The sequence below is a fragment of the Larimichthys crocea genome, chromosome XVIII (genome assembly GCF_000972845.2).
Source record: "Larimichthys crocea isolate SSNF chromosome XVIII, L_crocea_2.0, whole genome shotgun sequence".
Classification (NCBI taxonomy): Eukaryota; Metazoa; Chordata; class Actinopteri; family Sciaenidae; genus Larimichthys; species Larimichthys crocea.
The window spans coordinates 4150296-4292427 of record NC_040028.1 but is presented as its reverse complement, the minus strand read 5'-3'; the positions used below and the strand labels follow the sequence as shown (position 1 = coordinate 4292427).

The following is a 142132-nucleotide window of genomic DNA, read 5'->3' as shown; positions in this document are numbered from 1 at the left end:
GATGACAGCCATTGTTACTACCCAGCTATTACCTGATTATTTCTTTTGGTAACTACATGGTATTACTTCATTATTGCATCTTTATTATCAAACTATTATTGCTGTGTTATCACCAAGTTGTAATGTAAAGTGTTACCCTGACTTTTAATGAAGATTTTTGTTGGTTGTTGCTTGGAAAGAAAGCATGGACAACAAAGCAAGGCTTGTCACAGTTTGGACAAACAAGTTTGGAGATTTAAAGGTTACATTTTTGGAATTTGTTCTGACCGTACTCAAATGACTGTATTCTTGGTTTTAAGAGGAGCTTCTTGGTTCACTGATGAGCCAAGTGGGCCTGCAGTTAAGTAAAAACCCTTGTATGTTCAGTCAATGCCAGACTTCTGGATTCGGAGAATTAAAGCGCTCAAGGAAGTTCAGTGAACCTCAGGCAGAGATTATTGTGTCCCTCTCCCTCCTGACTCTCTACTGGTTGTAACTTAGCATCCATGCATCCACCATGTGATATTTGTGTCTTCACACAGGCCTGTGGAGGCCTAGACTCATATCTGCATGACATTCCATATCGTGCATGGATCACTTACTTGTGAGGCTGCTGAGTAGAATTAACCCTGAGGGCACCCTTAGGTCCTAGCTGACAAAAATGCCACATTGCTGTTAAAGTGTCAGGACAAGTATCAACTGAAACTGTTCACAGTTGAGTACAAATGAAAATAAAAGGCTAACCTGGCTGGAAGGAATAATAGAGGCAACACGTTTTGTTCCACATGTTTTATACTTGAAATGAAAAAAATAAAATTATAAATCCCGTAGAAGTTTTCAATTTCAAGAAATATTTTGTACTGACAACCTCTCTTACTCCAGTGGCCGGGTTTTGGTTTCTTTAACTCTTTAACTACGTTCTAAGTCAAAGGACCAGTGTGTAGGATTTAGAGGCATCTAGTGGCCAAGTTGCAGACTGCAACAAACTAAATACCCCTTGGCTCACTCTGCACTTCCAAGAGTATAAATCAGGAAGGCCTTATGATCCCCTGTGAAGCTTTTGGGACCCGGTGGTTGAAATTCGTTGGTTAATTACGGTCTGTTGGTATTAAATGTTCATTGTACGAAAATTCTTATTTTAAAGGGGAAAATTTTGCCATTTTGCCGAATTCCCAGCTCAGCAAAATTTTTCTCATTTTTTAGCATTGCCTACACAATTTCAAAAGCAAGGACAATCCTGTCTAACAGGACTTTTCTGTGTTTTGACTGGTTCTCTTGTCAAAGTTGATCAACAGGTAAATCCTGAATATTAGTCACTGTGACTAATTGGCTCTGAAGTTATGTTAAGTGATCTGCAGTGTGACTCAACCTGAATGTGTCCCAGAAAAGGACAGATTATTTTTTTAACAAGCAGAGGTTTCTGTTTCTGTGCTGTTACTTTTTATTGCTGCTCGAGCCAAAAGCAGGTGAACAAGATGAGCTTCGAGCCACTGCACTCCTGAACTCCACTGCCATAGAAAATGAAGTGATTTACGCCTGTCGATGGAGTGGGAGCAGAGCAGCAGGAGCAAGTTAATTCCCTTAGCAATTGCTACAACAGAAGCAACAATATATTTGGGCTCATTTTCATGTCAAACAGTATAAAATACAGCTGAGTGTTCTATGTGAGTCAACAAGTCATTGCAATAGTCACCAGTGTTTTCCTCTTTATACCAGCATTAGTCCAGGTATTTTCCCCAACTATAGAATGTACTTCTAGGTTTTACCTTGTCCAAGCCACTTCCCTGAAATGCAATTTATGAAATGTGCGTGTGTTCTTGTAATCAACATAATACACACATACGAACACACACACACACACATACCTGGATCATTAGTCACTGGTGGTCGTATTATGTGAAGTCCAAGTTTGGTTGGTTTGACTCTTTGATGTGGCTGTAGTGTCTACGTGTAAATAAAGCTGAGCTTTCACTCCTAGACACCACTTCTCTTGCCCATCTTCCACTTGTGGTTCTGTGTGTGTCTGTAGAAATGTGCAAGGAACAAGCAGAACAACTGCAGTGCTCTCCTGAGTTCAGTCATAACAGCCTTCATGACAGCAGAAATTGGGCCTAAGGTCAACTTATTTTAATGGAATTGCAGCGATTCGCGGGTTTGCTATCTAGTCAAAGCCTTCCTTTTATCTAAGAATTAGATAGATCTTTTTCACAGCAGCCATTTTGACATGAAATAGTAGGGTCAGCACAGGTGTTACCAATGATGCTGATGAAGGTTCCATTTATTGCAGCAAAGACTTTGCAGTGAGCCGACGTGCACCACAGCAGCACCCTGACCTATTTCTCAAGAAAGCAAAGTTTCATCTTGTCATTGTCTATTGTGATCTGGAATTAATTTGAACAGAACTCACAGCAATTGATAGTATAAAGGATGGACGTCATATCAGTGCCATCACCCACAGATTTCTGAAGAGCGGTTGTGAAACTCAGTGTGGTGGCGCTGTCCATTGCCATCTTGGGTCATCGTTGGACCTGAGGCGGGCTGAATGAAGCCTGGGGGCTCAAACAAGTTATCTGTAATGGCACCCAGCTGTCAATAAAAGCAGCCAAGCTGTTAGTTATGCGTAACTTTAAGACTTCAATCAAAAAAACAGCACAGTTGTCATGAGCAGAGAAATTAGCTATAGAGACAAAAACAGTTTTTTTGTACCAGGTTGTAAACATTTTTATTTTTGCTGTGAAGTTGGACATTATAACATGGGGACTTATGGAGACTGATTTGTTTTGGAGCCAGCCTCAAGTGGACAATCGAGGGACTGCAGTTCTTGGCACTTCTACATAGACACCAAGGTTGCTGCTTGATAACAGTACATTCAGTGTCAGCTGCACTAACATAGTTAATAAGCATCACTTTTAATTACACCGTAGAACTAGTTGACCAGTAATACAAAAAAGTTCAAATGTGACCAGCTTGTGGTCTGAGAGTGGCCTTGTAATCCTTCCTTCATAACGAGGACCCTCTCTCACCCCTCCAAACACACACAAACAGAAAATGGTCTTTGAGTCAGGGCCAGAGTTGGAAAGCAGAGCAGCTGAGAAAGCGGCTGGTTGCCCAGAGTGATTACCATGGAGAAAAGACCCACCCACCATCCCGCTTTGCTCAGATAACAGGCCCGTTGTTGGACGTAGAACCCAAACAAAGACGACCCTGTCCCTCTCCTCTTACTCACCCTACTCTCTGTATCTGTATCCAAGCTTTGATTTCCTCTGTGGTCAGCCAACAGGTATCTCAAACCCAAAGATACCTGAACCACTCCCTGTGTCTCTCCTTCTATCCATCCCTCCATCCTCAGTCCCTCTCCTCCCTGTACTTCCTACACAATCCCACAGACACAAAACTGGCTGATTAGGGAAACTTTATATGGTGGGAGTAGTCTGATCAAAGAGAAATTGGTTTGTCCAAAAACCCGGGAGGAAAAAAGTCACGACTTTGTTGAACTGCCAGGGAAAATATATTCTTACATCTCGAGACTTAATTTTGAGTTTGTTTGTTGGTAGCACTAGCGCCATTGAAACCTCCAACCAGGAACACAGGGAACTCTTGATTCAGGGCAACGCCTTGTTTCAGGGTTGTCCGGTTCACTCTTTAAACTGTGCTGACAGATAAAGGAAGTGTTTGTCTTTAAAGCCTCTGTAGGCAGATGTAGTCATACATTTTTACCTTTTTGTGAGCAATACTTGTGTAAACCAAGCCAGTGAAATGACATTTAGCGTTTAACTCTTTTCTTTGTCTCACTTTGTCAGGATGGCGTTATCTCTGTGAAGGACATCGACCTGGTGATGTCAGAGGGGCTAGGAATGCGTTACGCCTTCATAGGTCCCATGGAAACGATGCACCTCAATGCGCCAGAAGGTAATGTTTTGCTCTCATGGGCAACCCAACATACCTCTTTTGTTTTGGGCAATTTTTACTTTATTTGAGTGACAGAAAGGTCCAGTGTAAAGCTACATGTTAAGATAGGGTGCATTATAGAAGAGGCTCAATGGTTTTTAATGCAGTTGATCGGTTTTGGTTGCTTTTTTTATCAACACCAACAAGACCAATTACAAGTCAAACTAAGTATTCAGGTTTTCTAATGTAACATTCAGGTACAATAAAAATCCCACAGATCGAGGGGACAGATACCTTTGTATAAAAGCGATAAGATTTATATAGTGGACTTACCAAAGTCAACTCATACCAAAGTCAGCCTAGAAAATATTGTGACGACAGTATTGACAGTAATTCACGATGAGTTTTCTCTCACCTTGGATGTATAAAAAATGTGAGAGCCAACAGTGACATAGCTCACATGTCTCAGCACAGCATACATGTACTGTACCATACTGTCTGTGTCAGAGAGAGAGTGAGAGTGAAACCTCGGGGAGATGGAGAATATCAGAGGGGAGTGTGAAACCCAGAGAGTAACCCTGACTGTGTACACACACAAAAAGGACGCTTTGGCAGAACAAAGCAGTCTTTTGATGGGTAGCAATGAATGCACTCCCTCACACCAGTAATCCAAAACTCACAGAGCCCACATCACGGCCTTCAAACCAGTTGCCAGCTCTACCTGTAGTTACAGTGCTGCAGCTTTCTACTGATTTCTTTTTTTTCTGCTCAGGAAACAGTAGTATTATCATGTTCTCAAAAGATTGCTAAGACCTACTCCTGTTGTGACTTCCCCTCCTTAAATCATTCCAATCAGATACCAGAGCACTCAGCCTCACTGTCTGTCTCTGCCTCTCTTTCTATTCTGTCTGAATGACTTTTTTTGCTTTTGTAAAACATGTAGCTGTACAGAAGACGATTATCCTTTTAAAGGAATAACCACTGAAAACCTACTGCCTTGTGGTCTTGAAGGACGCTCGCTGCTTAACACTCGCTCCTAACCTGCTTGGATTCACAACAGCTACAATGAATTCAAAATGATGACCCAGTTTCAAGGCGTAAAAGGCATCAATATGTCTACAGAAACACTGTCACAGTATGATTCACTTCTCTGCTCTCAAACTGGATTCCAAACAGCTATAATTATCTCAGTTAGCTGTTTGTGTTTGTCATTTGCAGCTAAGAGAAGCAAAAGTTGTTGCATAAGACTAGTGCTATAGCGAACATACTGAGCAAGCAGGTGAACAGCAGAGTAGTGGCTTGTGAATAGAGAAGTTTCCATTGACATTTCTTGTCAATCCTTTCTTTGCAATCAAACTGGGTGACATATGGAAACCATTGTAGCCACTGTAGCTGATTACAGCTGCTTTTCCCTGATAAAGAACTCCTCTATGAAAACTTTTCCACTTTTAGCCACTTTTCAAGGCTAAGGAGTAACTCAAATAATAGGTGGACTGTACCTTTTAAAAGCTATTTAAAAACCATTTACCAACAATCATGGGTCCGATTACATTCATTCATTCTATCATTGCCACATTCACATTGAGACATATACAACTTGGAATGTTAATAAACGATTGAGAGCTGGAAGGGTGTGAACTTTTTTTGGTTGTGGTGTGACAGAAAAGAACTAGTAAGACCATAAACTAGTAAGACCATCACCATGCGTTTTGAAAATCAAGGGTTGATTTCTCGTTCAATCCAATGCAGCACAAAACAAACAGGTAAAATATTTGTTCTTCCAGAAATGAAATTAAGTTTTCAAAATCTGCATCCTCTGCAGAAGTCTTCAGTGAACATGCAGTTGTAGGAAGCTTTTGGGAAGCTTGCCATTTATGTGAATTTTGCACTATGTGAAATAAAAATGTAACTTGACCCTTGATTTTGATCCATGGAATACAAAAATTTAAGTCAGACAATGGCAGCAAAAGACGAATTATAACACTTATATAATCTTCCCACACAAAGTCTGTGTTTGGTTGAAGGTAGATGGTACTTATCACACTGCTATGTCATATATAGTACAGTAAAGTGTGTCCCACAAGGGTTTCATGTAAACATTCAAAGTTCATCTTCAGGATGAAATGTGAGGTAGTGAATGGATTTTGATGTTTTAATATTCAGTTTTCTAGCTATGTCGTTGTTGCATATTTGATCCTAAACCTTTGTCTGAATATCAACATTAAAATGAAGAGCTGTGTTTGTTTGATTGAATTGAAATGTTTTCACTTTTAAATCTTTGTGTGAAACTTCATTTCAGTGTGATAGAACTATTTAAAATGGACACCTTCTGACCTGCTTTAATTAAAGAGCTGGTGTGAAGTAGTTTGGGGACGTCTTTCTTTTTTTTCCCCCCCCACATTGCTCCACACCGGCTTTATATTGCTTCTAAGATCTCGTCCTCACCTGCTGCGTTTCTTATCACAGGAATGTCAACAAACCATGCTGGCTTTCTTTATGATATATTTTATGGTCATTGTTGTTATTCACAGATCATAAAGCTGTGTGTTGCCATTTTTCTACATCCAAGTTAAGGGGCATAATCGTGTGTTTGATCCGCAAACGTTTGTTTTTGTGCTGAAGAATTAATCTAAAGGTGTAGCAAGTAATCAACTACCAATAGCCCAGCCTGCTTCATTCATTTATTAAAGAAGAGCAGAAGAATGTTTTTACATTAATTGTTACATTGAGTGAACAACAAGGCTCCAACAGCAGAATCAAGAGCTCATTGAGTACACGGCCCTCATTTATTAATCTTTAACGGGTTATTTAGGTAGCGCATGAATCATTCATCAGCCAAAGTGTCTGTTGCCTACATCACAAATGAATCATTAAAGATGAATCAATAAAGGTAATGACAGAAGAACCCAAGGAATCACACTTAAGAGCTAAACTAAGACAAACCACCTCACAGAAGGATCTGAGAGTTATTTATGAGGCACTCTCAGCAAGGAGGAGTTCTCATTTCAAAGTGACTTGACGTCATGTTTTTGTCACGTACAAGAACCACAAGACTGAAATAATTAATTAATTCACTTATCTTGTGGTTCTCCGTGGAGCCAAGTTCAAAAAACTGAGACTAATCTAAATATTAACCACAGATTTTTGGAAAGGTAGCTCACACAACAAAACTGTGAAAAAATACATTTTTGTTTTGTGTCCGTTGACAGTCAAACGTGCAGTCTAGTGCTTCATCTCACAGATGTTATCCACTGCACTGTTTCTTATTTAATAATTATTCACTTGATATGCAAACTATCTATAGAAGCTTTGAGATACAACAAGTGCAGTCACAGCATTTTCAAGTTGTCAGTTTAGTGCAAGACTGCATTTGTACATGAGTTCTGTGGATGTACACAGAGGAGGGTCCTGTCCTATCGGTAACCATAGGTCACAGAGGCTTGCAGTGGATTTAACGTCCACACCTCCCTAAACATGTTTTACAGCCCTGCGTGTCCTCTATTTAACCATTTTCTGTCAGGTGGTGCGTTTTGAAGCGGAAAAACGACTTTGCTGTATCCAAACAAGAGATACTCTGAAACACACCTGACCTGCAAGTGTACAGTAGTTACAGCACATAACTAACATGAAGTTTGAATGCCGTTATCATTTTTGAAGGGCTTTTCAGATTTTCAGTGTTCGTCCTGAGCAACGTGACAGTGTTTTCCTGGCTTTCCCCCTCTGATCACTTGTCCTTCCACAGGTTTGGAAGACTATATGAAACGGTATGGACAGGGCTTTATGAGGGTCATGAACTCCTTTGGGCCTGTACCAGACTTCTTCAGTGAGGGAGCAAAGAGCATCATTAATGTAAGTGTAATGGTAGCAAAAGAGACCATACATGTTCACTAATGGTAACTAGCAATGTACTGTATAAATGTAAAATGTGTTTTCATTGATCCACATCAAAGACGTTTAATCAATACAGATGCAGCCTGTTTTATGATTTCTTCTCACTGATTCAGTCGGATGAAGAGACTGTTTGTTGATGGTGTCTTTAGTTCTGCATGACTGAAAGTCAAGAGGTCCTTCTCCACCGGTGCTAAGTAGGCATTACTTAGTCACATGCTATCACAGTGTGGTAAAATGTTAGCCACAGAAGGTCATCATGTGAGGACACCCTGAGCCAGCGCAATAAATAGTTTAAGGTAGACGAGCTTAGAGAGCAGTAGTAGTCAGTCTTGTTTTTTTAGTGTTTTTCACTCCGCTTCTAAACAGATAGTTTGGAGTTGTTAAGAAGTAGGATATTTCATTTAAATATTGCCTTTTCAAGTTGACTAAACCAGTTGTATTTATGCAACATCCTGATTCTTATTCAACACATTTACACATTTTCTACTGTGTGACTAAAGGTACCAAGGTAACGATCCCAGTACATTAACTTTAGCCATCCTAAGTTTTAAAACCTCAAAGACTGACTCTACCAAAACCCGAGAGGTGGCAGGTTGTTGAAGGTTGTTGCAGTTTCTTGCCTGCTCCTTCATAGAGGACAGCAGCTGTAGTCGGCCTGGATTTGCAAACAGTTCTAACAGATTCTAACAACAGACCACAGGAAAAAATTATGAAATCTTTCAATAAACTTCTCAAACCATTACTGTACTCTACATCCACATGCAATATTGCCTTTAGCTCTAACCTCAGTTAGAACAGTTCTATTCAATTTTGCAGATTCGTCCCAGTTAGGCTCATTTCTCTGTGTCACAGATTGCTCTACTATTTGCATTTTGGGTGCTGCAGACAGACATGGTGTCTTAATTACACACACTACTGTCAGCCTCTTCATTTTATCTGCCAACAAAGAGTTTCACCAAGAGAGGGAAACATACTAAGATTGACACTATCCCCCCCATCCCATTTCCATTTTGACTCCTACTGTAAAGGCATCCCAACCAACCAGTTCTAAGGAGAACCCTCAGCAGCTTTACTACCCACATGTTTAATGGACTATGTGACCAATCCAAGAATCAAACCTTAGGTCTCCACATATGCCACATGTTAGAGCTCGCTCATACCCAAACACAAAACGTGTTGAAAGGATAGGTTTACAATCCAAACTCCAATATGGCCATCAGAGGGTGGTCCCACCACCTGAAAAGCCTTCAAAACTTTGCTCTAAACATCTGCTTTTTCTCACGTATGTTTCCTGCCATCATGTCTGCAGGAGATGTGTGAGCTGATTCCCAGCAACCGGGAGCATCTGTCAGCCAGGATAGAGAGGAGGGACCGGCTCCTCAGGGGTCTGGCCAAGCTGAAGAAGGATTCTGACTGCTGACAGAGAATGGCAATCTTAAAACATTTCATTATAATTAGTATGATCATGATTACATGTCAAATAATAAATATGATGATGAGGAATGCTGAAAAATTCTGTCATTTTCTCTGTGATAATGAATATATGTGCTCTTAAAGTGCCTTTTTGGATAGTTACAGAACTACCAACATTACAAAATATTACGTTTCCAAACATTTTTTTCAAATCTGCAGTATATTTTGTCTTTTGTCTGTAACTTAATCTCAAGATTGTGTACACCGCACACGTAATTGAAAGGTTGAATTCAAAAGGTGCTACATTCCACCTAATGGTCTCATGTGAAATATGGCTGTATGGAAATGATCTTTTGATCAATAAAAGTGATGGAATCATAAATTTGTTGTTTTTACATTCACTCAATACGACATGTTTGATTCTAGTCATGATAAAGCAAAATATAAACTATGAAATCAAATATTAGATATGTCCGGATGAGAACTGGAGTGGCCTCAGGTCCATCCAGCAAAACAAATTGATGATGTGTGTAGCACTGAGTCGTGACTGCTAAGGTCCAGGATCCCAGGAAACAATGAATGGAAACATGTCACGAGTGTTTCTCCTGTGACATTTCTGCTGGGCTCGTGTTGCAGATTTCATTTCACAGTGAATTCAGGTCTATCACATGTTTCAAGCCGCACTGAAAAAAAGTCGACTACAGACAAGTGAATGTGATATATTGTTGTATAATGGAGTAGCTTGTTTCCCGGTGTCTGCGTGGATTCTCTGCAGGTGCTCCCCATTTCCTCCTACAGTCCAAAACATGCAGCTTAACTGGTGACTCTAAAGTGTCTATTGTCTCAATGGTCGTTTGTCCAAGGATAAGTGCTGATGGAAAATGGTTGGTAGCTCAAATATCTTGTAATCAAGACATCAACTAGAAATGACCAACTTGGTTAAAAGCAACCTGACACTGAATTTCATGGAGAAAGGAGCTAAGTGCTCGAAAGATCCTTTCACAGCGGCCATTTTGTTATATATATATATATATATAATATAACAACTATATATTATATGTTATATATGATATAACAACTCCACCTGACCTTATGTGAATTAGTTAGATTGTTTATCCTGTTGACTAGAATCATGATTCAATTATAAACCTAGTCTTGGTCATTTCAGTGTCCTTTAACTAAATGAAAAAAATGACTCCACCACTGAGATGTTACTTTTTCTTATAATCATACAACTGAAACGTCTTTCTGCTATGAATTATTGAAGTAACTGTGAAATTATAAAAGAGAGAGAGCGACTAAGTGGGACAGCTGTTTACAGTCAGTCTTGCTCCTATTGGCTGGCCCCTCCCTTCCGGTGTCCAGGAGGCATGATGTAAAAGCCGCAGGTGTGTCTCCGCCACAGAGCGCTTAAAGACGGGACCAGCTCAATCTGACGCTGCTGGGGAGCGGGGAGCAACTTTCTTTAGAGCACAGAAGGAGACGAAGAAGAAGGAAAAAGTAGAAAGGATTAATTGTTTTTGTTTTTTTACCTTCATGGAAAATAACTGAAATATTTTGGCTCCGCTCTACAGAGACAGGTGAGTTCTTGGAGTTGTAAATTTAGATTTGAACTCAATGCTCTTTGACCTGATTACTTCTACGGATGAACATCTACCACTACCTCTAACAATATAATAATGTAGTAATGTAACTAACAATAACAATGTAATGTCGGCATCTCCTTCAATAAATATTTAGAGTAATTTGTGTAATAAATATCTCATTATTGAATTACATAAAATGTGTAGTAGTGTGTAAATCTCATTTTGCGATTTAATCCGACCTACCATAGGTTATCACCTTTATTTCTTACTGCTTTAACTTTTTCACTTACTCTGTACATTTAAAATGTCCCTGACATGTACATGTACACGTAGTTTTGAAAAGTACTGCGATTTTAATTGTTTCATAGATTTCCGTGCTAATAATGAACTTCGCCTTGTACTTAAAGAAGATGTTATTAAGTTTTCCATGTCGACGGTATCATTTTCTATCATCATCTATGTTTTATCAATAAGTCTTACAGTTTGTTTGTTAAAGTTTGTTGCCCTGACCCTTTTTGACTTTCTAGTACCAACTCTGTCGTAGATCAGGACCTCTGTGTCCAAGGTTTAGGTCTATTTTTCATCCCTGCTATTGAAAGTGCCACCCATGAATCATGTCTGATTTGCCAAAAATGTTGTACTCTCACCTATACATAGCTAAAAACATAAAGTATGATAAGACATTCTACTTAGAAATTAATTACAGGCCAACAATAATGCAACTCTGTACCTTCAAACAGTTAAGTGGTCTGAATCAGGCCTTAGACGTTCTTTGAGGAAGCTTCGACAAGCTGAATTTGTGTTTCCTTGTTTTTAACCTTTTGCTGAATTTCTGCTTTCTACAGATTGTTTGAGCTCCCAGAGTCCTCTTTGCCACAATGAGTTGGGGGGCACTCTATGCCCAGCTAGGCGGTGTCAACAAACACTCCACCAGTCTTGGAAAGATCTGGCTTTCTGTCCTTTTCATCTTTCGCATCACCATTCTGGTTTTGGCTGCCGAGAGCGTCTGGGGAGATGAGCAGTCAGACTTCACATGCAACACACAGCAGCCCGGCTGCAAAAATGTCTGCTATGACCACTTCTTTCCTGTTTCACACATTCGCTTGTGGTGCCTGCAGCTAATTTTTGTATCGACGCCAGCCCTGCTGGTGGCCATGCACGTTGCCTACAGAAAACGTGGGGATAAGAGGACCATGCTGGCTTCCAACGGCTCAGATAAGATGACAGATAGCGAGCTGGAGACACTGAAGAGGAGGCGTCTGCCAATCACAGGCCCACTGTGGTGGACCTACACCTGCAGCTTGTTCTTCCGACTCATCTTTGAGGGTGGTTTCATGTACGCGCTGTATTTTGTCTACGACGGTTTCCAGATGCCCCGGTTAGTGAAGTGCGAGCAGTGGCCTTGCCCCAACAAGGTGGACTGCTTCATCTCCAGGCCAACAGAGAAGACCGTCTTCACCATCTTCATGGTGTCCTCATCAGCCATCTGCATGGTGCTGAATGTGGCCGAGCTGTGCTACCTCATCGTCAAGGCGCTCATGAGGTGCTCGAGCAGGTCAAACGCAAGGAAACACAATTACACCAACACAGACAGTGTGGCACGGGATAATGCCCTGCTGCAGAACAAGAAGAACGAGATGTTGTTGTCTTCCTCCACAGATGGGTCCAGCAACAAGACCATGTGTTGAAGGACAGCCATGAGTGGTGGATGAGTACCACAAAAAAAGAAAAACATAACTGTAAATCCAACCACCCACAATGGTGATAGTGTCTACAGTTTGGTTATCAGGATCTAAATGTGGGTACTCACCAGAGATGTCTCATGGGATGGCGAAACAGCTTCTGAAGCAGATTTTGAGACTGTGGGAACTTCAAATTAACAGATATTAGTTTAATTAGACAGCAACATGTGTTGGGCTGATCTTCCTCCTACAATAATTTGTAGGAAATCACACTATAATTTGTATATTTGCTCTGTTTTTCCACAAACTGTCGTAATTCGAACACCAAAGGCAGTCAAATGTTCTTCCCTGTTGCTAAATCAAAAATTATTGGTTTACAGTATATATTGTAAATTAGTATTATGTTAAATCAAGAAGAATTCCGACCAGTGGGTCTTACTTTGACGGCCTGTTTGTGTGCTGGGAACAAAATGCCGACAGGTAGGACTTAAACACAATAATATCGTTGTGGATCATCCACATTATCACAAGTGTCACCTTACTTTTCTTACAGTGGATGTTTGATAGCGTACGATGGCGGTTTTATTTATTGTTCGCAGTTTGAAGTTGCATCAAGGTGCCGTAAATTCCTCGAGTGAGCAGCCAGATTTTGAACCAGAGAAGAATGAGTGTACGCTGACATCTAGTGGTTCACAGTGGAACCTTTTAAGAGCACAAACACCATCCCTCCAAGCTTGAATGATTTGTTTAGTGTTAAAGAAGAGGAAGTGAAACAGATGAAGTCATGAAAAGTGAAGCAGCAAAAAAAGGTCCAAGTGCCTTTGTGATTATGTTTTAGTGTCTAGTTTACAAGATTCAATTGATTGATGTTTAAAATAACTGATAAGAGCAGATGAGTTTTTATGATCCTGTTGTGTTGAATCAATCGACCGTAGCATGAAGTTTGAAAATTTATAGTTAAATGACTTCCGATGAATAATGTTAGTTTTAGTTTTTGTGTTGATAATTGCTGAGAGTGTTGCACAGAATAATATTACGCTGATAAAGAATTTCTATAACACGGTGAAGTCTGATCACACCGCATTAGTTTCGTAGATTTGATGCTCTTTGCTGTTCGATCAAATTCAGAATGCCTCTTTTCTTTTACTTGAACTGGAAGTATTTGCTTCGTTACATGAGTTTAACACTGTGTTGTATGTTTTCACACATTCTGTACTGTACAAGATGTTTTATGTTCTTCAGTCAGCGAGTGCTAGAAATCTCCACGACAGATCATATTGCATAGATGTTAATTATTTGCTCTGAAGTGAAGCTGCAGGGTTGATCTGGAGTTCTTAAAAAGATGCAAAAACAAATGACACAGAAATATGAATTCAGAAATACTAAGCAGTGTTAAAACATGCAGAACGCTGTCAGGCTTGTAGTGATTTCAGAGACAAGTTTATGAATAACTGACTCAATATTTTTTGCATTTTTGTCACATTTGTTTTTGCCTCCTGGTGAAGTTGTGAGTTGAAGTGTTTATTTTAAAAAGCAGATATCAAATTAGACTACTTAAGACTACTTAAAAAAATGTATGGATTGCTCCTAAAGGCTCATTATCATTGGTATTGACAGAATATTCAAGTGTCTTCTTCACTGTTACCGTTCTGATCATCCAAAAGTTGTCCTGTTCATCCCAGACCTGCTCCTCCTGTATCACTTAGACGTGCGGTGTTGTTGTTGCAGTGTGTACTGACCCCAGCTGGTTGTATCAGCTTTCAGCATGTGCCTTCTTTTAGCCACCGCACTAATCACCTCTCGCCCTTTTAATGCGAAGAACTACGGCCGATGTCAAAGTGAAAATGTCTTTGTCCTCCCACCATCCAGGAATAGCTGAGAAGGATTAGTCACATCTCTGTTGTTAAAAAAAAATCCTGTTATGTGATTGGGTTATTAGAGATGACTGGAACGAAGACGAGTTGGACAATCAGTTAGATGTTTCAGTTGCAACATCATAAAAAGACAAACTGGATGAGTCATATATTCATTTTAGACAACTGGTGGAGTTATGTGGAGTTACAGCATGAAGGGTGATGTTTTTTACCCAATATCCAAAAAATGCCAAGTCATGCATTGTCACAGACAAAGCACACTGCAGATTTTAAAAAACAAACAAACAAATATTTATGATTTGTTTGTTTTGTATGTCTGCTCTGCATGACCTTTGACCTCCTGCTTTCTCTAACAGCCAAATTACTTTTTTTTTTGTGATAGCGACAATATGTAATGGACAAATGTTTTTAAGGGACGAATGCGCTCATTGAAGTCCCAGGATGTTATTAACATTTTTTCTATTCAGAGTTCTTCTACAACCTGCTTTTAGCAGCGAACACTGTACTAATGAACAAACAGCTGTGTAAGAAATGAAGACATCCAATGTTTGTGATTGTGTTTTGTACTTTTCAGTTTTTATTACACTCGCACTTTGATCCTTGAAGTTTGTTTTTCATAAATCAGTAAAAACTAAACTTTGTGGTTCATTGTTTTATTCACAGTATGCCTCATATATTGCCATGCCTTCCTGCAGCTATACATTGGTTGGGACATGGAGGGGTTTTGTTATCTTTCTGGGAGATGCCCTAAAATGTTAGTCTGCTCAGACAGCTCAGTTTCTGATTTTACTATAATGTGTCCCTTTTGATCGCCTCTCAAAGTAATGTTTTATTTGGAGGATACATGGTCAACTATACGTTTATAATGACCTCATGACAATTTAAAGGTGCTTCTTTCGATTCAAATTTAAAAAAAAAAAATAATAATAACTTTAGATTAACTTTTGTAGATATTAAAGAGTTTAGGGAAAACTTTTGGGAAAGTTTTAAAATGGTTTTCCCAGGATGCTTTGGATAGGTCCAGAGCAGGGTCAGGTTTTGGATAAATTGCGCACATTTTCGCCAACTTTTGCGCACATTTTGGATAGGTTTTGGGGAGGCTGACAGGGGCGTGGTGTGACTCCGGACAGGCTGATGACTCTGTGGATTCACTCATGCATGGTCACACAATGTGACAGTCCAGACATGGCTGGAAATGGGAGGCAGCTCCGTCTAACCGAGCCCCATCTCCGACTTGAAGCCGCCTCCAAAAACTAAACGGAGGGAAAACTTTTCTCTGCGCACGGTAACGGGCCCGGGACAGCCAGCCCAGACTGACCACACGCCTGGAAAAGTGTGTGCATGAATGAGTTTGTGAGGCATCATATTTAAAAAAGAGTTTGTTGAGCTGTCAGGGGGGTCGACAGGTGGCGGGTTTGGGATCAGGGAGCCAGAGGGAGGGTCGCTGCAGCCGCTGGAGGTCTACACGCTTTTTCGGCGCACTCAAACGATGGCACCAGTGATGGCAGATGGATTTGCTTTTCCTATTTAAGTATGACATCTCCGGTCTAAAGGTATGATGGACAAACACTGAATTTTCCCTGTTTTTAAATGGGAGCAAACTAAGAGCAAGTAAACGAAGAACGGCGTGTTGTCAGGTAATTAAGAGTTACTTCACTTTTACTAAACAAGAGCGAGACAAAAGCCTGACAAAGCTTGTGGCGCTTAAAGGGAGTCTGGGGACTCTGGTACACTCTGTATTGTGAGCCTGGCAGCTTTGGCTTTGTATTTGAACCTGACTCTGTCTGTTACATCCAACACCATCCGACAGGAATGCCACAAATACCTCTGAAACTGAGAGAAATGTATTCACAGTTGGACACTAATAATGAAGTCATCATAAGGTCAAATGGTAAACTCTGGGCTGAATTTCTGCACAGTATCCCCAGTACTCATATCCCAATACTTATATCAGTGTTTAAAATGCAAATAAAGTACTGTTTGAGACTATTTTCTTCAAAAATAGCTTAAGGTTTTATAGTTGTGATATGGATAATTTTTTTTTTTTTATCAAAACATGCACACTGCCTTTGTTGAGCATTTCATTCACTGCTTTTGCTCTGCTCTCTCTTTTGATTCAAAGTCTCACACAAAGTAAATGAATTATTGTTTGAATTTTCTCTTCCAGGTGTCATACATGTTGTGAACCCTGGTCGATGGATTTATTACCTTTAATACAAGAATATTTTAGTAAGTTTCTCCTGTGTGTGTGTGTGTGTGTGTGTGTGTATGTGTGTGTGTGTGTTCAGTGTACATACTGCTGTCTAAAATACGTAACAGAGTAACAACAGTAGCTTGCTCAAAACACGTTTGACCGCTGTAAATATACATTTGTTTAAATTCAAATTTAAAATGTCATTTGACAGTGATGTTTTAATGGCTGGTCCAAACTATTAAATGTGTGATATCAAATAACAAATGTAGTGCTAAGAAGATTAGTATAAATTACATTTGATTTGTATAATAGATTAATAAAGCCATTCACCAACAGCTTCAGCTTTGTCAAATGTGTGGATATGCTCAGATTTATCGATGTTTTTGAATGTATTTGAGGTTAAAAACTTTAGTTTGAACAATACATACAATATAGCTATTTGAAGGCATCAAATCAGGCCCTTGAAATCATAATTATATTTCTGATCATTTAAAGACTAATGAATTCATTTAATCGAAGAGAAATTTGAAAGATTTAATTGATAATGAAAATGATATTTTCTTTTTAGGCATGTTCAGACTGAGAAACACTTTCAGAGATTTAAAACCTAAAAACAGCTTCACCCCGGAATAGTTATTATGTCATTATCTTTCATAATTACAGTAACTTTTTGATTTAATCCCTGTGGCATTAGTGTTACAGTTGACAGAGGAAGGGAGGGTGGTGTGTATGTCATATGTCAGTATTTTCTTCTGTGTGTGTGTGTGTGTGTGTGTGTGTGTGTGTGTGTGTGTGTGTGTATGCGTGCATGCGTGCGTGCGTGCGTGTGCCACACCAGAGCCCCATCTCGGCCAAACGCTGTTTTCGAACATTATAATGTTGATCTCAGCACATGCCTGCTAGGCAGTGGAGCGAGCAGGTGAGAGAGAGAGACAGGCCTGACATAGAGAGAGAGAGACAGACAGACAGAGGGAGAGAAAGGGAGAGTGAACCAGGTTCAGTCAAACAGGTGGCCCATACAGTATAGGAGCTGCTAAAAAGCGTCTGTGTTTGAAGAGAATGCTGTGTCTCGATTTGTTATCGATGTCCGCCAGTTTTTTTGTAAAGAACTTGTTCTGCCATTTGGTTTTATGAAAAAGAGAAGTATGCCGGAGTCTCGTCGACACTTGCACTCTCATCTGTGTCCTTGTGTCTTCTTGTTTGTTGGTCTGTTTAGAGTGTTTAACCTCGGGGTAAGGCCTTACACGATACTTGCAATGATGTGTTCAGGCCAACTTTGAGTACTTTACTTTAACTTTCTCTCACACTCTGTTTCTGCTCTTTCTGTTTTGCCATTCCTTCCTTCTTTGTCCACTGCAGCCTGTACTTTCTCCATAGGCTAGAAATCTTGAAGCATGGGCGACTGGAGCTTTCTGGGGCGGCTGTTGGAGAACGCTCAGGAGCACTCGACGGTCATTGGCAAAGTCTGGCTGACTGTCCTCTTCATCTTCAGGATCCTGGTGCTGGGGGCTGCAGCTGAAGAGGTCTGGGGTGACGAGCAGTCTGATTTCACCTGTAACACCCAACAGCCTGGTTGCGAGAACGTCTGCTACGATGAGGCCTTCCCCATTTCGCACATCCGCTTCTGGGTGTTGCAAATCATCTTCGTGTCCACGCCAACTCTCATCTACCTGGGCCATGTGTTACACATCGTCCGTATGGAGGAGAAGCGGAAAGAGAAGGAGGAGGAGATGCGCAAAGCAAACAAGTTCCAGGAGGAAAAAGAACTCCTTTATAGAAATGGTGGAGATGCTGGAGGAGTAGGTGGAGGCAAGAAGGAGAAGCCGCCAATCAGAGACGAGCATGGCAAAATCCGTATCAGAGGTGCGCTGCTGCGTACCTATGTGTTCAACATTATTTTCAAGACCGTGTTTGAAGTGGGATTCATTTTGGGCCAGTATTTCCTCTATGGCTTCCGACTGAGGCCCCTGTACAAGTGTGCACGTTGGCCCTGCCCCAACACCGTTGACTGCTTCATATCGAGGCCCACTGAAAAGACTATTTTTATTATATTTATGCTTGTAGTGGCTTGCGTGTCTCTTTTGCTGAATTTGTTAGAGATCTATCACCTTGGATGGAAGAAAGTTAAACAGGGCATGAAAAATGAGCTCGCCCCCGACCACGAGTCACTGCGCGACATTGCAGAGCCTGAGTGTTTGGCCTCGGCCTCCAGAACTGCCCCATCCAGCCTCAGCTACCCTCCCAACTACACAGATGTGACGGCGGGCAGCGGGGCATTCCTGCCGCCCATGGGGCCGGCAGCTGTGCCCTCAGCGGCAGAGTTCAAGATGGACGACCTCCAGCAGGAGCAGTCCTCCCCCTCTTCCCACTACTACATCAGCAATAACAACAACCACCGGCTGGCCACGCAGCAGAACTGGGCCAACCTGGCCACCGAGCAGCAGACTCGGGAGATGAAAGCCACCTCTCCCTCCCCATCCTCTTTTTCCACCAGCACCAACAATGAGCAGCAGCAGCAGCCTGTCGACGCCGCACTGCTCCTTCCCACCAGCAACACCCCCAGTAACACCAACATCACCAGCAGCAGCCCTGGCACTGCCTCCAACACAGGCAGCTTGGGTGGGGGGAAGAGTGAGCTGGAGGAAGGCCACGTCACCACTACAGTGGAGATGCACGAGCCTCCAGTAGCGGTCAGCACAGACCCTCGGCGGCTCAGTCGGGCCAGCAAGAGCAGCAGCATCAGGGCTAGGTCAAATGACCTGGCTGTCTAAATCTAAATTTTATGTCCCTAAACCCCACCTGACCAACATCCCACTTTCCCCAACCCCACCCTCAAGCATAGTGATTCTAAAGCAAAAAAATACAAAAAAACAAACAAAATAAGGCGAGGCGACAAGAGACAGGAAAGCAGGAGAGCAGAAAAGGTTAGGCAGACTACCTTCCTACCTTTTGAAAAAGGGTTACACAAACGTGAAATGACATGTCATGGATTTAGTGCAATCGGTGAGTTGCAGCGTAGTTGAGGCACGGCTTGTGTTTTTGGACGGTCTTAATTTATGCGCACGAAATGTGATCATGCGGTGCTATAAAGTCAGAAGGCTCCACTCCCAGCGGTGGATGGACACTGATGTCACAACTTTGCTTCAAAATGGACACACCTCTCCAACATGTTTGGTTTGGAGGAAGCTCTCATGCTGTTTCTCTATATTTTTTTTTGTTCAGCCCAAAGGACCTTTCCCCAATGAACAGGATCATCTTTCAAAACAAGGACTGATTTTTCCTTTTTTTTTTTTTTTTTTTTTTTTTGAACAGTACTGTTCAAATAGCTGATCTGTACGATCGACGATTTGATGTATAGCCAGACAATTATTATTACGTCTTGTGTATTTTTTAAAATCTTGTTTCACACTCAAATTGGTGGTGCAGACGTGCTTGTTCCAAGCGTTTGTCCTTTGACCTGGAAGGTCCTTCGCTGCAGACCTTCATGGATTTTTCTGAACAAACACCTGCTGAAACATGATTCATCACATTATGTGTATCGTGTTCCTTGTAGTTGTGCATGCAAGCGTGCGCCGCCCTGCAACTCACCGATTCACTGACAAACTTTTATGGCAAAGTTGGCTAGTTTGGTTTTACCCATCATCCATCGCACTGCATCCTGCAGAAACAATAAATATTGTAACTGAGGTGGAACAGATGGTAATGGACAGGTGTGATCCGCAGTGTGGACGGGATGTGGCTCAAAACTGCTGGTAGAAGTCACCCCTGTAATGCCCAGAATGCACCTGGGTCTCCTTGAACACTGTACTGTCCACCAACCTGGAAATGAAAACGTTCCCACCACGCTGTTAGTTTACAACTAAGGAAAATGGGAGCAGAGTACCTTACACCTGCCTCTGTCAGCGTTGCCTTCGGTCAACATGTCAAAAAAGAAAAATGCTCCACTAACTCCACAAAGGACAAGATGTTGCCTTCAAATACGCAAATGCAAATACAGCAGCCACTCTCCGATATAAAAAATAATCATGTTCTCCTTGTTCCTTCAGATGCAACCTTCCGAAGGTCTTGAGCTAGACTTGAAACTGCAAATATTTTAGTGATTATTGGCAGATATATTTTTGCCCCCTTTTTAATCATCACACCTAAAGACTGAGACCAACTCTAGGAATTAAATGATTTCCATCATCACACATTTCATGTGGTTTTATTCTGAAAATTTCTATTTTTTAAAAAACTGAATTGAATTTGACTAAATTGCATACTTGTAGTAGTCATTTTGTGATTGCGAAACAGATTTTTTTAAAAATAACAAAATGGCTGACATCGTGAGTATCAAAACGCCATGCGGCAGTCGACCTCGGTGGCTTCTGTTTTGTTGTGTTCATCTTGATTCTTAGAGATCTTTGAACTGAAGTCATCAGCGGCCGCAGTCCCCTGTCTCTGTTGTTTTACTGTGCTGTTTGGTTCATTCACAACCCAGGCACTCAAAAAGACTTTTTTTTTCTCCTTAATCCACTGTATTATCCTGTGAGGGCAGAGCTGCAAGTACACAGTAAAGCTGTGTGAATACTGAATAATCTGCACAGTTCGTACAAGCAATACGATTCAGCACTAATATGTTTGTGCAAAGTATTCTACAGGAACAATACTTTTTCAGCAGTTAGGCTAATACACTGGAGTAAAGTGGTACCAGCTTTTTCCCCCCAAAGTACTGTATGGTGTCAGAGTATAATGTTTCAAACCGTATCTTACTTGGCTTAAAAGACATTTAGTGCAAACAGAAGCACAAAGAGGAAAATATACACAACGCATGGGTACAAGCAGCCTTTCCCAATCGTGGATGTTTCTTGTTCAAAATGACAAAAAAGAAATACAATCTTTTTTATCTGCATTTGTTTTTGATCCCTAAAGTTTACATTTTGGTAGTTGATAACGATTTGCACATTTAGGAAAGAAAACTGCTGTTCTACAATGCTAATTATGGTAGAAATACAGAAAGAAAGAACCAGAGAGAAAGAGTGAGAGCGAGAGAGAGAACGAGAGCGAGCGTGATGCCAAATCTCTATGATCCTCAAGGGAAGAAATGTCTTAAAACCAAAACACAGTGGCTCTTCACAGAAAAAGGCAGTATTAAAAAAAAAAAAAGAAGCTCAGATCGTGATGAGCTTGAAGATTTAAAAGAATTTAAAGAAACAACGACGAGAGAGAGAAAGAACAGTAGGGGTGTTTTTCTGTGTGTTCATCAGTATGTTCTCGCAGACTGGTCGGGACTCTGGTTAGACGTCGAATCAGACGACTCCGCTGTTGAGAGAATGTTAGTCGGGTAGCTGGCCCTTCCCTAACCCTGCATACAAAGCCCTGACAGGATGTTGTGTTCAAAACCCGTCGTCCCCCGTGACGCTTCTAAACTCTCTCCTCTTACGTGTCATGCAGAGCATGATTTCTCTGGCTCGTCAGGGAGTAGAAACCATCTCACAATGCTCAGAACAGCAACCTGTTTTCAATGCTGTCTTAAACAAGAGAAGTGCCTTGTGTATGAATGATTCTTTTGTAAGAACAAGTTGATGTAAATGTTAATTTACCTCAAATGTTTACAAAACTGTTAACTAAATAAATTTTTTGTACCATATTGAATTTTGTACCATTCTTGCTTTCAAGTCTGATCCACAGCCACCTTGACTCAAAGGTATGGTAAAAGCACTAACTCTTGGTGACAGATCTATCCATATTTTATTTTATATTTATTATAACGGCTTAAACTCATCAGGGTCGCAGGGAGCTGGAGCTGATCCAGTCTTTGGGTGAGAGGTGGGGTACACTTTGGACATGTTGCAAGTTCATCACAGGGCACATGGAGACAAACAACCATTCAGACAATACCTATAGACACTTTAGAGTCACCAATTAACCTGCATGTCTTTGGACTGTGGGAGGAAGCCAGACTACCCACGCAGACACGGGGAAGAACATGCAGACTTTGTTTGGACCAGTTGGGCCGCCTTGTTCAGAATTTCAGGGTAAAGAAGGTCAACAATAATCCAGCGATCTCATAACGTCTCCACAGACACAGCATATGATGTGATGGTATAAACTTGAGAGTGAAAGTTCATTCTTTGATTTTGGAAGTAGTAGTTTGAAGAAAAAAAATGGACTCAAGGTCTAACCAACTCTCAATCACGTCTCATGATCTTCATCAGTGAACGGAGTTAGATCTTGATTAAAGTCAATCAATTCAACAGCAAACGATATATGCCATTTGTTTTTTGAAAGATGACTTTTCTAAGTGCTTTAAAGTACAATACGCACGCTGAAAATATACATTTAATCTCAATGTCTGACTTAGGAAACTACCCCAAAAGACAGATGGAGCCTAGTTAACTTAATTTATTGGCTTTTTAAAAATATTTTTCATGATTGATCAATGATTGACTGACAAACAGACCTTTTTCATCTGTGTTGACCCTACTATCTCATGTTAAAATGGCTTTATATGTGAGCCTTACAAAACTTAATGAGCCACAATTTTCGTGTGCTTGTGAAGATAAAGAATATTCATTTGCTAACTTGTAGTTTTAACCCGAGTATTGTTTTATTTTCATATTTTAGTGCCAGTATGATAATGTGTCCACAAAGCAGCTCTTTGGCAGCTTTGGCAACGTCTGGCATCCTGTTTGCTCTTCAGGTTATGTGCTGCGGATCAGCTTCAGCAGAACTCTTCTTCATTACTTTCTTCGTTGCCTCTTTGACCTCCGACCTCCTGACTGTTCACTCCCTCACTCTGCATTCCAAAAGCCAATGTGAGAAAGTGATGCCAATCCAGAGACACACACGCAGCCAGACATTCTCTCATAACCACATCCAGAAATAATTAAAATCAGACAGGCATGTCAGTGTTGCACCTGAGAGTCAAACATCGTTCACAAACTCAGTCTGCGCCATCATAAGAACTGAGTGACCATTTACAACAGTGTGCAATACATGATAGAGGTGGGTGAAATTTACTGCTGCTGGGAAAGATAAAATAAGATGACAAAATAAGATGACTTTACTCTGCGGGCATATGAAGCCAGTCTAAGCAGCTCCCCACATAAAAGATTGTGAAGCAAAGTCAAATCTGACAAACAATTTACAAAGGGTTAGACCCACACACACAAGTCTAGTCTATCAAGGAAAGAAATTCTCAAAACAAGACTTGGGTTGTAGATTATGTTTACCTGAGGCCTGGAAAAAAAGGGGCCTCAGAAAGGATGCTACAGCACAGTAATCACAAGTTTAAGAACACTAATAAAGTTGACATTTAGCTAGCTGATGTTAACCTTGCAAATATACCCTTTTCACCAGCCTTGTCACTCTGAATTCGACTAATGTTACAATGCGGCTCACATTACTTGAAATTTGCTCACAGCAAGACTAAAGTTGATTCTGGAAATATCTAATATTATCTAATATTGCAAACCTAGCACAAGCTTGTTACCAACAATGACTGTATAAAGACTGGACAGAGCCTGAGTGGCGTCACCCGTAGGTTTCTGAAGCTCTTTTTTTAAAAGAGGTAAATATGCACCACTGGCTGCTGCCGTGTTGGATGTACTGCTTCTTCCGCCTTCCATCTAATCTAAATATCGGCAAAGACGTGGATTATCAGAGGACCTGAGGCAGGCTGAATGACGGCCATGCTGTTAATTATGCATAACTTTAAGCCTTAATATCATTTAAACAGGTGAGTTAATTGTCATAGATGGGGAAATAGCTTTAGAGACCAAAACCTTCACTTCAGCATTGGCTTCATTTCAAAGAACAGGAAAACTAGGAAGTTACTCTGTTAGCAAACTTGCTCATTTAAACCTGTAATAATACATGTTTGGCCACCAAGCTTTTAATCTTGATATGGCTAACAGTTGTCCACTTACACATCCAGCAGACATGAACATTATCATTCATCTGAAGTTGTTTGGAGTCAAGGTCAACTTCAGCTTGCTAGACTATGCTTATTGTGAAGGTGAGAAGTTTTTTATCTTTTGTGAAGGTTGTGTACAGTGGGTTCATCAAACCACTGGGCTTAAAGAGAGCAGCTCAGAATGAAACATAGTATATTTCTGAGCAGCGAAACAAAAAATGATGAACTAAAAGAAGCTCAGAGAAGCAGTGCTGGGTGAGTTGGTCTTCATGACTGTGACACAAAAAGCATTTTATGTCATTTAATGCGATGTCAGTGTTAACACTTTGATGAAGTCAGGTTTAAATTTGTCTTTTTCCACTTAATGCTGAGGTCCTTCACTGTCAATTAAAGAATAACTGAAGGAATTTATATCCGATATCTTTTACAAATATATGTAATGGAGTTATAATATAAACCACAATCTAGGCAGCTTATTATATTTTTATCTTTCAAACACTTGATGTTTTTGATGTTTTACTAAAAAACACAGGGGATTTGGAAGGATAACTTTGCACAGGATGTTTGTCTAATAACAGAGTACAGTCCATGAGTGCTGGGCTCTTGGGTCCAGTGGCTGAAGAGTGATGGGAGATAGTTGATCTCTTGGCACGACTGACTGGAGGCCTCAGCCCGTCACTCAGTCAGGGGCCTTTTTTCCACTGCAGGGCCAAAGAGAGACATTTTTTTTTCCATTAATTCACATTTTTCCTGTTTTTATGTCTGATTTTATTTCATTTTATTTTACAAACCAGTAAAGTAAAAAAAAACAAAAAAAAAATAGACGAGTAGAATTTAATTATTGCAATATTTAAATGCAAAAGTGTTCTATTTAGTCCTGCACCCAATGGCTGGCCCTGGTTATTTGAACTTGATGTTTTGGAGGGCGACACACTGGTTCAAACGCTTACTGATGCTGAGGTCAAGTTCAGAGGTCACAAAGTGCCATTGCTAGTCATGCATTTTTTAATTTTTACAGTTTTTACTAAATGCCAGTCGATAAAATAGTTAAGTTTTTAATTTGCTTTACCTTTTTATTAATTTTGCTTTCCAGATTTCACAGATTAAACCTAGAATAACATTTTCACTTTTACCATTTATCTGCATTTACCTTGTGTGAATATCTATGCATTCATCATGCTTATTAAATCAAAATGTAAAAAGAAAGTAAAGACATGAAGTCCTAAGGTCATGATAGTGGTTTCAGTGGTGGTTTTGATCCCGTGGCCCCTGTAAAGCTCCTCTCGGCCCTGTAGTGGAAAAGCGACTGCTACAGAAAGAGGACGTCTGCCACTGAGTCACCAGTCTTCAGCTCGGAGCAGACAGGAGGCTATATTTAGCCTTTAATCACCTAACAAATTCACACTCAGCCCACAGCACAAATACCTCAGGCCCTCTTTATGTATTTCAGGAGTGTGATGAATTTGTTTCTGGGAGGCCTGACCGCTGGCTCATGGAAAGATGTCAGTTTGTTTGGCAGAAACTTCTCCAGTTTGGTACCAGACTGTTAAAGTTATGACTGCATTATTTAAAGATCGGATCATGCAACCTCAACGTTGTTTCCAAATAAATATAAAAACAGTTAGGAAGATCGACAACACTGTATTGGAAAAAAATTATTTTCACAATAAACCCCAGGACGAGGTTTAGTTGTTGAAAGCTAAACTCTCAGAAAAGAATGCTTTGACTTCTTATTTTTTTGAGGAAAGTTAAAGTTTTCCTTTCTGGCATTTCATTTCATGTACACTGAGGTCATGAGGCTAAACTGCGATCCCAAACCCAACCCTAACCTCCTTAGAATCGCTGTAGCCACCAAAGTAATAATAAAAAAGGGGGTTAGAGTGTTACCCATGATACTAATTGAGGCTCTGTTCCATTTATTTATTTTCCAGTGAGCCAACATGCACCACAGCAGCACCCTGACACTGAACATCCTACAAGTCAAAATGGCTGCTGTAAAAAAGGGTGTATCTATCTATTTAGAGCTCATCGTAAATAAAAGCTTCAGGTACACATCACATACAGTAACTACAATGAGAGAAACCATTGTCAATAACAATGCCTTTATGTAAAAAGAATAATAAAATCATAATAAACAGGCATTTCCATGGTCGTGCTATCAGTACCACAAACCATCTACAATGTATACAGTCATATATGTCGTGCAACCATCCCAGTGTGAGAAGCAACGGTTGCAGAACCTGCCTGTCCCACATCTAAAACCTTAAAAGGATGATTAGCAGGGACAGAGACGACATGACCTCTGTGTCCACAGAAGTAGCTACTGTACAAATCTCAGCTGCTAATCAGAGGTCTGTCAGTGTCATGTGACACCCTGAAAGGTTTTTGTTTGACCATGACTTGGCAGAAAAATGCCCCAAAGTTCAAAACAAGTCAAAGAGAACTCATCTACTCAACTAATGTTGATACATGTTGAATGTAGTGCACTTAAAGAGGGCCCCTTCTTACACACACTGTGTAGATGTTGATAGTGCAAATGATGTAACGTTGCAGCATTTGTACAGTGTGCGATGGGTCATGTGGGATGGCTTGTTTTGACTGTCTGCCCATAGAAAGAGGGGAGGGGCTGCACAGGGGGAAAGAGCATTATGAGAAAACTGTGTGAGGACAGGTCAGCTCTGCGGGGACACCTACAGGTCAGGCCAAGGTATGGGCACAGTGCCCACAATGCACCAGGGTACACTCATCATGACTCCTTTAAGGTGCTACCTAAAAATGAACCAGGAGGCTCAAACTGAAAATAAAAAAAAGGTATAAAGTGTTACCTTCATCCATCTACCCTGTCAGCTAAAGCACATATAAATAATATGGATACAAATATAAAGAAGTGGCAGCATCTCCGAACTTCACTCTGAACCACAACCTTATGTGACAGAGCTGGAAATCTCAATTTGATTTTGGGTATCTCATTTTCAGATGTGGTAATAGATCACGCAATAGATTATTTTACTAGAGGAACCGGAAAATGTGACGATTAAAGTCAGGAAAGTCAAGTGCTTCTGTTTTTCCAGTCCTGAGAGGTCATTTGTGCTCAGTTTAACAGTGTCTGTGCAATAATCTATGAAAGTCATCACAGTCTGTGTTTACAGTGGTTTCTAAAATTTAAATGAAAAAAAGCTATCGCACACCATTTGTAGCAAGCGACCGACAACCTCCGGTTCTGGGAAGTGAAGTCAATGCAGAATTGCTAAAAACTGTAATTCCTCAAGTGGCCGCATGAGCTCTGAAAGTGAGTCAACCTCCATAAGCCTCAGTATTAACATGTCCAACTTCACAGCATGGTACAATAAAAAACTGTTTTTGGACTCTATAGCTAATAACTCAGATGATATTAAGGCTTAAAGTTATGCATATATAACAGCGTGGCCACTTGTCATTTGGCCCACCTTAGGTCCACCGATGATCCACGTCTTTGCGATATTTAGCTTAGCTGGGAGGCAGGAGAAGCACATGTACATCCAACATGGCGGTCTATTTCTCGGCTGAGTCGGAAACCTACAGGTCACTGAGGCTCTGTCCATTCTTTATACTGTCATTGGTAGCAACATAATATATTGAAGTTTTTGTTTTTTTTTTTAATAAAAATATATACCTAATCTGTATATTAGTGGAGATATGTTTGTTTATAGCTGGAAGAGGTTACTTATGTTAAAAGATCGTTTCCACGGCAGCCATTTTGACATGAACTAGTAGGTAAACACAGGTGTTACCAATGATACTAATGAAGGTTCACTCAGGTCAAACAGTCAGGGTGCTGCTGGAACTGAACTGTAATTAGTAATAACAGCTGTTAGAAAGCTGTCTGCTCTCTTTTGATTGGTGGATTCCTTCCAGGTTAATAATATTAACCAGGTTAATAATATTACAGTATATTATACTGTATTTGGTGCTATTTTTACAAAGTAGATTCCACTTGATAAAGGTCTACCAGATGACTTAAAGTAGCAACATAAAGTGAGAACAAGTGAGCGACAGTGTGCAGGATTTCTGCCTCCTGCTGATGATGAAAAACTGTCCACTATCCTTTGACTCAGTGTGGCTGCTGCCGGGTGAAGGACTTGCTCCATGTATTGCATTTTATTCTCATGCTCACGGTGAGCATGTCATCTTTTAACTGTTTTCATTAGACAGCGACGAAATATTCTGCAACACCCTTTTGTGTTGTAGAGGTCAAAGGTCATGGCTACGTCATCAACCAACCTGAAAGAGGTACCACCCTGTTATATACTAATGTGCTATTACATGCTATTAGGGAAATCCTGGCTTCAAAGGGGTGTGTGTGTGTGTGTTTGTGTGTGTGTGTGTGTGTGTCTCACTGGCTGATGTCAGCAGGGGCGTTTTTGAAAAAGATGAGTTTAGTGACTCTGCGCTCACCAAACAGGGTCAGGTCATCCTATATTTAACCTAATCCAAGCCCCCCACTCTCCCACACCAAGAGTCACAGCCAAGGTTACACTGTGGTGTGTGTGTGTGTGTGTGTGTGTGTGTGTGTGTGTGTGTGTGTGTGTGTGTGTGTGTGTCTCCTGAGGGGCTAGACAGCTGGCTCAAATTAAATTAAATCCAAATATTTCCATCCTCATTTTAGAAAAAAACATAACTTCTGCAACATTCACCAAACAAACATCAGTGGACATTTTTGGTGTATGTTGTACCAGTATCCATGACGATAAGAAGAAGGATACCTGGGGAAAAATATCTGATATTTGTGTTGCACTTTAACCCACATCTCAGTTGTCCCAGCTAAACCCTTTCCCGTCCTTTGCACCATGCGTTGAGGCACACAACCTGAGAAATGCAGTTGTCATCCATTCCTGCCCTCTTGTCCTCTGTGCAGCTGTACAGTGCATCTACACACAGACAGACACGCACGCACGCACACACACACACACACACACACACACACACATTGGCTCTCCCCTCCCAGTCGCTGTTGTTTTATCATTAAATGGCGACATTAGTTCATATCATGTGATTCGAAGAGGATTCATTGCACATTAGAGGCCCTAATCGCCACCTATAGTCTACCCCCCGGGCCTCGCCCACATGACCCTGCTGAGCGCAGCGCTTTCTTTATGCCCCCTGAAAGAGCTGGGGATTGAGCCCAAACAAAAAAAAACCCACGAGGGTGAAAAAATGTTTTTACACCCCTCGCAGGCCTGGCTGTGTGGGCGCACAGGCTCGTTTTAGGTTTAGATCAATGGGACAAGTTACTGGAGTCTGGCCAACTCTGACAGATAGCACAGAAAGAAAAAAGCTTGCCTCTTCAAAAAATTGGGTTTTGTCACCGTGTTTTGTACGTCCACCCGTCCACCACCTCCCCAAAAGAAAAAAAAAAAGAAAAGAAAAAGTGAGGTGAAATGGGAGGTTTGTTTTTCCTTGAAGCCTCTGAAAGATTCGAGTTTTTCGTGTGTTGAAGGGTGAGAGGGCGAGGCCCGGGGTGGGGGTTGGGGGAGGAGGAGGTGGAGGTGGGGTGTGCATGGGCTTATGGGTGGAGAGGGGAGGCCACCTTACGTCAGCCCGGCTGCAGATGTGAACCTCTTGTCAGATGCGGGTCCTGACACGGAAGCTCAACAAAGCAGTAGCTATACCTGCGGCCAATGATGGATGCTACAGTTTCACAACACGTCTGGTGGTGACGGTGCTGATAAAACCAGGAGATCGGTGAATACTCAGCCAGTCCTCGGGGGAGGGGTTCACAGCGAGGGCGTAGCGCCCCCCATTGGGAGAGACAGGACAGTGCTCTTTTTTTACTCAAGGACAGAAGCAGTGTCCGGTCATTCCTGTGTTTTTATCTTCTGTGAAATGTCTGCCATCATCACAGGGTAAAGCTGGGGAGATTTTCGATTTACAGCTTCACTGTTGCACTGAGCGGCATGTTCTTTTATTACCATAAACACTCACACTGTAGTTTATTTTGATTCAGTCCTACACACACTGCCCCTGCTGCCAAGAATACTCACTAAAGCACCAAACGTGTATTAATCCACCGCTGAAAATAGTCCCCGACAAATGTACTGTTCACTCCTGTCTGAGTAACACCTGCTTAAAACTACAGTCACCTGCTGTCTAAGGGAAATACTGCAGGGCCTTCATGAAATAAAAAATGAAATTTTTGTGACAAATCTTCAGCTCTGAGCTGAGAGTCACAGAGGGTTAGAGAAGTTACAGATTACTGAGAGATGTACTGATGCATTGTATAACAGCAGCCCTGTGATATGAGCTCAATCAACAGTCAGATCAGTCACACAACAAGAGGGATACACTACGTTGTTCTCTGGATTCAGCACATTATGTTCCAAAAGGACCGACATTTGATCTAATTTTGATTTTAATTATTTCAAGTGTGTTCAAAAAGATTTTTTTGCAACATTTAAATGTTTCCTTTGCTGTGTAGATTTTCAGGACTACTTCAAAGTCTCCCTGAACTGTATACTGTATGCTCATGCTCCTACTTAGTGACACAACACATTGTTTCCACTTTAACCTTTCCAACACAACTTCCTGCCTCGTCTCCCTGGCTGTCGCACTGACCCCAGGGTGTCGACAGGCCGCACCTCCTCCTGCCCTGCCGTCCGTCATCTCTCAGATAACTCTCCCTGCCTCGGTGTCATGATGTCCGCCTGGCACCTTGTGAAAAAATGGTACATGATAGCGAGGAAGGTCAGAACGCGGTGAAGAGGCCCCCGCATGTCGTGCCAACGTTAACACACTTATAATTTTCAAGCTGGACATTGAGGATAAAGATGATGGTCTACTTGGGGCTCGCATATTTCTATAATCGTTTACATTCAAATGGATAACAAGGTCACTGACCCATGTTCATAAATGTTTAACACGTCCACAGACACCCAACAGAAAGCCATGCACACATGCAAGAACAACTGAAAGTGTGTGAAATATTAAGGACGGCTGCTTTGACTGCTCACATTGGCCAAAAGTATTTGGACACCCCATGCACACATACACATTTCTGTGTCTGTTGCTGTTCTTGCATATTTTAGACGACAAGTCAGCTTCCAATTTTAGACGACAAGTCAGCTTCCAAACTTGTCAGCGCCCTCTATGCACAAAGCAGAGGTCCATAAAGAAAGAGGTTTTTCAGAGTTTAGTGTGGAAGAACTTGAGTGACCTGCACAGAGCTTTGACCTCCACCCTATTCAACACCTTTGGAGCACAGACTGCAAGCCGGAGCTGGTCGAATGGGAGCACCCTGCAGCGGGCTAATGTGGTGGAAAGCCTGAAACCAGAAAAGTGGAGTTACAGCAGCAGATTACCTATTGCGTATGGGTGTAATGTTCAGGTTTAAACGTGTTTTTTGGAATTTGCACCATCCAACTTCTGCACATAACAGTTCTAGTGGTATCATGGGGAAGCGTATTACTGCCACACCAGACAATGAAAATGTATCAGATAATTTATATTGTTATAAGGTGCAGCCTTTCATGCTATATTTTATTTATTAAATTGGACTGGACAGAGCTTGAGTGACATCACCTGTCACTGAAGCCATTTTGAAGCTGAAAACACACGATGCTGGCGCCACAATGTTGGATGTACGACTAATCTAAATATCAACAAAGTCAATCATCACTAATACTGATACATTTTTATTTTCATGATTTGGCAGCACTATGGTTCCAGTTTTGTTTTGTGGCTTTCTGCCTTAAAATGATGGATGAGAATTCAGTTTTATTGAACTTTGTAGCAATGCGTCTGAGCAGAAGTAAGGTCCTGATCACTGTGGGTACAGATCTACAGACCTCACAATCAACAGCTGTCACTGAAGCTTCTCTGCTTAAGATAAAAACACAATTTTTTTTATTGTTTAGAGGAGCGCAGAAAATTTCTCTTCACCTCCTTCATATTGGGTTACGAGTGTGAGCCAATCTTAAATCTTGACATACTAAATGTGGTGAACTGACCCTTTAATGTTCGTGTCAGGCAAATAAAAGCTCACCGTTAAGGAGTCTGGTTAGAAAATGAAACCATTTATTTAACATGACCGTATCAGCAGATCAGCCCACACACATAGCATCAGACTCACAATCACTCACTTTCAGTATATACAGATAGGCACATTCACATTAGGCATTAAAGCCAGCCACAGCGTCTACTGTAGGTCCAAACCTGTGGCAGGTTTGGTCACTGCCTCTTGAGTCCAGCAGGAAACTTAGCCAGGGTAACCAGGGTCCTTCTAGTTTTAAGTTCCACAATCAGGGAGTGCTTCTACACACACAAGTCCTCCTGGCTTTGAGTCTGATCCTGTTTTTGATCAGATTCTGGACATGACGTTCACATGGAACATGAAAAACCTTGGTTATTCATATCCCTGTACACATGATCATAACAGTATCCGGGTTTCTGATCATCTGCCTGCTGTTATGTCTCGATTTCTCCGTTCTGTACCAACAAAGTATGTTCAGAAACCAGGATAAGGCATGCCACAGTATCCCGGTTTCTTATCGGAGTACTCCAGGTGGCATCTCCAGGTTTATGAAACCAGGATACGACATTGTGTGCATGTAAATGCAATCAAGTTTAAAGGTTTGGATGGATCGCCTCACTGATCCGGTGTCAGAAAACCAGAGCAACGTTCTCCTCAAATCTACTACCTGCGTCCCAGACCATTAGACGCACAGTCAAGTGTACAAAATAACAGAAACATCTGCTCTTTATACCAAATAACACTCTCAAAGTGTTTCCCCTGACCTTCCCTAGGTAAATCCACTTCAGTCAGAAAGATCAGTGACGTGGATCGTGGAGAGAAGACGTGTTTCAGACATGGATTATGTTGATGGTGGGTCAAACTCAACACCTGGAGGATGTTTTCTTATATTTTGAGCCAGCCTGACACCTCAGAGTATTCTCCCTATTTTAATGTCAATAAGCAATTAAAGGAAGTACAAAGAAAATCCTCATTAATCCTCACTTGGGTATTTAACTTGATGACACATTCTCCAATTTATTGAAACAATCAAAGCAAATTCAAATAAAACTAAAAGTAAAAAAGGGGAACCACATCAATAAAAAAAGAAATTAACACAGTTCAACTCAAAAGGAAAATGAGTTTAGTCCATGAAAAAGAAAAAAGTTCTTATGTCCAACCAATACTTTATTACAATACAAGCGTCTGCTTTGCAGTGCTAGCACTCTAACTCAGCTGGGAAGAAGAAGAGGGCACAAGTGCTCAGTTTTCAAACTAAACCCACATTAAGTTTAAAAAAGGAGGCTTATAACTGAGAAATGTCAGGAAAATACAAACATGGGAACAAATAGCAGAAAGGAAATGTTCAAAGAGTCTGTTGAGTTCTGAATGATCAGCGTCCTTCATGTCTCGCAGGTTCCTGCAAGATACGCTTTAAATGAACAAGAGGGAAGCGAGGGTGCAGGACTGCAGCAGGTTTTCAATGAACGAGAAGGAAAAGGCAGCCATAAAAATCCCATCCCAACATAAAGAAGACACAGTCAAACTAATAAAAAGAAATAAATAATGTTTTTAAAAAAAAAAAAAAAAGGCTTCTTGGGAGGCGGGTTTTCAAAGGTGAAGGTTTTGACTACACAGTGTCCCCTCTGTGCTGACTCCATCTCAGAAAACCGCCTTGTTTCAGAGATATTTACACTTCAACGCGACCCAATCTGGGCTTAGTACGCACATAAATGCTACATTGCATGAATGAAGGTTCTCCCAATGTCCCTTAGAGAAATGCAGCATGTCGTCAGGTTGCCTTTACCTCAAACCACAGCGAGTCAGGTCTATCTGATGAGACGCAACACAAGGAGGTTGTCTTTTTGCTTTTTTTTTTTTAACTGTCTTGGGATCAGTCCAGACCTGCTCTTCTGAAGCTGAAGTCCTCTGTGGTGCAACTGTTTTGCCTGAGAGCAGTACTGACAGAGGAAGAGCGGTGAGTGGGATGATGGGATGGAATGAAAGCAGCACGGTTAATGGAGACGAGAGAGAGAGGAAGAGGCTGCTGGTCTCATGCTGCGTTCAAGAGAGTTAGAAAGTTGAAAATTTCTCAAACTGGAACTTTCTACTTTGACAAACTCAAGCACAAATAAGTTACTACACACCCACACAGGTGATTTCACTTGACTGAACCTGATTAGACCCCTTTACTGGACTTTATAAAAGACCCTTCTGTCACACCAGTTGAGGCAGATTGACAAACTTGTCTCTCTTTTGGTATGCCGAGTTTGTCGACCTCTCAATATAACCCTGCATAAAGATAGTCACATAACAGTCCCGTCCGACAGCCCCTGAAAAAGGGCGCAAGTGTAGTAAACATGGTGACGACTCAGACTAAAAAAAAAAAAAAGGCGAGCCAAAGATGACTCCTGACCAGCTGGAGAACACACAAACACGGTCATAGAGTGAGAAATGGTGTGACTATTCGTGAGATGAAAATGTCATGTGACCAGAACTTTATAGTTGGAATGGATTTCTATAAGAAACGTAGTGAGCCTTATTTGTCGCCCTCTTTTTTTTTTTTAATGCTCGTGTCATGACCGCACAGCCCGAACACCGCGAGCAGCAGGGGAGGCGGGATGCTGTGGACGGTGATAGAGGTTAATGAAAATGTTGTTAGAGCGCACTAGCCACGATAGCTCTTGCGTTTCCTGTCGCCGTCTGCTTTTTTTTTTCCCTCCTTTTTTTGTCACACCACAGAGCCCGACTGCAGCTGAAACTTTAACCTGAGCAGAAGTCCGACAGACTGACAGATGTGCGGGTGTGAAATTCATTGAATCAAATATTTTGTACTCCGGGTACGTCGTCACATCACTGATGGAGAGGGGGGGCGGGGGTCAAAAGATGCAAAAGACCTGAAGCTTTTCCACCAGTCACCGTCAGTGCAACTTGATTCTTTGCTGTAGAATACTCAGTGTTTAAAATCGTCCGTTAAAATAACTCATTGGAAATAGAAAGTAGCACTTATAGAAGGATGATTAACTGATAAATTGGGAACAGTACATTTTTATTTCATAAGATGGACTACAGATTGCGTCAAAAATTCATTTCAAACGAAATTTCGATCTGCCAGCTTCCAACTCTAAAAAAGCAGCATCAGCCTCTTCCTGCTCTCCTCCTCTGGGCGGTGATTCTGGTTTCATCCAGGCCATGAAATGAAGTTAATCTCTCGACCCCGAGCACTCCACCTCCTGTTTTTCCCCCATCCACAGTGCGACAGTGAGGAGGACGCGAGGGCTGTCCTCCGCTTCCGTGGCCTCCTGCTGGCTGCTTTGTTAACGAGTGATAAAAATGAAGATTTAAGCTGCGTGTCTGAGCGCTATAAATACAGGAGGCCCTCTGTTGTTGCCAGTGCACGTCTGCACTGCCTGCCATTTCAAAATATCATGATAACTGTCAATACGCTTTGTTTTCTACCTGATTTAATTTTGTTTGAGCCAAGATGACAAATTCCAGCTCCACGTCTTTCACCCCTTCTCTGTCTCGTTGAACTGAAATAGTTCACGGCACGTTCGTCCTCTCCTGGTTTATGACTGGAGGGAAATTAATTCCTCCTCCTCTCGTGGATCTATCTGCAGACGTACATGTTTGAGCTGCTCTTCACCACTTTCACCATCCTCTGCTTTCTCATGTTCCCTGTCGTGGACGCTCCTCATCGAGAAGAAACAGGAAGTCGGTGAGGAGGGGGAAGGAGGAGTAGACGATAAGACAGGGGAGAGAGGAGCACACACACGTCATCCTCTGCTTCCTCCTCCTCTGCTGACTGTTCAGGATTTACTAAAACAAGTCAAAGCAGCTGCTATTCTCCCCCGGCTGCTTCACCCGCGTCCTCTTCCTCCTCCTCCTCCTCCTCTTCCTCCTCCAGGTGTTGTTTGTCTGTGTAAATGTCCCTGACCAGGAGGACTCTGGTGAGGAGGCTCTCTAGGATCTGTCGCTCCAGCGGCGTGGAGCTGAACCACAGCGGGTCGTCCGGGCTGCAGGCCGGATCTGGCTGAACGTAGAAGACATCCAGGCGCTCCCGCAACAACGCCGGGCTGGAGGGGGAAGAGAGAGGGAGGTGGGAGGGAAAGAGAGAGAAAGAAGGGGGGGGGGCAAGGGTTGAGTAAAAGAAGATCAGTGAAGCAAAAGGAGAAAATTGACAGTGCAAAAAAGTGCAAAAATGTTGTAGAAAAAATATAAGGATTGAAACGATGTAAACAAGAGGAAGAAGGTAGAAATAATTAAAGAGATGGGGGGAGTAACAGGGAGGTGGGGCAGAGAGAGAGAGAAAGCAGTGAACCTCTTCTGATTTGACTATTAAATTAAATCTTAACAGATCATTTCTCAGCAAGTCCTCATCTTACAATAGTCAACACTGTGCTTCAGGATGTGAACAGCAAAGAGTTATAATCACAGGACTCAGAAATGTAGAAATCAAACTGTTAACTAACAACGAATCATTGTAGGTGAGATGGGAAATACTGGACCCACCACTTGGCTCTGTAGAGGTCGTACAAGCGACACTCGTGCTTCTGAACCGGGCAGCGTCTGGTGGAGCCTCCCGAGTCTTCGTCTGGTTCGTAGTCCTGATCGCCGTCCTCCAACTGACGCTTCCTCTTCCCCGTCTCCGTTTTCACTGACAGACACAAAACAAAACATTTTTTAAAAACAAGATTACGTGCATGAGACTGAGATTCAAGTTTACATGCTGACACAAAGAAGTTTTTTCTCTGTGCGCCAACTAATTAGAAATCAACGTGAGGTTAAAGTGCTGTGTTGTAATGTTTCACATACATATTGAGATGTGTTATGTGAAGCTCTGGCGGTGGTGATTATGTATAAAAAGGTGTAAAACCTCTAAACATTACATCTATACGGACCCTCAAATGATCAGCACTTTAAAGTCACAGTGTTAAATGTGTGTGCCAGAACAATACTTTTGAATACTTCATTCATGCATTTAGACAAATGTAAGGCTGCACATCTCTGTGATAAACGATTCCATATGCATCTAGATACACAGGTTGCGATACGATTCAAAAACGATATGTTTATTACAGACTGATTCGATACAGTGTAAGAATACGATTTGATTCTACGGTTAATATTTATTGTAGATATTTTATAAAATAAAGAAAGGGACTATCTTACAGTACAATATTTTCTTTTCAAATATGTAAAAGACCACAAAATCAAACCTTAGTGTCCTCATATTTAAAATGATCATCACTGTTTGTCAGAATGTGAACAGCAAAGAGTTATAATCACCGGACACAAACATCTGAACACTCAGACTAGGTCCTTGGTGTTTTTAAAAAGAGAGGGGAGCAACCCTAGACACGTCTTCACCACCACATGACTAAGTGACGACGTTCCAGTGTGTGCGTGTTGAGGGGTCTCACCATGGTGATCCTGAGATATGGAAGGCACGCGGATGCAGACGCTGGTCTCCTTGGTGTCAGGATGGACTGTGTCGGGGCTGTAGACGTTGGCGAAGGAGAGGCGGAGGTGCTGCTCCACGGTGCGCAGGCCGAAGTATTTGGTGTTGAGGTAAACCAGGGAGCGCAGCAGAGCGGCCGGACTCTGCTCCCCGAGCTGCTGGCTGCTCCACAGGCTCTGCTCCTCCACTCGACCCCACAGCGAGCCTTGGAGAGAGCAGCGACACTGTCACAATGCATTCTAGGGAACAGATTAGTCGGTGTGCAAGGTGCAGTCACATTTATGAGCAATTTAGACTAGTTTTTAAAATCTGTTTAACCCGTTAGTGTTGACGCGGTGTCCTCATATGTCTTCAAAGTGCAATCACAGCATGTCAGGATGTGAACAGCAGAGAAGTTATAATCATTGGACACCCATCGTAACGCTACAGTTTCACAGCAGTCTGTCATGCCGCTGTTATTTGCGGGGTATGAAATCATCCCACTGTTACTTTCCAAATATTAGAATTGCTCATTAAATGCAAACCTCCCCTCAGATATCTAATGATGTGTGTTCATTCCAACCTCCCATCTCTCCTTTGTGCGTGTGCCATTGTTTGTGTTCATCATTTTTCTAACCTCATTTCCAACTTGTTTTAGATCTTTTTCATATTTTTGCCCCTTCTCTGTTGTTAAGAAAATGCCTTAGCTGTATGTTTTTTTTTCTGTTGCCATGGCCACCGCATTCACATATCTTTTTCGACTCTCTCCATCTGTTTAATGTGCAAACATTAAGTTTGAATTATGAAGATTAATTTGCCTTTTTTTGGTTATACAGACTACTTCATGATACATCGGGTAACCTGTTCCCAAAAGGGAAAAAAAAAGAAAAGAAAAGACACAGCTCTATTGTTTATATTGTAGCATGACAGAGACGTGGCTGAATGACGCTGGTAACTCTTGTGAGAACAGACGGGAGAGCTTCATTCAACAGCTGTCACTCTTTAACAGCAGCATGACTTTTCTTCTATACATTAGTATTTTACTTATCAACCTTGTTTACACAATTTACTGCTATAACAAGTCAATTTCCCCACTGTGGGATCAATACAGTCCATGTTTAGACCTGTCTGAATCCAACACCTGTATGCACGAGTACAAAGCCCTTAAAGTAAACTCTACTTCCCACTGATGAGGTTTGCTTTGGCAAGTCTAATGAATCAAGTCGATATGACAAATCCTGAATCCATGATATTAAGGGTTGTGCAGCCCAGAAGTAATACCTCAAGTCCCAATCCCCTTTTTAGCTTTTTATCTCCAGGTTGTTCTCACAGCACTGCGCTGATTTTTATTTCTCTAATTAGTACTGAGGTATTATTAATGTTTGCTGATTTTAAATGTGGTCATTTATCTTGTAAGTGAAAAAAAATCTCTCAAAATTCAACAGAGCAGCCATTTTGTGGCTGACCACATGGTCCTATCAGAGTGTATTAGGCTGCACTCACCATCAGGAAGCACACTGGGCTGCCAGTCCTTCAGGACCTTGTTAAGCTCCTCTCCAAACTGCTGGTAGCACGGGTCACCAAACAGGTCATCCTTCCGGCCGTTGGCGTGGAGATGCTTCAAACAAAGAAGGAAAAAGGTCAAACAAAGGATACAAGCTGTGATCTGCGGCTGCCCGCAGAGATCAAACTTTAGTGTCCTCATATTGAAAATGATCATCACTGTTTGTCAGAATGTGAACAGCAAAGAGTTATAATCACCGGACACAAACATCTGAACACTCAGACTAGCTCCTTGGTGTTTTTTTTAAAAAGGTAGGGAAGCAAACAGCAAACTACAGCGGGCCCAGCAAAGGTCCAGGACATTTCCAAGAGTGTGGAGCCACGTTCAGATCAAAAGTTCACAGAAACCAAACAAACATTTTAAAACTCTGCCAGTTCTCACAAACATTAAGTCAGCCTTACATTTTCCTGTCAGAAAAAACAAACTCCAGAGGACTCTGGGCCGTGCTGAGCTCCACTCTGCTGCCATGCTGCTGCTGCTGCTCACATGTGAGAGCAGAGGGGGAGGGCTGTGCACCAGTACTATCTGTCCTACTGGAAACACCCCCTCCAAGTTTAGTTCCTACCTCCAAAATGACTACAGATGAATTTCAATTGAATAAAAAGATGCTAATTCCTAGTTCCTAGATTTACTTCATGTGAGTTCATTTTTTTTGTTTTGGATTATTTTAAGAAATGTTATTTTAGTTGGTGAAACAATGATACCACATTATGTGAATGAACAGAGATACCTTTGTTGTTTTTTAAAGCATTTTATGCCGCCTATGTATTTATGACAGGAAGTGAAGAGAGAAATGAAGCTGGGATGTGCAACGAAGCGAGCGCCTCAGTGATCAGATGGTTCACAGCAGGACGCCTCGTTCTTTGTCTTTACGGGATAAATCGGGCTGCTGTTGTTCAGTGTGTTCGAGTACATGAAGGCCAAATAAAAATAAAACGATCATTATCATCATAGTCTAATTAGAATAAGAAGGTCATTTGTGGTTTTTTTATTTGTTAGAACTGCGTCTCAGCTGTAAACCCAGATTTTGTGCCTTGTCGTGATCCAAATGCTTCAAAGGAAACATGTCTGTGCACTCTGTTCCAGCGAAGTCAATAAGAACCTTTCATTTCATTATTTAATAGCTGCTGGGTTTTCATTTGCAGTTGACAGAGTGTTGAGAAATGTGTTTGAAATTCCTCACTGTTTGATTCTCTGGCTTGATACCAACCTGCTGGATCCCCAGACAGAGGTAGAGGACGCTGTCTGGAGAGTAGCGCTCCCCACTGGGCCTGCAGACCTCCCTGACAAACCGGGACAGAGCCGCGTTCAGCTCCTCTGAGCTCAGTGACAACAGTTTGCTTTTAGTCCGGCCTGCAGGAGATGGGAAACACACACACCGACTGCTGTTAGCAAAAAAAAAAAAAAAGATCCTACAAGAAAAATCCAACCTTTCATTTTCAGCCGAGCCCATGCAGGTGTGGCCTCTCACACTGAGGGCAGGGCAGCATGTTACCTGGTTTGGAGCTGCCCTTTACTTTGGTGTCATCTGATTGGTTAGAAGGAGATAGTGCCCAGCGTTTCCAGGCGTGGACGCCGTAGCGAGCTTTGAGAGGCAGTGATCGACCTTCCGAGTGTCTGCCTGTTGGATGGGAAGAAGAGGATGAGGCTAGATCTGAGCTCTCCTCTACCGCCTGCCTCTTGTTCCCCTGCAACACAAACACACCGGTTACTAAGTAAACTTAAGTCGACAGCACAAACTCTTACATGTATGTTTGTTTTGTGTTTCATACTTTTCTCCTGGGCTGTGGTCGAGGTGCTGGCTCCACCTGCTCCTCCGTCAGGACTGGAGGTAGAGAGAAGCCCATGTCCTCGTCCATTCCTTCCAGAGCTGGAACAGGATCTGAGGCTGAGACAGGAAATGACATCACTTTATTTCTTATATGGAAAACATGTTAATGCAGCCTGCGTGCAAAACAAGCCACACTTGGTTGGTGTTTAATATACTGTGCCATCGGTGACTCAGCATTCAGAGTTCAGTGACTCAGCGTTTAGTTTAATGACTTATTGTTTAGACATTCAGTCTCTCAGTATTTTGGCCTTCAGAGCCTCGGGGTGCAGTGACAGGCTGACAGGCTCAGGTTAGGGTATTCAGACAAACAGGGTTAAGCAGGAAAATCAGACAAAGTGTTTACATGCACTGCCACGACTTCTCCACTGACCCAAACTGACAGCGCAGCGAGAGAACAGAACACAAATGTGCCCGAGTTAGACTAATGTCCAAACGTTCATCGGCAGAAACAGACGACAGTGCAGGCTACTCTGTTTCAGTTGGATTAATCAATGTTATCTCAACCTATACCTCTGCTGTCATAACAACACTTTTCCTGTCCGATGTCTCTGTCATGCACGAGTCAAAAGCCAAATAGCCAACATTCTCTGATCCTCTGCTCCTAGTGTGACAGAGATTACCAGTCAAACCACAAGACTCCCTGGCTTGTGGACGGTAGTTGGTAAATGAACAGAGACCATCACATGATGGCTCGTGACATCATGGGCTAACCTGCAGTTGAAGTATATGATCATGGCTCAGGAAGGCCTGAGCAGCTCGAGTGTGTTACACTGGACCAGTGACAGCAAACGAATGAGAATAAAAAAAATAACGAATGGCCTGGTTCGTGACTTGACCCTCCTCTGGACAGTGAGACAAACCTTAGACCTGATTCTGCCCTGATGGTGGTGAAGATGACACGTCTGGAAATAACCAGAGGGAGAAATCTGAATCTCATTTACAGCACTGAGCCATTAAAAACCCATTCTGTTTGACTCTTACAGGCAAATCCAGAGCCTGTTGATCACTGCTGAACTTTCTGCCTCTCTGACAGGTCTAGATCTCTGTGTACAGTCTGTGTTTACCTTGAGGGAAGTCTGCCTCCAGGTCCAGGTTGGGCTCGTACTTGTCCTCGTCGCTGTCTTCTTCTTCCTCCTCCTTCTCATCCTCCTTCCCATCCTCCTTCTCATCCTCCTTCCCATCCTCCTTCCCATCCTCCTTCTCATCCTCCTTCTCATCCTCCTTCTCATCCTCCTTCCCCTCCTCCTTCTCTTCCTCAGAGCTGCTGCTGGAGGACTCCTTCACACCACGCTCCCTCTTCACCTCCACCTTCACATCTGAATCACAGCCAGGTAGGTCCTCATTGTCAGAAACATTGACTGAACGTTCAATTCAAAAGCTGGGCCAGTTCTCCTGACTGTCACAGCTGGAACTCCTGTAAAGGACTTTCATCTGTGATATCTGATATTTTTAAACCTTCACATGAGCGTACCTGGCTTCTGGTCCTCGGCGATCATCTCAGCCATGCAGAGCAGGTCGGCCTCCAGAGGGTCTGAGGGCATTTTGTTTTGGAGCTCTTTGATAGCCTGGATGATCTGCTCTGCCCCCTGCAGGGTGGTGGGCAGGAACACAGGCACAGGAACCTGGACGGGACAGATTAATAATCACACAACTGTGATTAGTAGATGTCTCCTTATCAACTCCAACATAATCACTTCGTCATGCCTCGATTTGTACGCTTAATTGTTTGCACTTTAATTTCAGACGTTTTTTTGTCTTTCAGCGTCCATAATACATGTGTGTTCATAAGATTGTGTCTTACCGGTACTGGCAGAGAGACTGGAGTGGGAGTGACCTGGGAATACATATTCATAGGCACGGGCATGAAGATGGGCACAGGTATGGGTACAGGAATATACTCCCTCTTCACACCATCGTCTACATCTGTGGACACATAAGATTTTTATTATGTAAATTAGTGTGTGTAATGGTTTAAAGGGCAACTTCACAAAAATAAAACACTTTCACTGCCTTGTTATAGCTGTGATCATAAGCTATGCACTAGGAACTGGGCCATGTGGTTTCTCTTGAATATACACGTGTATGTTGTGTATGTGTTTACCTGTCTGTAAAAGTTTGCTCTGCATGTGTGGCTTGCAGTATGTAGCCTTGGTCAGGGTGAGCGGCTTGCAGAGCACTGCCTTGTTCTTGACATCTCTCATCAAACCTCCACCAGAGTATGCTACGGAGCCCTGGTTCACCAGCTGCAATGCATGCAGAGAAAAACATTAAATGCTTGCTACAACATGTTCATTTATTATACTTCAAATAAATGTTGACCATGTTTAAAAACAGAACAGCCGGTAAAGGAAAGTCTGACAACATAAACGTGGGTGCACTATGAGTGAAACTAGTAGGTGGTATGTCATACTGACATCTTTTCCAAATTCTTACTCACCCCAAGTTTGGCCCCTTGCATCTCATACCCTGTGAGAAGAGGAAACACATCAGATCTTTACCTCAGGAGTGACACAGAGTAACATAAACGAGCACGGCATCCGTTTTCACTATCCTTCAGATAGCTTTCATTCGTTCCCTGATACTTAACCCTTGAAAAGCAACACACTGAGTTTCTTTAAAAGGAAACACACATGCACACACACACACACACACACACACACACACACACACACACACACACATTCAGTTTGTACCCAGAGTTGTGTTCTCAGGTCCTTTCTGCGTGACCATGATGGGCTCGTTCTGCTGGCAGTAGAACTTCAACAAACACTCCTGGTCACAGAAATGCTTCATCTCTGCTCTCCACATCACAGACTCAGTCAGGTTACCCTGCACCTTACAGCAGTCACACCTCGCCGCCTAGTGGCCACAAGGGTACACGTCATTTTAGAGCACTCAAAAAACACGTATACGATCGCTTTCATTTATTAATTGCGCAGCAAGCACGAGCGAACCTTGAAATACCAGTCGTTAAACTTCTTGGCGCAGGCGTCGCCGCAGAAGTCCCGTGTCATGCCGCCGAGCTGCCGGGTCACGCCTCTCTTACAGAGTTGGTTGCAGTGGTTACAGCTGACACACTTCAGACCCAACCGCTTGATAAAATCCTGCTTAAATAACAGCTTACAGCCTGAAAAACATCAAAGACAAAGAAAATACTGACCCAAACTGACACCATGGGATACAATCTGTCTATCAGACTACTTCAAATTTGTTGAAAAAATTGCTGAAGTGTGAGGAGTGTCGAGGAGAGGAGAGATTATTACCTTCGCTGCAGAAAGGTCTCTTGACCCCGGAGAACTTGACCGTCTCATGTAGCGTCTTCTCCTCTTGGCAGTACTCACAGAACGTCACGATGCAGTGGAGCTTCTTGTAGTCCTCACAACAGGCTTTACTACAGAACTGGTAGACCTTATCCTGAAGAAGAATAATACAATAAGAACGACACTTTTTTTCTGTCCGTCTCTGCCCAAACAAACAACTTTACAGGCTGGCTGGTCTCTGAGGGAAAATCATGTCCTATCCCAAGGTAGACAAGAGCTGCAACTCTAATTATCGTCTAATAATCATCACAATCACAAAATAGTACATAATACCTATTACAATTCCTCAGAGAGAGCCCAAGCTGACATATTCAAATAATGGATTTTGAAAGACCAACTTACCAGGAAAGCAGCAAATATTCACACTAGAAGCGAGAACCAGTGGATTTTCTTAAATTATTCATAGAAATGAGAAATGCAGATTCATTTTCTATTTTATCATCTATTGCTCTTCACATTCACATGTACCAGTGATATGGTACAACGGAGGAATCTCTGAAAATGTTTTTTCAATGAAATAAATTAATTGAACCTGTTCAGTTCAGGAGTCAACAATAAATAATCTTCTCATTAAGAATAAACCCGCCTCCTGTGTGTCTACACTAGACCTCTGAAAAAACGGATGTTTCTGTGGTGGTACAAGTCGGCCAAGTAAGTCTCACCTCCCAGTCCAGAATCTCAGGCTTCAAGCTGAATGCTCCCCGACAGTAGTTACATTTCAGCTGGACTGTGTTGTTGGTGGTGGAGAGGGGCGTCTGTCCATTGGTGGCCGTTTGGAGAGTAGCATTCTGAAAAAGAAGAAGAAGAAGAAAAAAAGACATCACATGGTGAAAATGGAAAATGTTTGATGACTTGCAGCTGCTGTCCCGTTATCATCTTCACACTTGACATATCAAAACACAGCACCTGGTTGTACTACAGAGGGATTTAATGAGGTTAATTAACACATTGACTTGCAAATATCTGTATGCCCACAAACTTGTCTTATTAAATGAACCACTGATAGACTCGTGTTCTGAACGTGTACATTTATGCAACGTGGTGCAGAGAAGCTGCTGTTTTACGTCGATGTGTCAGATGGATACACGAGAACAGCTAACCAGGGTTTCATTCAGTAACTTTGATCATTCCTACCATGTATGTTTATATTCATTCAGTTTGATCAAATCATCTGAACTACTGCGCGAGGTTGGTGCATATGCTCGTTTTCAGCAGCTGAGTCACTGCAGCGGTGCTAAACAATGCTGTGTCTTCATTCAGCTCTATCAAAGACTTACTGTGCTTAATGACCCAGAACACATCAGAGGGACACGAGGCACTTTATTTTCCACGGTAAAAATGTAGTTGTGTGTCAAATTCATGTCTCCGAATGGTGAAAGAGTTCTCACTTGAAACTTGGTGACACACTGTGAGCTGCAGAAGTTCAGGATGTTTCCCTCTGGCAGCGTGGCCTGGTACTGCGGTAATGAATTCCTCTTACAGAAGTGACACGTAGGCTCTGTGTCTGCACGCACAAGTCAAATGAAAATGCATTTATTACACATAAAATAAACAAATTGCTGTTTATCCTGCTTATGCATTCAATATCTGGTAACAGTGCTTCAAAAGGTTGAACGTATGTACAGAAAAGTTTATGTTTCAAAGTTTGTTAGCCCTCTTGCTCGTGTAGTCTGGTTACTCACTGTGGAACGACGTCGACGCCAGTTTGCCTTTGTTCATGCAGTTGACGGAGCAGTAGGAGCCCATGGTGCCACCCGCTCCGAGGCTGTGGAGCACCTCGCCCGTCTTGATCAGCGTTTTGCAAGTCAGGCAGCTCGCGAGTTTACTGTGGGCCTGGGACAGAGAGGAGAAAACATCACGTTAAAAACAAGAGGTAGAATAAATAGAATAAACAATAAAAATGCTTTGATGCCAAGTCATCTCAACGGCAAAGAGAGTTTTAAAATGACCCTTTAAGATGTAGTAATGACACTTCTATCAGTTCTTTCCACAGAGAGTGCTATGATGACAAAATATCCAAGTGCACCATGATGGACAGTTTTTATGATGTATGATTTTCATGAACTGGAATTGATTTCAGGTCTTCAAAAATTGATCTAAAACAGAGGCGCTGTGTTTAGGAGGCGTCTCCTCTCTGCCGCCAGCAGGAGTTATGAGTTTTCTATTTAGAGGAGCTGATAAAGTTACCCAACCTCGAAGACTTTTGTACTTTTAATAGAAGACAACAGAGCTGGCCAGATATAAAAACAGACTTGTCCGTCAGCCATGGATAATCCAAACACGTATGTTTCACTATTTAACCAGCTGAGCGGGTTTGTACAGGATGCATCATTAGTGGAAACAATAGATGCTGCAGTCAGCCTGTCCTTTGAATTGTACACTGAAACGAGAGCAACCGCATGGTTTCCTCCACTTATCAGTGTATTGTCCAATAAGTTGGCGTTGCCAAGCAACAAATACAATTCTAACCTTTAATTTCTGGCAAATATTGAATAGCGACACAATTTATGTTCAGTGGGTAACAGAAATACTTGGAAGAGATCCAGAGGAGCGCTGAGCACAGATCACTGCAGGCGCTCTGCGGTCGTGATGTGACAGGTAGAAACAGTTAGTGACCCGTGTCTCATTAAACCGACCTTTCATCTGCAGATTCAGAGTCTATCTACACAAGTTGACAGGACAAACAGTGCCACTGCTGGCTGGTTATTTTTGTAACTCCGTCAGCCAACGCGATCGAGACAGCACCTTTAGCGGAGAAGAACAAACATCCTGCATTAAACGCTGACCAAACCATTAATCTTCATCATTTCGGCGGCTCTTTTGTTTTCTGTGCAAATGCAGTCAGTCAACAGAGGCCCGCTTCACTCCTCTGTTCATTCAAGAACATTCTTGCTGTCTGACTTGGATAGTTATTCCTATTATTAGCACGTGTACTTGTGTTACTGCAACTGTAAATATTTTTTGACATTATAGGAGGGTGAGTAACGAGACCGTTTGCCGGCTGTGAGGAGGAGGGCGGGTCATGACGGCTGAATTAAAAGCAGAAACCACGGCATGAATCAAAGTTCTGGCTGTCAAAGGAGAGCTCTAATGTTGGATATGGATGGATATGGTTGAATGAATGAAATTAAATCAGTCGCGTAGACCCCAGTTCGGCAAATTCTACACACCTGTGGCCTGCGGTTGGGCCTACAGTACCTGCTTGTACTCCTTGATGCAGTTCTGGCAGCAGAAGCGTTTCTGTTGGCCGTCGACCAGCAGGAAGTGGTTGGCGGACGCTCGGCTGGGAAGATAGTCGCCGCATTGCTCGCAGCAGTTCATGATCAACCCGTTGGCCCTGCGGTAAACGTTGAAACATGTGTCGCTGCAGATCTTATGGGTCACAGTCTTAAAGCTAACCTCGTGCCGGATCTGTAGACAGAAAAATGCAGAATGGGCAGCAGGAGCCCGATTAACTAAACCTCAGTTTCTTTAAATATCGTCAATGTTTTTATGCATCACACTTTGTTTTCACTTCACTTTAGTAGCAGAAACAGACAGTGGAAGTCCAACAGTACATTGCATCATGTGTTTTTATCTCTACAGGTCCTGGTTTGCATAGACTTTTTCCATAGTTTGGCAGGAGCGGTTGCTTTTATATGCAAATGAAATCAAGAAGTACACATAAATAATGCAAATGATTTTAAGATGTCACATATGCGGTTAGTTGTGGTTGCTAGGTGACAATAGTACTGTTTAGCTGTGGCACAGTGATGCATGTAACAGAAGAAACCCACAGACAGAGAAAATGTGCCGGGGAAAAGCCAAACTGAAAAAGAAGGGATGGAGAAAGAGAACGGCGAAGGCACGTGAGGAACAAAGCAGAGATAAATATTGAATGAAAGTGACCTGAGGAGGAGGGAAACAATAAAGTGGAGAAAGAGAGACGGAGGAGAAGATGTATATAAAATGCAACAGGAGCAAAAACAAATATCAAAGCCAAGGATGTACATACTAAAATCGGGGGTCTGACTATGCAGACACGTTCCACGCATCTACACTAGAAAACATGATGCACATATGTTGCTCTGGTGAAGAGTGACAGGAGAAGAGTACAGGTTGTTGGGTCTGTCAGACAGACTGACCTCTGTGAGCTTGCCGCAGACAGTGCATTTGGTTTTGAGGCCTGATTTGGGCGGGTTCTGCTTGTTTTCGTACGCTCCTAGGCAACCCGTGCTGCAGAACTCCTGGAAAGATTCGCTGGAGTCGACCTGGGCCACGATGGTACCCTTCATGTTTGTGATGTCCCTGGAAAAAAAAAAAATACACCACAGAGCACAGGTGAATAGAGTCTACAGAATATGTGCATCGGGGAGTAAAAAGAAAAACAGCTTGTCACTCAAAGACTGTGTTCAGGGCTGACTGAAACAACTACGCCCCCAGAAATGTGGCTGGAAGTGGTAAGAATGCATGTATGATATGAGTTGAGCATCTCAGCATCTGCAAAACGTTTAGAAAAACAGCTCATTTTGTTGTTCAGACCATTTCTCAAGACTATGTAGGCAGATCACACTTTGATTGACAGCTCCCTCGTGAGCACTTTTAGCCATCTAAAAAAGAACAAAAACAATCAAGAACAGTTCAAGTGTAACCACCAGAATATTTACACAGCTCATTCGGAGAACTGAGGATTAATATCGACCAAACCAGAGCTGGTGATCGTTGGAACAGTTTTTACTGAGTTTCTGTCATTTGAACGAAAAAAGTGTGTTTATGACGAGCCAACAAGGCAGCTAAGCTAATCTTTGTTCCGTAAAAGAAACTTCTACAGCTCACAGTGCGTCACCAAACATTTTGAAACCTGAATTTCATAATTAGAAGGCTGTCGTGGACTGGAAATTCACAATTCAAAAACACTTCTCCATCTCCGTTAATGGACTTTTTTTTCACAGCATGTGTCAGTAGGGTCAACTCAGGTGTTTCCAGTGATGCTAATTATGGCTCCGTTCCATTTAGCGCAGCAAGACTTTGCAGTGAGCCGACACGCGGCACAGCAGCACCCTGACTCTGTCTGACCCGAATGGAACGGAACCTTAATTAGTATCGCTGGTGATACCTGTGTTTACCTGCTATCACATGTCAAAATGGCTGCTGTGGAAAAAAAAAAAAAGGTCTATACAAACTCTAAACATTCAAACCATAAAACGTCTCCCGCTCAGGCGGCTGAGTCAGAGACTCACTTTTTGCACATGGTGCAGCTCTTCTTGGGGGCGGGTTTGTGCGAGAAGGCAGACAGACAGGTGGTGGAGCAGAACAGGTGTGTGGAGCCTTTGCGCTGGTAGGCCGTTTGGCCTTTCTTCAGGGGCTTTTTACAGTTCGCGCAGGTCACCTGGGACGAACAAACACAACCATGATTTAACGATTTAGCGCGCGCAGTTTTTACAACGGCAATAAGTAATCTATGACCTTATTGCATTAGCTGCAGCAGAACTAGTATCCTTCAGTACAACCACAGCATATGTATTCTGGCTCATGTAAAAAAAAACAAAAAAACATTTTGTAGTTTAAATACAGCTAATTCATGTATACTGGCAAACACGGGAAATCTACTATAAAGCAAAGAAATAAAGAAGGTAGTGGAAACAGAATATTCTGTTTCAAAGTTTGTCTGACGTGTTATATTTGTACTGATCAGCGTGTGCTGGCTGTAGAGGGAACTCTGTAAAAACTGGAGCTGTGGTTCGATTACTTTCCCACAGCTTTTTAACACCATCACTTTTTAATCTGCTCTAGATCTGTGTGATTGCATGACTGTGTTTGAGAGAATATTCCAACGCACACACGTTTCCAAGTGAAGCACTTTTAACAAACAGATGTGCTGCAATGTGCCTAATATGAAAACACAAGATGCAGATACAATAGTTAACATATAACTCCCTGTACATAATGTGGCTACACAGGACCTCAATGAACAGAGCGGATCACCTTGACTGTCCTGGGCTGTGGCTGGGAGCCTGAGGAGGAAGTAGATGAGGAAGACTGGCCTGGAGGTTTAGGCAGAGAGGTGGCCGGTGACGGAGAGTCGACCCCTGTCTGCTTTTGGTTGCGGGGGACTGAAGCTGACTGAGAGATCCACGAGTCTGGAGGGGAAAGAGAGCGACAGGATGAGATATGGATGTCTACATAAATGTGGTCATTTTTCTACATGAACAAAAAGTTAAAGTCACTACAAGTTACCATATTTTATTTATGAAACAACCTGTGTGCTTCTTAACTTCAGAGGTCTGGGCTACCTTCCCTGCATTCCTTTCATGATAGCATTAGCAATTATTTGTGTTTTTCTTTTTTTTTTCCCCCTTTATTGGACAGATGACGACAGACAGGAAACAAAGAAAGGGACCTGAGTATAACATGCATCATATTCTGGTGAAATCGCACCAGGGCACCACACAACAGAGCATCTTCTCGGCATTTCTTCAGCTGTTTCACAACCATTACATGACACTGCACTAGCTATTTACAACATCCGACCTAAAAGTAACACCGCTCCACACTTGTTGCAGCCCAATCATCGTTTGTTGTTTTTTCGTGGCCGTGAAGCTGGATGAGATGCCGTGCGGCGAGAAGTGGCTGCTCAAAATCGGATCCTGCTGTACTGGCTGTAAACTGTGAACATGAAACTATGATGCATCCAAGAAAAAAAGTAATCATCCTCCAGGAGCCAGTTTTAAAAGAGAACCCTGCAGTCAACAGCACCATCTGTAGTCCGTGTGGAGATACACAGGAACATAAAACTGTCTCAGACCCGGTCCCAAACGTCCCAGCTTATCAATTCAATGGCAAAACAAGTCTGTGAGGTCTCAGGGCTATTCACTGTGAAAGCAGGAAGCGCCTGATGGCCCACTTAAGAACTATTTCATCTCTGTATGCACAGTCTCCATAGATCTGCAGTGCTGCAGAGGGATGTACCCAGTTCATAGTGTTCTCCCCTGTCATACTCGGTTTGAAGAGTAGGAGTTTAAAGAACAAGTTCACTGTGTCTTTGTCTTGTCCGAAGGAATGATTTTCCCCAAGAGGCTGTCCTACTCTTCATAAAGCAGGCTGAAGTGTACACCCTGCACTCAAACAGGTGGTGTTTATTAAGAGTCTGTGATGGTTCACTGGGTAGGTCTTGGGGTGAACACTGGAATTTGTTGACATGAATTCAAATACTTGCTTACTCCTTACTTTGCACACAACTGATAAGTAATCCGATTTTACCTTTACTTTGCTACGTTTTTTTTCTGGAATGTTAACATCAGCTGCTCAGCTGGAGTTTTGCTGCTTTCAGATAGGATATGGCTCTGCGGGGAAAATGCAGGTTTTTCCCCCCATTCATCTGAGTGGGGGGGGTGGTGCGTTGTGGCTGCGGTGGTGTGTGTCCACCAGAAAAAACACAGTTGGAGAATCTGAGAGTGGGTGAGTGGGACGATCGACTGAGCCTTTCTTAAGACTGTATTCGGGTTAATGTGCCGCCTTCCAGTTAGCATGGATAGCTCTGAATGCCAAATGAGGTGGCCGATTAAGAAATGCACTAAAACATTAAGTTTGACTGAACAAAGCTCTGAAACATGAACAATGTCAGCAGGTTCAAAGTGAGGGCTGAAGGGACATGCCGATCCAGTTGAGGGAAGGATGCAGGTTCCTCAAAGCAAAAACTACATGAAGGTAAACAGAAGCATGTGGCCTGATGTCACTCACATGATATTATCAACTAGTGTCAGGTGACAGAGTGGTGCAGAGTAAGCAAACAAAGCTTGTTAGGCCAAATGTGGTGCTTAATTTTGGTCACCCTCGTGACATTTTACCTGTGAGAACACGCCAAGTTGAATTTCCTCTTGCTGCTTATTAAATTCATTACCTGCTCTGTTGTGCGTCCCCGTGTCTCCGTTCTGTACCAGCTGGCCCATGGGGCCTGAGCCACGCCCAGGGTTGAAGGAGGCTGTTGGTCGACCAGGTGGGGTGTCGGGATTCAGGCTGAATGTGCTGCTGATCTGCAAACCGTTTTCCTCTGCCTGGCCTTCACCTTCCTAAACAAACAAGATGTTTAGGTTGGATTTTCTTCTCGGCGACACGAGGGTGTCGCATGCCGTGCAGTCTGTAGAACCTGCACTGAATCCAACCTCATCTAACCAGGAGCTGAAATATAATAAATATCTGCCGTTTCATTTTTCAAGAATAAACCTGCCATGCCAACACCTGCTTCCACCGACGTCTACCAGCAGACAACATCAGGAGAACAAACTTTTTCTGAAACCAATTACAAGGTGAAAAATACTTTCCCCTCCCACCCCGATATAAAAAAACACAGAGAGTACAGCCTGTTGAGACAAGTCTAAATAAAAGACAGTTCTGCTGATCCTCACCGCTGTCACAGCTGCCACCCCGCCCTGCAGAGATGTCACTGAGGTTATCATCAGGTTCATGTCTTCCTGGGCGTCCGCTGAATGTGGTGGAGTATTTGCTGCAGAAATGGTGGTGTTTCCTTTCTGGCTACTGGAGCCCAGTGTGGTGACGCTGGCGATCCTGATCTCTGAATCTGGCTCAGTGCTGCTGAGTACACCTGGCGACACAGAGGCGCCTCCAGGGTGCGCTGGTGAGGAGGAGGAAGTGTCCTTCTGCTCAGAGTCCTCCTCGTCGTCAATGACGATAGGCTCTGCTGCTGTGGTTGGAGGTTTGAGAGGTTCTGCCGCCTGTGATGTGCTGGAAGACGCGGGAGAGCTGGGGGTCTTGGAAGGCATCGTTGCCGTGGACATGTCTACAGTTTCCACGGCAGCATCTGGCTCTAGGCAGTCTGTGCTGGGCGTGTCTTGGGAAAGAGTTGTGGCAGACGGCTGGGGTACCGCCTCCTCCTCTACTAGGACCACATCGTCGTCATTGTCCTCTGTGCCACCCTCCTTCGTGGCTCCATCCTCTGTTACCATGGAAACTGCCTCCCCAGCCTCCTCGGGTGGAGGCGTGGTCTGTTGCTGGGGGGAGGGAGTGGCATCCATGGGCTCCACCCGCTCCCCTGCCTCTTCTGCTATGACAGGGTTTGGTTCCGACTCCCCGTCCATCGCTAAGGCAACCACCTGGCAACACAAAGGAAAGGCGATTAGGAGACAATTAGGTGAAGCAGGCGCCAGTGATTGGTTTTTATCATGTGTGACAGCTGTGCAGGTAGCGTAGGTGTCCCCAGAGGCAAGCCCCCCCCCCCACATAACTGCCCTCATCCCTGGTGAAGATTTGTTGTCACTGTTAGCCACCATCTTTCCTGTGTCCACGTCCTCATGGGCTGATTTTTCAGTCATACACACCAAAAACTTGATAAAAAACCTGATATAGCTATGCAGATACCTGTGGTAGATAGTTTAGATTTGTTTTTGCTATTTGGTTGAACTGATCCTTTAAAACATTCGTCAACCGAGCCTGTCCCAGATATGAGCCTACAACCCTGACTGCTGCTTACAGTTGGAGTCAAAATGGATGCAGTCATGTGACTGCTCTGCTGTGTTACTTCACTTAGGTCAGGTTTTTTTTTTAAAAAGGTGACTTAAAAAGGTCACCACAAGGGTCCTTCAACATTTTCACTCCACCATGGTGAGAACTCCTCAAACCGCTCCACAGACAGCAGGACCTTCATCTTCCTCTGTGCTTATTTGATCATCATCGTTCATGAGAACAAACAGCAGCAGCGGCTTACAGTGTTGCTCGTTAATACTGAGACGTAAAAGCCGACGACATCGATAACTTCTTTCGGCATTCTCGGGGTTCTTATTATTAAATAACGGAATGACTCAAACTGAATTACCTGTTCACGTTCATGCATTTTATTGCAGCCTTTGCACAGACTCGTCGGCTTCTCAAAGACTGTACGGCTCTGAAGAATTAATGCACGGTGAGCTCAGAAACCTCGTCTGTCTATCTAATTCATGAGTCGATTTTAGAGTCAGACACCAGTATTAGACAGACAGGGCTGAAGGACAGGTGAGCGCTTTGTGCTCCTGTTGTAGTGCAATAGTAGATTTGACGTCTTCATGGATGAATGTAGACTCAAGAACTGCTATGTGCCTGCCCAGCAACCAGGGCAACTTTGCTCCTCCTCCTCCTCCTCCTCTCACCTGCTGTCTTTCACATCCCTTCCTCCCTCCCTCCATCCATCCATGCTCCCAACCCTCTGACGCTCTACACAGCTTCTCTCTTGTTGCCCCCAGCAACTGGTGAAGCTACACCTTGGTTGCCGTGGCGACAGTAAGGCCCACCACCACGGGGACTGGGTTCTCTGTGCTCTACATCTGGGTGCTGTTGAGTTGGCCAACACGGTATTTAAATGATTTAGATGTCACTCTGTGCGATACTGACTCCAGAAATGGCTCTTCAGCCGTCTGTGTAGTTTACCGGTGAAGACGAAGACAGTAACATGTCGGAGGATGCACGCTCAGGCTCCAACATTATTTAAAGAACTTTCAGGATGTCTGCACCCAAGACGCTGATCTGTTTCTGTCAAAATCTCCTTTTCATGTTACACAGCAGTGAGGGTGGCTGTACGCCACACATCACATCACTGCTGACAGCTGCAGCACAGAAACACACACGCGCACACACACACACACACACACACACACACACACACACACACACACACACAGATGCAAGCGCAGAGACAGACGCACTCTTGTGCAGACAATGATCTTCACCCCAACAGTCACCCAGAACAGGAAGAGCCTAAAAGCAGCCTTCAGAACTACAGATGAGCGCAGCCTACGCTACAGAGGAAGCCAGGTCACTGCGTCAACGTCATCTTGGCGGCCATTTTGGCCCCGGCACTGTGCGGTGCAATCAACAGGCCTAATTATCACAGCTATGATAGCATGGAGGACACACGTAGGCCTCTGAGAGGAGGACTGGGGATTTCTTCCTTCATGTTAGCTTCATGACCAAAATGAGGTTTTGATTATTTCCTATAACAAATGATGTTTTCTGTTCATTGCAAATGGATGACATGCTGGTTTGACTTTCCTGATTAAAAAACAAAGGCCTTGATCCAACAGCCGTCACTTTGACACGAACTAGCAGGGTCAACACAGGTGGTACCAATAATGCTGATTATTAATGCGTGTGTGTTGGCTCACTGGAGCCTTAATCAGCATCATTGGTAACACCTGTGTTGACCCTGCTGGTTCATGCCGGCTGCTTGTGAGGTGTCTACTGTGCCGTCTGGCAGGTGACGCTGACCTCCCAAACCAACCCAACCAGGCTCAAAGAAACCTTGTGCAGTTTAAAAACTGGGACGTCTTCCTACAACTGGATGATTAATTCTTACAACAAGCATCTCCAGATGTCTCACAGCTGTCTACAGCCATGTATAAATGACATCTGCGCTATTTGTGTCTCCATATCTTCCAGAATGTAAATGGACTGTACAGCACCTTTCTCAAAGTGCTTTTACACTACATATCTCATTCACCCGTTCATACACTGATGGCACTGGCTGCCATGCAAGGCAATGGCATCATATCATCAAAAGGTATCATCAGCTTTAGGAGCTAACTGTTCATACACATTCATGGCGCAGCCTTCGGGAGCAATTTAGGGTTCAGTGTCTTTCCCAAGGACACTTCGACACGCAGACTGGAGGAGCCGGGGATCAAACCACCGATCATCTGATTAGTGGACGACCCGCTCTACCTCCGAGCCACAGCTGCCCAAAACTACGTTAGTGAATCTTTGTTTATTGCCCAGAGAGTAGATCTGCTACTGGCAGTGAGCATTGTACTTTACATGACACTTGTGTCAAGAGCGCTACTTGGCAAGACAAGAGGGTGGCCGAAATAATAAACATCTCAGATCAAATGCACTAAACCTCCTGCAAAATTCAACGACATTCACTAAGTAACTATACCGAAACAAATCTTTTTCATTTTATACATTTTCAGACATTTTCTTAGTAGTACCACAGGCACATTTCATTGAGTTTGAAAAAATGTATCTGTGTTCGATAACAAACCCTCAAAGTTCCTGCCAAGAAGTTACAAAACGGTGAAAATATTTGGACGTCAGTGATGCAATCTAAAACCCTAAAAGACAAATGGTGAGCTGCGCCGGCACATTTAACTGACTCACCGAAAATCAAACATTAATCGCTCATATTTACAGAGAGCCTGTTGTGCTGCGATAGATGTTTCAATCACAGGATACACCCACGCTAAACTTGGACCACGACCATACGTTTTAAATCCAAACAAAGGTTTGTGCGTATGCTCAGACTGTCATGCTGCATCACTTGTGTTAAACCCCTTGTTAGGGATGTAACGATGCAACATGACACGATTAAAAATCAGTACAAATGCGTGACGATTTGCACCGGTTGACAGAAAAAAATTAATCGCGATTCTTCGCGAATGCGAGAGAAGTTGGGTATGTCTTTTTTTTTTTTAGAAATAGGTTACGTTATCTTAAAAAAAAAAAAGTCGTGTTGGTTGGTGATTCATTTGTTCAACATCAGATGTCAAGTCACGTGACTTACGTCGCTACGTAGGTACGGAGCATAGAACGAGGGAAGACATGGCGACGGTAGAAAATAGCTCTGAAACAGAGGATGCAGCGAGCAGTTTTAAATCACCTGTGTTGCGACATTTTGGATTCCCTATATACAGAAATACAATCGTGAGAAATGGCCAGACAAAACCAAAACATAACAATATATAACAATATAAAAACAATATTGCAAAAGACTGCAACATATAGTGGCAACACGAGCAACATGCAGCAGCGTATCAGCCGCCACCACAGTGAGAAGCAAAGTAACGTTACGCTGCCTCGAGAGGAAAACTGCACATTACACCAGTTAACAGCAGTTTACTGTGAGACTGTTTCTAAAGAAAGGAGATATTTGTCATGTGTTTTGTTGTTTAAGATGACTGTGTAAGTTGCACTTTTTATAAGAGAACACAAACTGTTTGAGAGTTTCTGTAAAGAAGCACCTAAGATTTTTTTTCCATACAAATAAAGAGAATTTTATTTGGTCATAATTTGTCTGTAGCTCACTTTGATTTAAAAAAAAAAAAAAAAAAAAGAATCGTGAGAAAATCGTAACGGTAACAACAAATCGTGAACCGTATCGAGTCGTGAGTTGAGTGTATCGTTACACCCCTAATCGCAGGATACACCCACGCTAAACTTGGACCACGAGCATACGTTTGAAATCCAAACAAAGGTTTGTGCGTATGCTCAGACTGTCACGCTGCATCACTTGTGTTAAACCCCCGTGTACAGAGTCCATGTTAACCTACCCCAACATCGCTATTACATGCCTGAGAGAAACAACAGTCTTAATAGACCCTTTTTCACAGCGGCCATTTTGACGTGAAACAGTAAACAAACCCAGGTGTGTCCAATGATCCTAATTAAGGCTCAGTTCCATTCAGGTCACACACAGTCCGCCTGCTGCTGTGCTCACTGGAAAGAGAAGACATGGAATGGGACCTTAATTAGTATCATTGGTAACACCTGTGTTGACCCGGCTATTTCGTGTCAAAATGGCTGCTGTGAATTTCATTGGTAGGTTGATTTTTTCCCTCTCACATCAGTTCAAACTGTACTCGCTTCATCAAAGTGTGTAGAAACACTGCAGAGCTGAGGACACCCCGCTGCCGCAGGAAGGACGCCGTACCTGAGCGGTCTACAGTAAGCCTGATGCTTGTTACTGTACAGTTGAGTGTAAAAAGGCTGACTCTGGAAGAGGAAGAGAGTCGCTCACAGTGACCACGTGACAGGAAGCACGAGCCAAGCCAGTGTGACATTCAAGATCAATAAGTTGTTCTTGAGTGTTCATAAACAGGATGGGATTCCAAAGCCATTCTCCAAAGCCGGTGACTGTAAACTCAAGCTCGTATTTGAGGAGCTATAAGCCAACCTTTGTCTATATGAAGGTTATAACACATGTGTCTATGTGCACAGAGGTTAACCGGTGTGAAAATATTAAAAGACAGGACCTGAAGGTACCCCGTCTCTCCATGTGCAACACCTCTCCAAAGTCAAGCTGAGCTGCAAAAAAAAAAAAAAAAAAATCATCACAGCTTTTTTGGCCCGATATTACACCAACAGAGGGAATCTATGTGCAAAGCTCCTCAGTAGTGCTCCGAGGGGGGGAAAAAATAGCCTGGTCTAGACTCAGTTCAGACTGCAATGCAGAGCTATGAGCCAGCCTGCATTCACGTGGATGAAACCAGGGTCCTGCATTAATGAGCTCTGACATGCAAACGTCAACACCAGGTGGACAGAGAGGTGAGCCAGGCCGGGCCGGGCCGGGCTGGGCCGGGCCGGGCCAGGCCTCCATGTAACAAAACCCTCAGCAGACAAGCGGTTAAAAAATCAACAGCTGCGCCAGACCAAACCCAGCCACATCACCACCTCTCATTAGGTGCTCCTCTACCTTTCCAAACACTATCAGTCTGCGCGTGTTGACATCATTTCCCTGCCAGTCACGAGGTGGAGGTGTGCGAGAGCTTGTTTTTTTTTTTTTTTTTTGCCAGTTGCGCAAACGTCAACCGTCTTTATTAAACGCATTCAGATCAAACGCCTGTGATTATTACATAAGGCTTGTGTCAGTGAGGAGTGATGCGTAATGCGCAGCCACCACCACAACAACCCCCCACCCACCCCCCCAAAAAAACAGCTGATGGGCTAAAAATGCAGTCCATTCCGGTTTACCTGGCGGCTGACAGCTCAACTAAACCCGGACTGTTCGGAGCTATTCCCAGCTGCTGAGCGCTCCTCTCCAAATATGAGACAATCAACACAGAAGGACAGCCTGTACCAAGCTTCCAGAGGCCGCCCGAGTCCCCCCCTGGCTGTGCCCTTGATTGTTAACACTGGCTGGAAGCTCAGCTCCATGACAAGAACCACCACAGCACCAAATCCGGTCCAAGCGCCCGGTTACCGCGGTGACTATGACTCGACCCCGATCCGAGCTTCCCTCCCCCCCCCTTCAGTAATATTTAACAAACTTGGCTACGGAGGTCCAAAACTTTAATCAGGAACGACGGAACAGAACCGGCACTACCTGAGCTGCGCAGGTCTTCCATAAATAACCCAGGTAAATGAGAGAGGGGGGTGGGGGGGGGGGGGGTGTAGGCTGGCTCCCAAGTTGGGATCCAGGAGAAACGTGGTTCAGGGTGTTCCGTTCCCACCCCTGCCCTTCCTGGCGCAAACAGCCATTGGATTAGCGGCGGATCGAGGGGAGGAGAGCAGACACAGACTGCGCCGTTGTTAAAAAAAAATAAAAAATAATAAAAATGATCACAACTTATTCGCATCATAAGAAATGAAAATAGAGCCCAGATGTAGCACAGGACACACACAGTGTGTGACACTCACAGACACCCAGCGGCTGGCAACGTGTGCTTATTACTACACAAGCCCGACCCCCCCCCCCTCCATCTTTATCGGCCACTTTTTTCTTGCACATGCCGGCCCTTACAAGAAGCAGAGCCGGGGTCCGAATTAAAAAAAAGCCCGATTTGTATGATACCTGTGACGCTGGGGGTTTTAATTGGAAAGTTACCCTGCACGTCCAACCCTGGCGCAATCAGTGGCAAATATACCCGGCCGCCGCCAGGGGCGCCCTCGCTTGTACGCACAATCACATGAAGTGTTCGTTTGTGTCATGCGGTGGTAAACAACGCGGCTCTAACGCGTCCCCGCAGCGGGTTTTTGCGCCAGTCTCCCGGGGAGTTAGCATGACCCCACCACCTCCAAAAAAAAAGCCGGGTATGAACCCAATATCCTCACAACCACATACACCCCCCTCCACCCCACACACACACACACACACACACACACACACACACACCTCCCTCCCTCCCTCCCTCCCTCCTCCTTCCCCAGCGGAAAACAGCACTGCCTGCCGTCCGCCATTAGGGAGCCAACTGAACAATACTGGAGACTAGAGGCGGCAGCGGCCACAGCACGCGCAGGGCAGGGGAGAAAATCTGTCCAAATTAACTGTTTATTGTTCCCTCAGCGTGTCTCCGCGCCCCGGCATGACTCCTGAGAGAGTGCCCGGGAAGCCGCCTGACGGCCCGCACAAGTTCCCGAAACTTTGACTCAATTAGGCGTAAAGCCGTAACCTGGAAAAAAAACGTCAGTGAAATGTCGCTTACCGGAGTGCAGCTCGGTACGGTGTAGCGCCACTTTTGTGCCTTGACATTAATCCCGGGGAGCGCGTGCGCACAACGTAGAACTTTCCACTTTCCGTCCGGAGATCGTCTAATGAGGAGATGACTCACTCCGGAGGGGAGGAGGGGGGGGATCCGCTTCGTGTGACCAACACGCTAATGAGAGCGTCTACCTTTCTGTAGCACTGAGAAAGAACACAGCGATTGTCTGATCTATATGCATTATATATATACACACACACACATCTGAGTCATTGGGAGTAATCATTAGCCAGGTTATCATCTATCACTGTGTGATCTCAGGTGACCTTTTATGAACAGCAGCAGCCATTTTGAACATTAGGATGGAAGACTGTCCAACAACAAACAATCATACTGATTTTTTTATTTTTATTTTAGCATTTGTTATGTATGTTTTTAGTCTACTTATTGTTTAAGCATTAAACAAGATAACCATTATGATGTGGTACATAGTCTAGGACGGGCTAATACAGTTAAAATAAGTACACCGTCTACATCACTCCACGTAAAACGTATATATCCTAATGTAGGCTTTGTTAGTGACCAATGAAGGCTGGTCCCTGCTACTCTGGCACACGTTTTGGTTCTGTGCTGAATTATCTGATAACTGGAAATTTGTGTCTGCGTAGGTTCTCTGTCCAGCTACCTCCCACAGTCCAAAGACATGACCATAACAGGTTCATTGGTGACTCTAAATTGCCCCAAGGTGTGAATGTGAGTGTGAATGGTTGTTTGTCTCTATGTGCCCTGTGATGAACTGGCGACTTGCCCAGGGTATAGGCTCCAGCCCCACCATGACCCTGATGAGGATAAGCGGTTACAGAAAATGGATGTATGAAAATCTATTTCCCAAACTTCTAAATTATCAGATGTTCTTGGTCAGGTGATGGAACCTGAGCATTTAATTGCCATATTCAGCATCCTTAAAGAGGATTGTCCTCTTAAAAAGAAGCAAATTCCACAATTACAACCTTAACATACAGGATAATTCTTGTAAACTGGAACAGCTGGTGTCAGAGATGTCATTCAGCGCTTAAAACTAGAGACTCAAGCGCTACCTTTGGGATTCTGTCAATAGATTTGAAAAAAATGTGCCATCCCTTGCTGCATCGATGAAGCTTTTTCATTTTTATTGATTTTTTTCGACTTCACAACGCACCCCTTTTTAAATGTATTTCTTTGTGTGTGTGTTTGGTTTTGATTCTCTGTCAATCATTTCTCCGTTGTTATTATCGCTGTCTCAGTTTTGTCTTTAAAACATAAAATTTTTTTTTGCATCAAACTTTTTTGTATAATACACGTATAATAAATTTTAGCTATAGGTTTCTATGTTAAACTTTTAGGTGCGTAATCCATCTCTGTGAATGTAAAGTCTGCATTAAAGGTCCAGTGTGTAGAATATAGCGGTATCTAGTGGGGAAATTGCAGAATAACCAACCCCTCAACTCACCCTTTCAATTCCGGTGTAAGAGAAACTGGCTCACGCTTTTATCCGAAGCGACTTACAGGGATACATTTTTGGGGTTCAGTATCTTGTCTTTTACATGCAGACGTGGAGGAGCTGGGGAGTGAACCACCGAGCATCTGATTAGTGGACGACCCACTCTACCTCCTGAGCCACAGCCGCTGTTATGTTCAATGAAACGTGAACATATTTTCAGGTACATAATAATGGTAACGAAAGCATAGTTACACAACATGTATATTCAACATTATATTCCACATTCTGTAAATAGATCACCCTAAAATCCTGTACCCTAAAACTTTAATTTGAAGGTGAACACATCATTGTGAGTTAATGCTGTGCAGACTTTCCAAAGCAACGTGCACAACAACTGCATCACCACAAACGATATGCACAAATTTCGATGTTCACTTCAAGTTTGTAAAATTAAAAATTAGACAAAAAAAAAAAAAAACATGAAATGTTTGAAATCATACAGAACATGTTGTAAATCCAGTTTTAATCAGTGAACTAGATGAAACTCTGGTATGGCCCTTTAAGCCGGAAGTCCCTCGTCCATATCTGCTCACGTTTACAGTAACCGGATGTAGAGTCAGAGTGAGACCTCACTCCTTTCCTATCCTCTCTGACGGCATCCATTCGTATTTCTTAATAATTTTTTTCTTCGCCGCGCAGGCGCAGTTGGAGCAATCAGGGGTTGCATGGTTGGCAATTAAATTCTCCATTAAGCTTTTATTTAACCGAACCGATTCATGTCACAGCTCCCGTGTAAAGTGAGCCCAGTCCCGCTGACAGAAGCCACAGTTTGACCATGAAGGGCTTTTGTCGAAGAGCTTAAATGAAGGCTGCATTGAAGTACACGGCTCGGGTCCAATCAGGAGCGGGGATCCGGGTTGAGAGAGTTCATGTTCTCAGATCTGTCGGTGCAACATCGGGTTTCCTCACGTCATTTCATCCAGAACCCAAACGACCCAGAACATGACTAATACTAATAATCCCATAGGAGTTCTACAATGACGAACACGCCTTAAAAAAACATGAACTCCCTGCAGGAGAAGTGAGATATTAATGCCAAAGAGATCAAACTAAATACCTTTAAGTGCGACATGATCACTGCAGACTCACTTATGAGTACAACGGGCCAATTATGTGTCACAGGAAACACCTCATAGGGTTAAGATCGTGGGTTTTTGTTTTGTTTTTTTTTCAGGAAGGAAAAAAAAGTCCACTGATCTGACGATTACGTGTTTAATATGGCGGATCAGGTGCGTTCAAAGTAGTGACCTACATCAGAGAAACGTGCGGATCGTGTTCACGTCATGAGGCAGGCGGTGCAGAAAAAAAAAGACTTCCATCCATGTGCAGACACACACACACACACACACACACACACACACACACACAGACTGTATCTACATCAACACACTAAGGGAAGCAAGCAGGCAGTCAATGGACGATCGGACGGTTTTATGTCTGATAAAAAGTTGCCAGATCTTGCGTGCGTCAGAGCAAAATGTCGGAAGCCCCCCCCTCTGTTACAACACGTGCAAATTCTACAATGTAATTACGTGACCCTGAATCCAGATCTGAGAAGACATGCAGACTGATCCTTTTTCACCTCACCACGAATTATATAGAGCAAATTACAGTGTGTGTGTGTGCATGTGTGTGTGTGTGTGAGGCATTTCATTTTTGATGCTCTGATGTGGTTCAGTCCCTCCATCTGCTTCCTTATTGTACCTTTATATATTAACTCTACATTTCAATATTAGAGATGTCCTTAATGAGATACCTCAATGTAGTTTAGTTTCCAAAATATCTTTGTCGTTCTGTTTATATGATCAGCACTGTTCAGGGTATATACCAGAATACATTTACTCAAGCTCTCTGGGCTACTTAAAGGTCCACAGTGTGTGTTTTAAGGGACTTATTTATTTACAGAATATGGTAGAAATTGAATATAATATACAAAACTATGTTTTTATTAGTGTATAATAACTGGAAAATAATAATTGTTATGTTTTTATTATCTTAGAATGAGCCTTTTATATCTACCGAAGCCACAATTACACAGTATAAATATAGAGGTCACATCTGTGACGTCACCAGCAGGTTTCTGAAGAGCCGTTTTGAAGCTCATAGTGTGGTTGCTCTGGCCGGCGCCATCTTGGCAGTCCTGACTCTTGACACCTCAGTACCTGAGTTGGACTGAATGAAGCCTGGATGCTTCAACAAGCCACCACCATCCATTTGCTGTAGCTGCTTATCCTTATCAGGGTCGCTGGGGGCTGGAGCCAATCCCAGCTGACGTTGGATGAGTACTATGCAACTTTAGGAATTAATATAATTTGAACAGGTGAGTTGTATATAAATTCATCCTCTGTACAGTTGTCATTAACGGGTAAATTAGCTATAGAGACCAAAACGGATTTTTGTACCAGGCTATAAACATGTTTATTTCTGCTGTGAAGTTGGACATTTTAACATGAAGACCGGCTCGTCCTCAAGTGGCCATTTAAGGAACTGCAGTTTTTGGCACTTCCACCTTGGCTTCACCTAACAGCCACAAAGGTTACCACTTGGTCCTGGAATTCACCATGTTGACCTGCTATGTTTCCACTATACACTGGCTCTAGACACTGGCTTTCCACATTTTTTGCTGGCACAGTCATTTCTCCTTCCACACTAGGAAAGAGAGGGTGACATGAGGGAGTTGCAATCTAGACCTACGCCGCTAGATGCCTCAAATCCTACATACTGGTCCTTTAACGGGGTATTCTAACAATTTAGTGTTGCACCTCCATAAAGCTGGGGGACTCGCAAGAGACAGAAAGGAGGACTGTAATCACAGCAGTAGAAACCAACTTTTTCTAAATTTTGGTTATGGATAAAGCTCCAAAACAAATTATCCTAGATTTCCCATAATTCAATTGGCATGTTTTGTTAGAGGTGACTCGCATGGTCACAGAAGACATTATTCAGACAGGAAGAGAAGTTCTTCTCATGACAAGTAAACTTACCTTCATGACATGGAGTGTCCCTTTAAGATCTCACATACAACAGTTTATTAAACCACCAACAGTATATAAACACTTCAAATTAGCTCTAATTAAAATGCTGCATGTAGAAATGTGTGAAAAAGGAATTTTCCCTCTAGGGATGAATAAATGATCTCCTCCAGTCTAACTTTTAGCCTTAATATGATTTGAACAGGTGAGTTCTATAAAAATTCAGACTCAGTACAGTTGTCATGAACAGGGAAATTAGCTATAGAGACCAAAACAGTTTTTTGTACCAGGCTGTAAACATGTTTATTTCTGCTGTGAAGTTGGACATTTGAACATAGGGACTGATGAAGGTTAACCTCAAGTGGCCGTTCAAGGAACTACAGTTTTTGATGGCACTTCTGCATAGGCTTCACCTAACAGCCATCTCAGTAGCCCCTTGACTTGCACCCATAATGTTTCAAGGGAATATGTTTTGTAAAACGCAGTGGATGAGTGATCAACAGAAGAAAACGACCAATGTTTAGTGGAAGAACCTTTGAGACTCTACACATCTGGACACTACAACATCTCAACAACAACAGCAGTTAACCACGTTCTGTCACACACTCTGGATTGGACTGAGGTCTGGACTCTTCAGCTTTGTTTGTTTGTTTGAAGCCATTCCCATGTAGCTTTGACTTTTTGTTCTCCCAGCATTCAACTCCACTGCAGACTCCAGCAGGATTTCCTCCAGGAGTTCTCTGTTTCACACAAACCTTTCAGGGCCTGTTGGAGCAAAGCATCCCCACAGCGGGATGGCGGAGGCAGCGTGTGTTTGGATTGCACCAAACGCATCTTGAGTACGATGGCTAAAAAACAGACAGTTGTTCTCTTGAACTTTGTTTCAGAGTCTTCCACATGCCCACTGGTAGATCTGTAACTTCCTCCGTACCTCTCTGCTATAAAGCTTCAACTGATGAAGTACCAGCTAAACTTTGTCATGAGTCTCTTGTTGGTCTCCGTCACACTTGAGGATCTTAACACAGGTTTAGTTGTATTATTTGAATCTCTTTTTCTTACTGTAATCTGTGGGAAGCGTTCTTGTATCATTCCCTAAAGAAGTACTCCTATCACTATTTCCAACTTTGACAGTAAATCCACTAACCCTTCCAGATCCAGGTGTATTTAACCAAAACCTCAAAACATTTATGGGACTTCTAAAAAACAATTGCCTCCAATAGTCAGCAGCCATTTTGACATAAAATAGTAAACACAGGTGTTACCAATGATACTAAATAAGGATTCGTCCCATTTACCTGTATTGCAGCAGAGACTTTCCAGTCCACTTTCCGACATGCAGCACAGCAGCACCCTGACTCTGGCAACACCTGTGTTTACCTACTATTTTATGACAAAATGGCTGCTGCGAAAAAGGTCCACAGTGATAAAGGTGTTATCACGATAAAGGCAGTGAATACTTAGTTATGCAGTAACTTATGTTTTATATTTGTACTAAAGGGATAGTTTGGATTAGTAGGCTTATATGAGTTACTTATCCATAGTCATTTTATTAGAAAAAAAAATCAATATCCATTTAAGTGTACACTACAGTGAGCATGTTTCACTGCCTTACCTTGCTGTGAATTTTGCAGTGTAATACTCAGTTGGTCGTAGGTGTAAGAATACGCAAATACTACAGTTGAGACAATTTGTCGGTAAAGGGAAAGGGTTCTCTTGAACAGATACTGATTTTTTTTAAAGTTTATGTGGCTAAAATATGTTTATGTGCTGACCCTGTCCACAGCAGCATTTTGCTTTACTTCTGGACTTCTGTCTGACTCTCTCTCTCTCGACTATAGATACCTCATATAACCCCACATCAAAAAACCTGAACTATCAAACCTGAGGTTTGTTTCCACTCTGACACTGAAATATTTCTGCAGGTATGGTATGTGCTGTTCAACTTGAGATTGGGTTTGACCTGTAAATGTAAGGAGGCATTACATCGTTTATATTAGTAAAATCTAGTTTTATATATATATGCACTGTGACTATTTGATATGCTCATTACTTAAATTGAATATAGATGCATTACTCTTGTGGTATTTCTAACTGAACAGGCAACAACAATCTGTCTTACATCGGTCTTTGCATTTTAGGAAAGAACTTGAAGATTGTCAGGATGAAAAACAAAACTTAACATCACTATTTAAAAAGAAAATACAAATAACAGTGCACAGATAAGTATCCTTACTTAGGCCATGTCTGTATTTACTTACATTGCTTTCCTTTTTTTGTGAGTTCATTGTTCGAGTGAAATAATTAGGCTGTAGAGTTGACAGCATTTACTGAGATCACAGAAAGTTTACTCATGAGAAGAAAACTGAAACAAAACTGAGAATAACTTTTCTAAAGAGGTGTCCACATTTTTTAAAAGATCAACTGAATATATCCTTAGTGTAAAGTAGTGACACACACCAAACTCCGAATTTAAATGCATAGTTAATCATCGCATATCCACATGTGATTATGAACACCCTGCTCTGTTAGAGATGGGGTCCTGTGGGGTTAAAGGTGCTCAACAAGGACCTGTCATATCTTATCAACTCAGCTTATTTAAAAAAAAACAAAAAAAACATGTATCTTGGTGACCAACCTCGAAATCGGTTGAACGCGATTGAATGAACACAAGCAGAGAAATCAGTGTGGAAATATATGTACACATTTTATTTAGAACAGAGACACAGCCTCAGGGTTAAACAGTGACCGGCTGCAACATCTATACAAACATGGAAATCATTCTTTCTCACATACACATACTATCATCTACCTGCAGGAATATTCAGAGCCAAACATTTGGCAACACCCTCAAAGTAAAAGGTGTGTACATCGAAACATGGTTGACGGGGGGGATTGGCAAAGTAGTCATGGGTAAGCACAAACATCAAGACAAACTGTTGACTACCACGTGTCATAAAAACTGTTTCATCAGAACTACAGATCCTACATATTGATCATTGGTAATTTGTGGATGCATACTTGAAGGGTTTCAGATTGCATTGCCTTGCTTGTGACAGTTTACAAGAAAAGTAGAAAAACTACATTGAAAAAAAAAAGAGCTCAGTGATTTGCAGAGTGTTTAGTTGTAATAGCAAAGTGTGTGATAAAAAACATGCAACATCACTTGTAAGATCTGCTCTGGAATCATCTTTGGTTTTCCAGATCATTTATGGATGGGATGGGGATAGTGATCCTCCAGACACCAGCCTCTTAATTCCAAAGGGTCATATCTTTGTTGTCCAACGCGCCATCATTAATTGTCTTAACTTTTCCATCACACTGATTGGTTCTGTTCACAATCCCACTAGTCACTTCACTACAGAGCTGGCCAGAGCTAACATAATGATCTCCAGAAATCTACACCAAAACACCTTTTTCCACATACTGATTCCTCACACATGTAGGGTGAAAGATTAAATATGACTGAAGGTGTTGACTTGGTGTTGACTACCAAGTAGGCAGGTGGTGAACAGCTCTATAGTGAAGTGACTGAGAAGAATATGTTCAGGAAGTGACAGAAAAGCAGGATCAACCTTTTTACTTTGAGTCTATGTGTATCTGCGTCTCCGTCTCAAAAATAGGAACGCGAAAGAAAAGTGAAAGCTGGATCTTAAGGCAGCGTGGAGACGTCTTGTCAATGTCTGACAGAAAAAAAAAAAGTAGAAACATTTCAGCAGAACTGCTCAAAGCTTTGAGGCTGCGTTCGTAGGCGATATCACACGGGTGAAATCAAGTCGTGTTCTCACAACATTTGGGTTTTATGTCTTGCTGTTTAACATCAACTCTACCCTCTATGAAAAGGATTGTCAGAGTGAAGGGGAGTGACTTTTGAATAGCGGTCCTGCACTGACAGGCTCTGTAAAGCGTCTGTGTGGGGAAAAAATAAATGTTAGCCCTTAAAAAGGAAATTTGACTGTACACACTAAATAACTTAACCCACTCCTATAGTGGCAACCAAACATTATCAGTCATCAGATGACCACTTTATAACTATATATGTATGTAAATATTTATATATAGTATGTGAATATGTACACAACAGAAAATATAAACAGCAATTCTGCATGGAAGGCAAAAGGAACTTTTCTTCATTCATTAAAAACTTTGTAATCACGTCAGTCTGGTGCAGTGACCTATGGGAAAGTGTTGTAAACAAGACACTGGGCAAGAAAAAGAAATAGAACAACACATTTAAGGATGCACATAAAGTACGTTGTGTCTGTGCCCACGAGAGCTGAATCAGCATTTCAACTTTGTCTTGATTCGAAAGTGATGTGACCGAGATCGGTAGCTACTCCGCTGATGACAAACTGGTCTATGAACGTCTAAAACAAGACTTTAAAGTCCTGATATAAAGGTTAATACACTGAAAGAGATCCTTTACAAAGTAATGTGTTACCAAAAACAGCATCAACTTGGTCCAAGAAAAAGAAAAGAAAAAAAGCTTGATGGAAAATTCTCCTTGATCAATCTACATACTTACACACAGGCTAGGGTTGGATACAAACAACACACGCATCTATCATACCCCACGCTCACAGAAGGTGGAACTCAGAGAAAGGCACGATTCGGGGGGGTGGGGGGTGGGTTTCAGTCTTGGAGGTTACTACAGTGAGAGAGGAGGGAGCGTCTGAGTGCTTCCTTTCACCCAGAAGCTGCGTAGCGATGGTATCACCCAACGAATGGACGGGCTCGCTCGAGGGTTTACTCGTGGTTTATTAGACCTTGTGAGATCCTCACATTTGTGCTGCATATGTAGGCCAGAGCGCAGAGCTGGGGTCTGGACACGATTCAGATATCATCAATGAGCTTCAGTCTTTAGAAATTTGCACTGACGTCAGCACTCCGTGGCGCCAACAAGCTCGTCCTCACTTAGAAGACAATGAGCTTCGGCAAAGCATTTCAGCTGCACCTCAGCACGTGTGCGTGCAGCGGTGGTAGTGTGTTTATTGGTGTGCTGGCCAGGCTTGATGTAACCTTTGACATGATCGGATCACTGTAGCTGGACTCTGTACGCACAGATGAGGAGCTTGACCTGAGGACCGGAGATCAGAGAAAAGAAACTGTTACCACCACAAATGCTTCATCTTTAGCCTCTTATACTGACTGAGGTGACAGCGTGTTCATTTTGTTTTTTAAAGCTTTTAAACTGGTAGAAAAATATGAGTAACATTTATGTTAGAGCTTAAGACTAGGGTTGGATATATTCTGTACACGAAGACCAAAAGCAGCAATGAATTGATCCTTTTAAGTATCGTCTGTGGATAAAATCCTGATTTATCTTAATCCTGTGTCACAGGGTTCCATTGTTGTCCAAAAACACATCAAATCATGTTGCTTCATTGCCATGAACACACACACACACACTTAGATTTATTTTGAGTCAATCCCCCACACACTTGTCCTACTGCTGTAAATACTCGCTTGTGTCTACAAATGCACTATTTACTGTTTGAGTAATATTTGCTTAAAACAAAACAACAGCATCCAGCTGTGTTGGGAACTTTCGGAGCCTTTCGGAAAAAAAAACCCTACATATTTGTAGCCTGCTTTGAAAGATTCATGTCTTCTCGGAATGGACAGGATTGGGTTTAAGTGCCACTGACACTGGAAAGTTGGAAAACACAGTGACAGACTTACACCCAAAAAGAAAAGTATAAGCCAGCAGCACTTGACAGAAGCTCACTTCCTGCGTTTCCTTGACGAAATCACTTTGTCTGATCTACTGATTGTATCAACTTCCAGCCCTGAGTAAGTGAAAATGAAACCACTGATTTATTTCAGCAAGGTTTTTGAGGGCATTTCAACCCAGACCGGAAGACCTCAGCTGTTTCTCTTGACACATCTCCATCACTGGAAGTTTTGCCACAAAACTGTACCTCCTGAATAAAGTTTGAGACAGAGTGTGAGCTCAGAGGGCACAGACGGTCTTCTTGATTCTGGCTTGTCAACTTTGACAGGAACTTGGCAAGCTATGTTATTTGTAGGAAACCTTTGAGACTCTCAGCTAAGAACTTTGTGTCTTATTCCTTATTCACTAAAATACTGTGAGGTGGTGTCGTGTTCTGCTGCAAGTACAGGTAAGAACATGAAATAAAACGTGCCCTCTATTCCAGGATTGCATTATGTTGCGACCAAAGCTGAAAGAAGTTTAACTCCTTCCCGCAGCAGACTCTCATTGAAATGAATAAGGAGGCTGTCTTTCTCGATGCGGGGGTATCATCGAGTCTTCATCGAGTCTGGCAGCTGTGGTCAGCTTGTCAGCTACACCTTAATACAAGTCTTAACAGACAAATAAATGTGTCAAAACATCCATGAAACAAGAGCTGAAACATAATTCACTTGTCAGCTGTCCTTCTGTATACTCCACATGATCCAACACTTCTGTTTCCACCACAGTTATCTACGTACTTTTGTCCTTGCAGTTACTCCGTTGAGCTTGCGTGGACGCTCGTCTCCTGCCCCTTTATTCTGGCCGAGAGCGCTACTCCATCCTAGCACACTTATGCTGACATTAGCAATCGTTACCTGACTGACAGATCTTTAATCCTTCCTTTAAATGGCTGAAAATGTAAACATCGAAAACAGACGCCATGGTGGCCTGATTGGCAGCAGATGCTTTTATGTGAGTGTTTAAAATGGTGCATGTGTTTGTATTACTGTATATATTCATCACCTTGGCTGTTGGTGCCTCTGCTAGACGAATGAAGAGTCTGTTGATGCCTGGCACCGGGCTGAAGGAGTAGATGAAGTGACTATCCTGAATGTTTGAAAGACAAATGTGAATAAATTAGCAGAAATATAAGCACATTGTCACTTAACACAACTGTTTTAATAAATAACTGCTTGTTCACTTACAGTAATCTACAATGAAAGAGGCAATTACTCAATGTATGCATGTGTGATTGCAGAAACAATCAAAATCTTTTGATCTGCTGCTATTCTGATTTAATACTTTACCAAGTGTAACTAAATTTGCTGTAATAGTCTGAACCAACCAGGAAGATAGGCAGCTGGAACTTGTCGTTCAGAACCACGGCGTGGACGCTGCACGGTCCGCAGAGCCTGGCCGTGATTTCATTCAGGAAGTTAGCGTGGAAGATGAAGAGGAGGATGCCTGAGCCTGGAGTGGGAGGGTGGGATGGAGGGACAGAGAGTATTTGTGGGAGAGGAACAAAAGAAAGAATGTTGTCGTGGTGCTGATGGACTCAAAAACAGTGTCTTGATGAACTCCAAATAGAAAGTTTGTGTTTTACCCTCTGGCTGTGGCTGTGTCTTGAATCCAAACTCCATAGAGAAGTCTGGTCCTTCACAAAGCCTGTGGCAGGCAAGAGGGAAGACAGGTTCTAGCAGCACCAGACGAGACTCAAAGTATGCTCGGATGGTGTCTTCCGCCACACTGGACAGCCTGAGAGACGGAGAGACGTATACAGGAAAATGGTATGAATCTCTTTAAATGTAAAACGCAGTATCAAGTTTTTAAAACTTCTGCTGCTGGATTTAAGAGACACACACTGTCTCTTAAATCCAGCTGTAGTCCATCCTTTCCCCATCATCAGTGTGGAGTCAGGCTGGAAGCTGTGCTTATCACTCACATGCTGATGTGGTCCTTGATGAGATCACACACCATCAGATTGTTGCTGAGCTTGGCAAAGTACATAGCGGTGTTCTTGTGCTTGGACAGGATGTTGCAGTCAGCTCCGTTCTCCACCAGGAGGCGCACTACGTCAGTGTTTCCTCTCTTGCATGCCTGAAGCGAAGGACGGGAAAACATTTACCAACACAACCTGCGTCCCACTGTAAATCCCTCAGGATAAGGAGACTACATTGAATTTAGAATAGATGAGCTCTCAGCAAGACAGAAAACAAGCGCATTTCCCTAAATGTTGAATCACTCCTTTAACAATACGCTTAAACACTTATATCTGGTGCAAGTGGTCGTTGATTTCATTATTCTGTCAGACACAGACATCTGTGTGTGATGTGGCATTACCTTCATCAGTGCTGTCTCCCCGCCTAGTGTCTGAGCGTTGACATACGAGCCCGCCTCCAGCAGGATAGCAACCGTTGTCAAGAAATTCTAACAAGAGATGGAAATGAAAACAAATACAAATGAGTCCGAAAATACCACACATTAAGAAGTGTAAATGAAATAAACACATCATTTTGGTGCGCCACAAGTGTTTCATACTATGCATCAATTAGACAGTGCAACGACACTCAACACTGGCATATTATCACCTACTGGAGATTTGTTAGCAAACCGTGGCTTATTTAAACATGGGGACAGCCAATATTTGGTCTAATATTTAATCTTCTTTTGGGTGGTTTGTCTCCACCTGTTCCTGAGAGAAACATCTGAGGTATCAATTGCCTTCAGCGTCACAGTAACATACCCTCTAAAGGACCCTCTTCTGATCTTGGGTGTGAGGCCATGTTACCTTTTCAGCAGCGTGCATCAGGGCTGTGGTGCCATTCTTCTGTCGTCCATTCACTCTGACCCCCTTCTTTATCAGCAACCTGAGGATGTCGTCCTGTCCCCCCGCTGCTGCCAGCATGCTCAGGGACATACCACTGACATCCTGGAGACAAAAAAAAAAAACAAAAAAACACATGGGGCTAAAGTGACCAGCATCACACCGTCCTGCTGTGGATGTTAGTTTGCAGAAGGCACAATGCTGCCTTTCTACAGTCACATCATCTGTCAACACTGTTGAGTTTGTAATAAGACATTCGTGTACGTTGCTACAATGTTGAGCTATCAAGCATGGCGTTATGGTGTTAGTCCTGCACTTGCATTTTGTACATTTATTTGACGTTCATGCTGCCTGTAGGATGCATTCGAATGACTTATTAATGATGTGATCCCAAGATTTTGGCCCAAATCATACTAAATCCCCACATGGTAGACCAGAGCAAAACAAACAAACAAACTGTGGTGAAGGAGTTAAGCCATATTCAACTTTGGGGGAAACGTTACCCGATGTCACGCTGGCAGTAGCCAAACACTGACATGTGCTATCCAGGTGAACTTTATGAACTAAACTAAGATACCTTTGTATTCTGGCTTGGTTTAATAAAAGGCATTAATCAATGTCATCAATCAATTCTATGTCAGTGGCTGTCTTGCATTCTATGCTGCAAAACAGTCATGAAGACGTTTCCTGGTTTGTGTTTGAGAAACAGCATTGGTTTAGTGACATAGACAATGAATGAAAGTGAGGGAGGGAAGACCCTTTCCTCTAGCGAAATCAAATTCTTTGGTTCATCAACAAAACTAATGGCATTCCCATCAGCCTCTGCTGCACGTTGGGTATACTCATGTTCAGCAAATGTTAGCATGCTAACATGTCAAACTATGATGATGTATTTAAAAGATCCACACAAATTCATATCACAAAAAGTCTGCGGAAAGGCAACAGCATTAACATAAAACCTTGTAAACCCCCCCCCCAAAAAAAAACACAATGGCCTTTTCATAAAAACATGTTTTTGTAAGCCAAGAATCATTTTATTGTACAAGCAGAAGTCATAGGTTCCTTACAATACTTGATAAGAAGCATTAACTGAAGGCATCATAATTGCACCAGAAAGAAGAATAACACGCACTGTGTGCTTATACAATAGCAATGAAAGAAAGTCGCCTACTACAGAAAACATTTTTTTTTGCTTTGCAACACCTAACAGCAATGGTAGTGCTTGAAAGATAATTTATCATTTGAAACACCACTGTATCTGGGGTGTAACCCCAACTACTGTATATACTGCAAAACAGATATACCCCTTTCACAAGGAGGCAATGACACGGGGGAAACCAATTTGCTGTTGGTGTGAATGAGTTAACAACCCTGCTCACGGTCAGGATTTTAGGTTATGTCTGAACTAACTGCTTTGGTATGAAACGGTGAACACTTGTTACTCTACACAGGTTCACTACAGATACTACTAAGGATAATACAAAATATTCTGTCCATCACAAATAGCAGCAGTGCCATCTGGAACTCTTAACCATAACTTCTGCTCCTTTTGATCTCAAAGAAAATTGTGAAAATTACTTTAGACTGCATGTTAAATGCAGTGTAAAAAAATACACTGTGGTGACCAATTTTTTTTTAAATTAAATGTATAACCAGGACTACAGTCGCAAAGCCTGTGACCAGCAGCCTGCTATTGGTAAATGCACACTGAATGTGTTTAATATTTAGTGTTAAACCTTCAGCAAGGTTTGTATGTGAAAGAAAAAAAAGGGATAAAATGAAACGTATGCAAAATAAAATTCAATGAAGTACTAAAATTAAATGTTTAATGGTTTTAATTCCCTAATCTGCATTCTGGTGCATTTGGTGATAATGCTAACAACAATCTGAATATGGTTAACATCTCGTCAACAGGGAAGGAAACTAATCTTTTCAACAATTGTCTAACATCTGGTGACATCAAGATATTATAAATCTTGTCATGTATTAACTTTTGTAATGACCTTGTGAGATGCAATCAACATTAAGTGGGGAAACAAATGTAAAATCAAATAATCAACATAATAAGGCAATCGATCTTGGCAACTGGATATGAATGTCAAAAACATCCAGATAATAAGAGCTTAAAATGAAGTAATACAAATAAGATCAATGTGGTGGTGTTTTCTTTTTTAACCTCAAATTAGAGTACATCAAATAAAATAAGTACTAAAATGTTCTACACAGTTGCTGTATAGTGATACAAAAATACAACCAAACCTTTTGGCAGCTTATTAAAAACAAACACAAATGATGATAATGAACATTTATCGACAGGATCCTCAAAAGGAAAAAAAAAAAATAATAATATTTAAGGAAGAGGTATACACACGTAGCTCCTAATTCTCTAACATCAGCAAGGAAGGTGTGCCATTACTGCTGCAGGCTATCAGGGGCCATCTACAATATAGGCTACTGGCTAAAGCAATAGTAATATACATTTGGGCCAGGCATTTGAGAACTATGAAGAGCAAGTCACTGCACATCTATCACGTTGGAGGGACTGGTGGCAAAGATTTGCTGGTAAGATTTCTTCTTTGATCATCAAAATTGATAAAAATGCTACTGCAAACAGTACAGGCAGAAAGATAGACGCCTAAGTTTTGAAGTAAAAGTAAAAATCTCTCTAGAAATGTACAGTCATTAAGACTACCCTTGCCCAGAGTAGGGTGTGAAATGCCCTGGTCACGGTGGCTGGGGAGTCCCAGACAATTGTGAATGCTTTCACCATTTTCACAAATATTGTGTTTGAAAATTCTGGAAGCGTGTTTGGGTACCACATCAGCTTATTGCTGCAGCTAATGACTTGTGGCAGACTGAAAATCCTGGAAAAAATAGGTTCACATTTACTAAATGATTACATATTTAAAACTCAAACATTTCTAGAGATAACTGGCAATGATTTAACAAATTGACAGTGTTACATATTTGACTATGTTACATACATGTATGCAATCTAACCATATTAAACACCAATATTGGGTTTTTCTGAGCCAAAGCTACAGTTAAAAACGGCCTTTGTTCCACCAGTTCTGAATATTCATGCACACTAATAGCTTGGTCCATTGGACATGATTCTGAATATTTCAAGAATTTCTTAAAAAGTGCGACGGGTAGAGCAGTCTGTAATTGTCATGATCTGTATAGCTAGTGAGACCAAGGTTCACTGACAGTACAATTCACATCTGCTGAATGCAGAACCTCCTAATAATTTGTGTTTAAAGCCCTCACACAGCTCTGAAATGTGACTGATCAGTGATCAGTAAAGTTCATAACAAATATTTACAGGGACAGATAAACAGGACCATCCCACTCTATGTTTGGATTATGAATTTCTGGTTCCTGTCCTCCACTTTGTTTGGAAGCAACTGGATGTCCTCTTCTTTTCATTGACTGAATTGAGTTATGTACAAAATATTTGACTTCCCTCCATGTTCTGCTATTCAAGGCAGGTTCAGCAGCTAAACACGCATCACAATCCTTTTTGCCTGGCACTTTGACCAGTTTACAGAAGTCTCCAAGTTGACGCCTCACTGCTGCTTGCTCCTCCTCACTCCATAATCTCTTGTTTCTCTTTTGAGGCTTGGCAGCTGTAGGGACTGCAGTGGGCGTGGATGTACTTTCCTGTCCCATTAGTGTTCTGCCAGGAATACTGGGTCTATGAATTGTTGGGACAACCTGTGCATTTGTGGGGCCTCTGGATGGGTTTGTCGGGTAAGCTGGTGTATTTGAATGATTCAGAGGTGTGAATGAAGAAACGATAGGCCTACTTCTGTCATTTAGTGTTGAGTATGTAGGGATCAATGGTGAACTTGGAGTATTCAATGGTGTGAATGTAGGCACCATTGAGGTACTTGGAGCATTAAGGGTAGTATAAGTAGGAATCATTGGTGAACTTGTAGTGTCCTGTGGTGCATACACAGAAGGGGGTGCCATACTTGTGGCATTCTGTGTATAATGAGGAGACAATGGCATAATTATGTTGTTCTCTGATGTGTATACAGGAGGCATAAGTGCATTGGTAGTGTTGTGTGGAGTAAATGTAGGAACAACTTGTGTATCAGTAGCATTGAGTGGTGTGAACGTTGAAATCAATGGTTGACTCGTATGGACCATATCTGTACTAGTAGAACATAAGGATGCATAACTTGAAGTAATTTCTTGGGAGAATGGTGTTGAGGATTCTCTTAAGTTGGTTGGTGGCACCATTGTCATACAACAATCTGAACTTTCTCTCAGGTCATCTGGATGCACTCTTGTCATACAAACAAGGTTTGTGTCTTCCAAATCTTTCTTTGTGGTTTGGACTGTAGTTTTCGTACTCTCATTTACATTCCCTTCAGAGTGTTGCTGGTTATTTCTCCGCCGTATTGTCTGTAGTGTGTTGTGTACGTAGTTTTTGACATCTGTCCAAGATCTTCCACCAAGATCTGGTTCAGCGGCTATGCAAGCATTGCACTCCTTTTTGCCTGGAACCTTCATCGTTCTGATAAATTCACATAAGTAACGCTTCACTGCAGCCTGCTCCTTCTCAGTCCAAGGTCTTCTCTTTAAAGCAGCCTTCTGTACAGTTCCTAAGAAGAGCATAGAGAATCGTGGTTATAGAAGAGAAATATAATCTTCATCAAATGTAGAATTCAGTAGTCTCCAAAACAAGCAACTTGGAGCAGAGACTGTTAAATTACAAATGTTAACTATACGTTGTAATCTTTGTAATCAAAAGGATCCAGAGGAGCAAAGGGTACTTACCATCTCTAGCAGTGCTAGGTGGACTTGATGGCAGTGTTTGATCTATCTTAAGAAGTTGTTTGCTCATTTCCTCCAGCTGTGATGGATTTCTTGAGAGCCTGTAACACTCCTGGCTGCTCCTTCCGACCAGTTTGGCCACTTTTTCCAGTTCATGTTCAGTGAGACTCATTAGCTGCCAGCAGCTGGCAATTTGCTCTCTTAATGAGGAGGACAGAAGTGCTTCTGGGTTTTTAACGCCACATTCCATTGCAGCCCTCCGGAAACAGTCCAATCCTCTGATGAAGGAGGGACCTTCAGTCCTTGCAAACAAATATGGGTTAGTTTTTGACACACCTGCTTGTTCTCGATTTTCGATGAGCAAATCGATTGACAAAACCATCCTTTCTGTTAGCAAAACCAGCATGTTCCTTCCATACTGACCTTCTAGTTCCAACCTGGTAAAACTGGCACCAAGGTCAAGCTCCAATTTTGTGCTTTTCCTTATTTGATCTGCAGAGGGCACAAATGTTCCCCTACTCTTTTTACAAGTATAGGTTTGCAGGAGCATTCTACCAATATTTCCTACTCTTCCTCTGTTAAACAGACACACATCTGCTAGAGTGGCTTCACTGAGCTTTTTCCATGTTGACAAACTAGGACTTTCTTTCAGCTCGTTCCTGGCTTCATCTTCTTCCCCTGTAATAAACCTGTGAAGTTTTATCAAATCTTCTGTCACAGTTGATTTGTCTACTTCCACTTTCTTGACTTCTTGCTTTAAAGATAATGCAAGAGCTTTGCGAGTAAAACACTCATTCCATTTCGTATCAAGAAGCTGTATGAACTTTTTCACTTCACTTTCAGTGTCACTGTCTTCTGTCATGCGACTTTCCCCGAAAGCTATTTCTGCAGCTCGTTTCAAAGAGTATCCAATCTTTGAGACAAGGGAAAAGGTTTTAAACTTACTGGAACTGGGATCAAAACCACTAGCTTTTTTAGCCCCTTCAACGGCTAATTCAAATCTGGATGGTAGACATACTTCATGCAAGTACTTCACACTCTTATCAAGCTCATTTACAGCGAGCACAAATCTACCCAGTTCCCTCATCTTTTGTGCAATATAAGCAAACTGAGACTTGTCATGGTCATACTTAACAGCCAATGCATTGCCATATTTACAAATAAGTGGGTCATTTCTGATATGCCTCGAGATGTCATCTTGATGCATGATGTGGATGATCTCCTCACAGCCTCCGGTTAAGAACTCTGACATTGGAAGCAGCAGGGAAGCAGCACTATCACTCCTTTTTGTCCTTTCAGAGGATTTCTGATCCCCTTTCCTGGCCTTACAGGACCGCTCATGTCTCCACAAATCAGTTTTGCGATAAAAAGCAAAGCAGTGCTGACAAGGCAGAAAGTCACGGACAGATACGCTAGGATTTTTTATCTGCTTCTTAGTGACAATTTCCCCCTCGCCACTTTTGAGAACTTGGCAATTATGTTCATAATCTCCTTTATTACGGATTTGGTCAAGCAAATTCTGTCTGACTTTGGAACCTTTGGGAAAGTGTACTGCATGGGCAACTTCCGTTTCATCTGCATGTTTCCTTTCCAAATGCTTTGCAAGTTGTGTAAAAGACATTTTGCAGTACAAACAGAAGTGCTTTTTGCACAAGTCCTTTTTCTCATCATCTGCTGTGCTTGGTTTTGTTTCAAGCACTTTCTTACAGGTCCTTGAACTGGATCGTGTTGGTTGCTTCCTCTCCACAATTTTCCTGCAGCGACGTAATTGTGTTTTAGCAATCTCCTTTGTGCCTGACTCAAACAGAACTTGATCTGTACTATCTATCTGACTTGTGACCACATCTTCTGCCTCTTCACTTGAGTCATTTGCTTCCTTGGTGGAACTTAGTTTGTTAGCTATTCCTTTTTGTTCTATTTCCTCATCGTCCCTTGTCAGCATCCTTTCTGCATTTCTGTCTGAATTTGAATGATCAAAGTTAGCGTTAGGGGTTAGGGATTGTTTTCCTTGACTTTCCTGCATGGTAGCTGAATCACAAGCAGTGTTTTTGGGTTCAGTTATATCCCTCTCATTTTCATGTTCCCTTAGTGTCACTCGCTCTGTGTTTGTACTGGAAGGACTACTTGGCATTTTTTCACCATCTTTTCGACCATCCAAATCTTGTGGGATAATCTCTTTTACTTTTGGAGTACCCTCTTCATTTCGTGCACTGTCAGGGTTAGAAGTCAACCTAAGAGCATCACTTGAACTTCTCTCTTCAATCAAGCTCCTCTCTCCTTCATATGACTTCGTCTCACCAATAGTACAAGCCTGCAAAAGAACAAGTATATGTAAGACTCATCGCCAAATCAGACCTCATGAATAATTTGATTGAGTGAACTTAAAGCACAGATCCATTAGGAAACAAAAAAAAAAGCTAAAATTTGAATGTAATTTTGGCTGTCAAGTGGTGGTGATAAGTCAAGTAACATTATTTTAGTTTTGCCTTTTCAAAATCTGTTGCACATTTTTCAATCTCTTTAACGCATCAGCACCTTGGCATTACCCCACCAAGATCCAACTCATTCAAACAGAAGTCAATGTGATGGCCACACATCACTTTTTAGTCCAACATCGGTACCAAAAAACCCCTGACACCTTTCAAATCTCCAGTACAAAAACCACATGTGACCCATTCAAGAATAGTTAATGGCTTTATTGGATCAAGCAGCGTTGCGACATTGTAATTGTCTAACCAAGTATATGTAGTCATGGGGTGTTGGATGAAATGCTACATGGAGAGAACAGAATATGCACTGAGACTAGACCTACATTCATGGCTTGCAATCAAAACAAATGCTATATACAAAATATTTATCTACAAGAGTGGTGATTTAACACATGTCTTCAATGTGGCAAAATAAAAAAAATAAAAAAAACAACCAGTGTCCAGGATTAGGCCAGGCACAGATGGCAAAACATGGAAACACTCAAATAGTGTTCAGCCATTCACATAACATTAAGTTTTTAATTTAGATGTCATGTTATGTTTTAAAATTTTTGATGCTGAGGTAAAAAAAAAAAAAAAAAGTGTACTGAATACATAATGTTGTGCCATGATCATGATGATGATGATACATGTTCTAAAAGCATATACAGTATGTACCTGCTTCAAAGAGTTCATCTTGTCCTGTTACTTCATGTGTTCAGTGGCTTTTTCCATTGGCTTGTTCACTGCAAGGAAAAATGACACCAAAGTCTCTAATATGCACACATTATGATGAATATGTAATGAGTCATAGGACCAATGTACAATTAGACATACAATAAAGTGCAATTCTAAACATTTTTTCGGTCGACACAATAATCTAGCTTAATTTAAGACGCTTAGAGCAGTGAGTGATTAGAGCAAAAAGCAAAAAGGCTCAGTGGAGATTTCCGTTAGTGTTTTACATATTTTGCCCTCAAAGAACAATACAGTTTAGGTTTAAAGTAAGCGGTATGGCCCTTTAATTGACTAATTAATACAATGTGGATATATTTAACTTTAAAACCTACCAATTAACAAACAGTTTTTGCATCATAAAATGCAAACATCATCACCTTAAAGCATCTAGCGGTGAGGCTGCAACTTGCAACCAACTTTTCAACTACTATGGTAGCCTCAACGCGTAAAAAACATGCTATATTCCATTTTTGCTAAGAGATTCTTTTAAATGTTACACAATGGACCTTTAATTTAAATATCATATTTCTGTTGCCATAAACAAATATAAACATTTGAGGTCACACTCTTACCTTGTTGCAGAAGCAAAGGTGCGTTGAAAATGTGAAAAACACCTTGGCTGTTGAATATCAGTAGGCATGAAACCGTAAAGACTGTAGATGTAGATCTTGAAGAGACTGATTCCTTTATCTTTCAGCGCTGTATATGTGGATTATTAAGACCCTTTGAATGTGATGGAATAAGAAGTCCTCTCAGCTACATCATGTAGCCCTAGTGAGCCATTTCCCCAATGTTAAATGGTTCAGTATTTTCCATACCTGCTGACTTGACAATTTATTAGAGGGTTTTCTAAGATATTCCAGAAGAGGTTCCAGAAGCTCCAAATATGATCAAGTCAAATCAGAAACAGATGATTGAAACAGAGACAGAAAATGTGTCTACTGGCATCTATTATGCGTCATAACAAATACCACTCAAATATTTCACGTATGGATACATTCCAGAGGGGGCAAAAAATAAATAAATAAATTCCCATTTCCTTTTTTTGTTTGGGTTAAATACTTTTAAAATATTTTCAACCATATCCATCATGAAGTATAATTTTAACCCAGTGTCAGTTCATGTGTTTGCAATGTGGAGGACCTGGCTGGGAAAGTATTCAACCTTATTAGTGGCATTTGTGACAGACTGTGTATAACTGTGTTATACTGGTCAGCCACAAAATTCACATTTTTTTCATACCTTACTGCACAAACACTCCCACACATACACACTGGGGCAACCAAGGTGCGAGCTGAAAAATTTGTAAAATGTGCTTTTGACTTGAAATTGAAGGCTCAAGAGATATAGGTGTAAACCAAAAATAAAACACAATGAGGCACAGGCTAATCAGCAGATATAAATAAGGCAGAATATGGTTTGGGCAAATGGTTGATTAAAAATGACAAAAACAAAACATTTCAAGGGGATAGAACATACCTCTTGGTCCAGATTGTAGTCCTCTTTAGAATTAAGTGCCAATTTTACAGCCATGTAATCTCCACTTTTCACAGCATCCCGCAACTCACCTGACAGGAACAAGGTAGAGCCAAATGAAGTTTGGAGATTACATTATAGATTTCTGTCTCTGGCAACTGACAGCCAGAGATTTTCTCAAGACTATATGTATTGTATTCTTTCAACATAGCTCGGACACAGCTCTTAGCACGAAACATATTAACAGCAATGGTCCCATTCCATTCTGTTTGACAAGCAGACCTCGGCTGCTGTTCAAGGGTTTCCCCAACAGCAGGCACAGCTGTTGCAGTTTTTGATGTCCATGTGATTACATGAACTATCTGGGGTATTGTGGATTGGCTGCCTACATGATACAGTAAGTGTTGACAGACTACTACTTAATCCTGCACATGAAAAAACAATCAAAACAGAAACAAAAAACAGACGTGCATTTGGATATCAGATGGCAAAAAAAAGTGTGCATTTGGTTCAAAAACAACAACAATGGAGCTCAGGGAGGTGTAGATAGAGGCCAACAGTCCTCTACTAAATGCTAAATGGGGCCTATGATTGCATATTAAACCCCTCTCATAACTATACCCCACCCAAATATTCAATTCACTTAAAAATTTGACTTTTTATTTAATTAAAAAATAATGAAAAACACTCACTGGGAGATAAGGGCGGACCTGACAGGATCTCATCCTCTCCATTCAGATGTTTCTGGAAGTCATCCAGAGTCATCCAGTCCAGGTTCAGGTCCATCCCGAGACTCAAAGTGGCTTGGCCCTTGTCTGTAGTACACACAATGCAAAGAGATAATTAGCTGACGGGCTGAACCCTACCTCTTATTCTATCTGTAAATCTTAATCACATTTCTGTTTGTCTTAACACTGTGCTGTCTAATGTTTCATTTAACGTGAAACAATCAGAAGCATACCAGATTTGTCAGCGCCCTCTGGTGTGTCCTGGATGTCCTGATTGTCATCACATGCCATGAAGAGCCTGGGCTCACTGTCCTCTTTCCTCTTCCTCCTGTCGTCTGTTGGGGTTTTCCTCTCCCAGCCGGGCCGCTGTGCATCCTCTGGCTTCTCCCTCCGCTCCCGGGATTCGTCTCCAGATCTCTGCTTTGCTGCAGAGTCCTCTCCTTCCCTCTCATCACTGTCCAGGGTGAAGCCGTAACTCTGGCCAGGCTTGAGGACTAGAGGAGGAGCAAATCGTCATATTTTTTTGGGAGATAACAAGCCTGGACAGCTTGTCATCCTCCATCACAGCTGTCAAATCATCATCATACGCAGTGAAGACTTGTTTGAAGTTATGGAGGGACACATACTGTATCTCATGTGTTTGACATGAGAGAGCTGCACAGATCCAAACAAAACAACTGGTACTGGACCAAATTGGAATCTATATTTATATTATGAGCTATTTTACTGCTGAACCTCAATCACAAAATGTTTTATATGTGCGATTTTTGGCGCCTGAGTGTTATGCATACCATCTAATTGCTTGGCCTTCTCCGTCTTCTCAGGTTCTCCTTTCTGAGCCGGAGAGTCTTTGCTTTGCTTGGAGGTCTTCTCAGACTTTCCTGCTACCTATTATTGGGGGGGAAAAAAACAAAGTATTAACACACCATGTTGTTTTCTTCGCAAACCACTGAGCAGCAGACAGTGTCAACGATGTGATGTGATGTCCTGACTTTTGGTTTTGTTTAGCACATTTGTATCAGATAGGAGAGGATGAGTGCCAAAGAGTTCTTCCGGCCTTCTCCTCTAAAGAACAGCATTGTTGTTACTGCCCATTTCCTTTCTGCAGTGACTTCCTCTGGGCTTTTCATTGGCCGAAGAGACAAAAAATTGTTGATGTGCTGGTGTGGTTTTTTATACAGCATAGAAATTCATTGAAGTGCCGACTAGGGAAGCACACCGACACTGACTTTATGAAGTGGAACAGGAAGTGAGGATTGGTATTAGATCTTATTAAGCCACAACTTCTCTGCACTTTTGGGAAGTTAAATGAACATGTATTCTATTTTAAGTCTAATGTCTTCATATGATACAAAACAGTAGAAAAATATGCAAAGCAGTAACACTGTACCTTTGCGGGTTTGCTAGTGGTGGTGGTGGTGGTGGGGGTGGTCTTTTCTGGCGTGGGCTGATGCACTGGCTGTCTGCGGGGGGCGCGGTCCTTAGCCTCGCAGTTTAATAGGAACTTCTCAAACAGGTTGGTGGAGCCTGTGGCATCTTTCGGTCCCAACACCGGCTCCTCCTTGGCTACCACCTCCTCCTCCTTGCCCTTGGTGCTGCCAGTTGCTGTGACAGAGGAGGAGGAGGACGATGAGGACGCGGAAGCAGACAGGACTTTTGGTGGTGCCGACGAGCTCTCCTGCCCTTTGCTCTTGGCTTTCTTGTGTAGTGTGGAGCTGTCGCTGGAGTCTGACAGTGGGGCAGCTTCCTCCTTGCTTTTCGAGGTGAGGCTCTTTAGTTTTTGGAGGCTGCTTTCCTTCTGCGTGGCGTCAGGCTTTCTGTTCTTTTTGTCGTGGATGAGGTCCTTAATACCCTGCAACTTTACTTCCCACTTCCCCTTCTTTTGTTTCGACTTGTCGTCCGAACGTGACTTTTCTGCTGACTTTGCTGCGGTATCTGTTGATGTGGTATCGTCCATTTGGGACTCTGACGGGCCGTCGCTCAGGTCGTCTTCTAGAGGTGCTGCAGCCTCGTCTTCAGAAGTTTCGATTTTCTTTTCCTTCTTCCCTTTCTTTTTCTTCCCCTCCTCTCCCTTTTCTTTCTTATGCTTCCCTCCCTCCTTTCCCTTTTCCTTCTTGTGTTTTTTGGAGGGAACAGGCTCATCGTCGTCCTCTTCAGAGTCAACCACTCGCTTTTTCAATTCAGTTTTTTTCTCCTTGGGAGGAGAGGATGGAGTTGGTGCTCTCTCTTCTTCTTCCTCGTCCGTTTCTGGTGCCGGTAAAGGCCTGAACTCCTCCTTCCGTTTGTCTTTCTTTTTCTTCTTTTTCTCCTTCGGAGGTGGTTCCTCTTCTTCTTCCCGGATCTTTGTCTTCTTCTTCTTCTTTAAGGGAGCATCAGTTGGACGGTCTTTGTCGCTGTCACTTTCGGAGTCTGCATCAAACACGTCACTCTTTGTAGGCAGCAGTTTCTAATGAGGAGAACGGGACAAGCAATGTGACATAGTTGGATTAGATTTTGTATTTTTGACTTGTTGGTTTAAAGTTCTCTGGAGTTTTAAATATCTGTAGTAGCTCTGTAGAGCTGCTTTTCTTTCAGTGGATGCCTGTTTCATTTACATGAGAACGCGTGTAGCATGGGTGATGCAATACACATTCCACCAATGGTGTGACACTACTCCACTGATCTACAGGTGGCAATAACACGCCAAGATATGCAGCAACACACCAACAAGGTAAGAACATTGCAAGCTAATAAACAATGCTGCGTTTAAAATACTTTTCATGGTTTATGAGGAAGGCAATGCGCTCAACATGTTTGTTAGATAGCGGGGACACAGACAAAGCTTTTTGGTGACTACTGACTGAACTTTTCTTTGTTTACAACAAAGATCCACCGGGCCACAGGGTTTGATGGTCAGTCATCTGATTAAAACTTGAAAACTTACCACGCTTTTCTTGGTTTCTGCCTCTTTCTTGGCCTTGGCATCAGCCATGGACTTCTTAAACGCTAAGAGGACCTCACGACAGTCCTCTAAATGGGCCTCTGGCTCCCATGTATCATCATCAGAGCAGTAATTCTTCCAACGGACTCTGTAGAGCACCTCGCCCTGAAAAATACAGAGAGGAGATATTAAGCTCATCCACAACAACCTGACACGGTGGCAGGTGGCTGTTAAGAGTTTAACTGATGACTATTTCACCAGTAAACACATTATCCGGATGATAGCTGACATTAATAATTATAGTGTTTTGAACGCAGGACAAATTTCTTTGATTCACTGATCGTTTCATGACAGATGATACGCTGTATAAGACAGGTTTCATATCTTTTACATGCATGTACGGTCTTCTCAAACAACATCTGAAAGTGTCCAACACTGGGAGATAACAGCGTACGGACTGAAATGTTTTTCATGTACAGAAACTGACTTATGAGCTCAACAGTTTTGAATGAAAGATCAATTTTTCAAATTTGTTTAGTCGGATATAACATCGCACGACTTTGAACTCTTACACTGTTTACCAAGTTGCTACCCCACCAATAATTTGCTTATTATTTGCATAATAACAGACGGCAATTCATCTATGTTAACTTAGTTTCTCTTGATCCTTTAATCTCTAACTTTAGACTGTTTAAGAAGAAGAAGAAGGAGAAAATCTAATTACATATACTGATGTAAACAAACACAGTGAATATGGAGAATCCTTAAAACCTCGTAAAAACACCCTGGCACTCACAAACACCTCCCCTTCCAACCCACCTCTACTCGTCCACACAAAAGTACTCTCTCCATAACCACTCACATGAAGGGCTGGGTAATACTGAAGTGTGAAAATGTGGCACCATCTTGGGACAAAGCACGACTTTGTAAACAAAACATGAGAAGAAATAAGGGGAGGGACTTCAAAAGAAGTATAAAGTAGTGGTAGTTATTAAGTATGTGTGTGTGTGTATATATATATATATATATATATATATATAAAAAATATGTTATATTATAGGGGCCATTTCATATTTCTATATATAAAAAAATATATATTTCCATTTTTACTTTTATCTAGTTTTCTACTCATAAAGATGGATTATTTTGCACAGGTTTAATTTAAATCCAGATTTCTCTTATAGATTCACTTTCACATTAGTTTTGTGTAATACAGGTTAATTTCAATGTATGTTTACTGTGTCTCATGCTGCTGGATGCTTGAACTTTGCTCTGGATCAATAAAGTATCAATGCATCTATATCTCTATCTCTATATCTATATAGAGATATAGATCTATCTATGGACAAACAACAGAGCTGAAACATTTTGTTGAAGTCGGTACAAACTATTAATAATAATAATAATAATAATAATAATAATCAGAATCCACAAGTAGTTTATTCCTCAAATAAATAGACACTCGCCCAAATTCCTTGCATGTTGTGTTCAGCACTACAGTGTAATCAGTGTGTCACATTATCATTTGTGTGAGGTAAAGAGGTCACTTTTGGGAGTCCTGATGAAAAACAAACAAAAAAAAAAAGAATTTAAGTTACTCATTAGTGAGTTCATTCAATAAAGCAGGACAGCTACTGAATATTAGTGCATGTTGTAACATGACTATGGCCCGGCTAGGTTGATAGACAGATATAAAGTCAACAAAGACGCTTTGTGCACATACTGATGTGTCCACGCACAGAAAGGTAAAACACACTAGCCTGTCATTGTCATCTCGGCTACGGCGGTAACGCGACGTTAAGCAGGCGTTACTACATTCACACAGGGGCATTACGTTCACTGGCATTGTGTTTTATGCACCAGCACTATTATCTGAAATCTTTTACGCCGCCAGCCATCATGAAAATATGTGCAGGCTTGCACAGCGTCCGTCCTTGGCCTCAGCAGGGGGAGAGGCGAGCGGACATCACGGGAGAAGTTGTAGAGAAAAAACGATGCCAGCGCTGTGTGTGGAAGAGCGGCGAGCTACGAGCACAGGAGCGATCGCATAAGCGACGCGAGAGCAAAGCAACGCATCAATGTGCACTTAAAAATACACCGTACGTGTGTGTTTGGTTACAGGAGAGTGTGTGTGCGCCGTAGTAGGTGGGCTATGCGTCGTGAGAGTGGAGTGAAAGCAATGCCAGCCATGTTTGCCAAGCTAGCCAGGCGGCTACGTAGCATTTAGCTTCGCTTTACCTCTTCCACCCGCATGTCAATGATCCTCTCCACTTCGTACACATCTTCTCCCTCGTCTTGCTCGCTGTCCGCGGGCTCTACTTTGTCCGCCTCAGCCGCCATGGCTGCGGAGGCTGGTGCTGGCTTGCTAAAATGGAGCTATTTTGATTCAGCACTCGTTAAAAGGCCACGTTCACGGAGGCAGGACGCTGCCGTACCTGGCCGTACTCGCTGCACTAGCTCTGCAGCTCGGAGGGTTATCGAGCAGCTACCGCCCGCTCCTGCAAACGCTGCGTTCAAATGCTGCTCACAGCCTCCGTCCTACTCTGCTGCTACTCAGTCACAACCACGGCGTGCAGCAGTTTTTGTTCTTTCAATCATTTTGGACGAAGCTTGCGAGCTGAGGAACTCATGCGTGCTTTGAGATAGACAGCTAAAATGATTTAACTGAAACAATGCAGAAATGCGCAATACTAATCATCAATAGACAGCAAAACCCGGTTGTCTGACGTTTTATGGCGTTAAAAAACATTCCCACAAAAAGACAGATATTGATTACATGGATTATATGACGACAAATTATAATAATAAAAAATAGCGATTTTCTGACGTGTGGATTGAATTTCCTTTGTAATTTCACATGCTAACATTCAAAATTCCGATGTTTTTAAAGGCAGCACAAAGAACAAGCCACTCTGAATTTTGACATAGGGAGCAATGAAAACATGGTGGACTGCTGCTCTATACATCTATGCACAAGACGGGCCGTCAGAGCAAGAAGACAGAAAACACTGGCAAACATTTACAGATTAAAGGATAGTATGTTATCATGGACCACATGCTGCTGTGTTTAAAACACACAAAACTCAAAATTAAAGTTTTTTTAAGGCAGGTGAATTTATTTGAACATCAACACACATACACATGTACAACAATACAATGCACAGCAATAAAAAATAGTGAATAAGCCACCAGAAATTAAAAGAACTGACAGGAAACGGGGAAAAAAACAGCTTCACATGCCTCAAGTAACCATTTTTGCACTGGACCAAAGAAAATGATAAATAAAACGTACAAACGGGGATATGAACTCTCTAAACGCTTAGACCAAGTATCATTTATCACCGCAGTCTTATTAATTATTACTTGAATTTTGAATGTGTGTAGGAACAGTTGTCTCGTGTTACAGCTATCATTTTGACGGCGTAGCACAGCATCCTCAGTCCTCTCATCTCAGACACCAAAAATGATTCTGAGATCAGCCAGGGAGAGTTTGGTGAAGGTGCTTCCTGTTCCTGACAGCACATTTTGGGCCAGCTCCTTCTTCTTCGCCTGCAGTGTGGAAATCTTCTCCTCCACTGTGCCTTCACACTCAAACCTGGAAACGCACGCACACGACAAACAGGGCACCGCAGCCTTCGGTAAAATGAACTAATAATGAAGATGTATACAAATTAAGTTCAGTAAAGATTCTGAATTATTAGATTAGAACAAACCTATCAGTGTGTGGGTTTGTTTTCATTCTCATCTACATAACATGATGATGGTGCTGATTCTTTACCTGTGGATGGTGACGTCTTTTGTTTGTCCAACTCTGTAGATTCTGTCACACGCCTGATCTTCCAATGCTGGGTTCCTGTCAGAGTTTACAGGGTTCAGAGGTTTAAAAACTCAACTGTCACAGGTTTTCTCACTTTATCGGTAACATTTCCATACGCCGTTGTGATGAGCCATCTACAGATGTGCACCTCTGAAATGTATTTTACCCGTTTAATAATTCCAAAATTAATGTCTTTTGGAGACAGTACAATCCAGAATTTTCCATGTTTTTCTTTTCTATTATTTTGTGTGTTTGTGATCTTTTTGTACTCTTGCAATAATATTATTATTTGTATCATGGTCACTTTCTTTGCAATATTTCTTACACTATGGTCACTTTGCATTACAGTACTCTTTTTATATATTATGGCACTTTCATCCTCAGTACTTGTCTGTTTTTGAAGGTTGATTGTTTTTTGTGTTTATTGTAGGTTATACATATTTCTGTCTGTTTATTGTGGGTTATTTTTTTTTCTAATTCTGTAGTGTATGCTACACTTTCCTCTGCTGCTGTAACAAGTAAATTTCCCCGTGGTGGGATGAATAAAGTATATCTAATCTAATCGAAGAGCAACGCAAATAAAGTATCTATGTTTTTAAAAAGCATCTTTGCATTTTCACTGCAGCCAACACAGGTGTTACCAATGACACTAATTAAAGTTCAGTTCCAGGTATTGCAGCAGAGCAGAACTTTAATTAATCATTGGTAACACCTGTGTTGACCCGATTATTTCGTATCAAAATTCTGCTGCTGTGAAAAAGATCTATTGACACAATGAATAAGACTGAAGAGACAGTTTAAGTGTGAATCATACTACGAATATAACATGACCCAATATAATAATACAATAACAAGAGGTAAAAGGTACTAAACATCAAGCAGTGGAAACCAGCTCTCATACTCTTTATGTGTTGTTCATGTGAGTACGTCTCTCACCAGTGCATGTCTAGGAGAAAGAGGTGATTCCCACCAGTCAGGTTGAGTCCGACACCTCCAGCACAAAGAGAAACCAGCATCACCTTTGGCAGAAAACACAGAAACACAGATCCATATTTATATTCACTCACAATATGTTTAATGTTACACCGGTCGAAATCCAGTTATGAAGATTGATTCTTAGCAGTACTCTAGGAAACTGGAAACCCTTACCTGTGGTCCTTTGGGGTTAGTGTTGAATTCTTCCACCAGGTCCATGCGGTGTTTGGGGTTGACAGTCCCATCTATGACACCGTATCTCAGGCCCATGCGCTGCAGATGAACTGCCACGATGCGCAGCATGCTGGTCCACTGGGACACGATCACGCTGCACATTATCAGAGAGAGAGGACATCATGTGCATTACAGCACTGCAGTGACCACTTACAGGTCAATAGATGCTAGCGGTTTACAGGTCAATGGATGTAAAGTCCTTATACAGCAGTGCCTAAGGAAGGTGAATATGTATGATAGACAGACGATAACGTGATCGTCCCCGGCAGATGAACATTTCCATGAAACCTGGGTAACTCCATCTGCAGAGGAAGACTGTGTGACATTGTTGAGGGCTCCAATAAACCTTCTGAGCTTGATTTGACTTTAATGTTTTACCTTTTCTGTCCATCACTCTTCTGCCTGATTGCTTTCAGCTCAGAGACAATAGCAGAAATCTGGAAGATTAAGAGAGAAGAATTAGTTGTTTTGTTGTTGTGTTGCTGTGACCCTTAAACCACTAAAATCCACAGCTCTGTTACAACCATTTCACCTGCCTCTGGTGAACAAAAGCAATGGTCACTTTCTGAACAGGGGGGCAGTCTTTTTTATCTTACTACAGCAGATATCAAACAGCCTGCAAGGCACATTCTCACATTCAGGAGGCAACCCACCCATCCCGAGTCTCGTCCTTTTCGGCACAGCTGAGTATGCCTCGGTCAGTTCTCGTCAATCGACTGTTTAAAAAAAACTGAACTGTGAAACCCACCTTGCTGCTCTCACAGGTGTCCTCAAACAGCTGTGAGGGGAAGCGGGTGCCATTAAGGGCCACAGTGTCTTTGGGGTCGGGCCCTGATGGTGACGGGCTGGAGGAGAGTGACAGAGCGTTGAGCTGCTCCTCCAGAGACAAGACGATCCCATCACCCTGCAGCTCCGTCGAGTCGAGAGTCTGAGAAGACAGACAGACAGCAGGAAATCAGTGCTTGTGCATACTATGCAGTCTTGTGGGTATTTGTTTGTGCGAGAATGAAAACTGGTGATGTAGTTGTGTGTGTGTGTGTACCTTTTTAAGAAGTGAGAGGTGACAGCAGCACTGTCGGAGGCGCAGCAACAGGGACAGGATGTGGACGGTGCTGGACGCCTGTTGAGGTTGCTGGGAACTCGACAGAGCAGGGTCAGTCTGGGACATACCAAACTCTTTGGCCACTGAGGACAGAAGACACACACACTTTTGATACAGCACCATTAGTAATAATCACACGGAGTCTGATTTAAAATGCCATGTCAGACTTCATTCACCCTAATGAAATTGAATGAATGAATTTCTCAACAAAATATAATTTCTGTGCTTGGCGATGTTTTATTTTGTGCTTAAATATAATTTCATATGATCACAGTCACACCTCTCACAATAACTGGGGCAGTATTAATGACACATGCTGCCTGTCTCTAAATCAACCAGCTGATATCTCACCTTTGTCAAAGGGATTGGAGCTGGAAGTCTTTCCATTGTTCACATCGTTTCCTTCATGTCTCTTCAGGTAATTCTGCAGAGTAGATCTAAAGGAAAAGAGCAAATCCTCATTCCAGCGTCCTAGCCACTTTTTTTAATGCATTTAACACCTCATTATGTAACTTTTCTACCATAAAATAAAATATTTTAAAATCATTTTGATGTCACATTGCCTTGTAATCAGGTCCATACATCTCTGTTCTTGCTCTATGTAACTTTGTGCATGCAATGTAGCATGTAACTACAATTCCTCAGCATTTTATTATCATGGTTTCTCAGTTTAAAACCTTCCTATGCCAAAATTCTATTAAGAAAAAAATATATACCTGGATTGGGCAAAGACCACATCGTACACAGACTGTTCATCCTGGGACAGTTTGAGTCGATGCACTTCACAGGTCCGATCAGGAAGAGACACCTGAAACATTTGACATTTCACTTTAGTCAGGACCAAGAGTGACTGTGGGTTGACGTTCCATTCAATCTAGACTTTTATTGCAGCTTGCTAAGAGCTGCATCAGTTTGTCTGAAAAAACTAACAACTACCTAACTAGTCGTGGCAAGCAGATACTCTGTCATCATTTAAAGACCAAAATAAATGACTAAAATGAGTTTAGAAATTCAAGGTCCCGTCCCTACCAGTGGTTTTCCTGTGGAGTCCAGCTGGTCTTTGGTCCTTCGGAGCAGAAGAGTCCTCGTCAGGATGTTGAGCCTCTCTCTGCCTCTCTTAGAGCCGTTGTCTACCTGAGCTTTCCACAGTTTGTATTCATCGAATGGAGAACAACGCAGAAACCTGAAAGGCAGCAAAGCAACGGAGTCTCAGTCCAATGAAACCATCTTGTTTGTCTGATATTTCAGCCACCCTTTGGCCATTATTAGAGCCATAACTCCTGATAAGTGAGGGAAATTAATTCATGCTTATTCCCCCTGAATAGATTATAATTGAATTATATGAAAATTGTCATTTGCTTCATTTTGTGATCATACAAGCAACCTGTTTTCGTCTTACTTGAGCAGTGAGTACATGTCCAGCAGGTTGTTCTGGATGGGCGTGCCAGTGACGGCCCAGCGCGCACGAGCCCTCAGCTGACACACGGCCATGGAGGTCTGCACTTTAGGGTTTTTGATGTTGTGGGCTTCGTCAAGGACCACCCGGGCCCAAGCCACGCGCAGAAGAGGAGCTGAGCGTGGTGGCTGAGGAAAACAACGTGAGATGAAGTGTACATGTGAGATTTTGAGTATGGATTATAAATATTCACATCTCACAGGAAGTGTCTCGTGTTACACCATCGAAGCTGAGGTGTTGCTGTGCGTCATGAATAAATATTTCTCACCACGTCATCAAAATCTTTGCTGGGTTTCTCAGCCTCCTCCTTCTGGACTGGGATCTCTTTAGAGACCAAACTATAGGTTGTCACCACCACATCATAATCTGCGAGCCTGAGAGACAGACAGAAAACACTTTATCAGGCTGTTATGTGCTCTGTTGTGAGTTCAGTTTGAGACAATGAAATCTACTGCTAATTATTGCTGGATAGTAGTAGTTAAATATCAATGTCTGATTTTGATTATATAATCTGTTTTTCAAAATTCTGAATTATTATTTCAATCAGACCAAGAAAGAAGTAAAACCGGTATGTGTTGTGTGAACAGTTTTGCCAGAAACACAAACTCTACTCTCGTAGATCTGTTTTTGTTTTATAGTTATGGCAGTAGATACTATCAAATGATAAGATTGTATCATTTTGAACACGTGTGTGTGTTTGTCCATGGTTCTCTCACACTTTAGCACTTTTCTCGCGGTTGGGCCCGTGGTACAGGTACACGTTCAGCTTTCCTGTCTTGATGTGTCTGTCGACCTCCCTCTTCCAGTGATGGATCAGGGAGGCAGGACAGATGATCAGAGTGCCGTTAGAAACCACGAGTCTGGAGTCTGGATGGTCAACAAACAAATAATTAAAAAAACGTGACACTCAACATCGATTTCACCTCCAGAATTCAGACAAAACAAGGTGGTGTTATCTAATTATTCTTTCACACAAACTCAAAAAGTGAGTCACCAGTTTTGGAGAGCCAGCTCTCCTCCTTCTTCTCCTCTTCCTTTTTTTCATCTTCTTTTTTTGCCTTCATCTTCTTGGTCAGTATGAGAGCAATCATGGTCAGGGTTTTTCCCAGACCCATGTCGTCCGCTGAATCCAAAAAGCAAAACACACAAAAAAAAATCCCACACCGTGACTATCTCACATCTTTCATTTATATTTTTCACCAGTCCTCATTGTAACTTTAAAAATAATAAGAAAAAAAAAAGGTGAACACACCGAATATTCCTCCACAAGGATTCTGGGCTTCTCTCCAGAGCAGCCAGGCCAAAGCTTTCTTCTGGTGGGCGAGAAGCGGCACCTGACCAACCAATCACAATTATTAGAGTAACATAGTGGACCAATCAAAATATGACACTAATTTGAAACCAATTTCAAGCATTTCTAAAGGACTTATTCTAAAGAATAGCAAAAACACTGTGGCCAGAAATATGTGGACACCCAAAGATGATGATAACCATGCTGTTAGGTGATCAGGTGTTGGCTCCAAGTCAGTGTCCGTTTAGTTCATTACACAGGTGGTGGATGGGTCTGAGGTCAGGACTCTGTTAAGTCGAATTCTTCCACACCAAACTGTAAAAACTGTTTATGGGCCTGGCTTTGTGCACAGAGGCACTGTCATGTTGAGGATCTTCACCACAACTGTTGCCACAAAGTTGAAAGCACAACTTAGCCCTAAATTAGGATACATTTTATTTGAATACATCTCAGAATGAACAAAAAACAGAGCATCATTCCCTGAAGTTTTATCATTAGCAGTGTCATAGTAGCGACTGAAGGAGTGTCTAACCATGATGCCCTTGGGGTCCGGAGCATCTGCCTCAGCGTCAGGGCAGGTCTCCAGGGATTTGTGGAGATGGTCGATGGCCTCACAGGTGGCATTTTTCACCGCCAACAGACGATCATCTGTCATCCTGCCACCATAAAAGGCCTGGACCTGTGAGTCTGCAGGAAACATGAAGGACTGAGGGTTAGAGTGTTTCCATGAATGATAAAGAATAAAAGAAAAGAAATCCAGAGGTATACATGGATATGCACAAACACGTTCGGCCTACCTCCATATGTCTGGGTGTATCCCTGACTCAGATGGAGCCCCAGGGAGCTCCCGGAGGCCTGGTGTTGGGAGGGACCAGAGGCAGGGAGGTTGGGGAGCAGGATGGTTCCCCCTGACCGGCTGAAAGGGTTAACCTGGCTGCTGTTTGGACAAGCATCACCGCTGCTATGTGCACCCTGGGACTCTGAAAGTGATTTGTTAGTTAACTGACATTAGTTAAAACTGAAAAAGTGTTTCACCATATTTATGAATTAAAAATCTGCATTCATTTCTACAACAGCAGTAGAACTCAGTGGATTAAAAACAAACATTATTTATGACCCCTACAGTACAGTATGAGAGAGTTACCTGGCTGAGAGGCAGCAGTGAGGCTCAGAGACTCCAGTGCATCCTCCAGCTCTTTGACCTGAGTCCTCAGTCTCTCCCCTTTATCTGGCAGAGCAGCCACATTCACCATGGACAGAGTGGCCTTGACAGGAGGAGAAACGGGGTAAGAGAACAGACAGAGATAAAAAATGGTGACATAGAAAAGATAACCAAACCTTAATTTATTTGAAAGTCAAAGACTCAAGCTCACTTGTCAAAGGCGTTTTAGAAACTCTGCATTATGTTTGACAGTTATATGGAGTTACACTAGTCGATTCTGATACAGTGATGTACACTTAAAATGTTTCCAACGACAGCCTAAACGACACCAGAAATACTTCATATCTACTCTTTTTGGACAATGCAGTTATTTTACTTTCCACCAGATGTCCTAGTGTTTTCTGTGTCAAATCAAATAGAAACAAAGCCACAAAGCTCTATAGGGCTTCATCCGCCATTGTTTAAGTTAACATGACAATTGAGTTGAATATGCAAGTTGCTGCCTGTCTGCTCAGTGAGCTAAAGACTAAAAGAATAAATATTTTGAGACATGGTCAGTCTTATCCGCTTAGCTATCAAAAATGTATTTTGATGTGTACTGTATGTGCTGACAGGCTACAAGAAACTGCAATGAAGATATTTACTTACTCACCTTTTTCTGTTGGAGTTGAGCCGTGAGCAGGCTGTGCATCCCTTTGGGAGCTGCTTGTTGACTTTTGACCTTAGAAATAGGCTGGAACCCAGCGAAGGTGGTCAGGGTCTTTTGCACACCCGAAACAGGAGAAGGAGTTTTCTGAGTAGCAGGTTTCTCCGACACAAACACTACGTCGTCATCGTTGTCTTTGTGGTTTTTGGTTTGACTCAACTCTGCGGATTGTGCTGGCTTGTTAGATGTGGGTTTCCTGGTGTTACCAGAGTCTATTGAGTGTTTTATAGTTGTGTCAGTTGATTGCACCAGACAGGTTTCACTGTTGGTTGGTTTTGGGGGCAAGTCCTTGTGAGGATCCTGTGAGGTATGATTTATTCTCTCACTATGAAGAGCCTTGACACTCGCGGTAGGCAACGTTTTTTCTGCTTCTCCCGGCTCGGCGTGGTTCTCTTTAGTTTTGTCTTTCACCGTATCTGTCATTTTTTCCACACCGTTAGCTTTGGGACTGTTTCTGTCCTCATCTGAAACTCTCTTCTTTATTGTCATCCCCTGTGGAAGTTGTTTACCTCTGTAAGTATCTGATGAACTCATCTTCCCTTCCTCCTCTTCTTGTTCTTCTTCCACTCCTACACCTGCACTCTTTATGTTTTCTTTTCCTTCAGCCTTGTGCCTTGCCTCACTGTCTTTCTCATCACTTCCATTACACTGCATCCTTCTCCGCTCAGAGTCCTTGTCCTTCTTGTCGGGAACCTTAAATGGGTTTCGCACAGGTGGCAGGCAAGAGGGCTGCAGCTGTGTGGCAGAGAGAGTTTTCTGCTTTTCTTTCTCTGGCTGCAATAACGGAAGACAACAGACATTTAAAACATTTTCAGGAAACTGATTTTAAAAAATGTTGAAAATCTTGGCTATTGAAGTCAAATATATTTGTCAGGATTAACTGGTTAACTGTTTATTAACTGTCTATAAAAATGAGTGCTGGATACAGTTACAGACAAAAGTATTTGAAGTGTATGAAAAAGGATGTGTGTAGTCTGTGACAGGTCTTACTGCAGTCCAAGGCACACTTCCACACCACTTCTGACCAGCCTTTTTCCCAATAACACACCGGAAGTACAACCTGGAAAAGGAAAATGAATTCAGAGTCAGCGATCCAGTTCAACCAAACAGGTGTCCGATCACAGAGATCTTGTCTGAGTACATAATATAATGTAACGCAAGCTCGAACAGGAACGGCATTTTACTCCAAGTTGTATTTGAAAAAAAAAAGAAAGAAAATTCTTTCTGTTTTGGACCATAAAACAATCCACCTGCACACTCACTTGTGGCCCTGCTGTTTCTGATTGTAGGCCAGAGCTTGGAGTTCCACCATCGAATCTTCATGGTGGAGGCAGTGGGACGGTGAGATGCTGGAAAAGATGATAAAAATACAGACTCAGAATTAGGATTTATACTGGGGTTCAGATGTTTTAACTCATAATGTTCGGTTTCCTGTTTTTTGTATGTCTCGTGCACTTCCCTTATTTGGACTGTGTTTTGCTGAGAATGGCAGGGAGAGATATCAGGAGTTCAAGGACAGGTGAGACAAGGACGTGAGAAACAGGCCAGAGAAGTGTCATCAGGGAGCCTTTTCTCTGTAACCCCTCTTGTGTGTTGCACTGTTAAACGCTCCTTCTTGTACAAGAATAATAAATTCAATTTAAACTTTCATACTTTGAATACAGTCTTCCTTATTCAGGAGTTTTTCTTTAAAAATGCCTGTAACACAGACCCTGCATGTATGATGCTGATATGAGTGGTACCACCAAAGACACATCAGAGCCTAAGAGAGTGTTTAGATGTTGGCAAACCAATGTGTGTAATTTATTTCATAAGTCATCTAATCTGCACTTTAGGACACCTCTAGGTTGGATTACAGTGTACCTAATGGTTTTTTATTCAGGGATTCTCTACATAGTGAGGATTTATAATCCATGTCACTGCTGTGGTGGGTACCAGTATCCACCCTCGCCTGTGACATCCTCTCTAAAGTGGTCTCACAGTGTCAAACACAGTGAGGGACATGTGTGTCCTCGGTGATGTGAATACCTGGCCAGCTGACTGAAATCACAGCCCTCCTTGTCCACGCATACGTAGAAGCTCTTGCCTTTATGCCCTCCTTGTCCACGCATACGTAGAAGCTCTTGCCTTTATTTGGTCCATCTTTGACGCCCGTTTTTAACAAACACGGGCTGCCTGTGTGGATGCAGAGACAACGAGTTACTTAGCAGATTATATAAACCTTGTTCTCAATGAAAGTTAGCAACGGAAATGCGTAGGGAAAAAAAAAGCATCAAGGTTTGTCAAAAGTTAAACGCAGCATGAAATGAAACTGCCTTGTCATGCTCATAACAAACGGTGCTTCGGAGAATTAAACACAATTATGACCTCTGGAAAGCAAAACCAACATTTAACTATGTATTTTACGATGAAAGTGTTACTTATTGTAACTTACCGTGGACAGAACATAAAACCTTCTCCATTGTTTGACACTGTCAGCTCAGTTTCCATTCACAGAAAAGTGGAACGCAGTATTTTCGTATTGACCAATCACAGCCGTCAGAAAATACATCCGGTAAGTTCAAACCAGTATAAAGGTTCTTGTACAAATTAGTTAATGAAAACAACTAATGTTTGAGGTAAAAGTACAGATATAATAAAACATATAGCAATACACCTCAAACTACATAAAAACTCCAATATGCAAAATGAAACCTTGACAACATAGTAGTTTTATTCGCTCGACGACCTTTATTTTGAAATAATTTTTCGCTTTTAAACCGGATATAATTTGAAGATAGTTTTTATAAAACTATATATCTAATAACAATATTCGACACAAATGTCACTTTCAATGCATAGTTTATATATATTGACTACTATAGTCGTATATATAAAACAAACAAAAATACAAATTTAAATTAAATCTGCGAAACAGCAAACTACAATACCCATAATGCAACAACTCATTTTGTCGTTTTTTTTTTACTCTCGCGGGCTTTGTTTTGATATGGCGGCAGGCTTCGAAACTTCTGTGTGTTATGTGTCTTTAAAGCACGGCTTTGCTCTGGTAACAACACTTTTCCTTCATGTTACAGGTAAATTACGACACGTACTAATGTCGCTAACCTCTCTGCCTTGTTACTACAGTGTAATACCTGTAAAAAAAAACTTTTTGCATCTCGTAGAAAGCGCAGACTGCTAACAACAGACACGTAACTGACACCGAGCCTTTTAAATGCGCTGAAAATGGACCGACAGGCTGAGAGAGCGACCTAATATAGGACTGAGTTGCGTGGTAGTCTGTAGTTAGCTCTCTAACATGAACGTTGTCACGCTGTCAGTGCGCTGTTGCTAACCAAACAAACGCTCGTTTAAAACCGACCCCCCGCTGTCCTGACACGCTCCGCTGTAACGTTTAACCAGCCGAGGCCAGACACGGTTCATGTATTTCGATGTAAACCGGTTACCAAATATAGTTTTCCTGGATCTGGGCATCGTTTAGAGCGTGCTTATTCGCGGTGTGATTAACGTCAACCCTTAACCTGTCACCATAATCTGTCGCTCAAATCCCGGATTAGCGAGCCCATCCTGAGGGAGCGCGGTCATCATGTCATCTCCAGCCGGGCTTCAGTACACCCAGGCGGACTTTTTGGCACGGTGGATGCCGAGTAGCGCTAGAGCCGGGGTGATCCTCAACCCGAGTCCAGACTTGGCTGGCTCCTTGCGGCACACCTCCGTCGTGAGATCCTCGTCCCTGCAGCCAGACGACTCCTTCGCCTCCGACTTCGCCCCTCTGCCCGCATCCGCAGACAGCAGCTGCCTCGGCGTGGATGGATTCACCGGATCACCCGGAGGACCATGGAGGGCTGGCACTGACAGGCCGGTGAACGCTCTGTCCTCTGGGCTTCCGAGGAACTCGGATGGAGAGTTGGAGAGCTCGGACGACATGGCAAACAAATCACAGGAGCTGCCTCTGGTGATAAAACTGGAACAGGTAAGGACATTATTGCATTTCACGAAGACCATGCCGGCTGAAACTGACAGCTCTTCCCACTGCTATGTAATCTGCTGGGATGGACACCACTTTGATGTCTTAACTGCTGATTTTTCATCATGCTTAGACAGAGGTTTTGATATATTCTATGGATAGTAATCACTCAACTGAGGTGCTAGAGCTGTAGACTAACAAACATGATGGAGAAAAGTATCCACACACTCCAATCTCTGCAAAAAATCTCCATTACTTAGCGAGCTTTCAGTCAGTTTTAATCTTGATGAAGGTTTCTGATTGACAGCGTGCTAAATAAACAAGATGTTTTGCACATATTTGAGTAGGTGAATATCAAATCAAGTTTGAAATAGGTCAGATATGACATATTCATTACTAATGCTGAATTTATGTGAACTCCAGAGTTAATTATATCACTTGTTCCTGATACTTAATACCCCCCACAGGCGCTCTTTGCCCCTCTCCGCTATTATTAGTGTTTTTCTCCTAAAGCTATTTATGTCGGCAAAGACTCAAACGGTGAAGGAAGTGTGTCAGACGGTTAGCACTTCTAATGTGCAAACTTCTCAGTGTGTGCAGCGTACAGTTGAGGCGGGCAGCACGTTGGGAAACACTGATGTGGAGCGAACAAACGTGTCTGACTGAAATGTTTCTGAAAAACACAGTGAGACACTCTGGACAAGAGTGTTAACTCCACGGCTAATTAAAACCCACGACTGTGTCTGTGCAGTTGAGGAAATGGCAGCAGCACATGCAGGAGCAGCTAAAAGCGCATCAGTTGGAGGAGCTACTTCGCCTCCAGGAGGAGCAGCAGAGGCTGCTGGGAATGATGAATGGATCTCAGGACTCCACAGGAGGTAAAAAAAGAAAAAAGAAATGTAGAGAATAAGATCTAATATGTATTTACCTACACATGTGAAGTGATTTTTTTAATGTATCTTACAGATCTTACAGATCACACAGAGAGTCCAGGACTGTCAGGAGCAGAATGGGGGGAAAACTCACACCAGGGAGCGCATCAGACCCCGTGCAGCCCTACCATGAACTGCCACAGGGTGACGCACGGCGTCCAAAAGGAACAAGAGCTCTCATCAGCAGGGAGACAGGAGCAGCTACAGAGAGGTCAAGATTGTGATGATGGGGAAGAGGGTGAGAATGCAGTTTTTAAAATGAAAGTGGAAACTAAATTAATAGTTTTTGTATTTGCATAAAGCACAGCTGCCAGCACGAGCATACCACGACTTTTATCAGATCGCTTCAGTGTGAAGTTTTAACGGTGTGTGCGTTTCCTACAGGGACATGGAGCTCGAGAGAAGATGATCAGGAACATGACGACACGTCAGTGCCAAGCACTGCTGTGGCTTTGACAGAAGACGACAGCAGAAAAAAGGTCCTTCATGACAGGTAAATACTGTATTCTGAATCAGACTCTCATGAAGAGATAAATCAAGTAAGTCACGATGCAGCAGAAACATCAGTATTTCTTGACAAACTGTACATACATTTGTCGTGTGTGTGTGTGGCCCTTTCCAGGCCTATCGAGGGTCAGAAGAAAACGTTTGAGGAGTTGTTGGAGGAGCAGCTGAGGCTAGAGGAGCAGAAGCTTAAGTCTGCCCGGCAACAGCAGGTTAGAAAATAACAGTGTTCATTCATGAATCCAACAAACCTTTGTTATCTTGGGCTTTACAGTCACTACAATACCAAGTATGTCCATCACTTTGACGTTGTGTCTCCTTGCTGTAACAGAGCCAAGATGCAGCTGAAGCTGCACAAGACCCTCCCAAGAGAGCCTTCTTGAAGCGAGGTGAAGGCCTCTCAAGGTTTACCAACAATCGCAAAGTCTCGTTACCAAACGTGGAGCTGAAGAAGGACCCAAAACCACAACTCCAGGCCAGAGTAATCTCTCGCAGCAACTCGGAGCCTGCAGCTATCCAGAGAGGTGCTGCCAATGGCGTCCAGCGGCTTCCTGTCCAGCGTAAAACTGCCACACTCAACAAAGAAAACCGTCCACGTGGTCTCAGTTCACCTCCTCAGGGTGCCCGAATTGAGAATAAGGCAGCACGGACAAAGGTTTTGGGTAGTTATCAAAGACATAACACAGAAGGATCAGGGTTGACGCAAACTGACCCAGAAGTCAGACAAAGCAAACAACTGGTGCCGGAGCAGAATAACAGGAAAGTGGGTTTGTCAGCTCAAGCTGCAAGGAACCCTGCTCACCACACACAGCCAAACCCTGTAACCAAACAGGTGGGTGTTGTAAGAGGGCCAGAGAAGGCTGACAGTGATCCAGCTAGAGAGAAAAGTGGGGGCCCAAGAGTGGAACCAACAGAAGGAAGAACAGGGTCAGCAGCAGCAGCAGCAGCAGGAGGAGATGACAAAGTTCCACAGGACTCGTTTGAGCTGTCGTTCCAGGATAAGCTGCAGCGCTGGGACTGTGACAGGCAGTTGGAAAGCATGGAGCTGGGAGAGTTTGAGCTCCTGGAGCAAGCGGCCGAGGAGCTGTCCTTCTCGTCCAATTCCTCTTTTGTCCTGAAGGTGATATATTCAACTCAGTGATTCAGTTCAATGCAGTGGTTTTGTCCCTTGTAGAGACCACTCTTTACACCACGTACAACATTATAAACAGACGTTAAAATACAGTACTGTAGGCCGACCCTGTTCCACTATGAAGAGTTCACACATTCAAAGATTATTTATTGTTTACTGTTACTGTACTTGCAGGTTCTTCAGATGGACCAGCTGCAGGCAGCCAGGAGGCTCCACCCACGTCGGCTCTCCTCCACCCCCATTAAATCACCTCCCACAGGTGCACCACAGAGGCGCAGTTTTGGTGGTTTGCCATGTAAAAGCAGTCCTGTGAACACAGATTCATCTGTGGCGAAGAGACGAGACGACAGACTCCAGAACAAAGTGAGCGTCGAGGATCAGGACAGCGGGAGAGAGGACGAGCACTGCAACTCTGAAGTTTCATCCTGTGGCAGCTCTGAGTTTGAAGACCAGGAAGTGGAGGTCAAGCCTTTGTTTCCCAGCACCCTTTGCTTTCCCGCACAGACTAACCCGCCATACGACAAGCGGTCGTATCAGGATGAGGACAGCTGCAGGGATTCAGCTTCAGGCGTCACACTGGGTGATGACGGGGGGAGCGACAGCCTCCTCAGCAACGATGAGCCCACTCTGATAGAGGACAAAGACGGACAACGGGGTAGAGTCGTGTTTGACGACGACGACACGTGGAACGACCTGGATGACAGCGCAGTCAGTGACAGTAGGCAGGTTTCCAAGGCAACGGCCAATAGAATCTCACCGCCACGAGAGCAGACTCTGTCGAGGAAGGTGGCAGCGAGCAAAGCTGTGGAGCCGAATAAGGGAGTGATTATTGTTTCGGCCAAGGAGGAGCACGATCCTCCCCCTGCCTCACAGCTCATGACAAAACTGTTCCCCTCGCTGAAGCCAAAGACCCAGAATGCTCCTCTACCTGCTCCTCCCGCTGCTCCCGAATCCAAAATGCCAGAGGTGGAGACAGGTGAGACAAAACACCACCACCTGTCATCAGCGTCTTTATTCTCACTTGCTGCTCACACCTGTATTTGACAGTTTGTTGCAACTTATCCTTATTTTTATTCATCAAGATGATTATTATTATTCAATGAATTAATTAATTCAAGACCAACAGTGTATGTCTGTGTGTATGAACAGAGGCCTCAATGGCTGTCACTTTATTGTACCATGTAATGTTTTGATCCCTGAGACCACATCATGTTCCTGAATGGTGATTTTTGAGGTTATATACTGTATATGTGCACGTGTGTCCTCGTCCCCAGGCCAGCAGGTCCAGTCCAGACTGCTGAGAGAGAGACTGGTTGAGCTGGAGATTGAGATCGAGAGATTCAAGAAGGAGAATGCTGCCCTCACCAAACTCAGACAGGAGAACGAGAAAAACCAGGAAACTCTCAGGTGACCAATCTGTCTGCACCGAATGTTTACATTTGTAAATGTATTTTTCCTTCGTGTTGTTTCACTGATGTTACTTGTGGCTGTAATGTTTTTGTAGGAAAGAGCGTTTGGAGTTCGAGCAGATGAAGGCGGAGGAGCTGGCCAAGCTCGAGGAGTACAAGAAAGAGGAGAACAGGAAGCTGCAGAAGGAGCGCAGACTGTTCGAGAAGCACGCGTCGGCCGCCAGAGCCATACCTGACAAAAAGGAACGAGAGGAAATCCAGGTGACGCAGAGACGTATTGAGAAGTCAAATCATTTCAGTGATGTGTGAATAAGATACCATGTGTAGAATCCTGAAGTTGGTGGAACTCCCCTTTAATCTAACCCTCGTCCTCCCTGCCAGGTGTTGAAGCAGCAGCTGAGCTCCCTGCAGGAGGAGCTGAAGGGCAGGGAGAGTCGCTGGGCTTCCATGCACAGCCGGCTGAGACAACAGATCGAGTCCCTCAATCAGGAGAACGCCTCTCTGCGAGACGAGGTACCCACCTCCCTTTTTTTTTTCCTTTCTTGTTTTTGCTATCATGTTGTGTTGTTTGAATATAATTCTTCTTTGACTTTAAGATCCGTGTGTTGGAAAAGCTCCGCCTCAGTGCCTGGAAGAAGAACCCTGTGGTTGCAGAGAAGGACAAAGAAATGAAAGACGGTCACAAAGTATTTGAAAACGCGTCATCCGTAACTAAAGGAGTGAAATTTGCTGTAAGCGTGTTCATAATGTTTGTTATTGGTTCTCTTCATGTCCTCTGTAATGTAGTGTCAGGATAAATCCGTCTATGGTTGCAACACATTTTCACACCTTCATTTCTTGATTAAATTGAATCAAAACGGTGCGTCTAGGATGGTGTGGAAGGAATTTTGTGTCCATAAGACTAAGATTTATCTTCATCAGGTCTCTCCGACACTCCTCAAATCTTGTATTGACCAATTCTACATCCACATGTCATTCTTCCTCTTTGTTTTCAGAGTCCTCTTGACTCCAACGGTAGCAGCAGCAGCCCTCCTCAGAGCAGCACTCCTACAGCCACTAGAAGAAGCTCCAAGGAGAGCGGCCCGACTCTGGGTGCTGCAGGTAAAGGTTTCCATTCACAGGGAAACAGACGAAGACTTTCTGCCACATGCAGACCTGCAACTTCTTCTGGGTGCTTTGTTTTCAGGATGAAGCCAATGATCAATTTTTTGTTGTTTTGTTTTGATGTTCAGCAGGAATTAAGAGCAGCCTGAGGAGGCCTTCAGCATCAGGCGCCTCTTCCTCATCCTCTTCATTGCCTGGCAGGATGACAGAGAAAGAGAAGTCAACACCTGCCAGTGAGAGCCAGGACAAACCACCAGACCAAGAAACCTCACACAACTGCTCTGTGGTAAGAGACGTCGTCAGTGCTGATTTCTCTATCTGTTCAAAATGCTGCAGCTCATTTACTGACAAATACAAAACAGATTTCAAACTTTACTAAAGTTTAGTTTATTTAACAGGATACCTTCTTATCCTGTTCAGAGAGACTACAACATGCTGCCGGCTCAATCACTGCACCCGTGTTTAATGAAGTGTTGATGTTTTCTCATTGTAGAGAAGAAATTCTCTGCCAAAAGAAGCCGAGCGCAGTGAGCCAGAAGAGCCAGCATCAGCTGAGGAGGTTATCACACATCCTGACGGGAAGGTGAGTGAGTGGAAAGTCTTTTTAACCAGAACATGAAATCAACTTGTGTAACATTGCAAAGCTGCTGCTGCTTTTATGAGGTGACCTTAAGTTGGATCTCTGGTCTTTTCTAGTTTTCTTGTCAACAAAAACAAACTTTATAAACATTTATATTATATAATTATATATACATTTATGTTATGCTCTGTGGTATTGATGTTATATGGGAGGTGCTGACGGAGCTCTGGTTGTGATCCTTCCAGATAGAGAAGGTTCTGGCCGGTGGTGATCGCCTTATCACGTTCCCCAACGGGACCAGGAAAGAGGTTTCAGCAGACGGACTGACAGTCAAAGTCACCTTTTTCAACGGAGACACCAAACAGATCACAGCCGACCAGAGAGTGGTGAGACCTACAATAACAGGACATTGATGAATTTCTGAAACTATGCAGTCCTTCCAAACCAAAGAGTGCGTGCCAAAGGAAGGTTTGCTCACTTTCTATCTGTTGGTTCAACTGTTGAAGGACAGTCCGATGTTCTTGGATAAGATTTGATCACTCTGTGAAGACTCAAATGAACGGCTGTGACGTGAAGGTGGAGTCAGTTCAGTTTACTTTAAGCTGTCATAACAGAGGAGAAATGTTTTTATCGCCCGAGGAGTCTGCTGTGCAACAAACTAAACATAAGCAGCATGTTTGCCGTGTTAATCATCTGCTCGTGACGCTCTTAACACAGTTCTGCTTCTTGTGCTCAGATCTACTATTATGCTGAAGCCCAGACTACACACATCACCTACCCAGATGGCATAGAGGTCCTGCACTTCCCCAACAACCAGACTGGTGAGAGCAGAGTTCACTCTGTGGGGAGCTAAGAGGAGTTTACTCACGTTTCGAATGCTAATGAATCTTTGAGTCAAGTCTTTCAATTTTGACACTTGGAGGTCTTCACAGGCTGACTGTGGTTATCCAGCGACTGAAACCAGCCTGGTTATGATCATACACTGATTTATTACTTATTTCTGCCTCAGAAAAACATTTTCCAGATGGCCGTAAGGAAATCACCTACCCAGACCAGACGGTCAAGAACCTGTTCCCCAACGGCAGGGAGGAGAGCGTGCTGACAGACGGGACCATCATACAAGTGAACCCGTAAGTATGATTAAATAAATGCTCGCTGTCTAGTTCAGCTTCTTGCAGACAGATGAGCAATGATGTATGATTAAGTAACTAAGTACATTTACATAAAAGAGGAGAGACCCCTTGTCACGTTTTAGATGTCAGAGTTGACATTTTGAAGTCCCACCTACTTCCACCTTAGATGAAAATTAACTGGGTTTGCTGCCTCTCTCAGGGACGGCACCAAGGAGATCCATTTCAACACAGGCCAGAAGGAGATCCACACGGCCGACTACAAGAGGAGGGAGTATCCAGATGGTACTGTGAAGACGGTTTACACTGACGGCAGGCAGGAAACCCGTTATCCCACGGGACGGCTCAGGATCAAAGACAAAGACGGAAACATCATTGTGGACAATAAGGCATAAAAAACACTAAACTTTTTGAGTGCCACCAAAGAAAACATGTTAGCTCATGTCTTCAAACATCTGAGGCAAAAACTACAGCAGGTTCCACACTGAGTGTGAAGAAGTCGGGAGCCTTTTTAATAGGATTTTAATTTAGTTTTTAAATAAATTTGACTTTAAAGTGACAGAAGTGAGAACCTCCTGCTTGTTAGGACTCTTAAAAAGCTGTGTTGGTGTGTTTTGTTACACAAAACATGGACCTACCTATTCAAATGTTGCTCCATAGTTGCAGCTAGTGGTTAAAAGCCCAGACTAAAGCGGGTGAATCCTGACTGATTCTGCTTGTGAAGCAGGACTTTATTTCTCAACAGAATGTAGCATTTAGCTCCGACATTGGATATAAAATTTAAATGAAGTAGCAACAATAGTGTGAGAAGTAAAGACTAGGGCAGAGTTTTTGACTGCTAGTTAAAGCTGTGGTTTTTACATCTGTCCAGCGCACAAGGATGAGTATCAATGAACAATGACTCATCGTGTTTACACTTTGGGTAAAGGCGTGTGAGTAATGAAACGCTGTACAGAAACAAAATGTCAGCAGATTCAAGCAGAAGTGCTTCAGTGTGTGTGAAGTGTTTTAAGTGTTTACAACTGTTTTAATTTGTAAAAATGTTAAATACATATTTATTTTCTTAGCGTACTGTATATTTTTTGGTAAAATAAATGTGAACTTATTTTAAACAGAAATCTGAGCACATCAATATTTGATTTGATAGTTGTTGAGGTTAGAGTTGTCACGATACCAAAATGAGTAACCACGATACTATACCAGACAAAGTATCACAGTTCCGGGTATTATCGCGATACTGCAGCCTTTTATTATTTTTATGAACAGCAATGTATTTGTACAAGTTATTAATACTTAGTTATTATACTTATTAGTTACTTAGAATGTTGTTTGGTGCATGATAAATATAATACTGGTGAAGTAAGAATTAGACTGAAACAAATGTGAGTGCCACTGACGCCACAGCAGACTCTGCACGGGCCCGGTGCTTCTGCCATGGTGAGTGTGTTGTCTCGTGTTGTGATGCGTCTGGGCGAGACAACTTCTGTCTTCATGGAGTTCGTACTTGCCAGCAGAAATGCACAAACAGCCAATCAGCTAACGGACAGGCGGACCCAGCTCATCATATCGTTGGACATCACCAGCAACAGGCAAACAGCCAATCATTCAGCAGCTGTGTAGTTTGGTTGCAGTAGTTGCCATGTTGGTTTGTTTACAAGGGAGAAGCATGCAGTGAGAAGCCGGGAGGAGAGCTGAGCAGAGTAGTACAGTAATCCACGGTAGTACCGTCGTGTAGAATTTTTAGTATTGTAGGAACCATTACGATTTGGCACCGCGGAGTATCGTGGGTATCGTGCAACTCTAGTTAAGGTGTAACTCTGCAGCAGGATGTTTTAGGATTGAGGAGAACTTCAAGTGTTCAGAGAAAGGAAACAGAGGTGAGACGGCACTGAAGACTTTAATCTGAACCTTCACAAGTCACATGACTGGAAAACAAAGTGCTCTATCAGCACAGCTAATGCCAACACAAAACAGCCAAACTTGAAGTAAATCACCGCTCTACAGGAACAGTTAACGTAAAGACTACTGCAACATGTCAAAACTAAAAACAGCAGTCAAGGAAATTGAAATGTTCATAAAACAGGAAGTCGACGTGTCAACCTGGAAAAGGACGAGATGAAGAATTAAAAGCAGGTCAAATATGTCAAACTACACTACTGGAGTTGCATCTATATTATGAATTACATAATCGATTAGCACTCTATAACACTGATGTCTGTTATTACTGAATGTGTGTTTTTATGGTATTGGAATGAAGCTCAACTTGCATGAACTGTACCCTGCGGGTCGAGGTGGTCGTCTCTGCTCCGCTTCACTCGAGCTCGGCCAGTCCGCTGCTCACCAGAGGCAGATGGACCAGCTCTCCATCCTCATTGTACAGCACCACTGTGAGCTCTGGTTCCCGGGCCTGAACACACAACAAGAAGGCCGCATAGGTCACTAAAAACAAGCCATGTCTCATGCTGTGACGAGCGTCTGTGAGACCAAATGTTAAACTGATGCAATCGCTCTTTGAAACGTTTTGACGGCTCTTTATTTTAAACAGTCATATTGTCGTTACCACAACAGTGGCTTCGATTCTGCCGTTTAACAGGTCGATCATCTCCATTGTGGCCTTTACGCTCCACTCAGGGCTGTAGGGCAGCATGTCTTCCTGCCTGTTCCTGACACTCGGAGCCTTAAAGCCGGCGACTTTGACTTTGAGCGCCCGTGATGGAAATCGCAGCAGCTCGGCCGGCATCTCACGCAGCCTGACAGGAAGTGACAACACATCAGCGTATCCACAGCACCCACAGATAAGGCACAGTAACTACTGATAACAATTACCACAAACATAAAGCAGCTGCTAGCATGATGTGGACTCTTCAGTCCGTTATTTGAATGAGCTGGACTCCTGCAGTGTGTCAATTCATACTTGGTGATGGGCAGAGTGTCGTCAGAGCCAAAGTCCACATGTTGGACCAGGACCATGATCGGCTCCGCACTGATGAACCTTATCAGCTTGGCCCGGTAGTAATTCCCATCACTGTACTCTGCCAGACACGGACCGCCTGCAAACCACAAGTCACATGATCTGTCAGCTACATGTTCACATTAACGCGACGGACTGCTGCGATGGGTGCAGAGATCAGCACCTGGAAACAGCAGTGAACTGATGTCACCACAAGAGAAGCTGTTGAGTTGTGGCAGACTGTCGATGTTCGCATTGATTCTGCTTAGTGCCTCATCCAGAGTCTCTCCATCCACCTCCGCATCAGCCACTCCCTCCCTCTGAGGCCACAGGAACAACTGCAGCATGCACATGAACATTCATCTTGGCAAATGGATTTACTATCAGCTCGCCTTGTGTATTCTTGGACATTTTCATTCATCATAATATTATCGCAGTGGTCAGTAGCTACCTCGGTGGGGGTCAACAGGTGCTTGACCCTGACTGGAAAGTGCTCTCCCTCCTGTGGCAGGTCTGGGTAGATGAAGGGTCCCAGCAACGGCTCCTGTGGGCCCTCCAGACCCTGGAGACGGAGCATCTGCATCAACCTTACTTGAACTCATCCTGCAATATCTGGTAAAGATAAGACTCCACACTTTGTTGGGAACAAAACAAGCGTAATCGAGCTTCACAGGTTTTTATTGTTCTGAGTGTCAGCTCCTGTCTGCTTCGGCCTCGATCAGACAGGATTGCGGTGTTTGCAGTGAGAGGTCTTTTTCCACGGTGAGTGTTACATGCGCCGCTCATGCCTCGCCTTTTTTTAAACAAACAGACAGCAATCGTGGAGGACAAACCAGAGGACTTCACAAACTGTAGTTTCTATGATCTGAACAGAAAACACAAGCATTTTTTTCGTTGCAGCTATAATACCTCGGTGTCGATGTCCCAGTCATCCAGGGAGGCTGGCGTCATCAGTCTCTGCAGAGAAACGCAGTAAAGTGTGGCAGAACTGCTTCATGAGAAACACACACCCACCCACACACACACCCACCCACCTTTGGTGTTGATACAGTCTGGTCTATGGTGGCGTGTTCGTGGTGACACAGGATCTGGCTGAGGCTCAGCCCGTCCAGGAAGAGCTCAACTGTGAGGGGTCCCCTTGGGTCAGTCGGCAGCTCCTACAACACACACACACACAACTTCATTATTCAAGTTGATTACTCAAACCAATATTGGCTGCTGTGGGCAGTAGTAAAACAACAATGCAGTGTGTTTCAGGGAATTCTACCATGATGTCTATGTCCACACTGCGGTTCAGCAACATCTCCCTCAGCATGGCAACTGCATCCTGTTGCCACTTACCACCAACCTGAGGAGACGGACAGAAATGTGAAACGAGAGAAGAGATGAGGTGAACACATGAAGAGGGTTTACTGTGAACGCAGAGAAATCAGCTGCGTCATTCAATAAAACGTTCACAACGATAATATTTCATTGCGTGTACCGTCTGCTTTCACAGCTCATGGTAATGCTCGTTTATCCTCTGACAGAGACACTTTTCTTCAGTGGAGTTCTGTGCTCTTCCTTGCGCGTGGTTCTGATTGGACAGACTCATCACATTTATGATGTTTCACTCTGCTCGCCTCAGCACCATTTCCTCTTTGGTCTGAACTCATGCAGTACAACAATCAGCTTGATAATTGTATTCCATTCGAATACTGTTAAATTTGTGAATCATGTTTATTAAATATTTGTATTTCCTGTTGAGGTTCAAAACATAGCATGTGAATGCGATGCCATGTGGCAGCAGAACGGCTGGATGTGTTTCATTATCATGCATCAGCCATGTTGAGCAAGTCTCTGTTAACTTTGTAAGCTCACGTTTCCGTAACTAAATCTAAAGTATTTTTTTAATTTGAAAAAATGAATAGTGATGAATTAAAAAATATAATGAATAATTTAAAATAAAAAAAATAAAAAAGATTATATAAATATTTTGTAATACTTAGAGAATATCAGTATCTTTGCAGACAGTGGACACACTGAGACTCACAGGGTTGACGTTGTGCAGCTGGAAGGGCATGCAGAGCTGAGGAACGTCTTCACACAGCAGTATGGGGTACACATGGACCACTGGGATGTTCTCCACCAGGCCATAGTCCACGTACTGTACCTGGTGACACACACACGCACACACACAAATTTGTTTTTTGGTTAGAAACATGTCATGTCTGTGAAAGGTTTGGTACGGATGGATGTCAGTGGTTACACTGAGGTGTTACACAGGTTATACGTTACTTTGAACATGATGTAAAAGAGGACAGAAAACTTGTTTATTCAAATCTGACCATGAGACAATTTTGTCAGTTGAATCACTGCACTTCTTTCTGTTGTGCCGTCGTACACAGAGCAATGGAAGTAGACAAAGGTAACAGAGTTTGTGTGCTGACTGTCAATGAGGTCGGCTAAACTACTTCTGAACCACGAGCTGGGAAAACCTCCTCTACAGCCATTTGGAGCCAGACAAAGTTTGGCTTCAGTAACTGCCAAACTTTAACAGGAGCCACCCACTGTGCACCCAAGAACATACTGGGTTCTCTTTAACAGTCCTCAAGATGACAAATAATTTGATAAATAATAATGACAAAATTTGTCTGTGGTGGTTAACTGTTAGTGGTGGTTGAATGTTTATATGGTTCATGAAAAGTCTTCTCAAGGAAAGGTTTTTGTGTGTGTGTGTGTCTTCCTGACCTTAACGTGTCCTCCCAGCACCTCCAGCAGCTGTCCTCGATACCACAACATATCAGGTCCAATGACGGCGCAGCCCAGGACTGACTTCCAGGTGTAAGACTTAGGTCTGGGTAATGTCTTTATGCTCTGGTGAATCCTCTCTCTGAGCTGCTCCAGCTGACACTCTGACACACACATACATCACACCTAAACGTGTGGTTGTTGCTTTTGTTCCTCGACTGTCTGACTGACAGACAGATTATGTCTGTCTGTCAGTCAAATTTCTATTTCTTGAATGAATATGAAAACAAATGTGCACCTGCATTCTCTGTTCTGCCGTAAATGAGACCGTCCTCTCTGATGGCAGACACACTTATCTGGATGTGACCGGGGCACGGCAGCTCAGGGGGCTGGTACAACTTAGTCGTCACCTGGACAAACATACGGCAACAGACGTTCACATACTGTTACTCCATATTTGACTTTGTGCAATTAGTTATATTCACTAGATTCTAAAAGAAATATCTTCAGGATGTCTATCACATGTCAGCTTTCAAGGACAAAACAGTGCTGAGCCATGATAAACCTATAGAAACATAATCATAAAAAATCTGGTGAAATGACAGTGGATCGTCTTGAAAGTAAGCTCATCTGAGAATTCTAGACAATTCATTAGGTATCACAGCATCTGGGCTTTCTTTAGCTGCTGCACACACTGAATATTGTTCTGAACTCAGCTGAATGTTTGACTCGCTGTTTATTTTATGTATTTTTTGTGCAGAACTGAAGTTAATCAAAATGGTTTCTTGCCAAGACAGCATGTGTGTGTACGCGCTATCACCTTCTCAGCAGACATGATGGTGCGGGGGGCTGGTTTTGGAGGCGTGTGTGAGGACGGAGAAGGTGTAGGTTTAAGAAAGGGAGATGGGTGAGTGTTGCCGTCGTCAGAGCATTCAGTCTGTGTCGCCCTCGCTGGAGACTGTGCATCACTTTCTTTGGGGTCATGAACGTCAGCATTTCTGCAACCAGACAGAAACATGGTGATCACTAACATTAGACATCGGCTTAAATTTAAAAAACTGAGCACAATGCACTCTTAAAAATGTAATGACATGGATAAAAAAATATCACACAAATGAGTCCCATGTGACTGCAAAAGCAGTTACAACAATAGTGGAGAAAGAAGGAAAAAATATGTGGCTTACATTATTCAAGACCTGTAAATAATAAATCACACGCGTCCATATATGTGGCGCACGCACACACACACCTTGGTTTTCGTTCCCTGAGGGCGAGGCCCTCACTGGTTAAAAAGTCTGCAATGCTGACAAACTGTCCCGTCCTGTTGGAGCAAAACAGTGTGACGGGCACTGGACGCTCATCTGTCAACTTCTAGACAAGAGAGAGAGAGAGATGCTGAAAACAGGTCATTACAGAAACAAAGAAAAGAGGTGCATAGTGGAGACAAAGACCAAACTTTACCTAATTCTTGTACTTAGTAGTTTTTGCTATAGTGGTATATATATATATATATAGTGGTATAGTGGTAGTTGTTGTGGTGGTTTTGTTGTGCATGTCTCTACTTGTTTATTTATGTGTGCACACTATGGGGGGCTTGTAATCTCATTGTACTTGTATAATGACAATAAAGGCATTCTATTCTATTCTACTACTACTACTACTACTACTACTACTACTACTACTACTACCAACAATAATAAGTATGTAGTAAGAGGAAATGTGAACAAAAGGACATAAAGAAAGAAATGGAGCGTGATGGCATGAGGAAAGGAAAGACCTTGACAGTCATGACAGCTGAGGCTCCGGTCAAGTAGTGGGAGAATAAATCACAGGCTGTAGCCGTCCAGGTGGATCGGCCTCCTGCTGGCCTGAAATAGACAATGGAGAGTCCGGAGGGTCAAGGTGAGGAAAAAAACCTCCTCAACCACCGTGAAGTTCATGAACAGATTAACAACTGTAATTCAAATTCCAGCTCCATGTCGGGCATTTCCATTGGATTCCTTTGAGATAATGAGAATAGTTTGATCTTATGATGTAAAACATCATTGTCTAATGTTCAAATACACACATTTTTTGGCTGGATACGTACTGTATGTGTCTTAGCGTATGACTACATACAGTAGGTGTAACTGCTGGGTAAGTGCAGTTCGGAGCTGATCGCGGTCATTCTGGTCAATATTTGTAACCCCACCAGAAGAGCTGCAGCGCATTTCAGAAACGTCCTAAACGTGGTCTGCTGAGAATGCAAATGTTTTATTCACAGAACAGATCAAGCTGGCTGGAAATGGCATACACAATCCAGTCCATTTAAAAAAAAAAAAAAAAAAATCAAAACACTGTGTACAAACTTCTGATCGTAAAAACAGAGAAAAGGTAAAAGATTTAACTACATAGCCTACTTACTCATAGTAGAAGCACATAAACCAGGAAAAATGACCAAATCTGAGACATGACATCGACCTCCCCGGTGGGGTCTAGCTCTAAACTGTGTGTGTGTGTGTGTGTGTGTGTGTGTGTGTGTGTGTGTGTGTGTGAGAGAGAGACACCTGATGCCGCTAAGAGTGCACTCCAGTGCCAGAGAGCCCATCAACGAGGACGGCAGCGTCCGCAGATTGCAGACATGCAGCTTCACCGTGTTGCCATGGTCACAGCGCATCAACTGGTACCAGGAACAGAGAGACACAGTCACCATGATCAATTAATTTAAGATTAAACCACAATAATGCTTAATGAATGGTTTAGACTAACGACATCTAATCCAGCGTCTCTTGTTTTCATTAAACAAGGAGACAAATATCAACTTCCTGTACAGAGGTCCAACACTACTTTCAGTCTGCTCTCTGGGAATACCTCTGCGATGTCGCTGGATGTGACGTCAGAGCTGATCTGTCCTCTCTCCCAAACTCCGTTCATGTGAGCAGCACAGTACATGTCAGCCTTCCACGCCACATCTTGGGGCTCCGTAAGCGCACACTCCTTCTTCACCAGCTCACACACCCTGAAAGACACAGCATGATATAATCACAGCACCGACACTGCATCATGTGACTGGCAGGACTTGGATTTGATCGTTTCAGGTGGATTTATGTAGCTGGAAAAAGTTCATTGTTCAGGCAACAAATTATGTAATATTTATAGTAAATACTATGTATTCTACAGAACAGGATTTTTTAATTGTGTTTTTTCTGCTGACCTTTTAAGCTGAGAGTTGTACTGAAGGAGCTGGACGTAGAAGCTGCTCGGTGAGTTGACGTGACTGACTTTGACTTTCAGGTCCTTGAGCTGTGTCTGGAGCTTCAGCAGAGGCTGTACATCCAGCAGCTCCTCGCCCTGCTCTCCAGTGATCTTTTGGTCAGGGGCATCAGCATCGCCTGTGGCCAAACTATGCTCAAGTGGAGGGTCCCATACGGCAGACTCATCACCAGGGAGCGAGGCATCCTTAGACTTAAGTCTGCAGAAAGAAAGGAAAGAAAGAAGGAAGGAAGGAAGGAAGGAAGGTAGGTGAGCGAGAGAAGGTAATATGGAGAAAATGTACAAGTTTGTGATTGTGAGAGGTGGAGTGTAACAGAAAAAAAATCTTTAATAATTCTTTAATAATACCCACTAAACTTGTACTACCAATTTCTTGGAATACATCTTATTTGTCTCTTCATGTCAGCAATATATATAGAAGACAACAAGTCTCACCCCCTTTTGAAGCAGGCCAGTCCCTCTTTGACCAGGAGTTCAGCAATATTGGACAGAGGCCTGTCCAGGATGCTCTCAAACAGTTTGATTGGCAGAGGCTTGGTCTTAGGGACGGTTTCTGGAGAGGAACAAGAGATGGTGATAAACACACCAACCCTACACCAACCCAACTTGGATGATTGGTGACAAGTGAGTGCCCCATCCTCCCGTGGTCAGTACCTGTAGCCACAATAGTGACAAGTTTCTGGTAAACCAGGCTGATGAGTCTTTTGGTGCAGGCATCACTCCAGCTCTCTCCATCCAGAGGAATCACGTCAGACAAACAGCAGTGGATTGCCTAGACAGCAGTAGAGACACTCTGTTGACTTGATCCAGCACTCCTCAGGAATGTAGTATATAAATAGAAGTAAATGGAATGTAAATATTTTAGCGTTATGTAATGTAAACAGACTTTTGTTTTCCACGACGTATTTTTAAAGTGTAACCTGATATTAGACAATGTGTGTAAATGCAAAAATATAATACGTTCTCACCATTGAAGGAAGAGCAAAGAACTCATCTTTGATCATTCTCAAGTCACTGACTGACAAGATGTTCTTATTGCCAAAGTCCACATAATACACCTCCACTTCTCTGCCCCCTGGATGCCCTACACAAACACACACACGAGTTCAAGATGTGAAATAAATTACGTAATTACAAATAAATATTTTCACAAATAAATATGGTAACTCTAACAGCCAAGAGTGAAAGCTCACAACCTTGCTGGCAATGGGCTGTGCAATACTATCATCGCTTACACCTAAAGAGGTCAAACACTTACATTTAATAAGCAATGGCCACTGATAAGAGAGATTTATTCAAACTGGTCCTCACCTATGACCTGAGCTCTGTACCACTTGTCATCATAGCGGGCAACATAGGCCTGTCCCATCACAGGGCAGTAGACTCTGAGGTGATCTCCTCCGGTCTCTGTTGCACTGTAACACTCCTGGAGCTTAGCTGAGAGCAACAAGGACTCCATGTTATGAACCTGGTGGGGCAGACAAAGTCAAACGAGATTTCTTAAAATACTAAACTAAAGCTGCCATTTCTCTTTCTAACACAGGAATCTGAGCCTTGTCTGAAAATACCATGCTGTCTAAGCATTTACTTGTTTGAACAGTTAGTACCAGCTGGATGAAGAAGTCAGCAGGGTTATTGATGTGCGACACCACAACATCGACCTCTGTGTTGATCTTGGGATAGACAGGGGGGTAGTACAGCAGGGGCTTTCTGCCCAACGTCACTGGAGAATAAAACCTTTTTGGAAGAGCAAAGGTAGTAGGGTTAAATATTCAGAAAGTCAGATTCATATTTTGAATCTATTCAATCCCATTCAACTCTTTCCTCTGTTCAATTACATATGTAGAGATAGATGCAAGATCATTCTACATTTGCTGATCATCTTTCCTGGTAGTCTGCACATGTGTACCTGGCCACTTCAATGAAAACGAGGTACTCTCTGACAGAGATGGGCACGTCACTGGATTGGTTCATGGGGGCTTTCCTCAGGTCCACCAATAAAGAGTCTCCATCCTGACCTAGAAGCCTCATCTCCACTGCTGCTGAGCCAACGACGTTGTGGAATTCAGCCCGAGCCTCTTCACTCCAACCCTTTGTCTGAACACACACACACACACACACACACACAGAGAAAACAATAGAGTAATGATAATAGTGGCATATTTATAAAATTAGCCTAATTAAGCAACATTACATGACAAGGTGAACTCTACTGTCATTATTGGCACAAGAATGATGTGATCAGGACCCTTGACCCATTCCTGGAGCCCGTCTCAAGCAGCTGCTCAAGGAATTAGTTTTTAGCAATTCCACATTGACTTTATTCCCCAGAACCAGAGGTTGCTGCTTGGTGGGGACATGAAGTCCGTACTGTCTTGACAGCGTGTGTATAGCAGTTGTACAGCCGTGATAAGCCCTTTCCAATGTGCATAGTGTACAGAGCACCATATTGTTGGGTCGAAAAACAGCTGCACCTTTGCAGCATAAACTTCCATAGCACATCTTCATTGTGACACAAACACAAGTTATGCAAATCGACATGTCACACAAGCATCTCAGTAGTCTTACCAGGTCATATGGGACGAGGTCTTTGAGGGAACATCTGATGGCCTGAGGGACAAAGTGACCCAGCTCCATGTTCATCGCCTCAGTCACCTTCCTCAGGTGGTTATTCACAGCCTTCAGAGAGGACTCAGTGGTCGCCTCGTCACTGGAAAAGGTGTCAGAGAAGAGTGGAGGATGTGACAGAATAACTTTGTACAATGTTCTACTGAATAAATGAGAAACATGCTTCACAATCAAGAAAGTTACAACGCAACAGTTAAGAATATATACTGCACGTACTGTGACACTACATCAATGAAACAGACGAAGAAGAAGCTACGTTTAAATTAGTGCTGTCAAAATTAACGCGTTAATTTTTTGATTAATTTTAAACAACGCGTTAAAAAAAATTAACGCAATTAACGCGGTTTTGTTTACTTCTGGTGGCGGCTGACCCATAACCTTTTTGAGCACTGAATCGTACGTCGCCGCCATTTTGGATGTGGCAAAGTAGAGCTTTGTTTCCCAGATATATTAGTGTGTGTGTGAATGGGTGTATAACTTAAAGCCCTCACGGAGACTGCGCCCTGGGCGGTTGCCCACATTGCCCATAGCTAAAACCGGCTCTGCTTGTATTAGTTTCAGGCAGATCTGCCACATCCAATATGGCGGACGTGTTAACATATCGCAGCAAGGGACCAACCTGCTCAGTGCGGTGTCTATGTATATGTCTATGATCTATCCTAACTAAAGGAGAGTCTATGGCGGAAAGATGGATAAGGACGGACTTCTAGGGGGAACATTTCATTTTAAAAAGTTGCCCGACGTCTCTTTGGACAAAAACAAGGCAATTTGCACAGTTTGTACAGCCGAATTTAAATTCCACAGAAGTAACACAACTTTAACATATCACCTCAAAGTAAAACACCCTGCTGAAACTACCTCCACGGGACCTCGCCAGTCTACACTACAGGAGTGTGGCACTCGTCAGTATATTTCCTCATTCTGGCTTTTTTCTATTTGCACTGTGCATATGTGCACCTTAAGCCAATAAAATGAATGAATTTAAATATACCTTCTGTGTTTATTCTACATTAATTTGATCATTTTACATAAATACATATTCATTATAAGCTTCAGTCTCAGAAAAATGCATTTAATTTATTGATACATTTATTGATAAATTAATCGCGATTAATTACAGAAATTTTTGCGATTAATTAGTTAATTTTTTTGAATCGATTGACAGCCCTAGTTTAAATATATTGGTGGAATAATGTTTTAAAACTGAGGCCATACTGAGATTATTTGTTGATATATTTCAACAACTTCAGATAGACTTTAATGATCCCACATCAGTGAAGCCAAACAGTCCTGCTCTGGATGATACGGTCATAAAAACATGTAGACTCTGCAGGGATCTACAGGACTTGAAAGACATTAAATTAAAAAAAAGAAAGAAAAAGCTAATTTTGGAAGAACAAAATGGCAACACTTGAAAGGCTGCCATTGATTTTGCCGAGTAGGTCGTGATGTCGCAGCTTCCTTTTGTAACATGTGGGAACCACTAAGATGTATACTTTATGTCCATTTGTGTGTGTGTACTTCTGTATGATGAGGCTTTTGGTGAGGCCATAGTCAAGGAAGTAGACTTGGATGCTGGCGAGCTGGTCAACTGGGCAGGCTTTCACATCCTCCACACATCCGATCTCCACCATTTGAAGCACATTGGCTCGGCACCAGAGCCCATCGGTCCACTTGACAAAGACCACTGAGCCTGCAGAGGAGCGGTAAAGTAAAGGATGAATCACATGCTTAGCTTCTTCCCCAGAAATGTTTGTACTTTCTCATCTGGCAGGTTCTCGTGGATCGTGGCTACATCTAGATCAGCAGTTAGTCGAGCCTGCTGCTGGCATCCTGCTTGACGTCCAGTACATACACTATTATTGTGATCATCAATACTACTACCGTTAGTCATATCTCCAGTTATTATTTTATTGCTGCTGTACACCTCTGTCTCTATCATGGAAAATTATTCCTTAATGAATAAACCAATTCATACATAAAGCCAGCAGCAGCTAACAAACTAATGGATCTGTGTTCAGGTGTAGCACTGCCTAAACCATAAACTTGTGTCTACTTTGCTCAACAGTTAAAACACAGACACACACACACAGACACACCAGTCTCCACAGTGTCACTGGCGGTGAAGTGAGAACCATCTTTGTAGCAGAACTGGTTGATCTTCCTAGACAGCGTCTCGTTTTCCTTCTTCTCGGTCACATAGTGGACGTAGAACTGATTTGGATTCACAATGTGGGCTACCACCACCCACTGAGTGACTATGAGAATGAGAGGGAGGACAGGCGGGGGGAGGGAGTAAGAGGATTTGAGTGACGAGAGAAAAACGATGAGAAAAGTAGGAAGATTGGGTCACAGCGGAGAAAAGTTAGTTAAGTTTCTGCTGGCTCATGTTGCGTGACATGATGCCACAGACAGATTTGCCTTACCACTTCTGCTCTTGTCAAACACCTGACATCTCCTCCTCCTGTTGATTCTCCCTCTGCCATTAGCCAGCTCAGGACCAGTGGGTGGAAGAGCTGCAGAAAGACACAAAACATTTAGCCAGATTGGATTTAACTGGATCTAACAAGAACATGTGACAAAGGCACACACACCGTGTTTTTGACTTTCCTCTAAGTGCTCAACAATTACGTCTGGGGTTTGGAGGTTTGAGGTCGCGTTGTGCTGAGAGATTCTGAACCTGTGACGAGGTTTTGGGCTTGGAGACGAGCTCTCCGATGACAAACTGTGAGATGCGGGGCTCTTCTGGGCCTGTTTTCGTGTGTTGGCGCACCTAGGTTTGGGTGGGGTACAGTTGCTGTTCTTGCTCTCTGCTCGCCACGGGGAGCATCTGCGGGAGTGGCCATTGGGTAGAAACTCGAACAAGTTACAAAGGAACAGCAAAAGGACTTATTTTCAAAACACAGATGCCACATGAACTCAGAGCCATATGAAAGAAGAGTATGTAACTTAATATGTTGACATATCACACTGTTTACTAAAATTTACTTCTCCAAGGTAGAACACTGAGGTTTTTAATTCCTGTGCAGGAAAAAGAAAAAAAAAAATCAATACAAATGAGAAATTGAAGGACTAACTGCTTTTGGTTGCCTTCTTCCATCTTCAGAGACAATGATAGACTCTGCTTCAGGCCTTCTGACTGGAAAACACAGCTACAACACACACACACACACACAAACACCAAATATCCAACTTCAAAATGAACAGTGGTAAGTACGTGATTATTTGAAATGTCTATTTTTTTGTAGTTTTTGTGTCTGCAAACATTAAAGTGCTTAAAGTTACAAACCTCATTCCAGAATCCATATTTGTGCATTTCATATCAAAGGACCGGCTATCCACAGGAGCCTGCAACGTCTTCAGAACCTGTCATCGAGCAGCACTGTATTTTAAACCATTTTCAAAGACCTTTTTTTAAACGGGGAAATAATTGGAAAGCATTTATCTAGTGGTAGTTCTATAGTACCAGACCGTGCTCATTACATTTCACACCTTGTCGAGGGTGCAGTGCTGCTCCAGAAAGGGGACACGACAGATTTCTTTGGCCATCTGCATGGAAATCTTCAGGGCCTTAATCCTCTCCCGAACACAACAGACAACGACCTGAGTGGTGGAGAATTGTGCCTCCAGTTTTGACAGCTGCTTCAACTGCACATCCTTCCTATTGACAATTAAGTTACAGGCATCAAGATAAATCTTGCTTTACAGATATAGAATTACTGTGAAAAAAGAACACAGGATCTCACAATAAAGCTTTTAATATATAAATAGATCTTGACAGTTTATATCCATACCACTTTTGAACAGCATGTACAGCTTTGTCTGCAGCTTGCTTGAGCTCCATCTCCAGCCGAGCTCTCTCTCTCTTCACTTGTTCCGCCAGTCCAGTTGTCAGAGTCTGCACAGATGAAACGCAGACATGGAACATCTCATTCCTGCTATAATATATACAGTGTTACAATCGTTTTCTCCAAGGTGTGCACTTCTATGGATCTAGTGCAGCTTTCACCTTGTAGATGTGTTCCAGCTGGGCAAGGTTTTCTGCTCCTCGGCATAACGCCTCATCCACAGTCTTCTTGATCTTCTTAAGATCAGCTGGCTGAAAAAAAAACATTCCTAGATTTTTAACCATTTTAATATCAATCATTCACGTTCGCCCTACGCCCACGCTTTGGATTAACACAACACATAACTACAGAAAAGTTGAAGAGCTATGTAGCAATCCATCTCCCTGTTGAACTATCATCTGTGATCAAAACCCTGATGTACTAAAAGTTGTTCACTTCTCACTCCCAACACACAGGACTCAATTTACACTTTTCCATGTCACAGGGAATAGAGTTATTGGCACTGTGTTGTGTGCCAACTATCAAATTCATTCATTCATGAAACATCTACAGTAGCGGCTGATGTGCCAATTTACAATCCCAGTGATTACCCACACATACCTGCTGCATATCCCCTTTATTGGCATTCATGTCTGGGGATGGTGGGAACGTTTTCCTTCTGTAAGTCTTTAATCGTTCACACCTTTAGGGGATTACAAGAGCAAAGTCATTATCAACGTAAAGACGGATTCTCTAATTACACATGAAGGAGGCATTTGTTTAACTGCACGTGCATTAGTATTGTGTGTCAATGTTCAGAACTGCATTTACCTTCTTATCTTGTTCATTTTAGCAGTGTACATGAGGCCGATGATTCTGCTTTCTTCTTGCAGCCCATACACCCCACCTTCAGGAACAGTGAACTCAACCTGCAGAACGGGACCTTTGTTTTGTCATTCATTTCTGACCATTGAACTTCATGCAAATGAGAAAGTCCACAGGAAAGGCAAGATTAAAAAAAAAAGGTGGCCAGCAAGTGCACGGTACAACAAGGCATGCCTATAATGCACAGTTAGAAGATCATCAGCCTGGTACAACAGGCAGGTGTGTGATGCATAAGGCTGCTAAAGCATGCCAGTACCACAGCCCTTCATGCTAGCCCCACTGTGATCTGTTCCTACAGGCATTGCCAATGATACTACTTTGGCCATTTTCCCAGTGTATGTTCTTCTAATCATGCACTTCTACATGTCTAAATATGCTACGCAGTTAATTAGTTTCACTTTTGTCTGTTTTGACGACCGTCAGTTTGCACAGAGTATTTTATTTTAATAAATCCACCGGATTCTCTTTGCTTTGTCTGTGTCTGGTTTCCGCCTACTCAAGGTGGTCTTGTGTAAATTGACGTAGGCTGCTCATGCCAAACATCAAAAATAGAACAGATGCATATTCAACACGGAGAGGCGCTTCTGGGCCATTCCTGAAACGGACCACGGTGGAGCCAGTGGTGTTTGATACACTGACTAGAATAGCTGCGTACTGCTCATTTGCTGAAGTTGCCCTGCCCCGTCCATACAACAGTACACACGAAAACTTTGTTTTTGTTAGATTTTGTTATTTAGCATGCAAATAGCACGATTGATTTTGTTTTACAAAATGTGTCTTTCTTCAGGATTACAATACATTTTTTTTAAGAGCTACCTTTTATTTTACAAAAAGTGATGTTTGGTGAAAGTTATATTTGCACTTTATTAATCCCAATGATCTGAGTGGCGTTCAAACTTGAGTGTGTAATTGATTAAAACAGCCACCTCTGGTGCCGGCGGCCATTAACAAGTGGCTCTCAGCAAACAGAATATTAAAGAGAAAATGGGGTAGGACGGGGGTCTGCGAAAAATATTTCATGTGATTTATTAATCCCAATAGGGAAATTCGTCCTTATTTAATCAATTTAATTCATTTTTTTAAGTAAAGATTGGTGAAAGTTGGGTTTGCACAATAGGAAAATTCATAATTTCATGAAATTCATATTTTTTTGCGACAAATAAAAACAAAGCTTATTTGAATGATTTCCTTGTCGTTTCTAGTTTTTAAAGGGGGGAAGAAAAATCGTAAATCAGATGTGTGAAAAAATCTGAGATTTTATTTTTAGGCCGTATAGCCCAGCCCTAACGAAAGCTCAGTTAGTATGATTGGTCACAACTGTGACTTCATGTCACAATGGCCACTGTGAGAAAGGTCTATACTATCACTGAAAGTGACAAAAGATTGGAGGGTTTTATTTTTATCTTATTATATTATTTGATTTTGCTGTTTGAATGTTATGATTACGTTTATTACTTTTTATTCATGTTATTTAATTTCAGCATTTAATTCTTATTTATTTTAATGTTTACTCACAAACTGCTTTAATCTGCTCAATTAGCTTTTTCTTGTCTTTTCCACACACCTCTCTCTGGAACAGCACACATCTGCTTGCCCCGTCTATCTCTGTTTCTCTCTCTCATTTTGGACTATTTTAACCCTTGATGTTGTTTTAAGCAGTAGGTAAGGTGTGTTAGCAGGCTTGTTTTTAACAACATAGATGATTGAAACCAACTTGATACTGAAAGATATCGCCATACACCGGGTGTGTTGGTGGATGTTTGTTGCTTTGCGTGCTCTGTGTTTGTAAAATAAACGCCGTGTATAATACCAGGTAATGCCTCTCTGTGTGTTGTTAGTAGACTGTAGGGCAAGGGGAGAGCGAGGTGTACATTGTTCACTAGGACACAGATGGCATTATTCGGTGTGGAGATGTGTTTTCTTTTTAACTGTGGTCATTTTGATAGTATCTAATGCATAATTAACAAAAAAAATCATTGTTTTCAAATGATCAATACTTTTGACAACTCTCATAACAATAATGATTTATAAGTGCCAGAATTTATAGTATATCTTTGTGTGACTATTAAAAACAACTCTAAATGAACTAAACCCTTAGGGGGAAACTTAAATTTGCTTTGGTCGATGTTTGTCAGTTATGTCACTCTGTCTCTCAGGCTGCAAAGGTTAGACGAGCTGTACATTTCACCTCACACTCTGGACATCGAATGACGCTGTCATACTGAATGGACAGCAGGCAAGTTGTGCAGTAGATGTGGCCACATGAAAGCACACGAGGGAGGTTACCATCAGCTTCATCCTCTGGGAAAAAAAGAAAAGAAAAAAAAAGGCACAATAGAGATAATCAGGAACGATGCAGTGTCAGCGTAAACCATGAAAACAAGATGACGGCACGAACAGCAAACGATTTTTCAGGATTTAGGTCGACCCCCTCAACACTTGATAAAACTACAGGTGTGTTACACAAACACTAATCGTATTAATGCAGAATAATTCATTTCATTACAAAAATTGTTTCACATGTGAATTACACGTTTCAACAACAAAAACTAATCTGCACCACGCTCTTGGTTTCCTTATATTAAAATAAGAAATATGTTTTTTTGGGGGGCTGACAGAAAACTTGTGACAATTATCACTACTAGTTACAGCAATAATAATTAGGGATTTTCAAAGTTGGAAACTTTTCATAGGAATTAACGGGAATTTATGGGAATAACCCAGGAAATATAGAAAATTGAAGGTTGTCCCTTAACAGAGAACTTAAATATAGTTGGGGGGAATATATTTTAGCATGATCTTGACTAAAACAACCAGATTTCATTGAAGTAACATTTGAATATCTGCTATTCCTCAGTCACGTGCACTTACTGCGGGACAATTGTGGCCACGCGGCCTACATGCCTCCCGTCACGTGCGCAGATGATGACACCTTCGAGCCCATAGCACGAGGCTAATGAAGCCACACACTTGAGCTCGTGGATTACATTATTTTAATCAATAAAGTCATGTTTTTTTGTTTTTTTATGACAAAACAAAATGTTTATATTTTGGATATGATGCCGTTTGTTTAAATTACCGCCAATTTTCAGATAATTCCCAGAAATTTCCGCCCTGTTGGGAATGCCACCAGAGGTAACGGGATAGCCGGTGTTACGGTCTAACAAGCGACCGTGTTAACTGAAGACCATCGAATGCGTCGACTGTTGTTGATACACGACACCAAAGATAAACTGGTACTTTTTGTTGACATTGTAACTCTAAAAAAAGAGACACTGACGATGACAGCTACACATCGTATCACATTGTTTTCAGCAGCTATCCTAACTACGACAACCACATGTACTCGGCTAACGGTCGCCGGTTAACAAGGTCGCACCTTAAACCGAAACACCTGGAACTGACAGCTGATTAATGAAATTTGAGAGAATATTCTGCTTAAAAAATAAAATACAGTTGACGCCTAATTTATTCTTGCACTCAGTCTTTATGCGATGAACTAAAGTATTTATCAGTAAAACACTTTTACCATCCGGTTGGCGCGACGTTTTGCGCCCTCCTTCGGTTCGGTGCAGGTTAGCTAACTAAGCTGATTTCGTCCCAGCAGAATTAATAACCTTTTAAGACTTTGGAAAATCATTAATTTTATATAATTAGTTGTATTTAACACGCTCGGGCCTTGAGTTCAGATAATTATAAAACTTTTAAGGAGCTGCCAACACACCTGCATGTTAAAGTTAGCTACCTAGCAGACAAGCTTCGTTAAGCTGAGGTAAAACACGGTAAAAACACGATATAACGGAAGAAACGGGATGTAAATGTCCTACCAGGCAGAGTAAATGCCTCCCCACATAAGTTGCACACCACGGCGTTGGAGTTGTCTCCTCTGTCCATCTTTAATGTCTCAATGAAAATGATCTTTTCGCTCCTCCGAGCAAGTGCAGGCGGTTTTCTTTGTCACGTGACCGCGGTGCGTTCAGTGGTCACGGACAGGTGTGACCCCTGAATGATGCGTTCAACTACAAAACTCTTTTTGATCCAGTCCTCTGTCTCCAGTAGTCATTTACTCTGTGCTTTGATATGTCTTACTTAACCTTAACCTTTAGTTAACTTTAGAATAAAACGCACTGATAAGACTTGAACAAAAAATATTTTAATATCTTATTACATATCCACCAAATTTCAGAGCTTTCACTAAACCTTACTAATGAATAAAATGAGAGGAACTACACATGTTTGGATGAGTTAATTGTGGTACAGTTGTGGGCTATCTAAGGAAGAAATATAAAATATTGATAAATAACTCTCATCAAACTGAACTTAATTCACTTTATGCTATTTAAGTTTGACTGTTAAATGATCTAAAACTACATAATATGCAGGACGTTCAATTTAACTATATTATCCCGAGGTTATCCTGAGTGTTAAATATGATTGATATGAATAATAATCTTGCTGAAGTGAAGATATAAATGTCTTCTCAGCCATGGCAGCTGTCCCACGTTTTAACATCAAATACAAAATAAAAGCACACATCATATATTTCATTTAATCACATCACATATTGATTAAATCATCCGTGATGAAGTTTAATTACGTGGTCCCTTCTGTGGACACCTGGGGGCGCCAAAGACCAAGGCAGAGACAGAGGTGCTCTGAGGATGGGTTTACAAAGGCCAGGTAGAGAAATATACCATAGACCTAGAAATAGCTACTTTTATGTTCTTTATTGATGCATACATGGTAATGTATTTGCTTCTCTAGCATCACATTTCACCACTAACATATATAATATAATCTCCAGTTACCAATTGTGTTGGATGTGCCCGTGTGTATAAACAGTATGAGATTGCATCATTTAAATCATGTTTTTACCTTTTGTATATTGTTTTTATTATCTGTCTTCTCTTTGATATATCACAGTACACATTCCTCTCGACGCTGTGTGATATATTCTTTTGTTTCCTTTTAAACCAATTGCAGAGCTCCACAGCAGACCTAACGGCAGCATGTCAGTCCTGTCTTCCATCTGAGCGCAGCTGCCAGGAGAACTGCCGCCTCAGGACAATGACCAGCCACCCAGCAAAGCAGCAGTAACCAGGAGTGACAGCCACTAGAGAGCAAGAGAGGCACAGACATCAGATGGTAAAGGTGAATCATCTAGTATGCAACACAGCCAAAACTTTAACCTTCAGAGATTGTTCATCCAGATCCCTGGAGGGCAGTATGAAAGTGCAGCACGTCAAGGGAGGTCTTTCCATTTAGAGCTGGCAGGAGGCAGCCCCAAAGAACAACTTGAAATACATACATTCTAACAGTGCAACCCCCACCCCTGCATGTGTCCAAATGAATACAGCTCATGGTGTTGATCTGAAGTGAAAGTAGACCACCTTAGTGTGGGGTGTCAAACAGCCTGCAGGTATACAGTACACCTGTCTGCTAACACGAGGCAGGAAAACATCCAAGATCAGATAACACATTAGCCCAAGGATGTTCATGACTTCAAATGTATCTGACACATCCTCCTCTTTTTTTTAATGAAGTAAATAAATACATCACACATCCAACACAGACCTATTACTTAAAAAAAAAAAGTTTGATATATATGCATGTATTCCAAACATAAGACTTAACATGACACTGAAATTATATCGTCATTTTATGTTAAAGTCTACAAAAAGAAACTTGTGGAGTCAAACGTCCTGTTAAATTGAGCTCACATCCAAAATTTTTATTGGTTTATCTTGTGTAATTGGGCGGTCCCAGACCAAATGGATGGATAAGCTTGACAACATGTTGAGTTATGTATGTTCAGTTATACCTTTTCATATAATGGTGTATGTTACATATCATATTTTATGGATGATATTTGCAATAATAATACGTTTGATTATATTGTTTGACAGACCAAAGAAAAAAAAATCTTTAACCTTTTTTTTATGTGTAAAAGAATATATTCAAGGGGGAAAAAAATGTATACGTTGTTTGTTTTATTAGCTGCAGAGATATGTGTTTCCTTGTTTGATAAAATCAAATCAAAGAATATTCTCTCCATCCTGCACACTGAATTCCTGCAGATGGAAAGTGTGGAGTTATGTGTCATGGAATCTGGCCATTGGTCTTCACCAGGGCAGGATGATCAGACTGGAAGGGGGGCAGGGTGTGTTTATATGTGTGTGTGTATGTGTGTACCAGGGTAGGGGGTAGTAGATGTGTTTACTATGGGTAATGAACCAATCACCAGGCCGCCCAGGGGGAGGTGTGGGGGTGTCTTTTCAAATGGGGGGTTGTGCCCCCATCTTTCCTCTTCCCAAATGTGGGTCACTTCCCATCCTCGGGTTATTTCCCTTGTGTTTCTGAGGAACAATAACCCTCCTGTGCCCCCAAAACTCTTATCAAATCACTTCCTCATTAATGATGCTTCTAATTAATCTGTGTGGTCTTGTTAGCTCTTTCCTGATGTCTCACATTGGCATTGTACAACCATCCGTCCGCTTCTTTGTTATTAGCCATCTATTTCCTGATTCACTTATTGTGGGTCATCTCTTCTGACAGGAGATGATGTCTATGGGAAGTCGTCTATTTGTGTTTACCTCAAAGGTCTTATTAAAATAAAAAAAAACCTTCCCCCCTTCCCACCCCACTCCTCCGATTCCCCTATAGGTCACAGAGTAAGAATATAGGATGAGAGAATTGAATTTATTGATCAAAGTCAAATGTCTTCTGGGAACCCCCAATAATACCATTGATACATATTAAAAGGAGTTTGTTAATCTTGATGCTAATTCAGCAAATATCTAAAATCTAGATTTTTTTCCCCCAAAGAAAATATTTTTTCCATTGGGGAACCTTTCATCTTCCCTTGAATCCATAAAGAAGCCCCACTGACCCACTAGCTTTGTGAACCTCTTTCCCCCCCTTTTCAGGTTGGGTCCTGACCGTCTGAAGAAAAAAAACAAAACAAGGAAAGGTCAGCAGACATGTTAGGAGATGCCAAGAGACTCACGGACTGGCTTTAAGTGGTTACCTCCCGCAGGCCATTCGGTCACAGCATGAAGAGAGCAGGGGCGATGGCAAATGACACAACGCTTTATACCTTCCCTAATCTCTTTGTCTGCTCAAAGAAAGACCTGAAAGACAAAGAAGAATCATACTCAAAGAGTTAAAGAGCACTGCTTCCAGCCCAATGAAAAACAGTGCAAGTCAGTCCAATTTGTTTAATTTGATACACAATTATATTATTTTTCTCTATTGTACATCTCTGTAGTCAATTTTGTTTTTGATTGGCGGCTATCTGCCTGAGTGTAGTGGATATAATTAGATCCAGGTCAGCTGGAAAACACACAGAGGACTGCTCTTTTTTATGTGCAGTGATCACACATGACGCACAATGATGTTCATATTGTGAGTGGGGGATGTTTCATATTTGTGCTCAAAAAGGACCCATTATATCCATAGGTCACAGATTACCAATTAACATTCTCAAATGATTTTTAAGGCTTGAGGCCTTTTCAGTAACAGCTTTTTGAGGTCTTGGTCTGCCTAATATACTGTACCAAGGTTGGAACCTGTCTCTATACACTTTGGTTTTCCTGTCATTCTTTTTCTAAATACTGAAGCAAATTTGGGGTCAGGAGATAGGCAACGTTCAATGCGCGACCAGAAAAATATAAACACCTGTTTATTGTATTTCAATACAATAGTCCTCCAATAAATTCTACCTTGTTATTTAAATCAGTTCATTTTTACCACCCCCATTTACCACGGCAGCACTAGACAATCTATCGTACATAACTATATTGTTGTTAATGTTTGTTATATGAGTGACGGACGGATGGTTAGCATTGATTTTGCAGTGGAAATGGCTTTGTTACAAATTGAAATTGTGAGTAATTTCTACATTATATTTGGACTACGGACTAAAGAATCCTGTGTTTCATCCCTCCTTGATTGATAGGGCACTTTCTCTGTGGTCTGTGACCATGGCATCAAGATATTTATGGACTTGTACATTGCTGGTAGATTTGTCTCCTTTTCCTTTACTCTATTTGATCTTGTTTGCTTTTTTACTTGTTATATTTGACATAGTATTGATACTCGAAATGTTACCTTTTGATACTGGCGTGTCACTAAAAATTAATAAACAAATCTAAGACACAAAAAAGATGTGTGTTACTGAGAAGGCAATAATATATTAATATATAGAATGAGCTTGTTTCATGCTGTCTTCACTCTCAGCACTCTCCACTGGCATCAGAAACGCAACATGACCAATCTCAGTTCTTGTAGTCCCCATCTATTACTGCCATAGCCACTGTAGCCCCAACACAACAACATGATACATACATTTTTTTAGGAAGAGCATGTCAACTACAGTGTAGATACACACACAATTTGCCACTTCCATGAACTGGGTAATATCTGTGATAAGCTTCACCTGGTCCAACAAGGTTCTCCTGTCATCCAATAGAAGTCGCTAGTGCAAAAACAAGTAGATAATTCTTCACTGGCTTCCCACCGGCAAACATGGCCAGTTGTGTTTTTGGAATACAAAACCAGTTTGAAGAAACAGCACTCACCAGATTTCAATGTAATTGAACACATTACGGTAGATGTCCAATATTGTATTCAAAAGTTGACCAGGGACCATTTCTTCCTCCTTCTTCAAAGCACCATATAGGAATATATTTTTGGAACAATGGTGTTCAGCTCTGTGGTAGAGATGTATAGACTTGGTGAATTATGAAGTATCTTTGCAATCACATGGGTTTCTTATCTTGTACCATATTAAAACCGAATAAGGTATGAAACTGTGGTCTCACACAGGTAACAGGACTAATTGTTTTAAAGTGTACAGGAGTTTCTATTTGTCTGGTTACTAAGTGTACATCAAAGTGTGTGGCGTTAATCCTACAACAAACTGGTGCCAGCACAACACATACCATCTCAAAAGAGGACACCAGGCCACAGCAGCTCCAACAAGGCCTCATTAAAACCAACCGAATGTCAGGGATACTGTGAACCCTTTTGTGCCCTCAGTCACCCTCCCTCCCCTTACATCCATACCTACCCAAACATTAACATGTGCTTGATCGCTTGCACTCATTCACATATACTTGGTCACACTTCCTTGCACCCTCAACTTTTCATCCCTTAAAGGTTCAAAGACATAGAAGGCAAAGGTGGCAGTGGTGTTGGAGGACCAGGTACCAGTCGTTGGGAGTAACTTGAAAAGCTGGTGCGTTTGTAAGACCAGCCTCTGTGACCTAATACCCGTTGAACATCACACGGATTTACATCAAGGAGAAGGATTGGGAGAGCGGGAGATCAGACCAATCAAACAGCTCGTTAGTCCAGCTCACTAATCTTTCCGTCACTGAGCATTTCATGACCTGTCCATCCCAAAACGATCAGCTCACTACCACGGATACTAGTCTTTTTCAACCAGTGGCTGCTGCCTTGAGTGAGTTGCGAAGGGTTGGGTCTAAACGGGGGCGGAGACTGGTTGATTTTGGGGGGTGAGGGTGTTTTAATAGTAAGCCAAGAGCAGTCTATGCTGCAATTATCTCACTTTGCTGCACTTACAGAATGCTTGACCTGCTTCTCAGCATTGATATGACACATTTCTCAGGGCGAGGCGGGGGTCGGCACAGAGGGTTCAGATCTACGTGGGAGTGTGTGTGAAAGAGAGAAACTTTTGACCATGTGTGTGAGAAAGAACATGTATAAGTGTGATAGTGTGTGTGTGTGTGTGTGTGTGTGTTTTTTTTTTTCTCAAATGTCATCTGCCTTGTGATGGGACTGAGGCTGTTAAAGCCTGGGTGGGCGATGGAGAAGTAAAGAGGTTGAAAAGAAGGCAGTCAACACTGATGTTGACTGATTTACCTTATCACAAGACCCAGATACAAAAAACAACCAAAAAAAAAACACTGATTCTTTTAGAAGTTGGACAAAGTGCACTCTGTAAGAATACATACAGGAGATTGCTAAATTATTGAGAAACATCAACAACAAACAACAACAAATGCTGAATTATATGATAATACTTAAAAACAGAATTTCCTCAGTGATTAGTTTGATGGCAGAAACAATTTCTGTATTATGTTTCTGATCGCCCCCTATGACAAAAAAGAAAAGGTTTGCTTTATATAGTTATTGTTAATGTAAAAAGATTTTTTTTTACCTTATATAACAGAGTGGCGCAGTGGAAGCGTGCTCGGCCCATAACCCAGAGGTTGATGGATTGAAACCATCCTCTTCTATGGGTGTTTGCCTTGAGTCATAGGGCTTTCTTCCACTACTCACTGTAATGTACAACAAGCCCCCACTTATGCTTGCAAAGTTAGCAGCAGTTAGCTCAGAGCATATGTGCGTAGGTTCCGTCCTTGCTGCATTGGCCCAGGCATTGACTCAGACCTGTGGCCTTTTGCTGTGTGTTGTCATGCGTTCACACTCCAGAACTGTCACTGTACTTACTGTTGCACTGCACCTTGATTGTTTCCCCTCTTTTGTAAGTCACTTTGGATAAATGAATGAATGTAAAATAAAACCCAAAATGCCTGCATAGTTAGATACCACTAGGGGTGCATAAAAAAAATGACTCTGTAAGTACCAGATTAGTCCTCTTACACTATGTCTGCCATGTTGCACCCCCATGTTTCCACAGTAGCCCAGAACTGACTAACCAAACTCTGGCTCTAGAAAGGGCCTTCTGTGTTATCACCAAGTGGTAACCTGCATAACTATGAGGTAAAGCCAATGCAGGAGTTCCAAAAACTGCAGTTCCACAAAATACCACTTAAAGCTGGCTACAGAACAAGTCAGTCTCTATAAGCCCCCATGTCAAAATGTCCAACTTCACAGCAGAAATAAACATGTTTATAGCCTGGTAAAAAAAAAAAACAGTTTTAGTCTCTATATAGCTGACTTCCTCATTCATGACAGCTATACTGAGGCCAATTTTCTAGTTAACTCACTCATTCAAATTATAGTAAGGCTTAAAGCTATGCACATGTTACAACATTAGCGCTTCAATTGACAGGTGCGTACTGTTACACCAGGTGTCATTCAGCCCACCTCAGCTCCAACAACGATCCACGTCTTTGGCAACTTTTAGATGGCGGCAGAGGCAGGACTGCAAAGATGGTGGCAGCCAGAGTCATCACATTCTGAGTTTCACATACGGTTCTTCTCTCTGCTCTGTCGACCAGAATGTTTATTTCCACCCAGGCTTTGCCATCCGACTGACGGTGTTGCTGACAGATTTATGTTTGTCAAGAGGTGACATCTGTCAGAAGGTCTTTGCATACACTGAGGAACCGCTTTCCCCGCCTTCATTATCCCTGCATGAATCAGATGGGGGAACAGCTGCTCAAGTGACTCATCTGGAATTTACAGAAAAACCTTGGCAAGGTTCACGTCTGCTTGCACCATGTGCATCTCTGTGTTGTTTAGCTGAAACATGACTTTGTTTTATGTACATGTCATTTAAGTCTTCCTGGATTCCGGGAAGACTAGTGGCCACTTCAAGGAAGCTAATGGGGGGGTCCAAATGAAGAATAAAGAATAAATGACTTATGGCTCAGAAATCGTGTTCTTCATATTCACATTGAAATGTAACCTAATTAAAAGGTATTTAAATTACTTATTAGTACATTTAAAGTGAGACTTAAGACTGTATCCAGCAGAGGTATTCTGAATGAATATCTTCAACAGGATATAAAATAAATTAGGCATTTGTTGTAATTCTGGGTTTTAATTGATGTGGGTACTCGTAATGAAATCTATAAAGATTCTCAAGTTTAGCTCTCAACTGACCATATATATATATATATAGATAGATATTATATATAAATAATATATATATAATATATTATATATATATATATATAGTTATATATGTCATTTGAAATGAGGTGAAAAATTTAAGAACTCCAGATATCAAATAAAGAAGCAGCCATGTAAGGTGTGCAAGGAGGCTTTTGAAAACTGGAATCCAAAAATTAGAACAAATCTACAAGCTACAGAAAAAGTTGGCTACAACAAATGAGCGATGAACACTCCCACACATTACAGTCCTGAATCAACCACAAGTTCACCTGCCTTTCTTGGGAACTGGGGCAGAAGACGCACACCTGGGCTTGTTGGCAGGAATTGGCAGTTATTTCTTTCTCGGTAAAGCAGTGAGCTGTTTCAAAGCACGGCTTGGAAATGTCAAAACCTTGACAGGTGCACTAGAAGTTTCTGTTAAAGCCACTATTTGTCTCTTAAGATCTGCTTTGCTGTGTACTAAAAACGCAGAGACCTTGTTAATCATCAAACTGTTGTTTGAAATGGGATTTACAGTAAACACCTACGCATACTGCAGTGACACACACCTGGTCCAAAGGCAGCAATGTGACAGTTTTAGCCAGTCTGAGGGAGACAAATGAAAGGAAAGTTGGCATTGTATATGAGCACCAAGTCCAAACGCTAAAGAGGGATATTAAAGGTGTGTCTTTTCTGGCTCCCATGTAGGCAGCATGAAATATATTGCATGCAGGGTGAACTGTGAAGGAGGCTTCTCAGTACTGGTCCTTCATGTTCATGGATTAATAACTTGTTTTTTCCCCCGTGACATTACATAGTTTCTTTCTTTCGGCAACAAAAAACTGTTCTGTGGAGACTTCAGAGACATCCAAAACATTTCACAGTATTGATAGCAGACTTTAGTAGTAGATTTGGGGTTCCTTCTGGTCTAGTATATTAGTAAATAAATGTATTTTATGTTAAATAAGTCTTTGTGGGACTATTACTCTGAATGCTGACCAAATAAAATGCATTTACACATTTTTCTTTCAAAGATGTGTTATTGTGTTCTACACATAGACAGTATAAAACATGGTCATTGTGGGCGAGGAAGTGGATCATTGGTGAACAAGCCGTCTGTATCATGCTGTTAATTATGCATAACTTTAAGCCTTTATAAAAGTTATACAGAAATCCAGAAACTCTAAAGCTATAAAGCCATATATGTGTTTTTTTTTGTACCATAACATGTTTATTTCTGCTGTGAAGCTGGACATTTTAATATGGGGTGTTATGGAGAGAACTTGCTCTGTAGCCAGCCTCAAGTGGACGTTTGAGAAACTGTAGTTTTTTGCACTGGCATTGGTTTCACTTCACAGCCACAGAGGTGGCCATTTTGGTTCTTACATAGTGTGAGATGGCCTGCATCACAACAACAGTGTCTGACATTTAGTATCAAATTCTCACAATGTGATTAATGCTACAACTCTGTCTGACGCAGCTCTTAAAGAAGAGAGTGGTGCATGTGAGTCATCTCTTTTTTCTGTAGGTATGATTCAACAGGCATCAGTTGTACAATCCAATAAGGCTGAAAGCAGCCATTTTGACATGAAATAGGAGGATCATCCTGCGTTGAATCTACTATTTCATTGTCTATTGCTGTTGCACAGACTGACTGAAAAATGTAAAACAAAACAAGATTTGATCAGAAACATCTCACACAGTGATATGCAATGAACCTGCAAGATCTCTTTGATCATAGGTCATATAGGGGCCTCATTGCAGTCAAGACTAAGTCTAGTCTCATGTCTACATATTTGTGACTTTTAGAAGTCAGTCTGTCAAATCTACAGCTCTGGATAATGTGCACTTTGAGCTTTTTGATGCTGTAACCTTTCTCCAAATATGAAAAAAAGGGTGGTCAAGGTACCAACCATGAACTGCAACATCTCTGGTGTGTGTCCCAACCTTTGTTGCTCATTCTCCATCTCTCTACTGTCTGCAATGAGGGCATTAAATGTATATAACTAATATGTAAAGATGGTTTCTTGTAGTCTGGATAGTCTTCTGTGCAAATAATGCACTGGCTCTGGAAATTGACCATCCGTTTTCAGCAATGACGAGTCTGAGGGCTTTTGACAACACCTGTAAGAGAATGAAGAAAGGTCAAAAAAGGTGACTCAACCAATTCTTTCCCGGACATGAAAATGTTTAAAATCAATAGAATTTCCACGTCATCAGATATGATGTTTCTGTATAAAAGTTTGTGTGTGTGTTGTTGTATGAGTTTACATAGGCTCTGGGGAGATTACGGCCATGGTATATAAACATCTTAGTGCACATGTCTATATTGTCTTTTGCTGTAGGTTTCAGTGACAAGTGTTGTAGTGCAGTACTTCTGGGATCGGTGGTATGTGTCCAAAAAAATCATGAAACACACACACACACACACACACACACACACACACACACACACACACACACACACGCCCACTCAAATACCTGCACCTATGCACATCAGGAATTCTGTTGTTCTCTGCTGTCATCTCAAACATTCTTTTGTTTGTCAGCTCTCCCCATGTCCCCTCTTTACTTTGGCAGACAGTGAGTATTATCACCTCCTCCTGTCTCTCTCTCTGTCTTTCAGTGTGTGTGTCACTGTAGACATACAATGACAGCAATGCCATCAGTTGCCAAAACCACATTCATAATTACACCCCTAACAGAGCCGGACCGCCCCCTGTCAGTCAGAACAACAATAAACCATAATGGTGACCTTAGGGAAACACCTGGGTGAATGTTTAGGAGGTGACGAAAGGATAATGTGAAGTGTGGTGCAGCGACACAAGCACACTCATGGCCCTGTAATCTGGGAAGCTTGAGGAAATGGCTGACAGAATGACTTCCTGAAATGTTAGATTTGCAGTTACCCATTTTAAATATGTTGTTGGCTCATCTCCAAGGCCAAGGCTGCACAGACAGTATTAAAGTAATAAAGTAGTAAAGAGAAGACTGGATGCTGAAACATTAAATATTTGAAAAATAATAATATAATATATCTACACTGCGGCGGGTAATATTCACAATAACTATATGTAAAGCTTCTTAGTCCAGTTTTTTTTTTTCATTTTTGAGAAGAAACTTGAAACATTCCATCTGTGATTTTTGACAGCACACTGATTAATTAAGTGCACTGAGAATTATATAACAATTAAGATTGACAACATATTGTTTCATATCTTATACTGATCTTACAGCCTGACACTCATTCTGCTCTTTTCATGAATGGACTCTTTTCTTAGTTACAAAGGAATGTACAGTATGTAAAGCATCATGGGGCAATTTGTAGCCTAGTATGGAGGTGACAAGTTTAGATGAGTTACACATGACAGCTGTTTTCTTTTTCTGTTCTTTATCTCATTTGACATTCACTTGTGACACAAAGCTGAACCATGGAAGTGTGTCTCTTGTTTTCTAGTTTGACATGACGGACACTATTGTTTCAAGCAAATACTTGCGCAATACTCTTTTAAGGAAAAAACAACAGTTGGGTTCAGTTGAATTACTAATTGATCAGTTCTGTTTGTTATAATATACATAAATGAATACAATATTATTTATTTTAAATCATGACACTTTCCAAGGGCAACAGTGGCAAGGAAAAACTTCCTTTAAGAAGCAGAAACCTCGAGCAGAACCAAGCTCAAACTAAAGTAATTGTTGAGGTCTGGAAATATGTGTGGAAATATTCGACAAGCTGATCTTTAATTGGATTATTTAAAACACATTATTTGGAAGCTGAAAGAAAGCATAACCAACAATGCTGTTGAAAATCAAAACGGATAAAACATTGAGTTCAAGCTATATGAAACCACAGTTTTCCCTGTACTATGTTATTTGGGCTGTTGGAGGAAGCTGGAGAACCCAGAGAAAACCCACACAGACAGAACATGTAACTCCACACAGAAAGGTAAATTGTTTATTATATTTATTAGATATTTTTCTGTCTCTGTTTCTCTAAGCCTCACCTTCATCTATCTTTCCTCTCCCTGCTGGCTTAGCCCTCACATTAACACTCACATTTTTCTCCACATTGCCTCTTTTTCTTTCCTTTTCCTTTTTTTTCCTTCTTTGCCTATGATTTTTCCAGGCTCCCAGTTGACCTTGCTGCCCTCTCCGTCTGCCTCTCCCCTCCCAGAGCTGCTCTCTGCCAGTCACGTTTCATATGCTCCCATAAATGGGCCTTCATCACCCACCAGCGTAATCGCTAACATGGCTAACATGACATCCCTTCATGTTAATTTCAGTGTAAAGTTCTTGGGTTGCCAGCTTCAGGCTCTACGTTCTGTTGACATTAGTGCTGAAGAAATGGAGGCGAGGAGGCACATTGCTTTGCTGCATGACAACAACCACATTTACACATACACACACAGTCAAGCATGTGTGTACTTGTATATTTGACTCAGAGGGATGGATGTCAGCATAATAAAAAGAGCAACAGCAGGATACAAGATGGGGTAAACAGACACATTTGATAAATTGCTTGTCAGGTCAAAGTCATTCTTAACTCATCCACATCAATTTGAGAACTCTGTGTCGCTTCACAGGATATCACCACAGTGTGAGGCCAGCAAAATTATCACAGTTCTATATTTTAAGAAACAAACACATACAAAAAACTCTGTTTACTCCAAAGTATATATCTTATATTAATGTTTTCCCTGTTTCTAGCACAGTTTGCTGTGTTTATGTTCAAAAACCTTTAATATAAGTATAAAACAAGACAAGCAAATCTAGTTGTTTGTGACAAAAAATGTTACATCCATCCATTTTCTGAAACTGCTTATCCTTATAAAGGTTGTAGGGTGCTGGATCCCAGCTGGCACCGGGTGAGAGACAGGGCACACCCTCAACAAGTCGGCAGTTTATCAAAACCTTCGACAACCATATAGATCACATTCACACCAGCCAATTTAGAGTCACTAGTTAACCTGTTAAGGTCATGTCTTTGGACTGTGGGAGGAAGCCGGAGTACCAGAGAGAACCCACGCCGACACGGAGAGAACATGCAAACTCTGCACAAAACCACTGTACCACCACCAGCAATATTTCAGTCAAAATATGAAGTGATGCACCAGCAGAGAGGTGGATTATTCTGAAGTGGTGCTTTGAAAAGTTTCAGGCTTTTGTTGATAGTGTTTTTGCTGTGAAACTGGTTACTTACTGACTAGCAGTCAGTAGTGGTCAGTAGCAATATGTGTTTTTATTTAGAGGCACAAATAAAGTTTGATATTCAAAGCTAGTTCTTCTGTGGAGTCATATATTTTAACATCCCTTTTTTCTTAGAAATAAATAAAAGGAAGCATTGCTGGAGTTTGAATTTCTAAGAAAAACCCTATCTGTTTTCAGATTTGTTATTGACTCAAGACCACAGTTACATGGTGTTCAACCAAAGCAATGCAATAATGCAACAATGCAATCATAACAATGTTGCAATGGTAGGAATGAAAGGCAACATAGATTCACTTGAAGGGCACTCAGAGAGTACAGACCTCCACGAAGGCAAATAGTCCAGTGTTCTATGGTATGCAAATTTGAAAAAAAGAAAAATTATTTCTTCTTTCTTGGCCGAGGCTACACCCTTTCACCAAGTTTTAAGAGAACATTTCTGCACACTCTTATCAGAGGGTGATCAAAGTATTTCCATTCTTTAACCTGACATGGTG

The 142132-nt window shown here is 42.2% G+C and overlaps 8 protein-coding genes and 1 long non-coding RNA gene across 20 annotated transcripts in view; 5 read left to right on the top strand and 4 right to left on the bottom strand.

Moving 5' to 3' along the window:
* The window catches only part of cryl1 (crystallin, lambda 1), a 28897-nt gene extending 19344 nt beyond the window's left edge, over positions 1-9553 (top strand). The window contains exons 7-9 of one of the 2 annotated variants that reach the window (XM_010750599.3): positions 3780-3888; positions 7610-7716; positions 9068-9553. In XM_010750599.3, the coding sequence (XP_010748901.2) occupies positions 3780-3888; positions 7610-7716; positions 9068-9178 (327 nt within the window). In that variant the 3' untranslated portion in view covers positions 9179-9553. The remainder of the gene's footprint in view (positions 1-3779; positions 3889-7609; positions 7717-9067) is intronic. The other variant, XM_027291273.1, reaches the window with a different exon arrangement.
* A 1034-nt stretch (positions 9554-10587) lies between these two features.
* On the top strand, positions 10588-14913 carry gjb8 (gap junction protein beta 8). Its single transcript, XM_010750595.3, has 2 exons — positions 10588-10751; positions 11603-14913. The coding sequence occupies exon 2, from the start codon at positions 11636-11638 to the stop codon at positions 12443-12445; it is 810 nt and encodes a 269-aa protein (XP_010748897.2). The 5' UTR covers positions 10588-10751; positions 11603-11635; the 3' UTR covers positions 12446-14913.
* Positions 14914-15768: 855 nt separating this feature from the next.
* Positions 15769-22096, top strand: LOC104934837 (gap junction alpha-3 protein). The gene is made up of 3 exons (XM_019276395.2): positions 15769-15866; positions 16481-16542; positions 17867-22096. Exon 3 carries the CDS (start codon positions 17902-17904, stop codon positions 19276-19278), a length of 1377 nt encoding a protein of 458 aa, XP_019131940.2. The 5' UTR covers positions 15769-15866; positions 16481-16542; positions 17867-17901; the 3' UTR covers positions 19279-22096.
* Positions 22097-34248: 12152 nt separating this feature from the next.
* Positions 34249-60852, bottom strand: zmym2 (zinc finger, MYM-type 2). Its single transcript, XM_019276414.2, has 25 exons — positions 60704-60852; positions 52928-53632; positions 52423-52591; positions 50508-50662; positions 49763-49911; positions 48668-48830; positions 47742-47954; positions 46226-46376; positions 45932-46047; positions 45206-45331; positions 44487-44637; positions 44178-44350; positions 43917-44082; positions 43661-43689; positions 43325-43466; positions 43025-43146; positions 42695-42845; positions 42288-42539; positions 41165-41280; positions 40888-41080; positions 40603-40745; positions 39332-39446; positions 37812-38054; positions 36901-37045; positions 34249-36464 (listed from the first exon to the last, which is right to left on the bottom strand). The coding sequence occupies exons 2-25, from the start codon at positions 53615-53617 to the stop codon at positions 36230-36232; spliced, it is 4308 nt and encodes a 1435-aa protein (XP_019131959.2). The 5' UTR covers positions 53618-53632; positions 60704-60852; the 3' UTR covers positions 34249-36229.
* A 7043-nt stretch (positions 60853-67895) lies between these two features.
* Positions 67896-89440, bottom strand: mphosph8 (M-phase phosphoprotein 8). Of its 4 annotated transcripts, XM_010742999.3 has the most exons (14): positions 89082-89424; positions 86847-87008; positions 85314-86369; positions 84715-84811; positions 84157-84417; positions 83888-84010; positions 83199-83287; positions 73693-73833; positions 73245-73331; positions 72847-73001; positions 72508-72659; positions 72250-72374; positions 71928-72011; positions 67896-70286 (listed from the first exon to the last, which is right to left on the bottom strand). In XM_010742999.3, exons 1-14 carry the CDS (start codon positions 89181-89183, stop codon positions 70245-70247), a joined length of 2676 nt encoding a protein of 891 aa, XP_010741301.1. In that variant the 5' UTR covers positions 89184-89424; the 3' UTR covers positions 67896-70244. The 4 variants fall into 4 exon arrangements, with proteins under 4 accessions (XP_010741301.1, XP_019131957.1, XP_027146992.1 ...); XM_019276412.2 differs by lacking the exons at positions 67896-70286; positions 71928-72011; positions 72250-72374; ... (2 more) ...; positions 73245-73331; positions 73693-73833 and adding exons at positions 74741-78341; positions 78517-80824 and having other exon boundaries at positions 89082-89440; XM_027291190.1 differs by lacking the exons at positions 67896-70286; positions 71928-72011; positions 72250-72374; ... (2 more) ...; positions 73245-73331; positions 73693-73833 and adding exons at positions 78592-78815; positions 78937-80824 and having other exon boundaries at positions 89082-89432.
* Positions 89441-89936: 496 nt separating this feature from the next.
* On the bottom strand, positions 89937-100143 carry ttf2 (transcription termination factor, RNA polymerase II). Of its 3 annotated transcripts, none has more exons than XM_027291192.1 (24): positions 100021-100143; positions 99714-99761; positions 99615-99672; positions 98849-98935; positions 98577-98646; positions 97533-98369; positions 96863-96983; positions 96516-96698; positions 96251-96408; positions 95680-95761; positions 95422-95550; positions 95144-95294; positions 94696-94801; positions 94371-94555; positions 94001-94154; positions 93688-93779; positions 93323-93408; positions 92912-93054; positions 92618-92797; positions 92248-92306; positions 91810-91963; positions 91597-91679; positions 90622-90696; positions 89937-90438 (listed from the first exon to the last, which is right to left on the bottom strand). In XM_027291192.1, the coding sequence occupies exons 1-24, from the start codon at positions 100046-100048 to the stop codon at positions 90294-90296; spliced, it is 3414 nt and encodes a 1137-aa protein (XP_027146993.1). In that variant the 5' UTR covers positions 100049-100143; the 3' UTR covers positions 89937-90293. The 3 variants fall into 3 exon arrangements, with proteins under 3 accessions (XP_027146993.1, XP_027146994.1, XP_027146995.1); XM_027291193.1 differs by having other exon boundaries at positions 96251-96405; XM_027291194.1 differs by having other exon boundaries at positions 97533-98360.
* Positions 100144-100542: 399 nt separating this feature from the next.
* Positions 100543-109407, top strand: cpap (centrosome assembly and centriole elongation protein). 2 transcript variants are annotated; one of them, XM_027291223.1, is made up of 19 exons: positions 100546-100663; positions 101147-101562; positions 102308-102434; positions 102523-102726; positions 102873-102981; positions 103111-103204; positions 103324-104112; positions 104299-105100; positions 105399-105531; positions 105629-105794; positions 105915-106046; positions 106130-106264; positions 106529-106634; positions 106766-106923; positions 107131-107220; positions 107463-107603; positions 107954-108038; positions 108227-108347; positions 108550-109407. In XM_027291223.1, exons 2-19 carry the CDS (start codon positions 101176-101178, stop codon positions 108740-108742), a joined length of 3972 nt encoding a protein of 1323 aa, XP_027147024.1. In that variant the 5' UTR covers positions 100546-100663; positions 101147-101175; the 3' UTR covers positions 108743-109407. The 2 variants fall into 2 exon arrangements, with proteins under 2 accessions (XP_010741306.3, XP_027147024.1); XM_010743004.3 differs by having other exon boundaries at positions 100543-101562; positions 106769-106923; positions 108550-109406.
* An 818-nt stretch (positions 109408-110225) lies between these two features.
* rnf17 (ring finger protein 17) lies at positions 110226-128610 on the bottom strand. Of its 5 annotated transcripts, none has more exons than XM_027291313.1 (38): positions 128447-128610; positions 126808-126920; positions 124566-124663; positions 124356-124437; positions 123917-124006; positions 123702-123805; positions 123400-123568; positions 123197-123273; positions 122985-123059; positions 122502-122737; positions 122334-122423; positions 122007-122165; positions 121429-121600; positions 119848-119989; positions 119189-119376; positions 118887-119016; positions 118591-118747; positions 118248-118363; positions 117934-118051; positions 117715-117832; positions 117221-117478; positions 116878-117025; positions 116574-116686; positions 115805-115895; positions 115277-115398; positions 114848-115025; positions 114326-114437; positions 114028-114191; positions 113330-113449; positions 112565-112645; positions 112332-112454; positions 112207-112254; positions 111749-111859; positions 111482-111635; positions 111262-111397; positions 110908-111097; positions 110611-110754; positions 110226-110447 (listed from the first exon to the last, which is right to left on the bottom strand). In XM_027291313.1, the coding sequence occupies exons 1-37, from the start codon at positions 128511-128513 to the stop codon at positions 110659-110661; spliced, it is 4746 nt and encodes a 1581-aa protein (XP_027147114.1). In that variant the 5' UTR covers positions 128514-128610; the 3' UTR covers positions 110226-110447; positions 110611-110658. The 5 variants fall into 5 exon arrangements, with proteins under 5 accessions (XP_027147114.1, XP_027147113.1, XP_019131943.2 ...); XM_027291312.1 differs by having other exon boundaries at positions 110615-110754; XM_019276398.2 differs by having other exon boundaries at positions 110626-110754.
* LOC113748240 (uncharacterized) lies at positions 128093-131799 on the top strand. Its single transcript, XR_003464197.1, has 3 exons — positions 128093-128194; positions 129603-129770; positions 131546-131799. It is a non-coding gene; the product is annotated as an uncharacterized LOC113748240 (long non-coding RNA).
* Positions 131800-142132: the final 10333 nt, after the last annotated feature.

Coding starts and splice junctions, on each gene's coding strand:
- gjb8 (XM_010750595.3), top strand. CDS start 11,636: ATGAGTTGGGGGGCACTCTATGCCCAGCTAGGCGGTGTCAACAAACAC.
- LOC104934837 (XM_019276395.2), top strand. CDS start 17,902: ATGGGCGACTGGAGCTTTCTGGGGCGGCTGTTGGAGAACGCTCAGGAG.
- rnf17 (XM_027291313.1), bottom strand. CDS start 128,513: ATGGACAGAGGAGACAACTCCAACGCCGTGGTGTGCAACTTATGTGGG. Junction 117,026..117,220: donor TACAACTCTCAGCTTAAAAG/GTCAGCAGAAAA, acceptor TGTGTCTTTCAG/GGTGTGTGAGCTGGTGAAGA. Junction 115,896..116,573: donor TGCACTCTTAGCGGCATCAG/GTGTCTCTCTCT, acceptor TGTCTATTTCAG/GCCAGCAGGAGGCCGATCCA.
- cpap (XM_027291223.1), top strand. CDS start 101,176: ATGTCATCTCCAGCCGGGCTTCAGTACACCCAGGCGGACTTTTTGGCA. Junction 106,635..106,765: donor CCCGACTCTGGGTGCTGCAG/GTAAAGGTTTCC, acceptor TTTGATGTTCAG/CAGGAATTAAGAGCAGCCTG. Junction 108,039..108,226: donor CTTCCCCAACAACCAGACTG/GTGAGAGCAGAG, acceptor TTTCTGCCTCAG/AAAAACATTTTCCAGATGGC.
- ttf2 (XM_027291192.1), bottom strand. CDS start 100,048: ATGGAGAAGGTTTTATGTTCTGTCCACG. Junction 96,409..96,515: donor ATACACCCAGACATATGGAG/GTAGGCCGAACG, acceptor TCATGTTTCCTG/CAGACTCACAGGTCCAGGCC. Junction 93,409..93,687: donor GTGGTCTTTGCCCAATCCAG/GTATATATTTTT, acceptor CTTTTCCTTTAG/ATCTACTCTGCAGAATTACC.
- zmym2 (XM_019276414.2), bottom strand. CDS start 53,617: ATGGACGGGGAGTCGGAACCAAACCCTGTCATAGCAGAAGAGGCAGGG. Junction 49,912..50,507: donor CACAGCCCAGGACAGTCAAG/GTGATCCGCTCT, acceptor TGTTCGTCCCAG/GTGACCTGCGCGAACTGTAA. Junction 43,467..43,660: donor TGCAAGGGGCCAAACTTGGG/GTGAGTAAGAAT, acceptor CATGCATTGCAG/CTGGTGAACCAGGGCTCCGT.
- mphosph8 (XM_019276412.2), bottom strand. CDS start 89,183: ATGGCGGCTGAGGCGGACAAAGTAGAGCCCGCGGACAGCGAGCAAGAC. Junction 86,370..86,846: donor CAGAAACCAAGAAAAGCGTG/GTAAGTTTTCAA, acceptor TCTCCTCATTAG/AAACTGCTGCCTACAAAGAG. Junction 84,812..85,313: donor CCACTAGCAAACCCGCAAAG/GTACAGTGTTAC, acceptor CCCCAATAATAG/GTAGCAGGAAAGTCTGAGAA.